Here is a 144,179-nt window from a genome sequence, read left to right as displayed (position 1 = left end):
TACACACAGCTCATGGATACAGATAGCAGCGTCTTCTCCAAATTGCCCGGCTGCCAATAATTGCTGACACTGAGCAATATTTTGCTAATTGTTTGGCTCTTCTCTTCCGAAGACCGGCCAACTGAAGGCCTCTAACACCCAACTTATGGACATGACCCAGGCTTCCAAAGTTTACAGTTGTAGCCGAGTTGTGATATGGTATGGTCTAACAGTTGATATTTTAACATTTTGGTTGTAAAGGCTTCCTCTAGACTGTAGTCAAACGTGCAACCAACTTCTAGGATGAGAACCTCTCCTACACACACACACACACACACACACACACACACACACACACACACACACACACACACACACACACACACACACACACACACACACACACACACACACACACACACACACACACACACAGGAAATTACTTGTTTATCTTTTGTTTTTGTTTTCCTTGCAGAGTTCTCCACCTGCCTCTCGCTCCTTGGCCCAGAGGAGTTAACCCACCTCAGCCTACTTAGTGACCCAGCCGCTGTGAGGAGGACCCGACGTCTGTCCACGACAACAATAAGCATCTTTAATGAACCCTTTCACTGCCACACGACAGAAGGTTAACCCTTTACTATCACACAACCGACGGTTAGTAGTGCGGCAGTGAAAGGGTTAACCGGCTGTCGTGTGGCAGTGCAAGGGTTAACCCTCTGTGTATTCTCGCCGTGAAAGGGTTAACCGTTTTTGCTAGTGCGGCAGTGAAAGGGTTGAAAGAGAAGGTGGCTGGAGGCAATTGAAGCCGGTGAGCTTGAACGGGTGAAAGAAGATAACTAGCCATGATGCTACACCTCAGACCTCAGTAGTGTCTCGTCAGGAGCACCGCCTTGATTTCAGATAAAACTGTGTCTTTATCACTACCACACTACCAAAGGGTTAACCCTTTCACTTCGACAATACAGAAGGTTAACACTTTTACTGCCACACTACACTGCCACACACGACACTTTCACTGCCACACTACGCTGCCACACAACAAAGGGTTAACCCTTTCACTACCACACTACAGAATGTTAACCTTGACCGCCTGTAGTGTGGTTAACCGGTTAACCGTCTGTAGTGTGGTAGTGACAGGGTTAATACATGGGCAGGAGGCAGACGAGTACCAACAACAACAAGGAGATATATTCCACTACTGCTCGACAATGTGCAATAACATTAACCAGTCGCTGATACACTCTAAGCCAGGGAGTAAACCTTTGTTTATATAGCAGCGCCCTTTCAGAACAACTGATTAACAAAGTGCTACACACACACACACACACACACACACACACACACACACACACACACACACACACACACACACACACACACAGAGAAAGAGAGTGCTGGGGGCCTCTGTGTGCATTTGCTGGTGTTTGTTTGTTCGTTTGCAGACACCTCCACCTCCCTGTGATCTCCATTCCTCCGTCTGTTTGGACTTCCCTGCGTGTGGCTGAGCCTCGCTTGAGCATCTGTGACTGGAGGAATGCAACCTGGACATCTGTTTACAGCCTCCCGGGAGCTGAGGGACTTTAGTGGCTTAAGGGGGAATAAGCAGTGGGAAAATGCTTTCCCTTCTTTGCATAATGACTTCCAGACTATCCCCTGTTTTGTTCCCATTAAGGTGCATACCTCAGGTCAGGGTCTGTTACGAAATGGATCACTCAGTTGAAGTCGGCTTCAATAAACCCCTATCTAGCATGGTTTCACAAGTTCTCAATAGATACGGTGGTGGTTGGTACGCGGTTGGTACGCGGTCAGTAAGGCTATTCTCACGATAGTGAGAAACTGATGAGGATGAACTGTAACCCCCGCTCATAACCATAACCCTAACCGTGACGTCGACGCAACCGCAAAGTCACAGAGAGGCTAGGGATCTGTGCTGAACGTTTCGTAGCATAATGCTACATCCAGTTCATGAGAATATGTCGGGTGTCATGGCCCGGCTCAACACCATAACAAATAGTGGGACCAACACACAGAGAGGAAAGTTAACAAGATTATTTCATTTAAAATGATCTAAATTTAATCAAGAGAAAACAAACCCATCAGTGAGACCGGCGTGAAGGCGAGTTGTGGCATGACGTGAGGAAGTGCTGTGGTTTGTGTTGCATGTAAAACCCAAAGATAACCTAGATGGTCAGTACTGTAAATGCTCTACATGGTCAGTGTATGGTCAGTACATGGTCAGTACTGTAAATGCTCTACATGGTCAGTGTATGGTCAGTACATGATCAGTACTGTAAACGCTCTGCATGGTCAGTGTATGGTCAGTACATGGTCAGTACTGTAAATGCTCTACATGGTCAGTGTATGGTCAGTACATGATCAGTACTGTAAATGCTCTACATGGTCAGTGTATGGTCAGTACATGGTCAGTACTGTAAAAGCTCTACATGGTCAGTGTATGGTTGGTACATGGTTGGGACCCAAAATGGGGTTGAGGGCTAGTTTCTGGAGGCTCCAATCATGACAAGAATAACAATATGTATGGCGGTTGGGTGGCGCAGCGGACATTGCGCTCATCACCAACGCAAGAGACACCGGGTTCGACTCCGGCTGTCTGCGTTGCCTCCGGCTTGGGCCAGTCGTCATACTAACTCAATTGGCAGAGTCAGCGGGTGGAAGTCGATGGGTGGTAATCTGGACGTTGTGGACAGCGACTCCTACAGGTCGGTTGGGGGACGCCTGCAGAGCAGAGACAGGAAGTGGCGAGGGTAGTGTGAGCCTCGCACACGTTACACCTCGCCAATGAGAGTCCGCGCTGGCAGGTGAAAAGATGTGACAGGCTGCCTCCTCGTGTATCGGAGGGGACACGTGATGCAAGGCTTCTATCCTCCCTACAACCGGCCAGTGGGGGGCATATGCGAGCAACGTTCAAGACAGGGGAGGGGAGAATTGGCACAGCAGAATTGGGATGGGAGAAAAATTGAAAAAGAGGAGAAAAAGTGGATCAAAGAAAAAAGAATAACAATATGTTTTCATTATATACTAGGACCCAAGTGACACTAATTTCCTAAAATCAGGGTTCCTGTGCAGAAAGTTTAGGAGTAGTTGAACTTCAACAATGGAGCCACTGTGGGCGATTACAGTCCCCCGCTGACCCGCTGTTTTATTGCAGCTCTTGAAATAAACATGAAATTGAATCTCTGCTCTCTCTCTCTCTCTCTCTACCTAGTCGAATAAATGTAATTATAGCTCCACAAATGTTTGCCAGTGCGTTGTGGCTATTTTCTCAGCTACTTACTGTAACATGATTGTGATGATGGCATTGGTGACATCATGTCTCGATGTGTTTTTATATTTTCTACAGCTGGTAGAGCACTAAACCTGCGAAATAGATTTTTCTTTTATATTTACGGGGGGTTTAGACTTACATTACGTGATTCAAAGGATCTACTTGTTGATGGAGTCCATACCTATCACATCTGACTACCATGAATGACGAGCCTCGAGTATTTGTTTTTGGAGCAACAGAATCTCTCTCTCTCTCTCTTTTTCTCATCCTCTCAGGAACTGGCCTCGCTTTCTCAAACAGGCTGCGGTTCTGAGACACATGCTTTCTGGTCAAATACAATTTAGTGTGAAACAGTGACCTGGGGGTCTGGAATCCCTTTCTCTAAGTTCCTCTTTGAAGGGTTTCCATCCTCCACGCTCCAACACATGTCTGAGGAATTGTGTTTTTCTATTTCCTTTCAGTTTTACCACCGTCTAAACGAGAACAGAGCGCTTCTGGACATAAATATAATCCGACGGCCAGGAAGCGCTACTCAAAAACAAAAGGTTGCGGCAAAGACTGCGCTTCTGCGGGCCTTCAAATTGTCCATAATATCACTGGGGAATACGAAGTGTCTCGCCGTTTGATTGTGAACCAGTCGAATAATCCCTCCCAGAGCTGTGAGCGCGATGCGTCCAGCTCCGGCAGCAGCAGCGGGTGTGCGATGAAACCATTTCGGTTCGGTCTGTCTTTCTCATTCATTCATGTTCTTTTATTGCTGTGGGAATTGGGAGAACCGCCAGACAGAAGGGTGCATGGTGTCCAGTCCTTGTGTGGTATCTGGACATACAACCTATGTAGTCCTCTCGAGACGGAACCTTTTGGGTCATGTTTTTAAACCCGTCTTGCGGCCGCTCTGTTGTTTATGCTGTGAATCAACAAATTGGGAGCTCGCTTACCGAACACTTGTGTTGTAGGAGTGTTGATTTCAGTGTCGTTACCCTTCAGATTGTGATGAATGATCGCTGGTTTCCCATTGCCGCACGAATCCGCTTCAAGGTCCTTGACCTGCATCCGTGCAGCAAGGGGAACGGCTCCCTCCTACCTCCGGTAAATGGTCTCTAACTACACACCCTCAGGATCGCTGGCCGCCTCAGACCCACTCTTATGCAAGCTCCTGGGGGGTCATCGAAGTGAAGCAGGCTATTCTCGGTCCTCGCTCCACAATGGTGGAACGAACTTCCCACCACAGTCGGGACAGCCAAAACCTGAGCAACTTTCCACAGTCAAAACTAGGGATGTCCCGATCCGGGGCCGATCACGTGATTTTCAGAGGATCGGGATCGGAAAAAATTCAAATAAAAAAATCGTGAGTGAAAAAAAGAAAGAAAACGTTTTATTTTATTCAACAAACATGACCATGTTCACGTCTTAAACTCATACTAAGGCCTTAGTTTTGGTTTTAAATTACATATCATTAATTTTTTACTGTCACACAGAGCAGAAGAATTTGCCAAAACAAACGCATTTCCTTTGATTTACACCGTCGCACGACAGTGACGTGTGCCGAAAATAGCAGACCTCACAACGCGTCACTCCCGCAACACCGGCAGGTCCACCTGATAACTCGGAGCAGCTAGACAAAATGTCAGAAGTTTGGAAGCATTTTAAAATTGAAACCGAAGCCAGTCCAATAGCCAGTCGCAATGTTTGCAAGGCGGACGTTCCGCGTGCGTTCAACGTTATGTGACTAGAGCGAGCAAAGGAATGGGGGACGGCTGGCGCTCTCTGAATGCCTCGCTTGAATGAAGAACGTTCACCTGGATAACGTCAACATTCGCTTTGTGAGGATTATTCTTCCGCATTTCAGACCAAAATGGAGCAAATCATTACGTAAGTCGAACACTGTGAATGTATACTAATGTGCAAACAGATTGAAACATTGAATATTTCTCGTATGGTGAATGTAATGCGAGCCGCCACGCTCGACTGGGGCTATTGAGGGAACAGAGGGGCTTGTTTTGCTTCGCCAGTTTCTGACAAAAATTCTTCAAATTGGTTACTAATGTGACAGATCGGATCGAGAAAGATCGGTATTGACAGATACTCAAAATCACATGATCGGGAGCAAAAAAAATGCGATCGGGACATCCCTAGTCAAAACACACCTCTTCAAACAATATTTGAAATTATACTAACCTTACCTTACTATTATGTACCCTACTACTATGCTACTATACTTATACTACTACATATCATGCTAATATGTCTATACTACTACAATACTACATGCACTCAGAGTGTAACACTCAAGTTCAACACTATTTGACTTTGCATTAGTTTGTTGCTAACTATCCGGAAATATTTAAGCACCATCATCACTTCTGTATTAGGCCTTGTCCAGACGAAAACTATTTTGACCGTTGCGCGTATAGGCTTGTAAAGACGACAACGCAAGGGGGGCGTCTTCAGATTTTCCCATTCTGGGACCCGGTCTCAGAAAATTGTGTTTTCAGGCTCCCAGAATGCAGTTCCATGTGGATGAAAGGTGCATACGATAAAATACTTTGACTGATAGGACCGAAATCGGTTTCGTCTGGACATGGCCTTAGAGTTATTACCACCTAATCTTGGACACACACACACACACACACACACACACACACACACACACACACGGACACACACACACACACACACACACACACACACACACACACACACACACACACACACACACACACACACACACACACACACACACACACACACACACACACACATACACACAATTACTGTAGCTTTATTTGCATAGTGATTATGGATCCATTCTGAAAGTTATCATCCTAGCCTTTGACCCAAAAAACATTCAGAATGTGACATACAGTATATATATACAGTATATACATGTAAGTTTGAATGAGGGTGTTGTAAAATATCTTGACTGTACCACAGCTGCATAATTTTCCTCCAAAAAAGTTATATATCAATTTTTAATCTGATTTGTGTTCAATGCTCTATTTACGTAAGAAGGATAGGTTGTGTGAGCAAGAATATCTTTGTTTTAAAGGTACTATAGATAACATTCAGCCAGTAGATATCGCACTAGAGCACCACCATGTCATTTATAAGATAAGATAAGATATCCTTTATTGCTCTGTCCCCTTGGGAAAATTCGGGAATTCAATCAGGTGCATTCCACGTGGGGAAATGGGAAGTAGGGTCAGGGAGGGGATACATGCATGTAACATGTAAACGACAACATCCATTTTGGACCCACGCATTTTTTTTTATTATATATGTATTAATCAATATGCTTTATAAAAGCTCTGTGGATGTTTCTTTTGTTTTTTTAATGATTATTCTACATAAGATATGATCTATACAGTATAGCACCTTTAAGATATCAAAACTGGAAAACACTTTATGAGTAATAGTATGAATAAGTAGTATGAGTGTTCCCAAGGTGGGAACAGGGTGGAAAGGAATCCCAAGGCGGCACGGTGGTGTAGTGGTTAACACTGTCGCCTCACAGCAAGAAGGTCCAGGGTTCGAATCCCGCTTGGGGACCAGGTTTCCATGATGCCAGTTACCCAGGTGGGGTATCTCCCAGGCCTTTCTGTGTGGAGTTTGCATGTTCTCCCCGTGCTCGCAAGGGTTTCCCCCCCCGATAAGATAAACCCAATGGAAAAACATGCACAACAACAAGATCGCTAACGCTGTGGCGTCCTTGACGAAGACGGACAGGAGCACTTGGATTGGTCCCCTGGCGCGGCTCACGTGGCGCCTGTCTGCTCCCGGCTGCCCTTGGGGGGGAAGGACGACGGGATGGGTTAATCGCAGATACGCATTGTATGCATGGTTCGCATGTGTGCCAAATGGTGACCTCGGAGCAGGTCCTAAATTATTAAATTATTATTATCCTGAGCACGATATAAGAGCAAATGCCACTGTGTGAATATGGTGATAAATTGATGAGGAAAAAACATAGGTAGATGGTGTCTAGCTTCGACTCATGTGTCCAACACCTGAGCACTAAGCACACGTACATTTGAATTTACGGTGGACCTAAACCTTTGAAACACCAACTAGAGCTATAGGACAGAACACGTATTTACAGAAGGTCCTGTCTGGCCACATGTGGGAGAGTGCGAGAATCTCTTTATTTGCAACAAAGGACACCCACAGCTTATGACCTGGCCACTCTGATTTTGGTGCAGCAAGGGAACAACACGCCTCACCCCCATGTGTCATGTCCCTCTGTAATTCACCGCTGTAATAAGTTTCAACCTATGTGTCTGTGTGTGTGTGTGGGTTCACGCGACTGGTTTGAGCTGCCCTCCAGTAAAAAGAGCTGTGTCAATATTGGCGAAGCTGTAACTCAGTGAAACTCTGAATGGCGATAGAATGCCCCACAGCGGGCCGGGGCTGTTAGTCAAATGAGGCGCCTACAAACAGATACACTTCCGCACAAACACGCATAAACATGTGTGCGCTCAACATAGAGAGTGAGAGAGAGAGAGAGAGAGAGAGAGAGAGAGAGAGAGAGAGAGAGAGAGAGAGAGAGAGAGATTGTAGAAGAGGTGGAGAACACAACTGTGGTAGTTGACCCCACCACACGCCACCTAAGTGGCTGTTTTACGAGGCCCTCTGACTCAGGGACACATGGGAACGTTGGTGACGACAAACCCGTTTATTGACGAGAGTGGAGAGATGGAATGTCGTCATGACAATGGCTCTCTTCTTTGTGTGTGTGTGTGTGTGTGTGTGGGGGGGGGGGGGGGGGGGGGGGGTGATGTAATCTGCAGCTCATCGATTGCTCCGATGCACAACAGGTGTGCAGCCAACCCCCCGCACCGTGGGCCCAATTAACTAGACCCAAGACAGGTGTGGCTGCTTAAACCACAGCCGCACCACACCAAGGAGTCTTTCATCCCACATCATGCCATTGCTCTCGTGAATTCTTAGATTTTTATTTTAACCATGCTGTTTCTCTTCTGTCTATCTGTATTGGGCTTTTTCGGCCAATGTCTTTTGTGCCTGTGTGTTGTTTGTATTGTGTTGTCTTGTTGATTGCAACCATGGTGGAGCCAAAGACAAATGTCTATCTATCTTGCAACCATGGTGGAGCCAAAGACAAATGTCTATCTATCTATCTACTGTATCTGTCTGTCTGTCTGTCTGTCTGTCTGTCTGTCTGTCTGTCTGTCTGTCTGTCTGTCTGTCTGTCTGTCTGTCTGTCTGTCTGTCTGTCTGTCTGTCTGTCTGTCTGTCTGTCTGTCTGTCTGTCTGTCTGTCTGTCTGTCTGTCTGTCTGTCTGTCTGTCTGTCTGTCTGTCTGTCTGTCTGTCTGTCTGTCTGTCTGTCTGTCTGTCTGTCTGTCTGTCTGTCTGTCTGTCTGTCTGTCTGTCTGTCTGTCTGTCTGTCTGTCTGTCTGTCTGTCTGTCTGTCTGTCTGTCTGTCTGTCTGTCTGTCTGTCTGTCTGTCTGTCTGTCTGTCTGTCTGTCTGTCTGTCTGTCTGTCTGTCTGTCTGTCTGTCTGTCTGTCTGTCTGTCTGTCTGTCTGTCTGTCTGTCTGTCTGTCTGTCTGTCTGTCTGTCTGTCTGTCTGTCTGCCTGCCTGCCTGCCTGCCTGCCTGCCTGCCTGCCTGCCTGCCTGCCTGCCTGCCTGCCTGCCTGCCTGCCTGCCTGCCTGCCTGCCTGCCTGCCTGCCTGCCTGCCTGCCTGCCTGCCTGCCTGCCTGCCTGCCTGCCTGCCTGCCTGCCTGCCTGCCTGCCTGCCTGCCTGCCTGCCTGCCTGCCTGCCTGCCTGCCTGCCTGCCTGCCTGCCTGCCTGCCTGCCTGCCTGCCTGCCTGCCTGCCTGCCTGCCTGCCTGCCTGCCTGCCTGCCTGCCTGCCTGCCTGCCTGCCTGCCTGCCTGCCTGCCTGCCTGCCTACTGTATCAAGTCATTTGGATTTGACCTGACAAAAGCATGCGTCATCCAGAAATGTTCCAATCAGACTCTCCTCCTGGTTTTCTGTCTGAAGGGGTCCGGTCGCGATGACGAACGGGATAACTGACTCAAAGACAAGCAGGCGGAGGGAGGGTCTGTTGTCTGACAGGGATAACTGACTCAAAGACAAGCAGGCGGAGGGAGGGTCTGTTGTCTGACAGGGATAACTGACTCAAAGACAAGCAGGCGGAGGGAGGGTCTGTTGTCTGACAGGGATAACTGACTCAAAGACAAGCAGGCGGAGGGAGGGTCTGTTGTCTGACACGGATAATTGACTCAAAGACAAGCAGGCGGAGGGTCTGTTGTCTGACAGGGATAACTGACTCAAAGACAAGCAGGCGGAGGGTCTGTTGTCTGACAGGGATAACTGACTCAAAGACAAGCAGGCGGAGGGTCTGTTGTCTGACAGGGAGTGTGAACAGAACAGCACTTTGTCACTTCCCGTCCTCAGGGAGCTCATTTCAACAGTGTTGACGGACGTCTGTTGTAACTTGATCCTGAGTCGCTGAGCCAACAGCCAGCCCTGAATCATTAGTTGGTGCAGGGAGTCACTGGGGTGCACACACATGCACGCACATGCACGCACACACACACGCGCGCACACACACGCGCGCGCACACACACACATACACATACACACATATACACACACGGGGATGGTTGTCACACGGGTAGGTTGTCACATTCATTATATTTCGCTACCAAAAGGCGCTTTCTCCCATATTTTGGTATGGAAATGTCCAGAATTGGGATCAGAGCTCACCTACATAGTCTTCTTTGGAGTAAGACAGCTGGACTTGAGGTGAGAGGACTTTTTGTGTTTTTCATGTGGAATTGTAAATATTCAGCTCCTCAGTATTTTTCCTCTAGGCTTTTACACAATTGGTTTATAATGAAACAATTGTTACTGTAACTGAGGGGTACAATTCCCTGACTGTATTGATAAGTATGGTATCATTAAACCACTACCGCTTTATGTACTTTAATTACTGGCCATACAGTACACGATATATGAATATGATGAACACTTCCCACAATGAAATCGGTTCCAGTCAAAGGTATTAATCAAGTATTTAATGGAGCAAAAGGTACATAGGATACTTTACATTATTCTTTGAATGCACTTGTAAGGCAAAGGAGTATGCGTAGGCAAATCAATAACGAATGTCCATTCTCTGGTTACGCAGGAGGTAATTATACAACCTGAATCTTAGGGAATTATATCTATGGTGCACTAGTAATAGCGGGAGATACTGGAAGGGGTTCCCACTGGTTGTAAGCCAGCAGGGGGGGTAGAAGATCTGTCGGTAGTAGGACGTCTGGTCAACGATGACTAGGGAGACTTCAGGTACAGAAGCCGGTGCAGTAGCCTCTTGATCCACAGACGAATACAGCTTGGTTCTCTTGTAGACTGTAGCTCCACAGGGAAGAAAGCTAGGCGGCCTCAGGCTCTCTGAGCGCCGACTCGACTTGACTCCTCTCGGGGTAAATCCAACACGTGCAGGCGTCGGCGATTATCCGCTCCATAAATCACAGTACCAAAGCAAATATATTCCAGCCGCAAAGGGCTATGTAGTCGTCGGGTAGATTAATCCAGTGTACATGTCCATACGGCTCTCGCCTAGGTCTCCTCGGGTGAAAGCGCCATGCGGTCGGCCCAGCCTGGATAAGAACTCTAGCTAATACGAGAAAGCGTTGGAGATGCTGGTCACTGTAGAATTCTAACCGCACGATACACTATACACAAATAGACTATTAAAGACTTAATAGAAATATGTCGCACTCGACGGTATAGCGCCAAACTCTGACAATTCAGTTACTAATTCGCACGCGGTCTCGATGCTCTATTCTGAGGCCAAACAGGCCATACTTCACCGCACGTTGTATCGTGGGTGAGGCTTCAACTTGGGTAACTCGAACTGAACGGACTGCGGACTGAACTGAACTTCTGTATTCACCTGCTCCATATTTATATGTTGGGCGAATAAACTAGTACCAGCCTCCTCTCTGTCTCGTAGTCCTGGGCAGAACCGGGCATGTTGAGACAAGCCTTGACGGTAGCTTTGAACCTGACTCCGGAGGCGCGGCTCTGGCGCCGGTGGACCGCTGTCCAATAGGAGAATGAAATATTATGGTCTGGGCTAAAGGGATATTCCGTGTATATGTACAAGGAATATACAAGGGATATCAAACGATATACAAATACTATGCAATATATATCAATAAATAAATATATATATTCGGTTTAATCTGATCCTTTGTAACAGCCGCCCCCTAATTAGTCCCACCTAATTAGCTAAACAGAGACAGATTAACCGCACTGTCCACTACTCAATGTCTGTTGTGAGGGGTCGGGCAGTTCACAAAGTCATGGGTCATGGTCGTCATTAAGCGAGTCGGGGAGCCTTGGCGACTCTATCAGCCTCGCCACGGGTCGGTTGTATGTCCGCCCTTGGCCGAGCACTTCTGCCACTCTGACTTTTCCGTCGGCACCAGTGGTCACTTTGCTTACGCGGCCGGCCGGCCACGCAGCTCGGGGTAGTGACTGGTCTATGGTCATGACGATTGGACGGGATGAAGGGGGGCTTAGGAGGAAGCGGGCCTGAGACTGCTTTGATCTGTGCTTGGCTGTGCCTCCTCCTCCTCTGTCTGTTTCTCTTGTTTGCTCTGTACCCCGTCTGGGGAGGGGCCGGTCCCGGCCGCCCCGTCAAGGAGTCGCTTGGGGTGCTGGGTTCGAGGTCAGCTACGTCTGAAGCGCAGCTGAGGGGGGTGGAGTTCCGAACTCCCTCTGGTGCCCACGGTTCTCTCACGGGCCTCTCGCTTAATGTCAATAGCCTCTGCTGTACGAGGGAGTGGCCGGTGTCGCTCGCCTTTGTGTGTAGGGCAGCGTGTAGACGTGGGTTGACTGTCAAGTCCGTAGAGGGGGCCCTGGAGCGTCCATCCCAGTCGGGTCTGAACCGCGACTGGGCATCCTTTGGGTCCGATGTGGGCCGCCTCAATTGGGAGAATGAGGTCCGCGTGGTCGGAGCCGATGAGCAGGGTCGGTGTGGCGCCGTCGATAAGCGGTATAGGTAGTTGACGTAGGTGCACATACTTCTCCATCAGCTGTGGGATGGGGTAGGTGTACTGGGACAGGCCTATGTCGTGGCTGGTGAAGACGTTGGTTATATTATACTGCTTCTCGGGCTGGTCCACCGCTGCTATCTTGAAGGAGACCCTTTCACCTTTTATGGTCTTCTGGTCCCTTCTGATGGTGCGTATGGTCATGGTATCTTTGACACCCCGCAGGCCCAACTGGGCTGCTGCGGAAGCGAGGAGGAGAGTCTTTTCAGACCCATCGTCCAGGACGGCGTAAGTGTCCAGGACCTTGTCCTCGTAGCTCAGGAGCACTCTGACCACTTTGAGGAGCACTCGGGGGGTCCCGCTATGCTGGTCAATGTGGAGCACTCCTGTTGGTGGTGACATAGAATCTATATGGTGCGAGTCGCACCGCGACTCCCAGTGTCTGCTGTAGCAGTCGGGACACCAGGGAGCGGTCTGGTGGAACTCTGGTGCTGGTGCCACCGCCTCGGCATGGTACATTACCGCGACGGGCCCACTCTGTTGTCCTGGCTGACGCCTGTTGATGTCATGCAGGACCTCCAAGTGGGTGCCACCGCACCTGCTGCACTTCTTTTTCAAGCGGCACTCAGCTGCTAGGTGGCTGCGCGCGCAGCGGAAGCAGCGGCGGTGGTCCTTGACCCACTGACTCACATCATCCGTGGTCAGCTTCTTGAAATCTTCGCACTGATACAGCCGATGTTCTCCCTCACAGTACTGGCACTCAATCTTCCACTGGTCCTCTTTCGTCGAGGGGGTACTGTGGTTCTTGCTGCTCGGTACTGATTCTGATTGGTGCATGACGGTCACCAATCTGCGGCCATCGTTTGCTCCCCTAGGTCCCTCTCTGGAGCTTGGTGTGCTCCGCATGAACGTATCCAACCGTAGGCTGTTGACTTCTCTCGCCAGGAAGTCGGCTAGGTCTAGGAGGGATGGCTCGGGACCGTTAGGATCACGGTGGTCTCTTTGCCGCCTGAAGCGCTCTTGTCGGGCGGGCGGAAGCTTCTCTAAAATCCTCTCGACATTAGAGTTCGCGTACAGTTCGTGCATACCCTTTTCTCTTTGCGCCCCCAGCATCCCTACCAGGGATTGTACCTTGATAGACAGGTCATCTAGTGAGCGATTGTCTGTGGCTGGGGGTAGGCGGTCAATATGCCTTATCTCTTGTATTACGTAGTCCCATATGCGTCCATATCTTTGGTCGAGTGCTGCTAGAGCCGCGGTGTATGGGGTAGTAGAGGTGGCATAGGCCAGCGCTATATTGTGCGCTCGGGGCACCTTGAGGTGCTTCAGTAGGATAGCATATTTGTACGGTTCATCAACTACATCGGACATCATTGTCTCTAAGCACATTCGTAGCTCTGTGTACTGTGCTCTGTTCTCATGTGTGAAGTCCGGGAACGTCGGTGTGCCAAGGTACGATGCCATGGATGACTGGCACATTGGTGAGCGTTGGGGGAGAGGCCTCCTAGGCGAGTCTCCTCTTACGTGTCGTCTTGGGCTGGTACTTGGTGGGTACCAAGGGCCGGGTACCCAGGTGCTGTTCCTCTGGGCTGGCGGTGCGTCAAACTCACCCGTGAGTTGAGTCGGGGGTTTGTAGCGCAGTGCCTCTGGGCTGACGTCTGGGCTGTACTGGACCTCCTGGTCCAGAGTACGTTGCTGCTGGTCGGGGCTGTACTGGGCCTCCTGGTCCAGAGTACGTTGCTGCTGGTCGGCTTGACATTCCTCCTCTTCCTCCTCCTCTTCCTCTGCGAGGACCTGGAGTCTTCTGTTCAGTCTCTCGGCGTGGTCCGGTTCTTCCCGGTTGCTGGGTCTCGTATGGACCGGCCGGGGAGGGGGTTCGGAGACGTGGACAGGATCCTCCTGTTGGCAGGGTCCCGGGTCGCTTGGTCGGGTCGGGGAATGTGTCCTAGACCCGTGTCGTGACGATCTCCGGGAGCTCTGTGCGGAGAGAGGGGGTGTCGCCATGGCAACCAATTTGTCCATCAGCTGCGCCTGCAGCCGGTCGCGCTCTGCCTCGCGCTGGGCATGGGCTGCGTCGCGCGCTGCTTCGCGCTGGGCATTGGCGGCGTCGCGCTGCGCATTGGCGCTGGCCTGGGCGGCGTCGCGCTGTGCGTTGGCGGCGTCGCGCTGGGCATTGGCGCTAGCATGGGCGGCGTGGCGGCGTGCTGTGCATCGGCACGGCTTCTTTCAATGTTCTCTTCCGTCTGAAGGCGTCTGGTCTCCAGTCTTATGCGGTCGTCTTCACTCCTTTGTTGCGCCTGGAAGCGCTCTCGCTCGGATGCAAAATGTTCGCGCTCGCGCGTCTGTTGCGCTTGAAGTCGATCGCGTTCGGTGGAGGCTGCCAGGGTGGCGATGAGTGCCTGCGCCAGCATCTTGTCCGCCTCGCTGGGGGAAGACGCCGGTCGAGGCGATCGGCTCCCGGCAGTACTCGTTGGAGATCCGTTCTCCTGTCGCGTACCGAGGAGATCCATCTCCTGGGTGCGCGTCTCTTCTTGTGGTGGGTTGGGTTCCATCCCTGGAGGGCTGTCTTTATCCTGGAGCTCTCCGGGGACTACTTCTTCGGTCTTGGCGGGGGGTAAAGTCGTGTCAGGTCCCTCCTGGTCCATACCGTGAGCTTGGTCAGTTACATTAGAACCCACTAGGGCCTCTATTGGCTGGGTAACCTGGGCGATAGGGTCGGACATAATTTTACTATCTACTTTTTCCGCGTTTACCGTCTGTAGAAGGCTAGGTAGTATATTGGCAACGTAATCCTCTAAGTACTGAGGTGTCTGCCGTCTACGCTGCGGGCGATCTACTTTAGGAGAACCGTTTTGTGGAGTGTTCATCATAGGCCATGTCAATATTAATACCACTATATTAATATTACACTAGTTACCCTCCGGCTTGAAGGACCAATTGTAACTGAGGGGTACAATTCCCTGACTGTGTTGATAAGTATGGTATCATTAAACCACTACCGCTTTATGTACTTTAATTACTGGCCATACAGTACACGATATATGAATATGATGAACACTTCCCACAATGAAATCGGTTCCAGTCAAAGGTATTAATCAAGTATTTAATGGAGCAAAAGGTACATAGGATACTTTACATTATTCTTTGAATGCACTTGTAAGGCAAAGGAGTATGCGTAGGCAAATCAATAACGAATGTCCATTCTCTGGTTACGCAGGAGGTAATTATACAACCTGAATCTTAGGGAATTATATCTATGGTGCACTAGTAATAGCGGGAGATACTGGAAGGGGTTCCCACTGGTTGTAAGCCAGCAGGGGGGGTAGAAGATCTGTCGGTAGTAGGACGTCTGGTCAACGATGACTAGGGAGACTTCAGGTACAGAAGCCGGTGCAGTAGCCTCTTGATCCACAGACGAATACAGCTTGGTTCTCTTGTAGACTGTAGCTCCACAGGGAAGAAAGCTAGGCGGCCTCAGGCTCTCTGAGCGCCGACTCGACTTGACTCCTCTCGGGGTAAATCCAACACGTGCAGGCGTCGGCGATTATCCGCTCCATAAATCACAGTACCAAAGCAAATATATTCCAGCCGCAAAGGGCTATGTAGTCGTCGGGTAGATTAATCCAGTGTACATGTCCATACGGCTCTCGCCTAGGTCTCCTCGGGTGAAAGCGCCATGCGGTCGGCCCAGCCTGGATAAGAACTCTAGCTAATACGAGAAAGCGTTGGAGATGCTGGTCACTGTAGAATTCTAACCGCACGATACACTATACACAAATAGACTATTAAAGACTTAATAGAAATATGTCGCACTCGACGGTATAGCGCCAAACTCTGACAATTCAGTTACTAATTCGCACGCGGTCTCGATGCTCTATTCTGAGGCCAAACAGGCCATACTTCACCGCATGTTGTATCGTGGGTGAGGCTTCAACTTGGGTAACTCGAACTGAACGGACTGCGGACTGAACTGAACTTCTGTATTCACCTGCTCCATATTTATATGTTGGGCGAATAAACTAGTACCAGCCTCCTCTCTGTCTCGTAGTCCTGGGCAGAACCGAGCATGTTGAGACAAGCCTTGACGGTAGCTTTGAACCTGACTCCGGAGGCGCGGCTCTGGCGCCGGTGGACCGCTGTCCAATAGGAGAATGAAATATTATGGTCTGGGCTAAAGGGATATTCCGTGTATATGTACAAGGAATATACAAGGGATATCAAACGATATACAAATACTATGCAATATATATCAATAAATAAATATATATATTCGGTTTAATCTGATCCTTTGTAACAGTTACCCTTAAAAAGTGTGAAGGGAAAGCTATAGTTTAGATTGTTGTTGGCTAACTAACACATTTTTAGATGGTTGTTAGCCTTGATACTAGCAAGACATTCCAGTTGGGGTTGGTCGTCACATTTTCTTTGGGGTTGGTTGTTGTAACGATTGGGGGTGATGATGAAGGTGAGGAGAACACAGTATGCAGACAAGGATGAAGGAGCGGAGGCAGAGACGAGGGTTGATGCTTAGAGAAGGGTAATTTACTAAATCACAACCAAAATACAAAACAAAAGAAAGGCACAGCCGGGCTGGCACTGGGACAAACACGGACTGTAAACGAAAAACAGAGAGAACCAAACATTGCTAACATAACATACGGAGGAACGAACTCACTCGACAGGACATAGATACACTGGCATGACACAGGGACAAGGCGGAGACAATGACGCCACAACAATCCAAACAAACCACAAGCAATAAATACTGACACTAATTAATAATGGAAGACAGCTGGGGGGAGAAAGGCACTAGAACTAAACAATAATCAAACACAACAGGAACAACGGACTAGGGCTATTACAACACACAGAATCAGAATACAACACAGAGAACAACCTAAACAGATAACACTTGTAACATAGACACTAATTGCAACAACAGTATGTTCTTAATACAATTAAGAAGGATCATTATTGACTGCATCATCTGCAGGTGACCGCTAGATGGCGGAATGATACCACTGTCAACTCTTTGTCTGGGGCAGTGACTCTCCCAGACTTGAGCTGGTCTGGGAGTGTAACAGGTTGTCACATGTGACAAGCACATGACAGTGCTTTAATGAGCACAACATGGACCGTTTCTTCACCAACTTGGAGGTGATGGATGAGCTGAGGACAGACAGAGCAGAGCCCAATGCACCCCAGCCCACCTACCAAGCCTAGTACATCCGAGCCTAGACCATCTGCCAAGCCTAGTACATCCCAGCCTAGACCACCTGCCAAGCCTAGTACATCCCAGTGTACTCCACCCCAGCTGGAAATGGCAGCCAGCAAGAAGAAGAAACAGAAAAGAAAGAGACAGGAGGAATCAGATGAAGATGATTGTTTTTGTTTGGTTTGTATGGAAACGTTCTCCAACAGCCGTTCAGGGGAGGTATGGGAGAAGTGTTGGATGTGCAACCAGTTGCCACACTGTAGTGCAGAGACCCTACATTTGCCATCACTGTAACTCAGATAGTGAATGAGTGTAGCCTAGTTGTGTTGGCTATTATTGTTAGGCCTATTTATTTTGTTCTTATTTTGTTATATAGGATGGCCTAAAGATGTCTTTCCTGTTCATGTTCATGTTAAGATGCATTAAGTTATGTATTTGTCAACTTGTCAATGCAATTCAACTTTCAAATTTAGTTCTTCCTTCTTGCCTTCTTTTTAAGATTGTTCCCATTAAAACACATAGTGACAACCAACCCCATAGTGTGTGACAACCATCCCCATTGAAGGAAATATAGGTTTTTCAAGGTGTATAGTGTTAAATATTGGTGGATGACAGCATCTACATATAGCCAGGTCAGACAGGCAGAGGTGGTGGAGAAGGCGGTCAGAGAGATAGCAGCAAGCAGGGTGTGTGCATGCCGAGGTCGTTCAGCACATAACAACTGATAAGGACTGAGAGCAACCAGAATGGTCAGAGAGAGAGTTTGACATCAATAGAACGGACATTTAATGTATGTTAAAGGTGAATAGCAGTTGCCATGACAGCGCGTCACATAGCGACGAGAAGAGGTTGGTTGTTCAACTGACGCCATAGCCTGTCGTTGCTATGGCGAGAATATAGAAAAGTGAGTTTCTTCCGGGTGTAAGTCAGATTTTAGCTACGACACACAGACGAGAAGAGCTTGATCAGAGACTTTGAAACAGCTCCCTCCTCCCCTCGCAAAAGGGGGGGGCAGCAATGGAGAAGATGACACATCATCACTAGCAGATACAGTGGAGGACTGAAGTGCCACGACGACAGGCTTTTGGGATAACAGCCAGGCCGCGATGACCACCGAGCGGGGTGAAAGGAGAGATCATTAGAATAATGAATTTAGTTTCTTCCCAAGACTTTTCAAGGACAATTACAGAATTGGTTTCCATCTGATTACAGAGGCTTTGTTTATGGAATAAACAACATTTTCCAAGAAAGGTATTACGCTGTCAAGTGTCGAATTCTTATGATTACGGATTGCATTAAAAGGGAATGACAAAGATTGTACAGCCAGTATGAGAAGACGTCGGAGAGAGAAATAAACACAACACAGAAACTATACGAGCCAACAGATGAAGAAGTGATGGCTGATTGTGGTCAAGATCTAACACCATAATGGGGTTGGTTGTCACAATGTGAGTGTCTTTGATAGGTAACTTCCTCTTTGTTACAATATGTTGGAAAATGAGAGGGATGCACATTTCAAGTCAACATCTTAAGCTTCAATTTAATGTAGGAATGACTATTGAAAGATGTTTTGATGATGAGCAATTCACACTAGAGTAAAAAGCCTTCTCCCCTATACACACACACACACACACACACACACACACACACACACACACACACACACACACACACACACACACACACACACAAACACCCAGGGCCGCCTGGGAGAAATGCGAGGCCCTGTGCGAGATTTAAATGCAACATATAGCAAGAGAGAGAGCGAGAGAGAGCTCCCGTTCTACAGTCAATATACAGTGTTATCGCTGCACAGACCCGGCAATGCCCCTGACCCTCCACCAGAGCAAGGCGGAGAGAGAGAGAGAGAGAGAGAGACACATTGGAAAGAAACAACCCAAAACCAGAGCAAATTGAAATGCTATTTGGCCCTAAACAGAGAGTACACAGTGGCAGAATACCTGAGCACTGTGACTGACCCAATACTAAGAAGATCCTTGACTAGGTACAGACTCAGCGAGCACAGCCTAGCCTGCACTGGCTCCCCATTGCTGCACGTATCCGCTTCAAGGCCCTCGACCTAGCATACCGTGCGGCAAAGGGAACCGCTCCCGCCTACCTCCGGTCAATGGTCTCTAACTACACACCCTCAAGACCCCTACGCTCTGCGTCTTCTGGCCGCCTCAGATCTACTCCTATCCAAGCTCCCGGAGGGTCATCAAAGAGAAGCCGCCTATTCTCAGTCCTTGCCCCACAATGGTGGAATGAACTACCCATCCCAGTTAGGACAGCCGAATCCCGTCCAATCTTTCGCCGTCGACTAAAGACTCACTTCTTCAACCATTATCTGAAATGATAAAAAAAAAAAAAAAAATCTAACCCCGACTAACCTTAATGTCATGCACTTGTCCTAATAAACTAACCTACACTGTAACACGCAACACTTTGATGAACATTGTTACTCAGCTGATAGAGTTATACCCTTCTTGCTGTCTTGTCGCACAGAACTTGTAAGTCGCTTTGGATAAAAGCGTCAGCTAAATGACTAAATGTAAATGTAAATGTAGCCATCGAGAAAGGCCGCCATAGGCAGACCTGGCTCCCAAGCGAAGACAGACCCACTGCACACAAGATGAGGTGGAAACCGAGCTCCACTTCTTAACAACCTGCCCACTATACCCACACACACACACACACACACACACACACACACACACACACACACACACACACACACATACACACACACACACACACACACACACACACACACACACACACACACACACACACACACACACACACACACACATACACACACACACACACACACACACACACACACACACCAAGCAGAACCCCTAGGCTAGATTAAATGGTACACAAGCTAATGACATTTTACTTGAGCTCCGCTGATGAAGTTTGATTAAAGAGGTTGAAACTCAAAACCCAGTGTGTGTGTGTTCACTTTCAATCATCCTGAGGCAGTGAGGCGCACACACAGGCACGCACACGCACACACATGCACACACACACACACACACACACACGCACGCACATGCACGCACGCACGCACATACACACTACTACACGACACTCATGTAGCCATGTGTCCTCGTTCAGTCATCTGTGAAAGCAACAGAGCATCTTTGACCTCATGACCTTGCCTGCATATGACTAACCAGTCAGAGGCCCGAATGTATGGAAAGAACCGGAACATCTGGAAACACTTCTCACTAAATGAATAGGTGGAAGAAGGAGATGCCGGCTATTCTTCCCCCCCCCCCCGATAGTTATTTTGTCGTCATGTGACACTCAAAAGGATCGCTCCGATTCCCAGATGGAGCCGGCGAAATAGTTTTTCCGCCGCCGACGTCACCGACGTTGTGCAAACGCTAACATTATCCCACTGTCGTCCGCGACGTAAATCAGAGACTCGGTTTGGCACATTCCGCCATCTCGGCCCTCTATTTTTCACCCCCCCCCCCAGTGCCCTAATTGGTTTCTGTGTGTCTGGATGCGTGACAGACCAAACGTTCAGCTCCCTGCGTGCTATTACTGATTCATAGCTTCATTGCTTCATAGCTTCATAGCTTCATAGCTCTGCACGGCTGAGCTCCTCCCCAGGTGTGGGAAGAAACCACCAGGTGTTGTTCTTTTTTTTAACTCGAAAGAAAAGAAAATACCTTTGTGTTTAGTTAAGGACAGCAACGCCCTGTTGTGTCAACAAGCCCAGATTTATGATAGGATTATTTATTCTGCTCAGGGCTGTAGCTAACATTGAGGACACAGAGGTCATGTCCTAGCTGTGTTCTTTTCCAGTCTCTCTCTCTCTCTCTCCCTCCCTCTCTCTCTCTCTCTCTCTCTCTCTGTCTCTCTCTCTCTCTCTTGCCCCGTAATCCCGCCGGGCCCGCCGGTGGATTTCGCAGGGCTAATTTAAGCAGTTTTCCATGATCATGTCACGTGTAATAATTTGTACATGATGTCTTATTGTTTGGATGAACTTGAGAAATGAGTGGGAATAGTTAGGTAATTTAGGGACGAGCCCGGGAGGAACAGCGGCTACGCGCTCATCTGCTCGATTTGTTTGACCGTTATTTTAATTTATTCTAATTAGTGCAGGGGTGTCAAACTCATTTTCACAGAGGGCCACATCAGCATTATGGTTGCCCTCAAAGGGCCAAAGACCGTATAAATGTTAATGTAATGTAAAATAAATGTCACAGTCAAGAGGGGCAGAAATAACAACTGTGAGCTGCAAAGAACACGTGGGACAGATGTAGCAGATGTTACAAAAACAAATGGCTGCACACAACCTTGCAGAGGCCATACATCCAACTAATGGAAGATAGTTTAATTAACTTTAATTAACAGATTGCAGAATGGGTACAGTACAGTACAGCTCGATACACACAATTGTTAAGGGGATGCAGACCAGAGAAAGACTTTCGTCTTGTTTACATCAGGGTCCCCGATTTTCAATTCGTAATGAAATTGCTATTATGTGTCTGCATGAACACACAACTGTAACTTTATTCAAAAATAACAAAATAAGGGTTGTCTCAGTTCACAACTATATTGGTCAAGTTTTGGGTGGGACTTGTTTGCGTCCCTACAGCTTCTTATTCAATTGAGCGAGATGCTCGGTTATGTCACACAGCCAGTTTGCATCTGACAGTTCAGACAATATTTCTTCAACCCTTTGTTACCTATTCCGCCTGGATCTTTTTTGTATTTTGGGCTGTAAAATTGTCAAAGAATGTCTGAGGAGTAAGTGCTTTTGGCTTTTTTCCTTTGTTACTTCATCAATACCTCAGATGTTCAACATACATGTATGTGTAAGAATGTGTAATAACTAAGGCTGTCAAAGTTAAAGCTTTATTAACGCATTAACCCACAATTATTTTAACGCCGCTATTTTTTAACCCAAGATTAATGTTTATAAAAAATTAAAAAAAATAAATACCGGAGCTCTTGGGGGCCACATCAAATGACGTGGCGGGCCACATTTGGCCCGCGGGCCATGAGTTTGAGACCTATGAATTAGTGTATATACTGGACTACATTGTGCACTGGCCTATTTTTATTTTATTTTATAATTAGATTCTATTCAATTTTTCTTATTTTAACTTAGTTTATATTCCATTATATTTTATTCTACCCTTTATTTTATTCTACCTTAATTGTCTGTCTGTTAATGTTGCACCAAAAGTGCAAACTACTTGGCAATAAAGATCTTTCTGATTCTGATTCTAAAGACCTTTCTGTTAAGTGTTGGATTCTAGTCCAATTTCTCATCTAGGTGTCATCACTGACATTTCCCAAGTGATTTGTGTTGCTCTCAAAATTAATTATAATGCATCAATTTATACTAAAGTCTTCAAGATCTTCTCGGGGGAAGCATTGCCCCTAACCCCCCTGGAAGGGCTACAACTCATGACCTCAGTATTTCTAATATCCTGGCTATGGCCCTGATTCTGCATTATTGTGGCATTTGTGGGAAGAGGTAGCTTGTCATAACAGCAACATGTAAGTGGAAAATGTTACTTGTTGTCTGCAGATAAGTTTGTTTGTACTGTGTTGGAATGTACAGTATGCTGTACTGTAAAATATTCAGGGGATTTGTGGGTCTCTATTGTACCTAAATTGTACCTCATCCCATTTCTGCTTTGCACTATATAGTATTGTATATTAGTATTGCATAGTATATTGTATATTGTATGGTAACTCAGTTACTTCTATTCTGCATCGAACATTGTACATATGTATATACTGAACTTTGTGACTTCTATTTTTACTTCTATTTTTACATGCTATACTATTTTATTTCATACGTATCTTGTCTAGCACAGTCTCTGGAGCGTAACAGTAAGAAGCATTTTGTATAAAAGTATTCTGTACTTCTGTATGACAACTATTAAAGAAACTTGAAACAGATAATGCTTAAACAAAAAGAAAAAGAGTGCTTGGTTAAGATTTGAGAGATGACATGTGTTTTCATGGCCACAGTCTTCTTTCCTCCGTTAAACACTGGTGTCATCTAGTGGACAAGAGGGAATATTACAGCTATACCTCTCAAGTGGTTTGAAAACCTTTGCTCGGGTTTATCAAGGCTTCTTCAGGCATGCATTCTAGCTTGCAGCTCACTTCTATCACAATGTAAGATGGACTAAATAAATTAACTGCCTTTTATCCTGTAATGATCTTAGAGTGTACGTGACTTAGCAAGCATTCTCAGTCAGGAGACCAATTTCACCTATTATTCTTGTTGATCTTTCAGACAGGGGCTTACAGCAGAAGCCTCTTTTAGCTGGCTGGCTGACTGGCTGACTGGCTGACTTGCTGGCTGGCTGGCTGACTGACTGGTTGGCAGGCTGACTGGCTGACTGGCTGACTGACTGGTTGGCAGGCTGACTGGCTGACTGACTGACTGACTGACTGACTGACTGACTGACTGACTGACTGACTGACTGACTGACTGACTGACTGACTGACTGACTGGCTGACTGGCTGACTGACTAGTTGGCAGGCTGACTGGCTGACTGGCTGGCTGTCTGACTGACTGGTTGGCTGGCTGACTGGCTGACTGACTGACTGACTGACTGACTGACTGACTGACTGACTGACTGACTGACTGACTGACTGACTGACTGACTGACTGACTGACTGACTGACTGACTGACTGACTGGCTGACTGGCTGACTGACTGACTGACTGACTGACTAGTTGGCAGGCTGACTGGCTGGCTGTCTGACTGACTGGTTGGCTGGCTGACTGGCTGACTGACTGACTGACTGACTGACTGACTGACTGACTGACTGACTGACTGACTGACTGACTGACTGACTGACTGGCTGACTGGCTGTCTGACTGGCTGACTGACTGACTGACTGACTGACTAGTTGGCAGGCTGACTGGCTGGCTGTCTGACTGACTGGTTGGCTGGCTGACTGGCAGGCTGACTGGCTGGCTGTCTGACTGACTGGTTGGCTGGCTGACTGGCTGACTGACTGACTGACTGACTGACTGACTGACTGACTGACTGACTGACTGACTGACTGACTGACTGACTGACTGACTGACTGACTGACTGACTGGCTGACTGGCTGACTGACTGACTGACTGACTGACTGACTGACTGACTGACTGACTGACTGACTGACTGACTGACTGACTGACTGACTGACTGACTGACTGACTGACTGACTGACTGACTGGCTCTCTCCTCAGCCCTAGGACTGTCATCTTGAAAGCAGATGTGGAAAGTAACTAATTACATTACAGTAGTAAATGTATTTTATATATATATATGTATTTTAAACCTCTATTTAACCAGGTCCGTCCCATTGGGATTAAACTCTATTTCCAGAGAGACCTGAGCCAGGAAGTACAATATAAAACTCAGTGGAGCTAAAAGTGCAAGTTCCCTCTGAATGCCATTGAGTGTTTTTTTTGGATAGGAGCCATAGGAGCACTGATTACAATGAGATCTGTCATTCCCAGTAACACGACTTCTGCTTGAGAATACAGTATATTTGATGTCAGTCCTCCGTTTGAAACCTCTCTGCTGCCATGACCTCATAAACACCTCACAGCTCCAGCAGCTTTCATACTTTTATGAATAAGTGGTGAAAAACCAGAGGTTTACATGATCATCGCTCCATGACCTGACGAGCCATGAAAGTCCACTGTAAACCTTTTGGATTTTCTGAGAAAAGAAACTCTGTGGGCGGGAAATTAACACCAGGAAAATGTTGCTGGCAAGTAAGACTGTCTGCTCTCTACTTGACATTGATTCGGGGTGTCCTTTAACCATCTGTTGTGTAGTGAAGGGGTTAACCATCCGTAGTGTGGTAATGAAATGGTTAACCATCCATAGTGTGGTAGTGAAAGGGTTAACCATCCGCTGTGTGGTAGTTAAAGGGTTAACCGTCTGTAGTGTGGTAGTGGAAGGGTTAACCGTCTGTAGTGTGGTAGTGAAAGGGTTAACCGTCTGTAGTGTGGTAGTGAAACAAGGGTTGACCATCTGTAGTGTGGTAGTGAAAGGGTTAACCTTCTATAGTGTGGTAGTGAAGTTTCTTCTATTTTGTTCACATTATGTTTTTTTTTTTGTTTTTTTCCTGTGGGTTAAAGGTCGGGGGTAACGTGGGCCTGTGAAGCCCATTGAGACGTGACAGTGGGTCTATAAAAGTTCAACTTGACTCGACACTTTGGCAAGAAAAAGCCCAGACTGAACTTCAATTCGGCGGGAAGAATAATGAAAGTTGTCTGGTTAAGTCATGAAGCCACCATTCATGTGGCCAGTGGACGGAAAACCTTCGTTTCCTGCCCTGGTTGACGACCAGGAAATTATATCTTGTTCCACCTAAAGGCTCAATCCGTAATTTCAATCCATATCAATGTGGGGTTTCGTCACATACAATCTCGAAGAGTTTGATTTGTACCGGTAGATGAATAAGCTGTTGGGAACATTCTTACCCTCTCATTAATCTAAATATACTATCTGTTTTCTTTCAATGTTTACAAACATTACCAACATAAACAAACCTTTCACAGCCTCAAAATAGTTTCTGTTTAAAAGAACACGCTGTGGTGGACACTAGATGGAGGTGTCTCACCTCAGAATGGACACTGATTGGGTGGTAAGGAGGAGTTGACTTAAGGGTGTGGCTGTACCTTGGTTCTGTTGGATTTGTTTGCTCGTTTCTGCTCGTTTCATTTATTCACTTCCACAACGCCAACATTTTGGGAAATTCTCCAGAGAGAGACAAGAAGATAGATACCAGTTTCCTCTCTGTGCGTTCAGTAGAAAGCTATATCTGGCTGCATGTTAGCTTAGCTTAGCACAATGAATGAAAGCGGACAGTGCTGGTTAGCCTAGGCATTGTCCAACTAACACCTCTCCCGAAGGCTAACCGGCACTGTCCACTTCCGATTCCTATTTTTGTTGGTGGTGGTGGGGCTTTAGATTGGGGGATGAATGTAACCTGAACCGACGTCAAGATTCCAGTCACCTATTAACGTGGGCTGTTATGATCCAAAATATGCATTTCTGCCCCGTACGAGGAGCTAGCCAAGATGGGGAGCATGTTCAGCCATAGACTCATCCCCCACCCAACACACCACAAATGGCCTTGGTCAAGCCTTCATGCCAGTAGCCATCAGGCCAACGGCTGGAGAACTAACGGCTGGAGAACTAACGGCTGGAGAACTAATGGCTGGAGAACTAATGGCTGGAGAACTTTTATTACTGTTTGACTCTTAACTACTGAACCCTGCATGGACTCTGGTGCAGTGTGTTATTATGTTGTACTCTGTGTTATACTGATATTTTTATGATATGATATATTACCCTGCCCGTACCTGTACCTCCCCTCCCCTATGCTGCTATGACACCCATGTGTGTGTGTGTGTGTGTGTGTGTGTGTGTGTGTGTGTGTGTGTGTGTGTGTGTGTGTGTGTGTGTGTGTGCGTGCGTGCGTGCGTGCGTGTGTGCATGTGTGTGTGTGCATGCGTGCGTGTGTGTGTGTGTGTGTGTGTGCGTGTGTGTGTGTGTGTGTGTGTGTGCGTGTGTGTGTGTGTGTGTGTTTCAACTGTACACAGGCCACATGCACAAACCATCAACCGTCAAACCATCTGAGATGAGCGACTGAAACTGGATGATTTGGAGCATCTACTGGGATTTCGTAGCATGATTTAAAGGACAATTCCAACTGTGGTCCAACTAGACATCACTAGGATCAAATGAAACGGTTGAGCTAGCTTGGTAGCTCATAGTTCACAGACACCTAAACACCAACCATCTGGCATTCTACTCCAATAGTTTCCAATCTATTCCAATCTATTCCATTCTATTCCAATATATAAAATTATATTCCAATCTCAAGCAAATAAAAAAGGTACTTGCATCCATTTCATTTGAACAAAGTTAGAATTGATCTTTAAAAATATGTTATTTATCCAGGGATATTTGACTTGGCACAGCTCATCTTCAGCAACATCCTGTTCCACAGTCACAGCACAGCCACAGTCTTCTACTGTTGACCAGTGGAGCTGGAGCATTTTGGGGGGGCTGAGTACCTTATTAAAGTGCACGATGACACTTGCTTTTCATTTTCCTCCCATGTTCAGATTTTACCAGCTGCCCTCAAGGTTTTAAAAGGACACTTCACCAAAAAAAACAATAATGATTTATTTTGCACATACTCTCACATCCAAAACTCTGAATACTAATTCTGATACTAATCTGCTGTACTGCTGCCATTCTTGGCCATGTTGCTCTTGCAAAATACATTTAAATATCTTCTAACCTGGTTAAATAAAGGTTAATTAAATGGAAAATATGGCCGCCTGTGATGTCATCTGGGACATTGAATCCTTGTGTTAATTAGAGCTCCATGAAAGTATGTAAATGATGACCCTATCATTTTCATTGAGCTGTAATTAACACAACACAATGATTCAATGTCCCCAATGACATCACTGGTGGCCATACTCAAACAAATGTACTCTGGGATGTGTGTGAGATGATGTGCAAATTAAATCTGCATTGTTTTTGGTGAAGTGTGCCTGTAACAGCCAACCTGCCAGTCACAACCCTGTTTCACAAACTGTTAGGCTATACTGCCTACATATGTATTAGGAATTGATCATGTCATGTAAGAGAAAAGTCTTGTGTGAGGGGAAACAAATAATTGAAATCTTTAACAAAAAATTTAAACCCAATAACTTTATTTAGTTATTTCGTTTTCTTTTGTATGATAATTCAATAGATTCAGATTAAGTTTTTTATTGTTGCATCTTGTCATATTCTCATACAAAAAGAGCTAAATGCTTGGGTCTTGCCCCCTCAGCCTACTGTACAGCATGTCAATAAAATACACAATAGAATACATACGAAAAAACACAATAAAAACCAGCAATAGTGATGTAAGAAAAAGTGACAGTGCTGAGAGTGGTAATATAAAAAGTGCAACAGTAGAATTTGCATATTCTTGGTATCTAGGGAGTAGGGACATACATGGACCTCAGGGAATGTATTCACAGTGTCAGAAATATTGTGTCTATTACTAGGCTTGCTTAAATTGTGATGAAACAAAGGAGAATATGAATTATAATTTTTCTTTGCATCTTTGACAGTGAATAACACCATGCTAATAATGACCAAACATTAAAAACTGCCACTGATCTCGTTCAGTACCTTCTTGAGATCATGTGTACAAAAAAATCTAAGGAAATTAATAAAGGGAAGATGATTACACAGAAGGTTCTGTAGGAAACAGTACTGAATTCTCCCATCCGGACCAATGCAGTTTGAAATATTATTATAGAATATAGAATAGGAGGCTTATAAATTACCTTATTATAGCCAATTCGCACATTTATACATATATTATCTTTCAAATGCCCAAGTTCAATTTGGATTTAGTATCACCAGGCGTGCATAAGAACAGATAATGAAATCTACTGTAATCTACTGTACTTTTTTATTTTCCCCACAGTGCAACCGTTTTGAAACTAATTACAGATCTAATTGTTCCTACATGTTAACAATAGGGAAGAGAAACTTGAAAGTGTTTCAATATTAGTCAAAAACTTTACCTTTTGTGTTATATTATCCCGAATAATAAGAGTTATTAAAGAAATGCATACAGAACTATGAACCTTGAACCCCATAGATCCCTTCGGGAAGTGTAGTTTGGAAAAATTCCAACACTGATCGACAGCTAGCAATGTCTATTACAGAATGGCAGCAAAAAGACTACAATTCCCATGGTCAAAATTTTCCAAAATGGTCGCCCTCTCGGAATAGACTTGAGCAAATCAAAAAGTTTAATCTATCTAATGACACTTTTAACCTATTGCTAAACTAAAGTATTGATGATAATATACATTCTACATGCTGTTGTGACATGTTCATGGTGTTAATACTTGAATACGTTTGAAATTAAAATCGCTAATGTTATACAACTGTAATGTTCGGGAGACTATCCTTCTTAGGATAGTATCCCACTGTCTACCTGGGTCACTCCTGTTGTTATGGGTTCACCTTGTATGTCACCACTGATTGCTGTCATCACTAATAGTCTGTCACACCTGGGTGCTGACATTGGTTGACAGACTGCTGTCACTCATTGACAGCGTGGAATGTTTAGTATGTGACCTATTTAACGTTTGCTCTATCCTTTGTCCTTTGCTAGAGCTTCACCTAAACCTACGGACAAGATACAGCTGGAACAAGCACAGACATATTGTCTTTATCCCTGTACTTGCATTATACGCTTTTCCCTGATAATAAACAGTACAGCTGTTTTGGAAGAGTAAACATATCTCCGTCTCGTTCTTCTTCTCGACAACTTGGAAGTCACTTACCCGTTCGTAACATACAACACTCTGAAAAATATTGATTTATGACCAGATGTCATTTCGGGACCGGTACCAGTCCCGTCGGGTGGAACAGATTGAGTCCTAAACTGTGCCCATATACGGAGTGAGCCAATCACCATGGGGTTATTTGTGAGGCGCTTTTTACTGAGTGGCAGTGGAGCACACACTAATGAGGATAGTGATACCGGGTGAGCGGAGTGTTGTTCCAAGTCAACCCACACCATTCCGCCTCCCCCGTGTGATGCAGCCATCCAATATGTCAGTTTATGGATGTTTCCCGCCCAATAGAATTGCAAACAATTTGGGAGTGCTAATCCTCCATCCTCTTTCGGTCTTTCCAAGAATGCCATTCTAATATGCGGGGTGGTCTTATTCCAGATAAAGGTTGAGATAAATTTGTCTAATTCTTTGAAAAAGGATTTGGGGATAAAAACGGGCACTGTTTGAAACAAAATTAGGAACCTGGGCATAATTGTCATCTTGATTGAGTTAATCCTAACGGCTAGTGATAGGAGAAGTGTTGACCAGCGAGCAAGATTTTGTTTAACCTTATCCAGGGCTGGTTTAAGGTTTAGCTTAAATAAGTCACTATACTTACGTGTCACAGTCACTCCCAGGTATGTGAAAGACTCAGAGATTATCTCCAGTGGGTATGCCCAGAACGACATCCTTCGAGCTAAATCGTTAACCGGAAACAACAAGCTCTTAGAGAGGTTAATTTTGTATCCTGAGAACTTGCCAAAATTTGAGATAATATCCAGTGCCTTCGGGATGGAAAAATGGGGATCAGACAGGTACAGGATCAGGTCATCTGCATAAAGTGATAGTGTATGTGTTTGGCCACCCCTAGCAATACCTGCGAGGCCCGCATCGCTCCTCAGAGCGACCGTCAGTGGTTCAATGGCGAGATCGAACAATAAGGGACTCAATCCGCAACCCTGCCCCTCCCTATCTGAAAGTATTTGGAAATAGTCTTATTGGTTCGGACCGAGGCCTGTGGTGAAACATACAAGACCCTAATCCAAGCGCGGAAAGTGGGCCCGAACCCAAACCTCTCTAAAGTTGTGAAAAGATATTCATATTCGATGCGATCAAACGCTTTCTGAGCATTGAGAGATAACAGAACCTCTGCCGTGGGCGGGGCTTCAGGAGAGTATATGATATTGAACAGCCTACGTATGTTACCAAAAAGCTGACGCTCCAGAATAAAGACTGTTTGATCCGGGTGTACCACTGTATGAATAACTGACTCCAGTCTACTGGCTAAAACTTTGGTTAAAATCTTATAATCGCAGCACAGCAAACTGATTGGCCGATACGATTCACACTTCAGAGGGTCTTTTCCTTTTTTAAGAAGGACTGAAATTGTGGCCTGAGTCATTGTGGGTGGGAGTGACTCCCGTTCCAATGCCTCTGCATATACATCTTTTAAAATAGGAATTAGTTTGAGAGAGAATGTCTTAAAAAAACTCTATTGGAAAGCCGTCCGGCCCTGGGGCTTTGCCACCCTTCATCTTCCTGATAGCTCGATCAATTTCAGGCACAGAGATATTGCGGTCAAGATCCGACCTATCCTGGTCACTTAAGGTCTGCAAATCAAGATCATCGAGAAACTGCGCCATCTGTATATCCTCTCTCTTCTCAGAGGTGTAAAGGTTCTCATAGAACTCCTTAAATTGGTTATTAATGATTTTTTGATCGGTAGCTATTCCATCTGAAGTGTCAATCTCAATAAGTCCGGCCTCTGTCTTAGCTGGTGACATAGCAATTTGCTGGCTCGTTCCCCATGTTCATAAAACTCCTGGCGAGATTTAAGATGAAGCTCCTCCACTGCCACAGTGGACAGGATGTCAAATTCTGTCTGCAGAGTAATTCTCTCCTTGTAGTCGAGGTCAGTGGATGGTGAGGCTGAGTGTTTATGGTCAATCTCTTTTAATAGGGAAGTCAGTTCATTGAGGCGTGTTGAGCGTCTCTTATTCAGACCGGCATTAAAAGCTATTATCTGGCCCCGCAAGTATGCTTTCATTGCTTCCCAAAAGTTACAGTGGCTTATGTCCGGATGTTTGTTAGTTTCTATGAAAAAATCTATTTGGAAGTTAATAAAATCAACAAACTTTTCATTCGACAATAAGCATGAGTTCAGCCGCCATATTCGTTGCGGGGGTTCATTATTTGGAAATCCCAGTGCCATTGTAACTGGGCCGTGATCTGAGATAACAATACTCTCACAATCGCTTGACTTAAGAAATGGGAGGAGCCTTTTGTCGAGTAGAAGATAATCAAACCTGCTATAGGACTGATGTGCTGCTGAGAAGAAGCTATATTGTCTGGACCCTGGGTGTTTGTACCTCCATGCGTCAATCACTCCGTATGCCTGTAGAAAAGCATTAATAGTCTGCTGATTTACTCAATGTTCCAGGTGTTGTTCTGGATCTGTCCAGCGGGGGATATAGGACTGTATTTAGATCTCCCCCCAAAACCAAATGATGACTATTCAAGTTTGGAAGCAGAGAAAACAAATCACGAAAAAATTTAGCATTGTCCCAGTTGGGAGCGTATACACATGCCAGTACCACCGGTATATTAAACAGGTGTCCCTGAACGAGAATATAGCGACCATCGCTGCCCAATATCACCTTTGATTGTGTAAACTGCACATCAGTGGCGTCGTTAGCCCTGGGCTTCCGGGGCTTTAGCCCCGGATGTTTTTCTCCTAGCCCCGGATCTAAAAAAAAAAAAAAAAAAAAAAAAATTGTTTACATTTTTTTTTTTTTTTTTTTTTTTACTTTTTTTTTTTTTTTTTTTTATGTCAGCATCCCCATTGTCTGTGCTGAATGTTTGTTAGTGTTTGGTATTTTTTGTTGGTTTTTAGTACTTTTAAACATTTTTAGTAAGTAGTTTTCATTTGATCCTATAATTCTTTCATTCACCGATTTGTGGACTTTTTTTTTAGTGTCCTGAAAGGCGCCTTATAAATCAAATGCATTATTATTATTATTATTATCATCCAGGAGGGAAAAGACACTTTGGATAGTAGGGACTGCATCTCTGCCTGTCCTGACCAGGAAACACTTTGCAACTGTGATCTCCTCTGGCAATAGTTGGATATTGTAATGTGTGGCGAGGGGTTGCAGCAATTCCACTGAGAGAAACTGGTCTGAGGCTGGATAACATGCCTGTATGCCTCTCATAAATTGTTATCCAACTCATGAGAACCTGCTCTCAAGCTCTTGCAGCATTCTGTCGACGACTGGATAGAACAGTCTCTGTCTCAGCTGATCTCCTGAGCTGAGGTCTGAGCTTGTGCCACAAGATGACTCAACTACATACTCGTCCATCCTTTTCTGCTTCCTCCTTTGGCTGGTAGTATGTTCCTCAATCCAAAGGCCATTACATATGGCCTTTGTCCTGTCATACATGTCCACTGCCATCTCTGATGTGCGATAACCTTTGAGTGTGTCCTGCACTGTGCTTTTAAATAGTACAGATATTGAAGATGTGCACTTTAACGCAGCAGCACCTGGAGCCATCCATACCCATGTCCAGTGTCCTATAATAAGCTTTAATCGAACCTCGGATAGTCCGGTTGGTTTGGGGTGGTGTGAAAGCTCATTCACTCTTGCAAGTGAACCCTGCTGCGGTTCATTTGAGATGTGAATGCAAAGCGGACCAAAGGCAGGAAAAGACCCAAAAATCGAATCTTTTTTTAATGAGAAGACTGAAACATATGTATATAATGAAACACACAATAGTTTTTTTTCGATTGCCTAAGCATGATTTTGAAAACGGGGCCCGGTGTTTCAAAACACACAATTAGCACAACCACACACACAATTATCAGAACACCTCAGATCCTTTGCTAAATTAAACACTTGTCAAAACCATACACTAATTTTGTTACCATATGAAACACATGTTACATAATGACTTAATTCTGTTTGAACCAGTTACACACACTGCTGTGCTTAACCTAAAACACATTTAGCAATTCTACTTCTCAGTGATTAGAGTACTGTAAGTGAAGTACGCAGATAATGTGCAAATATACAATAAATTCACCAAACACTACACAAGACCAATGCTGTAGACTGATGAAAATATAATTTATTTATCTACATATACCCAAATCAATGATGCAGACTGATGAAAAAAATAACATTTTCTCTCCATATAACCAAATCAGTCAACATTTCAACATGGAGAATCACAACAATACATGTCCCAGTTTTCATGCTACTATGTGCATAACACTGTAAGCTCAGCAAATATCAGACAAACATAAAATACTGTATCCAGTACAGGTTAAAATTACAGTAACACAATTTTTTTTTGAAAAAATGTCAACAGAAAATACTAGACATTATCTCTTTGCCTAGCTGGATCTGGCAAGATAATTTTTTGTTGTGATTCTCCATGTTGACTGATTTGGGAAAATGGGAGAAAATGTATATTTTCATCAGTCTGCATCATTGGTTGTCTTGTGTAGTGTTTGGTGAATGTATTGTATATTTTCACGTTCTCTGTGTACAGTACTTCACTCTCCTTCCATTTTGGTTGAAGACAGGTGAACTCACCTGCTGCATTTTTATAGTGCTTAAACCTGATTGTGTATCTACAATTAACTGTGTTTTTATTTTTTGTTATTGGTGTATATGTGTATGTATGTACAGTATATGTATATATATTATATGTATATATATGTGTATATATGTATATTTGTACTCCTGTTGGGGCTTCTTGGACCAGATCAATGTTTTATCTGGCTAAATAAATAAATAAATAAGAAACTGATGATTTGGTCCTGTTAACTTTGAATTTTCTAGGGACTGCCCATATCCCTCTCATGGACCTGGACCTCACTTTGAGAACCTCTAATGATTCTAGTTATTCAGTATTCATCTCTAATTAATCTAAAATTGCGTATTTCTGTGCTTAAAAAAAAAAAAAAAAAAAAAAAAGGGGGGGGGGGGGGTGACCCCCCCTCCACCCCCCTGGGCTGAAGCCCCCAATGTTTTCTAACCCTAAAAACGCCCCTGCTGCACATCTCTATGAATAAGAATGGCTGTACCACGGAATTTGGCATCAGATTTGGAATGAAAAATCTGCCAGAAGCCCCCCCTCTTCAGCATAATATGATTCTTATTAAGCAAATGTGTTTCAGTTAAAATGGCTACATCTGTTTGCAATTTTGATAAGTGTGCAAATATTTTGCTGCGTTTCACTGGGTGATTAATCCCTTTGGTGTTCCATGTTGTAAATTAATATTAATTATTAAGTATTATATATTAAGTATTAATTCATATTAGGCTTACTAGGCTTAGGCCAAGATAAATATTAGGCTTAGTATAGGCTTTTTCAGGCCAAGGTATATATTAGGTTTTACTAGCCTTCAGGCCAAGGGAGATATTAGGTCTTACTAGGCTTCAGGCTACGGGATATATTAGGTCTTACTAGGCTTCAGGCCAAGGGATATATTAGGTCTTACTAGGCTTCAGGCCAAGGGATATATTAGGTCTTACTAGGCTTCAGGCTATGGGATATATTAGGTTTACTAGGCTTCAGGCCAAGGGAGATATTAGGTCTTACTAGGCTTCAGGCCAAGGGATATATTAGGTCTTACTAGGCTTCAGGCTATGGGATATATTAGGTTTACTAGGCTTCAGGCCAAGGGAGATATTAGGTATTACTAGGCTTCAGGCCAAGGGAGATATTAGGTTTACTAGGCTTCAGGCCAAGGGAGATATTAGGTATTACTAGGCTTCAGGCCAAGGGAGATATTAGGTTTACTAGGCTTCAGGCCAAGGGAGATATTAGGTATTACTAGGCTTCAGGCCAAGGGAGATATTAGGTTTACTAGGCTTCAGGCCAAGGGAGATATTAGGTATTACTAGGCTTCAGGCCAAGGGAGATATTAGGCTTACTAGGCTTCATTCATTCATTCATTCACATATAGGCGATTTTACTATGGGTCTGGGCTACCTACTGTATATATATATCTCTCTGACCTTCCACAGAGCTGGAATAAATGTATCCAGTGGCTGACTCAGTCTGTCACAACACAGCTGCATTAATATGACTTGCGTAGGCTAGTCATTCATTGCAGGCTAATTAGGGTGCAAGACTAAACCCTATTGAAATAGGTGGTGTTCTTTATTATTCAGCTTCCACCACATGTACCTCAACACGTGTTGCTTTTTATGCAGTTCAGCCTGCTGATATACAGGAATAAGGCCTGGTCACGTGCTAGACGCTCAGGTGATCCACAACACTGGCCTGCCTTTAAACAGCTTAGAAACAGATGTACCACAGCTATGAGAAAGTCAAAATCAGATTACTATTTAGATTTAATTACAAGTTCCTACACAGACCCGGCTCAATTTTGGAAGGCAGTTAACTTAAAGAAAAACAAGACCTCTAATTCATTACCCGCTCATATTAATGTTGATAATTGTATTATTTCTAGCCAGAAGGACATTTGTCTTGCATATAATAAACACTTTGCAGTTGCTGGGAAGATAATATTTGATAGAGAATATATCAGACTTCTTCCTGTTGATGTTAATGTTAATTAATGTTGATATAGACACTGATTGTGTGATCACACCCCTCAATTCTCCTTTCGTCCCTTTTCACTGATGAAGTATTAGACACTCTCCAATACATAGATCCCAGGACCTCTACTGGTGAGGATAATTTGTACTATTTTTTTCTAATACTGGCTGTTCCTTTAATTACAGAGCAATTGACATATTTTTTTTCTTTCTATCTCAACAGGAAGATTTCCTAGTGTCAGGAAATCTGCCCATGAGATCCCTTCGCTGAATGGTTGTCAAGCACAGCTGTATGCAGATGATACTGCTTGTATTTTATTGCGGACTCTGTACAATTGGCCATTGATGTTACAATCACGGCCAGAGCCTCTCTCTCTCCCCCTGCTTCCACGCCCTTATATGGGCAGCTTCCTGTCGCTGTTTCCACACGCTGTCAGCCAAGTCCTATCTGCACACCTGAGACTCGTCAGGTCATCACCAGCTCTGATAAGAGCCCTGCGGTTCCTGCCACTCACTGTCCGAGTGTTGCTACACCTACCTAGGTACGAGGACGTAACCTACCTTGCTGCTCTGTTTCCCTGCCTTGCTCTAACCCCTGTCTCCCTGTGCCCAGGACCATCTGCCGCCGGCCTATGCTGTCTCACGAGACACCGCCCGCCAGGACGTTCCTGTGGAGCACGAGGAGTGCTCCTGCTCGCACCTGTCGAACATTCCTGTTTTGCTATAACCCTGTCTGCATGGTACATAATGGAACATTAACACTTTGAGTGCCACGGGTCCGGTGCCCCGGAACCCCGTTGCGTGCCACCACCCACTTCAATGACAGAGCTCTCATATTTGCGAACGCATAAACTATATCTTAAATTACGGCTATGTGTCTAATATGGCCGTCGCTTATCAATGACTTGTTTGCAGTCAACATTGTCGAAACTGATTGTTTTTTAATCGGTTCATTTCCGTTTTATACCGTTTTGAAAAATGCTAGTTTTTTTTAAAGTTCCAGAACAAAATAAAGATTCTGTGATAAACGCCCTTTACTGGAATACACTGGAATACACAAAACACCTATTTATGAATAGTTTTCAAATAAATGCTAGATTATCGATAGTATATGTGTACTTATGCACGCTATAGAAGCAGGCTGAAAAATCGATTATCTTATTTCCTGATCAGCACACACACACTAACAGCCACACACACACATATGGGACACGTTGATATATAGGTGAAAACAGCTCTGATTATCCCAAGACTGGTAAAATAGATTCCTTACCTCAGATCAGATGTTCTCCAAAAAGATTATTCCAATACCTGATCGCCATTCCAAATATCGATCGCGTTTATTGATCCAACGCTGGGTGGTCGAAAGACATATTCCACGTTGTTCTGATGGTGGGCAATGAATGGGATCGGCTCGGATTACATGCCTGACAAGTAAAATGTGGAATCCGGACTCTTTTTTCCCCATTAATTTCATTCAGTCCAATCCAATAATAATAATTAATTTTATTTATATAGCGCTTCTTAATGACCCGAAGTCGCTGATGGGATGCAATACCATCCGGAGAGACGATAGGGGGCTGTATTTTCCATGTTCGAGCTCAGACAGATCCCCACTGGTAACGTGAGGCTAGAGATTGATGAAAAATGAATGGAAATCGATAATAAAAAAAAATAACGATTAAAAATGAGATTTCTCGTCGGTTGGCACTCAACGCATGGCATGAACTAACGAGATTTCTCGTGGCTGGCACTCAAAGTGTTAATAAGAGGTTTTTAAAGCTTGAGATTCTCCCCTCTGTTGCAGAGTTTAAAACTTTGATCTCCAACCTTTGTCAATCAAGTTGTATGTGTTTTAATTGATTTGTTATGCTTACTTTTGCCTCGCCTTGTTGTCTTATTGTTATGATTTTATATGCTGTGTGATTTTATATGCCTTTTTTCTTTTTTTGCTTATTTCTGTATGTACACTCAACATGATTGTAAATGAGGGAAACCTCAGTTGCCTTTAGAGTTTAAATAAAGGTTTGAAAGGGAATAAAATACCAGCTAAACTTATGTGATGACACAAAAAAGTGGAACGTACAAACCTCATGGTGGCGCTATAACAAGCGTTATAATTATAAATTAAAAAGGCCATATCTCATGGACCGCAGTAGATGTGAAACTGAACCATACAGTAGAGATGTGAGACTGAACCATACAAGATGTTAGACTTGAAAGATAACAGTAGCCTTTAATCATTTCTCTCACTCGTCACCTGCTGTTCCGTGACTGGCCTCCGTGTTGTGTCTTTTTACTTGGATATCTCATTAGCTGTCACACACTGTATCAACCCCTGTTAGTACATCCGTAGTCATAAGAAACAACACTGCAACGTGATCTCTTTCCTTAGATCCTCATGTTTATTTTTATAAACATAGCTCCGTACCAGATGTAACCAATTCTGTAATGTTGAACAGTCTTAATTCATTCTTCTCCACCGTCTCTTATGCTATTAGTCCAATGTTCTGGGCCTCGTCGTCTGCCAAAACCTCCCCTGTTAGCCGAAGCTAGCGATGATGTGGCATATTCCCCAAAGGGATCAAAGTCTCTGATCAACGCATCTCTGCTCGTCTGTGCGTCATGTCTCAATCTAACTTACCCCGGAAGGAACTCACACCTCATAACATTCTCCCCATAGCAACGAGCCCCGCCCCCTCTTCTCATTACTACGTGACACGCTACCATGGCAACGGCTCTTTGACCCAAATCACTATAGCAACGGCTACCCCAAAACAAACGCTGTGGCTTGATAATGCACTTTCTCCAGATCGAGTAACCTTGATGCTGTGGCTATCGGCTGTTGATGTTAACACTAACAGCACAGCCTGAATCCTCATCTGCTGCAATTAGTCTGCTGCTAACACACACTTTCTCTCTGTTGTCCTCCTCCTCTGAGATGGCTATGAGTAGATGCTGTCATCCACCGATATTTTACATTATATACACATTGAAAAACAAGGCTACTTCCTTCAGACTGAACCATAAAGTAGATATGTTAAGCTGAACCACATATAGTAGATGTTTTTTTTTTTTTTTTTTTTTTTTTTTAATCTTTCTTCCCTTCCTTTTTCCCGATTTCTCTCCCATCCCACCCTTCCTGGTTGTTGCGTACTTTCCCCTACTGTTGGTCCGGGAGACCGGAGACTGTCACATGCTTTCCTCCGACGCATGTGCAGCCTGGGGCAGGCCAACCTGGCCGCGCAGGCTCTCACCGGGGAGAGTGTAGCGTGTAGCGTGTGGGAGGCCACACTATCTCTCCTCAGTTCCAGCCCTCGCTGAGCAGGCGCCCCGACCGAACTGTAGGGGTCGCTGTCCACAACGCCCAGGACCCACCCTTCAGCTTTCCCACCCTCTGATACGGCCAATTGTATCAGTGTGAGGGGCCAGCCAAGCTGATAGCAACGCCGGGAGCTGGATTCGAACAGGCGAATCCTAGTGTCTCCCGGTGTTGGTGACGAACGTAATCTCCGTGCGCCACCTGCCCCCCCATATAGTAGATATGTTAAGCTGAACCACATACAGTAGATATGTGAAACTGAACCATACAGTAGATATGTGAAACTGAACCATACAGTAGAGATGTGAAACTGAACCATATAGTAGAGATGTGAAACTGAACTATACAGTAGAGATGTGAGACTGAACCATACAGTAGATATGTGAAACTGAACCATACTGTAGAGATGTGAGACTGAACCATACAGTCGAGATGTGAAACTGAACAATAAAGTAGAGATGTTAAGCTGAACCATACAGTAGAGATGTGAAACTGAACCACACAGTAGAGATGTGGAACTGAACCACACAGTAGAGATGTGGAACTGAACCACACAGTAGAGATGTGGAACTGAACCACACAGTAGAGATGTGGAACTGGTTAGACATGTGCATTTTCTCATGATGAACAAATTTGCAACCCAAAGATTGGTTGAAAAACATGGGTGCTGTGAACAAACAAAGTTAGTTGAAACGGCGCAAATACTGTACATGCATGACCAAATAAACATCAAAAGATGAACATCAAAACAAAAGCTAAGAGAAAGTCAAAATCAGATTACTATTTAGATTTAATTACAAGTTCCTACACAAACCCAGCTCAGTTTTGGAAGGCAGTTAACTTAAAGAAAAACAAGACCTCTAATTCACTACCCGCTCATATAAATGTTGATGATTGTGTTATTTCTAGCCAGAACGAAAAAAAATTTGTCTAGCATTTAATAAACACTTATAAATAAAGGACCCATAAAGTCTGCCATATTGGATTTCACACAAATCTTTTTTTGAAAAACATTTCTTTCCCTGTCTTTTTTGTTTCTGCACCAATTTGAACCAAACTAGCAGCATATCTTTAGGGGGCATATAGTTACACCGTTTTTCTTCAACCCAAAGATTGGTTGAAAAACATGGGTGCTGTGAACAAACAAAGTTTATTGAAACGGCGCATCAAAACAAACGTTTGCAGATCAATTAGAAAATGCCAGAGATAGGCTACAACCATTTACATTTTCACATGAATCGCCCATGGAGTCACATTCATCTTATGGCAATTCTTTCCACAAGTTCTTATTTTCTCAGGCTAGCATGCATTTTCTTGTCCAACCCAGCTGAATCGGTTGACAAAACATAGGTGATGTGAACAAACAGAGTTTGTGGAAATACATGCATGACGTCCCGTTCATTTTATGGCAATTCTTATTGTTCTTTTTTCTTCCATGTTTGCATAGTCATTCCAGTCATACCATTAATATAAGTGATTTGGCTTGTTGCACTCTCTGTCTTGCATAGACAGCGTGCAGCTATATTAATATTATCTTTTGTTTAATCCACATAAAAGACGGTCACCTCTTTTCAGGAAGAGTTGGGCCAACTGGAATGCACAGATTTATTTCCTCCAGATGGTCAACACAGCACAAACTCTGACATCCAGCCCCGAAGTAAACGTGCAGTACAGCATGGTTTACAATACCGTAATGATTGTAAAAGATCGCACCACCCCTGACGCCTGTGCTTCTACGACAGGCAGCTGGGATACAAGTGGGCCTCTTCAGCTGTAAGGGTGGGGACATGCTACCTGGGAAGAAATGCATCATGGGATGAAAATGATCACAGGAAACGGGCACTTGGCATCAAAGGGGAGGAGGAAGAGGTGGTCAAAAATGTCACACAGAGCCACCAGAGCCCTTGACGGTGAACAAGATTAGAGTCTACATTTTTTTATATTAATCTAGGCGGTCATGGCCACCTACATTTCACTGCATGTCTTGTGTATGTGTGTGACAAATAAAACTCTTGAATCTCGAATTCTAAAAGCCTCGCTAGCGACCGCGTTGCTCCAAACAGGAGATTTGAGAACCACTGGCTGCTTATTACGTTGCCATAGAGTCGCTTGCAAGCGCACGCCTTCCTAATGCTTGGACCGTGGATATGAGAACCACTGGTTGCTATGTGGGCATGCCTGGTAGCATCATGCGCCCCCCTGATGCTTGAACTGAGTGTGACTGACCTGCGTTGTCATCATCGCTAGTAGTGTGCAGCGAGTGGAGCCTCCGTAGAGCCCCTTGAGGCCTGGCGGCCTAGTAGTGAGGCTGAGGGGGATGATGACACATTGGCAATGTTTTGAAGACAAGTTTACGTCCAACGGGACTCAGAATTGTAATAACTACAAAATAATGTTAAAACAAACTGGTACCCCACATCAACGCCTCCCCCTGGTGGCCGGGATGGTGGCATTCCTGTGAGTCTCCATCAAGGCCTGGAACCTCACAGGTGACTGTCTGTAACACAGATGACAGTCTGCAACACAGGTGAACCTCTGCAACACAGATGACAGTCTGTAACACAGGTGACTCTGCAACACAGATGACAGTCTGTAACACAGGTGACTCTGCAACACAGATGACAGTCTGCAACACAGATGACAGTCTGCAACACAGATGACAGTCTGTAACACAGATGACAGTCTGTAACACAGATGACAGTCTGCAACACAGGTGACAGTCTGTAACACAGGTGACAGTCTGCAACACAGGTGACAGTCTGCAACACAGGTGACAGTCTGTAACACAGATGACAGTCTGCAACACAGATGACAGTCTGTAACACAGGTGAACCTCTGCAACACAGGTGACAGTCTGCAACACAGATGACAGTCTGTAACACAGGTGACAGTCTGCAACACAGGTGACAGTCTGCAACACAGATGACAGTCTGTAACACAGGTGACAGTCTGCAACACAGGTGACAGTCTGCAACACAGATGACAGTCTGTAACACAGGTGACAGTCTGTAACACAGGTGACAGTCTGTAACACAGATGACAGTCTGTAACACAGGTGACAGTCTGTAACACAGGTGACAGTCTGTAACACAGGTGACAGTCTGCAACACAGGTGACAGTCTGTAACACAGATGACAGTCTGTAACACAGGTGACAGTCTGCAACACAGGTGACAGTCTGCAACACAGGTGACAGTCTGCAACACAGATGACAGTCTGTAACACAGGTGACAGTCTGTAACACAGATGACAGTCTGTAACACAGGTGACAGTCTGTAACACAGGTGACAGTCTGCAACACAGGTGACAGTCTGTAACACAGGTGACAGTCTGCAACACAGGTGACAGTCTGTAACACAGGTGACAGTCTGTAACACAGGTGACAGTCTGCAACACAGGTGACAGTCTGCAACACAGGTGACAGTCTGTAACACAGATGACAGTCTGCAACACAGATGACAGTCTGTAACACAGGTGACAGTCTGCAACACAGGTGACAGTCTGCAACACAGGTGACAGTCTGCAACACAGGTGACAGTCTGCAACACAGGTGACAGTCTGCAACACAGATGACAGTCTGCAACACAGGTGACAGTCTGCAACACAGGTGACAGTCTGTAACACAGGTGACAGTCTAGTCTGTAACACAGGTGACAGTCTGCAACACAGATGACAGTCTGCAACACAGGTGACAGTCTAGTCTGTAACACAGGTGACAGTATGTAACACAGGTGACAGTCTGTAACACAGGTGACAGTCTGTAACACAGGTGACAGTCTGCAACACAGGTGACAGTCTGTAACACAGGTGACAGTCTGTAACACAGATGACAGTCTGCAACACAGGTGACAGTCTGCAACACAGGTGACAGTCTGCAACACAGGTGAACCTCTGCAACACAGATGACAGTCTGTAACACAGATGACAGTCTGCAACACAGGTGACAGTCTGTAACACAGGTGACAGTCTGTAACACAGGTGACAGTCTGTAACACAGATGACAGTCTGTAACACAGGTGACAGTCTGTAACACAGATGACAGTCTGCAACACAGGTGACAGTCTGTAACACAGATGACAGTCTGCAACACAGGTGACAGTCTGCAACACAGATGACAGTCTGCAACACAGGTGACAGTCTGTAACACAGGTGACAGTCTGTAACACAGGTGACAGTCTGTAACACAGATGACAGTCTGTAACACAGGTGACTCTGCAACACAGGTGACAGTCTGTAACACAGGTGACAGTCTGTAACACAGGTGACAGTCTGTAACACAGGTGACAGTCTGCAACACAGGTGACAGTCTGCAACACAGGTGACAGTCTGCAACACAGATGACAGTCTGTAACACAGGTGACAGTCTGCAACACAGGTGACAGTCTGTAACACAGGTGACAGTCTGTAACACAGGTGACAGTCTGTAACACAGGTGACAGTCTGTAACACAGATGACAGTCTGCAACACAGGTGAACCTCTGTAACACTCATAGTACCATAGTCCTATGGTTAGTAGGCTACTATGTGTTTTGTGTAGACAGTTACTTAGGACATGCATCCATGTGATGGCCTAGATAGGCTGATCACAGAGAACTCAGTGGACAAAATGTTGTTGTCACTGTGTTATTTTAAAAATGTCGACTTTATTCTCAAAATTATGATGACTTTATTAACCTCAGAGTGTTACTTTGGGTTTATTCTCTAAATGTTGACGTTATTCTCGAAATTTCTACTTTAATGCTACTCTTTAAGTTTGAAATGTATTAGAAGGATGATAAACCCCTTGAGATATAGCTATCTCGTTTCCGAAAGGGTCCTTTAATCGCATGTGTGTGTGTGTGTGTGTGTGTGTGTGTGTGTGTGTGTGTGTGTGTGTGTGTGTGTGTGTGTGTGTGTGTGTGTGTGTGTGTGTGTGTGTGTGTGTGTGTGTGAGTGAAATGTACCGGTATGTGAAATATTAACTGCAGTGTACAGTTAATACACTCTCTTTTTTAGACTCTTTTTGTATCACAAACAGTACTGTATTTGCAAATCTGGTATGTCATAAATGTATAGATGTAGCAGTACTGACTATCTGTATGTCATGTATGTCATATGTTATGATGATGAATTGAAAATGGGGGACCCTGATGTAAACAAGACGGAAGTCTTTCTCTGGTCTGCATCCCCTTAATAATTGTGTGTATTGACTGAGCTGTACAGTACTGTACCCATTCTGCAATCTGTTAATACAGTTTTCAATCAATCAATCAATCAATCAATCAATCAATCAATCAATCAATCAATCAATCAATCAATCAATCAATCAATCAATCAAACCGGTATGTGAAATATTAACTGCAGCGTTTGGATGAGACTGGTGAGAGTGAGCAAGAAAAGGAATGTCGCTGCGCCTCTATTAGAAGTATTGAGTCAGCCTCCTCCACCAAACATGAGAGGAGGGTCTGTACGTGGCAGCGAAAAATACCCTAGTATTCCTCTCCACAGACCCCAGGGTGCCGAGGAGATTTGCACACACCGTTGAAGGTGTTAAGTTAAGCTTTCAAACAGAGGAACATTATAAGGTAAGACTGCGCTGGTATTCGATCATTTATCAACAGATACTTTGCCTGACAGAAGGAAGTGAGTTGCACGCCGAGCTGTCTTGCCCCTCAAAACATGTTGTTGGGGTTGGTTGTCAATAACAACTGGATTTACAAATTTGTGTGGCGAATAACGTGTTGCATGAATGACTGAAATGCTCAAGTAGTCTGACGCTGAATAGTTATAATACGTTATAATATCGCCAAGTGGTTCGTTACAACGTCGCCTCTAGTCTGGATCACTTTTGTATTACCGCGAAAAAAGGGAAAGTTTTGGAGCTGCAAGAGCATCCATGAGTGTTGTCCCACAGTAAGTGTTCAAGTGTTGTTTTATTTGTCACATGTAATGCCCTGAGGTTGTGCTTCATACTACTTCATACTCACAAGTAAAAAGAATAAAGGCCAAACACTATACTGCCTACAAAATATACCATAAATAATACAAACTAAAGAGTACAAAAGCACTAGACAGCCAGGTTAATACACTTCAACGTCACAGCCCGTATAGACTTAGTTTACATACACATAGACATATTAATAAATATTATATTGTTATACGTTAGTATGCACTTTACATGTTGTTAGTTTAACGTTATATGTTGTTAGTTTAACTTTATATGTTGTTAGTTTATCATGTTACTAGTATGGACTTTATATTTTGTATGTTAGTTTAACTTTAAATGTTGTTAGTTTAACTTTATATATTGTTACTATAGTTTATCACGTTAGTATCAACTTTATATTTTGTTAGTTTAACCATATTGTTTTAGTTGATCATGTTACTGATGTTAGTATGAATTTACTTTACACGGTTCATATACAGTCCTAATTGTCATCTGCTGGTGGAGTTGGTTTCTAGAAAGGTCCGTCTAGGGCTGTGACGTCACGGATGCGAAAAACAGACACTGTACAGTGTTGTCGGTGTTCCTGAATTCCCACCAAAAGCGTTCAATGTCAATATTTGTATTGCACTTCTTAAGTTATTTCACACAAAGAATATTGAAATACTACTGACCTTTTCTTCGTCAACGGTAAAGATGGGTAGACTACAGTACACCAATGTACAGTTTCTATGTCAAATGTATACTCTATTTTTTAGACTATTTTTGTATCACAAACAGTAGCCTACTGTATTTGCAAATCTGGTATGTCATAAATGTATAGATGTAGCAGTACTGTCTATCTGTATGTCATATGTGTATGTTATATGTTATGATGAATTGAAAATGGGGGACCCTGATGTAAACAAGACGAAAGTCTTTCTCTGGTCTGCATCCCCTTAACAATTGTGTGTATTGAGCTGTACTGTACTGTACCCATTCTGCAATCTGTTAATAAAGTTTTCAATCAATCAATCAATCAATCAATCGACTGTATGTATCCGACTTATCGACAAATATACGGATACAGTAGTAGTCTATGTATACCCACCTGTACCGTTGACGAACAAAAGGTCAGTAGTATTTTAATATTCTTTGTGTGAAATAACTTAAGAAGTTATAAAACACAACCCGGTTCCCAAAAGAGCTTAGAAGTGACAGCTGCTGTCAGAGAGACAAATGGTATTTCTGTGTCTGACAACATGTGTAGCCTAGAGCCACCTTGGTCTGCTGAGTGTAGTTGTGCATTCTAACCAACAACACAGATAGAATAATTTACGTTTAATAACCTTAGTATAATATCCGTTAAAATGAGCCTGTAGTGTAATAGCAACAGGAAATTCAGTGTGTAAATGTATTTGTGTACATTGTACGCAAGCACACATAAACACACAGGCTTGTGCTTGTGTAAGATAATGCATGTGTTTAGACCCCAACCTCTCTGCCTCTGGCTGCTGCCTGTCTTCTCATGTTAATGAATGGCTTTAAATAAGGGAAACTGTTTAAACAGCTACCCTGTGGTATGAATGGTTTCTTTAAACCGAGATGCACCTCTTGTTCAGATGATGATGGATAGGGGTACTATCACGGTCTGGCTTGCCACGTCGGGATGCTTTGCTACCAGAAGGGGTGGGGTTGGGGCCGAAAATAACCAGTAAATTACTGAGTCACGTGCTGTGCTTTTGGAGGTGGGGTAGCAGGCCTACTTTGCCGACTGTGATTAAAGAGTGGAGACAGTGAGCATTGAATGAACATTTGAAAGACGTGGAGTAGCCCCTCCCCAGTATGCCCTGGTCATACGTAATGTCTTACGTCTTTCACTAGTATGCACTCTGCTACTAATGAATCTACCATCATGCCTATATTACTACCTATGTCTATACTACTATATGCACTCAAGACTGTAGCACTCAGGTTCAACACTGTTTGACAAACATTGTTACTTACCCTTAGCTGCCAGAGTTGTACCCTTCCTGCTGAGTTGTTGTACAGAACAAGTCACTTTGGATAAAAGCGTCAGCTAAATGTAAATGTAAATACTGGTATAATGAGTGCAATTTTGTGAGGCAGGAACACAAATCCTACACAGGACATTATATGGAAATACTTTTAACCTTTATCTAATTTGTAGATATAAATATGATATTTTATGAATTATGTTTAGTTTTCTTTTGTGACACCTCCGATAATTTGCAACCTGTGCCTTAGCTTAGATTACACCTGTAGCCTGTTACAAATAGCCTGTTTATTTATTCATTTATTTTCTCATATTTATTTTATATTCAGATCTCATTTTATTGTATATTAGCCCCTATATCTTTCTACTTCTACCCTGCCCATACCTGTACCTCCCCTCCCCCCTCTCCCCATGCTGCTATGACGCCCAGATTTCCCCAAGGGGATCGATAAAGGAATATCTTATCTTATCTTATCTTATCTTAAATGCAGTTGTTTCTCCAAGGTGGGAAAGAGGTGTGCAGTCATTCATTCACAGGGTGGAGCTATTCATAAGTATGACACCGTAGACACATGGAATCTTGCCAAAAATAATGTAAAATTCTGCATGTTAGAAACTGTCCATCACAGTTTTTCTTTTCAATATTTTCTTACCATCTATTCATAAGTATGACACTGTAGACACATGGAATCTTGCCAAAATAATGTAAAATTCTGCATGTTAGAAACTGTCTATCACAGTTTTTCTTTTCAATATTTTCTTACCATCTGTAAAGCCCTCACTCATCTCTCTGTGTACGTCACCTCTGTCCATGCATAGGCTCAGCCGCTGGTAGCTTATATCTTTATCAGTAAAGCTGATCTGGGTAAACCTACTACCTAGATGCACATCTAAAGTGCTCAGAGGTCAGACTGTAACTGTAGTGTAGGATGTCAGGATGGAGTTTGGCCTTCTGTCCAAAATGCTTGTGACAGAGACGGGAAAAGACAGCTTTTATGTAACTGCTTCCTCCACTTGGACCAGCCTGCAGAAGGACTTGAAACCCAGGGATGCACCGATACGCACCGATCAAAGTTGAAAAACCAATATCTAAATATTTGTTCAACATCATGCTGTGATATTTATTGTGATGCCTTGACATGCAGCACTGATATCTTATCATTGTGACAAATTCCTATCATAGTCTCTATCGCTCTATCATGCACCATGTCATGGTAAGCAAAGTTTTCTGACATATTTTGGGACAGACGGACCAACAGAACCCCCCCCCCCCCCCCCCCCCCCGGCAGCTGTCCCAGCTGACCAAGCAAGACCCTAATCAATCAGAAATGCAGAGAAACATTCAGGACTCCGGAGGTGTGTGTGTGCTGATGTGTGTGTGTGTGTGTGTGAGTGAGGGGGGGTTATGTAAATGCTGCAGCCCTCTTTACAGGAATGTGACACAGGAGCAAATACCACATTAGACTAGTTCTGGGCTGTAAAATGCTACAAATGGACAGTAACTTTAACTTTGAGATTTGTTCCTGCTGTTGGTATGACCTGTAGAACATACCTACTGTATGACCTGTAGAACATACCTACTGTATGACCTGTAGAACATACCTGTAGAACATACCTACTGTATGACCTGTAGAACACACCTACTGTATGACCTGTAGAACATACCTACTGTATGACCTGTAGAACATACCTACTGTATGACCTGTAGAACATACCTACTGTATGGCCTTTATCCACTTCAAAATGATTTGTCGGTCTGCTAGTAAAAGGGAATGGAAAATACTGTTAACAAAAGGACCCAGAGTTTCATGATTGTTTTAAAAAATAAGGACGACACTTTAGAGGTCTGCAGACTGTTGACTGTTGACTGAGGGTGGGAGTACATGGGAAAGTGGGACCTGAATTCACAGTTTTTATTTTTATTTTTATGTATCCTTTATTTATCCTGGAATGTCCCATTGAGATACAAGATCTCTTCTTCCAGGGAGTCCTGACCAACACGGCACACAACAAGTTTCAACATAAAACAGGGCATTAAACAAAAAACATACAATTCAAATATAAATACAGAAGGCCATTTGTGCAGTGGCAAGGAGCATAATCACATCAGCAATAGCATCAGGTAAAACAGTTACATGTTTCATGAAGGGCTAATCGTAGCATACCTTTAAAAGCATTTACAGTAGGAAGTGCCTCTAGACAAAGTTTTACTTGCAGCGTATTCCATAAAAAGGGAGCATAGTGGGAGAATGCAGCTTTACCAAGCTCTGACTGCACCAAAGGAACATTTAAAAGCATCCCATTTGCTGCTCGTCTGGTATTAAAAAAGCAAGTATAAAAGGACAGAAGTCTGGAGAGATATAAGGGCAGCTTACCTAGCAATGACTTAAGGATACAAATCAACATGTGTGAGTGACCTGAGGCTGTACCTTCCTTGTAAAGCATTTCACATTCCTACTCCAGTTCTTTAGTTGGTTTGTAAATAACCCTTTGACATGGTTCCCTGGGTGTTCCCTGAGCTCAATTCTGTGTTGCTGTGTCTGTCTTAATGTCCCCTCAAGAGACTGTTGAGAAAACCCATTGGTTGGCTGAATAGATTCCAAACAGTCTCGCGCCAGCAAAGATGATGTGGTTCATAGAAAGTAAATATGTATTTTGGCATCAGATGCCAGATAATTCAAAGCCTCTTCTTAACCTCAAGTAGGGTCTTCACTGTATTATTACCCTAACAACAGCTTAGAAGAAACTTCACTTTCAACTTCAGGGGCCTCGGTAAGCCTGGGATTTGTAGTCAGATTGTGTGCATGTGTGTGTGTGTGTGTGTGTGTGTGTGTGTGTGTGTGTGTGTGTGTGTGTGTGTGTGTGCACGTACGCTCACACACGTACTCAGGTGTGCGTGTTAAAAGTAGTAACCAAAGTTATCACTGAGGAATGAATTGAAAATGGGGGACCCTGATGTAAACAAGACAAACGTCTTTCTCTGGTCTGCATCCCCTTAACAATTGTGTGTATTGAGCCGTACTGTATTGTACCCATTCTGCAATCTGTTAAATAAAGTTTTCATTCATTCATTCATTCATTCATTCATTCATTCATTCATTCATTCATTCATCCATTCATCCATTCATTCATTCATTCATTCATTCATTCATTCATTCATTCATTCATTCGGTGAATAGTTGGCCAGAGAAGGGCTGGGCAATTCATCAAATTTAATCTTCAATTATGTCTTTGGCTTCCAACGAAAACATTGTGAAACAAGAAAATCAAGATAAAACTATTGTGGAAATCCACTGTTAAAAAGGAAATTCACTGTTTATTCTTATTAAAATAAACACTTTATTTAGTTTTAAAGTTCAATAAATGCACGATGTTTTCCAAAGTCAACGAGTAGGCCTAATCGTGTTAAATAACCGAGATCTCTATTGACCAAAACCAAAATAATCGTGATTATGATTTTTGCCATAATCGAGCAGCCCTAGGACAGAGTATACTGTGTACACTACATGCCCAAGGTAGCCTTGTTAGATTTATTGCAATATACTTCATTTTGATCAGTTGACAAAGCTGGTCCTTAGCTGAGTGAGTGAGGTTTATGAACCAGTGTGCTGCCAGCCTGCCACTCCTGCCAGAAGGATGAGGCACATCTGAGGTGTTGTTCCTGCCCCTGTGACCTCTGTGTGAACCCCGGTCATGACCCTCCCAGGGATAGATCAGATTTTTGGAACCCTAGCAGGCAGCCCTATTCCTTACTTACAAATGACGATGTTGATTGGTAGAGTCCTTCATCAGCACAGTCTCTGCTTAACCACAAACGCAAAGTCAATGGGGTCAAGCTCCTGCCTTTAGAAGCTGAACTGAGATCTACTTTGTGTGCACCATGGAGTAAGTCTCATTGAGCTTCAGTTGGCTTGTACAGACCGGAGCTTGACCCCATTGACTTTGCATTAGTGTGAGGAACAGCATGGATTGTGCTGAGGAAGGATTCTACCAATCAATAAAAACGTCATTGGTGGTAAGTAGGAAATAGAGCTAGGGTTCCAAATATTAGAACTATCCCTTTATGGTATCTGGATAAAATCATACATGGTGATCAGCAGTGTTGACAGCTCCACACAAGTTTCCCAGGTCGACGTGAAAGTTCACTTCACTGCTGTGTCGCTGCTGCGTAGGGAGGGTTGCTACTTCTTCAGTGGCAATACAGATTCTGAATACTGTAATAAGTACCGGCTGGGGGGGGAATCACCAGAATGGACTGCATTTATATAGAGCTTTTATCCAAAGCGCTTTACAACTTATGCCTCACATTCACCCATTCACTCACCGACGGCGGAGGCAACCCTGCAAGGTGCCAACCTGCTCATCAGGAGCAGTTAGGGGTAGGGCTGTACCGAATGTCATTTTTTAACATTCGAAGCTTCGATTGAAGTATTCGAACGAAGCTTCGAATGTCTATCAATTATTTTTTTTTTACAAAAAAACAAAAAAATATATATTTTGAATTATATATATATATATTTTTTTAATCCTCAATTTGAATAAAGTGATTAATCTGATACAATTTGTCTTTTTCTTTTATTAAATCAACTTTCTTTAATGAATATAACTCATCAGTTTCGTCAACATAAATAATCCAATAAGGGCACGGTTGGTATGAAAGTGATGGTGACGTCTTATAGTATAATATTATAATATTAGTGTAGCCTAATCTTTAACTGCAACTGTGAAGAAAACCCCCATTGGTTTAAACAGATTGAATAGACACAAAAAAAATTATTAAAAATAATAATAATAATAATTTATAAAAAAAAAAAAATGTGAATGTTGATTTAGAATTCGAATGTCAACATTATGATCGAAGCTTCGAAGCTTTGAAGCATTCGGTACAGCCCTAGTCAGGGGTTAAGTGTCTTGCTCAAAGGCACTTCGACACGCTGCCGGGAGGAGCCGGAATCAAACCGTGAACCTTCTGATTCCACTGTCGCCCCCATGTGCCAGAGGCCCCCCATGATGAAATCTTACAATGACTGTAGGAGCTATTTGATTGTTTTTGTGTTAAGTTTGTAGTTTGTTAAGTTCATTACTGGGTGGGAGCGCAGGGAACAAAATAAGCACCCGCCAAACGCCAATGGCATGTAGATTTCCTCTTTGGCTGGTAAATTACAGAGGCTACTCAGCCACTCTGGCGTGTAAAATAATTGGGAGCCATATGAGCATATTAGAGTATTATATCAGGGCTATACAGTGCGAGCATTTCACTCGCATTTGCCTCTAAAAATATATTTGTGCGAACCGGAAAAATCATTTAGGAGCACAGTGTGCGAGTAATAGTCTTGCGTAGTGGGCGTGTCAACTGCGCAAGTGTCATTTCATAATAGACACGGAGCAGCGTGGATCAGCTCTGTAACAACTCATCTCGAGTCACGCTGCTTCTATGTGCAACGAAAATTCCGCGAGCAGCAGTTCCAATTGTCTAACATGCTTTGCATCCTCGCCAGTTATACCCACGTCGCGCTAAAAAACAATAACTAACTACTGTAATGTTATCTGCTAACTGAGTACTCCAACTAAGCTAACCTGCTAATGCTAACTACTGCTAACGCTAATCACTGGGGACGCTCAGAGGCATAGTGAGAGAAGGGAGGGCTGAGAATCTGTCTCTCTCCGTCCATCTCTCTCTGTGTGTGTGAGTGTCTGTCTGTGTGTCTCACTCTCTCTCTCTCTCTCCCTCTCTCCATCTCTCTCCTGAACCTATTTCATTCAAAAGGAAGATATTGATGGACAGCTATAGTATATAGCTCAGTAGCTGTAACAGAATAATTGTATTAATTACTATTGATTAACTATTATTCAATAGCGTTTAAATTATAATGAATTAAATAATTATAAACTGGCGTGTAACCAGTTCCCATATTACGACTGCACCACTGCCTACACATGTGTCGGAGGAAGCATGTGATAGCCTCCACTCTCCCAGACCGACTGTAGGGGGTAGGTGCGCAGCGACCAGGAAGGGGATTGGGAATTGGCATAACGACTAACATTGGGATGGGAGAAAAACGGAGGAAAAAGGAGGGGGGAAAAGATTAAAAAAAAAAATATGAACTTAAAGCCCACTGCTCAACAAACACAAAGCAGCATTCCTGCTGCATTTCACTACAACAGTAAATCAAAAGTGCAATAATAAATGATTTAGTTAAATGTATAAACTTTTATCCTGCTACTAAACAAAACATTCCTGAGTGCCTCCCATTGACCCTTTATCAAACTGGCATGACATTCACCCTCCCCCACAGTGGGTCAATAATGGTTCTGTCTTTAATGAGACACTTGTGGTCTCTCCTGTTGGCGCACAATAGAAGGAATGTCAACTTCAATGTTTGTGCATGCGATCTGCATCAGATGAAATAACGTTTCATTTTTGTACGTCCGTGCACGTACTTCTGCTCAGAAAAGTATATGAACCGATTAAAAAACAATCCGTTTCGACAATGTTGACTGCAAACAAGTCATTGATAAGCGACGGGCAGATTAGACACATTTTAGCCATAATTTAAAACATAGATTATGCGTTTTTAACGCTATCATCATTGAAGTGGGTGGCAGCATTCAAGGGGGTAAAAAGGAAAACACGGCCGGCATTGAAAGTGTTAAAGGCAGAGAAAGCAGCTTTAATGGAGCAAACCGCTGCTCTGCAAAGGAAACATGAAATAGAGGCACAAGAGGAGAAACTCAGACAGGAACAAGAGAAACTCAGACAGGAACAAGACAACCTGAGAAAAGTTAAGGAGCAACTGGAGCTTGATACACAAATGGCTGTCATTACTGCAAGACTTTCTGTGCTGGAAGGCAGTGTTGTTGGAGGAAAGGCCCTTTCAGATGGAATGAATTCCTACCTGAGCAAAGGAATTAAAGAGCTGAAACCTCAATTCAACCTACAGGCAACTGGATTTGTGCGGAAGGAGAACACCCTGACTTCGGATCAAGGCTCAAGAGCGCCTTGAAAATGCACACACACTTTCAGGAGCAAGTACAACATCATGGAATTCCACACGCAAAGGATACTACTCTCAGGCCACAGTGGCAACCAAACACTGGGACGTCTCTCACAACTACTCTAAAGCATCAACTACAAAACGCTTTCACAGCCTCCACTGCTCCAGCTCGTAGGTCAGTAGCTGCACAGGAACGACCATCCACACAGAACGCTGCAGTGCAAAATACAGTGGACCAGGATGCCATTTGTGGAATCATGCAAAGGCAGAATGAACTCACCACATTGCTCATTCAACAGCAAATGTTATCTACTTTGCCAAAAAGAGATATAACCGTATTTGATGGTGATCCATTGCAGTTTATGTCCTTTGTTAGGACATTTGAACATTGTGTTGAAGAGGTAACCTGCAGTGTTTGTATCTTCTGGAGCAATACACCAGGGGGAAGCCCAGAGAGCTGGTGCGAAGCTGCTAAACACATGCCACCACAACAAGGATATCAAAGAGCAAAAGGTCTTTTGAAAGAACACTTTGGTAATGAGCACAGGATAGCAACAGCCTACATGGAAAAAGCCTTTCGCTGGCCTGTTGTTAAAGCAGAGGATGTAGAGGCGCTGCAGGAGTTCACACTGTTCCTAAGAGGGTGCTGCAACGCTATAACAGAGATACAGTACATGGAGGAGATTAACGTTCCATCAAACATGAGGAATGTTGTGATGAAATGGCCGTACAAGCTGCGGGAGATATGGAGGTCTACAGCTTGTGAGATACAAGAACGGCAAGGCTACAGGGCCACCTTCCCAGAGATGGTGAACTTTTTAGACCTGTACTATTTTGAGAAGCAAAAGTAACAAAACATACATTATCTGTATAATTGCAATATATGTTATCTTTTAACAAACTGAGTACAACTTTAGTACACAGAATACATAAACAGTATAGTATACAAAGTACACTTTTAGAAAACACACTTCAGTATACTTTTCTTTGACTTGGCCAGCTGTCTTTATTTTTTGTTTAATCCTTTCTATTGTTTTGCTCCATGGATTAAAATTCCCCGCTAACTCTCTGAAGTCCTGGTCGACTCTACTGGTTGCACTGTGCGGTGAATTCCTCCAGAGCTGCGGCTGGTTATGGGATGTTTTTCTTGTCTTGTGCAGAAGGCCGTCTCGCCAGGCGGGGTCGAATCAGCGCGGGGTCGAACCAGAAAAGGGTTTGTCCGTCTGAGTGAGAACGCTCCCCCGCTGATTCGTCCCCGGGGGCGCTGAACCTGGACCGATGAAATAGGTGGTCTCGGGTGCGGGCCAGTGGGAGCGGGGGGCGTGAGTCGTGACACACACAACGTCGTTACTGTAATGCTTTCATGCTTGCTTGAATTTTGGGCAGATAAAACCACACAGCAACAACTGGACAATACCCACAAAAACGATATTTATGGGCAATTTGAGAGTTCAGACCTCAACAAGCATGTGGAGCATCACAGCTCAGTGGATGAAAACATGAAGCCACGTTACAAAGCACAGCACTTCCCTGGCTCGCATTAGGCCTGGCAATTTTGTTTGCCATTGCTATGTCTATACATTGGTTTCTTGTTCGAATGCATTTATTTCTATTAGACCAGTGGTGCCCAACCAGTCGGCCGTGGTCGACCAGTAGATCAATGACATGCAATATAGGCCTAATTGCCACGAGCGATGGGATAATGTTAGCTGCTGAACAGGCTAAGCTAACTAGCGTTAGCCGTTAGCTTAGCGTTAGCTTAGCGTTTGCCATTGCTATGTCTACTATACTTTCTTGTTCGAATGCATTTATTTCTATAGACCAGTGGTGCCCAACCAGTCGGCCGTGATCGACCGGTAGATCAATGACATTCAATATAATTGATGCGAGCAATGTTACTAGTAATAGGCTAAGCTAACTAGCGTTAGCCATTAGCTTAGCGTTAGCCCTGGGAAAACGCTCAAAAGCGGACTCTACAACACCATCCATTCGTGAGAAAAGCGGTGGGTTATATTGACAAGGCTTGACAACAGAGGTTCAAATATAACTTCATATTTATTGGTTATTTGTTTATTTTATATCAGCATCCAGTCTCCACCGCCGTGTTATCACTCTTCCTGTGTTTACATTTTCGAGCGTGACATCATCGCCTACGGCAAGCGTACACGCTCAAAACGCAAACCGTAAACAGAACCCGGAGCGAACCAAGACTGAAGTGTGTACACAAACTAGAGGGGGGAAAGGGGGGGGGGGAGTTCGCATCCAAAGACGGAACGAGACGGTACGGAGCTGATTCGACCCCGATGGTGAGTGAGAAAGCACCCTAGAAACAAGTCAAAATCTTGTCTCATCCCATTTTTGGTGACATTTCAGATGCACGACCAAGCATCACAATAAAGCCTGTAAATAAGAGCACGCCGCTACCCAGGAGCAGCATTTAATCAGAAATGATTTTTTTGGCTCATCAACCATGTATTATGTTAAATACTTCAATTAAATGGGAACTTCACCCAACGGCAGGTGACACCGACTCGACATTATGTTTTTTCTAATTGCGCGTCAAAGACGAGGATTCCCCGCACCCAACCGAGCGTCTACCAGGACATCAGGATAGTCGCTACAATGACCTAATTTACACAAAATAATAATTTATACAATATACAGAGAAACAAACAAACAAATGAAACAAGAAAAAAAGGAAAGAAAGTTATCATGATAGTAACGATACGATATTATCACGATTTTACGATTGTGGCATATTGCAATTTATTACCTTTTTATCCAAATTATGTCTCCAATGGAAAACCTTGTCAACATCTGCAATAAGAATATATTATACAACATCAATATATATACAACGTCAATATACAACATCACTGGGTAAAAGATTGTCAAATATTTCCTACGTCTTTCCATTAGGACATGTGTGGAACAGGCAGCGATTCACATGTCTTTCCTTTGCTTTGCTTTCTGACATGTTTCACATTTACCCTATTTTACCGGGTATTGTCAATATCGGATACAAATATTGGTGCTGTGGTGTGTGACTGGTGCTGTACTTTATTTTAGTTCGTCATTGTTTGGTAGCTTGTCAATAAACGTAATGAACATACTGAATTCGGACATGTTCTATTTCGATCGCTTTGATGCATTGTAGCTCTCATATCCTCCTTGCTTGCGGATTGCTTGGAAAATGGGAATAAAAACACAGCTGTTCTGCAAAACACAGGACCACGTTGGCCAAACAGTGTAGCTTTGTAGCCCGAGCCAACATTAGCTAGATGTTTGCTGTTGTTTATTTGGATCCCCATGAGTGGTTGCAGAATGTACACAACTGTTCTCCCTGTAATTTTGTGCTGCAGATCATCAAAGCAAAACCAAACAATGACAGGTGTCTCCAGAATTGTTTATGGTCCATCAAATGATGTATGCACTATGCAGCACTATTGTCACGTATAAGTGTCTGAGGCATCAATCAACCCAAGTCCATTATACTCCCTCCCTAGTCCCTACTAGACACCGCAGTTGATTTGATAGGACAGAGCGGCAAAGTTAACATAGTATCACAGTAAACAGTTTGATGTCCATTATGGAGCCCACGCACTACATGTCTTTAGAATTCATCAGATCGCTGTACTGTTCACACAACACAACTTCCTGTCTTGTAATCGGGAATGTTGAGGTTGTCGTGGTTTCACAGTACATGACTGACCGGCGACAGGGGAAGACATTACAAGATCTTTCGCCAGGAGGAATCCTCGACGAGTCTGTCTGGTCCCGGGAGAACAAAGCTCATTTGTCAACCACACTCTGTATATCTCCCAGATCTCCAGTCCCACCCATCTCCTTCATTCACCCAAATCATGAGTGAATGAAAACTAGCCTAATAATAGAGACACTCTAATAATATGGCAGGGTCACCGAACATTGCAATAGGCTGAACAGTTTAATCATTTTCTTGCTCTGATTCAGACAAGACAGCCTATGAATTGACAGCTCTTCAAGACAGAGTTTCTTCATTCTGTTCGCGGTCCCTCACTAGTTCAAAGTCAATGTAACTCGACCACGGCAGAATGGTCTCCCTCTCTCGTGCCTTGCTGTAGCTCCTTGCTTGTCCCCGACAGGATCCAGATATTTAGCCTGCTCCATACAGTATCTGTCGGGCGTCTGCGATGCATCGGCAAGTCTCTCCTTGAACAACGTAGCAAAGTGTTGACGTTGCATGCGCAGAGCGAAGGCCAATCGGCCTCTGATCTGGGGCCTTTTGTCCAGGAGTGGAAAATCAGGGCTATAATCATGTAGTCTGAAGAACCTGGCATTAGCTGTCTAGTGACCATTGAGCCTGGGCTTCTAAACAATGTCCCAAGAAGTGGCCTAAATTTACATTTCTCTAACGTCAGTCTTTAGACAGTTGTTGTTCCAACATTGGGTAACATGTAACATAGCGCTTTTATCCAAAGTGCTTTACAAATTATGCCTCACATTCACCCATTCACTCACACCGACGGCAGAGGGGACCATGCAAGGTGCCAACCTGCTCATTGGGAGCAGTTAGGGGGTCAAGTGTCAAGGACATTACTGATTACCAGACGACTGCTCTACCTCCTGAGCCACGGTCACCCCCCAGTGTGAGTGTAGAAACCAGGATCTACTGGAGTCTGGATCTAACACACTGCCAGTGCATACAAGCTATTTATTATAAAACAAATAGTAGTAGTATTCTACAGACTTAAGAAAACAGCTGTTGTAAAAAATAACCGCAAAGATATTTCCCCCCCAAATCATTAACCTCTAGACTTAGGCCCAGTCCACACGATCACGGGTATTTTTGACACTGAGGTCTTCAAAAAAAGAATCCTCCATACACACGAGTGGTTCAAAAAAATAACCGCATACTCACGCAACTGTAAAATCCGCTACAGAGTGATGTAATATACATGTAGTACAATGCCAAAGCAATAGGTGGCGATGTAGTTCAAACATGAAGGCCATTTCAACCAATCAGAAGGGTTGGACGCGTCACTACGCTATCATTGCGCTACACTGGGGAACGTCCTGCACAAAACAGAAACCCGCCATCTTTAAATTCCCTCGCTTGAACATGAACATTAGTATTCATTATTTGTTTGCAGCAAGAACAAAGTGCAATAAACAAAAAAGGATACATTCACTGTGTGTTCTGCCTCATTTGTTGACCAACATCAACGCAATTTACCACCAAGAGCGGAGAGTTTAGCTGATTTTGTTAGCTTACGTGCTAATGTGATTGGGATTTACCATTATATATATAGTTAGCATTGTGGCTAGTGTACATAGCATACAAAGATCGCTGGTTTTGTTGGCTTACGTGTGGTTAGCTGGTGAGGCGCTGGTATCGTGGAATGGAGTGGAAATTAATCATCACGTCATTAATTAATAGATAATTGTCATTTCCAACATAAGTTAATGCTTAATAACGTTACACACGGGGAGACTAGCTTGCTGGACACATACATTGTTGATATAGCAGACTGGTGATGGTGGCCAGGTCTAATATCTGGACGATACGTTTAGAACAAAAGTTTGTTACAATCATTTTCATATAACGCTACTTGCGACAGCTCTGCCGTAAACACTGGAAATAATCTCAGTTACTATCTCTACATGCAACCACTGAAACCGGGATTCGCCCAAAACTTCACCCTGGACTCCGGTTTTAAATGATCACGGTTGCAGTGTTCCAAAAACCTGGTTGCGTGTGGACGAACAGTGCAACCACGAACATTGAATCACGGTTACATAAAACCCTGCGTTCGTGTGGACTGGGCCTTATTGTGACTTCAAAGTAAGCTCCAGGCTATAAAAGTGTCTGAAAGTATAAAGTCTGAAAGGGATCAATATATCTGGGACATATTTAGCCGTAGCAAATCATTCTCATCTGGCCCGCCATGTGGCCGCCATATGACTGTGAAACGGCAACTAGAGCAGAGCTAGGAAGTAGAACTCTTATGTTCTTATTCTTATTAGAATTCTGCCCATGCATGCTCTCTCACACATTTCATTTCACTAGCCATCTGGAAACCTGGAGGTTAGATCAGGGGCGTATCTAGACCCAGCACTTTAGTAGGGCACAGAAGGGCACCAAAATCTATGAAAAAAATTTGGCCGGTTTTGGCCGGTTTGTGGGCGAAAATGGGTGGATTTTGTAACTATTTTTTTTTTTTAACTTTATTTCGGTTTTAGGGTTAGGTTAGGGTTATGTTATTTAATTATTTTGGGGAGCCAGCCCCCCAAACTCCTGAAATGCATAGAAATCTATGAAATAAATAAAACAATCTGACATTTATATTAAAAAGAGCTAGCCACCCAAACCCCTAAAATACATAGAAATCTATGCATTTTGGAACAGTTACTATATATATAGTCAAGAAAGCATTTAGTCATACTTAAAGTTTAAAGTGCTTTACTTGCATTGAACATTGCATTGAACATTGAACATTGAGGAGACATCATTAGAAAGCACAATGTATGTTTCCATAGTTACGCAGATGACACACAATTGTACATCTCCGCTGAACCAAATGATCACACAGCTATAAACTCCATTTCCGCCTGTCTCTTAGCAATAAACAAATGGATGACGAACAACTTCCTAAAATTAAATGAGGGCAAAACTGAAATCCTACTAGTCGGTCCTATAACAAAAAGAGAAATGTTACAGAGCAATATGGGGCAACTTACTCCTTGGATCAAACCCGAAGTTACAAGTAAGTAACCTACACTGGCTTCTGGTAACATTTAGAATTGATTTCAAGGTCCTCCTCCTTATATACAAAGTATAAACATTGCGATCATCTACTACTGGTCTATTGAAGGTTCCGAGCCACAGTCTAAAGAAAATCAGGGATGCAGCCTTTGCTAACTATGCACCAAAGTTATGGAACACACTACCTATGGACATTAGGGAAGCTAGATCTCTTAATATTTTCAGAAATAAGCTAAAAACGTACCTCTTCACCATAGCCTTCTAATACACCCCGCTGTTGATTGTACTGTAGCACTATTTTACTATGGCCATTCTATTGCATAATTTTACTATCTATTCTACTATTCTATTATTGCACTGTATTATTGGTGTGCAAACCAGTCAACTTACAAAAAAGAGCCTGTTGGAGGATTTCAACAAGATAAATGCAGTGCAAAATATTTCACTATAATATTTCAAAGCAAAGTAAAAAATATTATAATAATTATTTGATCATGTTAAATGATCATTTGATCATGTTAAAAAAGGGAAAATAAAAAACATAAAAAAAAAAAAAAATGTAATCAGTGGGGCACAGATGATCATCAGTAGGGCACGTGCCCTACTGATAGTGGTCTAAATACGCCGATGGGTTAGATAGCCATATGCATCTCTGTAACTACGTATTCTAAATATTTATGTACAAACTGCATAGACAGTATATTTAATTGAATTGATGTAGTTTCAATTAACGATAATAAGTTTGGCATCCAACCAGAGTGCAAATGTAGCAGTAAAGTGCAACAGCAATATACAATGTACAGGTGGTTAAAACGGGTACAAAATATACAAATTTGTACAAAGTTTTTTTGTGTTCTTATTTATCTTTATTTTTACATTTCCCGCACTATTCATTGCCGTTTGGTGCCGACAAAAACTGCTGTGATTGGAGGATCAAGAAAAGTGGGGAGGGCTTGAGATAGGTCATCTTGTGTCTTCAAGTCATCAGTGTTTCCTATACATAGAGTTATTTGTCCCGGCTCATTACAGCATGATACATATCGACGGCGCTCCATGCTTTTGCACATGTACACAATCCTTCCCCCCTCCCTCCCCGAATCTGCATCCCCTGCCTGCCCTGGCCTGTAGCCTGGCCTGTCACCGGGCACCACAAATCACTTTGGGAACGACGCTTGGAAATATTGTTTTTCTTCTAGTCGTCTCTCTCTTCTCCTAAGAGGAAAGTAGAACGACAAACAGGGAGAGGACACTGTCCACCCATCACGGAATATCACAGGACGCCAGAATAATGCCACATGTGTACAGTGGTATGTTAGTGTAAAGAACAGAGTGATGACATTGTCCTTCATTATGATCATAGGATGTTTATACAGGTATTTTATATGAAGACCTCCAGGTCTGATGTGACTGTTATGATTGAAGACCTCCAGGTTGCTTTTAAATGCTTACAAACCTCTCTTCTTGATCTTAAATGAGCCCTAAATGCAAAGTGAACAAGATGCATGAGGTTGTGGTTGGATGAAAATCTTTCTTTTAAGGTAGACATTGAAAATCGTGTAAAGAACATAAACTAAAACTCGGTTTATTTAAAAATATTTTGAGGCTAGAAAAAAACTGGTTCAAGCCACGTTCTTATCTGTGATAGATTATGGTGACATAATGTATGCATACACTGGCTTGCCTTTAAACAGCTCAGAAACAGATGTACCACAGCTATGAGAAAGTCAAAATCAGATTACTCTTTAGATTTAATTACAAGTACACAAACCCGGCTCAGTTTTGGAAGGCGGTTTACTTGAATTTAATGAATTACTAAAACAAGACCTCTAATTCACTGCCCGCGCATATTAGTGTTGACGATAGTGTTATTTCTAGCCACAACAAATTTGTCTTGCATTTAGGTTAATAAACACTTTGCAGTTGCTGGGAACGTGTTTGATAGAGAATATATATATAACTTCTTCCTGTTGATGTTTATGTTGATATAGACACTGATTGTGTGAGTTCCGTTGATCACACCCCTCAATTCTCCTTTCGTCCCTTTTCACATGATTAGACACAATCCATAGATGCCAGGACCTCTACTGGTGAGGATAATCTGAACAATTTTTTTCTAAAACTGGCTGCTCCTAATTACAGAGCAATTGACGCATATTCTTTATCTTTCTATCTTAACAGGAAGATTTCCTAGGCCCTGTTTAGACGGAAAAAGTCACTCACAGCAGGTGAATCCGCAAATTTTTCTTCTTCTGATGTGTCTTTCGTTTATACGGAAACAGCGTTTTTACGGGGTGAAACCAATTGTGTGACAGTGGGGCTCCGTCGTCTCGAGTCGTTACAGCGTCGTCTGCACGCAGAATTCCATCCCAAAACGCTAGTCTAAACGCAAAATTAAAAGTGAGACCGCAAGACGACTTTTGCGGTTTCTGTTCAGACTCTCTCCGTCTAAACGTAGCCCTAGTGTCAGGAAATCTGCCCATGTTATCCTGCTGCATAAAGGTGGTGTTAGAGATTATTTAAATAATGTCTTGGAGTCTTTAGTGAATAATCAACTTCAAATCAAGTCCTTTCTCTCAAATCACTCTGTACTAAGCTCACATAAATCCGGGGTCAGAGCCAATCATAGCACATTATCAGCCATCTCTTTAGTTACTGAGGAAATAATATTGGCTTTAGACAAGAAGAAACACTGTGCTACCCTCTTTATTGATCTTTACAGTCGAACCACTTCACCATCTTGTGAGGTTCCACATCTACTCTTAAAAGGATTAGCTACTATTGGTTTGCATAGAAATGCATACGATTGGTTCCAAGATTATCTGTCAGGGAGACAGACGTCAGTGTGTAAAGTCGGGTATGCCCAATCAGAATTTTTATCAATAACTAAAGGTGTGCCACAAGGTTCAATTCTAGGTCCTGTCCTCTTCACTATTTATAATAATGATATTGTGTCTTCGCTGAATGGTTGTCAAATCTATCTGTACGCAGATGACAATACTGTTGTGTATTGTATTGCTGACTCTACAGGTACAATTGGCCATTGAGAACTTACTTCCTTTATTACCCTCCAGAAAGCTCTTATTAAACTTAAATTGGTTCAATGCTAGTAAAACAAAATTGATGCTGTTTTCTAGAGCCAGAAACATTGAATATGATGGTTTATCTACCGTAAGTGGTTCTGGCATTGAGAGATTCACTGAATATAAATATCTTGGTGTGTGGCTCGATGAGAAATCGTCATTTAAATTCCATGTGGACAACCTTGCGACAAAATATAGTCTTCATATACAGAAAGAAGACCAGCTGTCCTTTGATTAGTAGGAAGAGAGTTGTCTAAGCAGTTTTCTTCTTGGACTAGGGTGATAATCAGTCTTGGACTATGGTGATAATAATTTATAGGCATGCTGCGGCCTCATCCCCTTAAGGACTCTGTCTATCACTCTGACGCCCTCAGATGCATCACTAAGGCATAAAGAAATATATGGTTTGGTTCCTGTTGGTTGTCAGTTAAGGCCATGGTCAGGTAGGGAATTTATTTTATTTTTTATTTAATCTTTTCCCACGGCGACTATGGATAGGGAATTTCTTTATTTAATTAAAATGTTCACGACAACATAGATGCATGTACTCTGCCAGCATGTTTAATATCCATAATACTAAAGGTTTGACTAAGATTTTTATGAAACGTTATTGTAAAAAGAAAAAAGAAAAAAATAAACTTTTATTTTATTTTATTTTTTAAATATATTTTTTTAGACTCATAAAATTAATTGGGTCGCAACTAAATCGGCAGGGTCGGTCGGCAACCGGAACCAACCCATTTTTTCTTTTAGGCCTAATGATAGATACGACACTCATCATCACTGTGTCCGAGAAGGTTGGTTGGTCCTCGCTGATGGAGAGGCGCAACAAACAATGGTATTTGTTCATTTTGAAGGTCCTTATTGGTAAGCTACCTCTTTATACCACATCATTATTGGAATGGAACTTTGGTACCTAGGGAACCTGTACTAGTGACTGGCTGGTCCTTAAGGCCCCTTGAGTTTACTCAGAACAGGGTAAATATGCATTTAGCTATGATGCCCCTCTAGCTCATGGAATGAACTCCAACAGTCCTTAAAGCTTGAGGTTCTCCCCTCTGTTGCAGAGTTTAACACCTTGATCTAATGATCTCCAACCTTTGTCAATCAAGTTGTACATGTCTTAATTGTGAAAAGACCTGACTGTAAATGAGGGAAACATCAGTTGCCTTTCGATAAAGGTTTGAAAATTAAATTAAAATGCTGCCTCCTCCCTGCTAAAGGAGCTAGACAGTGTCTACCATGCTGCCTCCTCCATACTAAAGAAGCTAGACAGTGTCTACCATGCTGCCTCCTCCATACTAAAGAAGCTAGACAGTGTCTACCATGCTGCCTCCTCCATACTAAAGAAGCTAGACAGTGTCTACCATGCTGCCTCCTCCCTACTAAAGAAGCTAGACAGTGTCTACCATGCTGCCTCCTCCATACTAAAGAAGCTAGACAGTGTCTACCATGCTGCCTCCTCCCTGCTAAAGAAGCTAGACAGTGTCTACCATGCTGCCTCCTCCCTGCTAAAGAAGCTAGACAGTGTCTACCATGCTGCCTCCTCCCTACTAAAGATGCTAGACAGTGTCTACCATGCTGCCTCCTCCATACTAAAGAAGCTAGACAGTGTCTACCATGCTGCCTCCTCCATACTAAAGAAGCTAGACAGTGTCTACCATGCTGCCTCCTCCATACTAAAGATGCTAGACAGTGTCTACCATGCTGCCTCCTCCATACTAAAGAAGCTAGACAGTGTCTACCATGCTGCCTCCTCCCTGCTAAAGAAGCTAGACAGTGTCTACCATGCTGCCTCCTCCATACTAAAGAAGCTAGACAGTGTCTACCATGCTGCCTCCTCCCTACTAAAGAAGCTAGACAGTGTCTACCATGCTGCCTCCTCCCTGCTAAAGAAGCTAGACAGTGTCTACTATGCTGCCTCCTCTCTACTAAAGAAGCTAGACAGTGTCTACCATGCTGCCTCCTCCATACTAAAGAAGCTAGACAGTGTCTACCATGCTGCCTCCTCCCTACTAAAGAAGCTAGACAGTGTCTACCATGCTGCCTCCTCCATACTAAAGAAGCTAGACAGTGTCTACCATGCTGCCTCCTCCCTGCTAAAGAAGCTAGACAGTGTCTACCATGCTGCCTCCTCCCTACTAAAGAAGCTAGACAGTGTCTACCATGCTGCCTCCTCCCTACTAAAGAAGCTAGACAGTGTCTACCATGCTGCCTCCTCCATACTAAAGAAGCTAGACAGTGTCTACCATGCTGCCTCCTCCCTGCTAAAGAAGCTAGACAGTGTCTACCATGCTGCCTCCTCCCTACTAAAGAAGCTAGACAGTGTCTACCATGCTGCCTCCTCCCTGCTAAAGAAGCTAGACAGTGTCTACCATGCTGCCTCCTCCCTGCTAAAGAAGCTAGACAGTGTCTACCATGCTGCCTCCTCCCTACTAAAGAAGCTAGACAGTGTCTACCATGCTGCCTCCTCCCTGCTAAAGAAGCTAGACAGTGTCTACTATGCTGCCTCCTCCCTGCTAAAGAAGCTAGACAGTGTCTACCATGCTGCCTCCTTCCTGCTAAAGAAGCTAGACAGTGTCTACTATGCTGCCTCCTCCCTGCTAAAGAAGCTAGACAGTGTCTACTATGCTGCCTCCTCCCTGCTAAAGAAGCTAGACAGTGTCTACCATGCTGCCTCCTCCCTGCTAAAGAAGCTAGACAGTGTCTACTATGCTGCCTCCTCCCTGCTAAAGAAGCTAGACAGTGTCTACCATGCTGCCTCCTCCCCGCTAAAGAAGCTAGACAGTGTCTACCATGCTGCCTCCTCCCTACTAAAGAAGCTAGACAGTGTCTACCATGCTGCCTCCTCCCTGCTAAAGAAGCTAGACAGTGTCTACCATGCTGCCTCCTCCCTACTAAAGAAGCTAGACAGTGTCTACCATGCTGCCTCCTCCCTACTAAAGAAGCTAGACAGTGTCTACCATGCTGCCTCCTCCCTGCTAAAGAAGCTAGACAGTGTCTACCATGCTGCCTCCTCCCTGCTAAAGAAGCTAGACAGTGTCTACCATGCTGCCTCCTCCCTACTAAAGAAGCTAGACAGTGTCTACCATGCTGCCTCCTCCCTGCTAAAGAAGCTAGACAGTGTCTACCATGCTGCCTCCTCCCTGCTAAAGAAGCTAGACAGTGTCTACCATGCTGCCTCCTCCATACTAAAGAAGCTAGACAGTGTCTGCCATGCTGCCTCCTCCCTGCTAAAGAAACTACAAATGCCAAATGTCTTGCTCACCACTGTGTGCTATATGACATGATAGGATGGACCTCTCTGTACTCACAGAGGAAATCACACATCTTTATATAAGGCCATCCCAGGGAAGCTTGCCCTATACCTCTGTAGCTTACTTTCCTTTGCCTCTAGTAGCTACCAGACCAGGTCCACTAGATCAGCGGTTCTCAACAGGGGTGCCGCAGCACCCTAGGGTGCCTCAGAGAGCTGCCAGGGGTGCCTTGAGATAAAAAAAAATATTAATTTATTTTTGTTGGGGATTACAGACAATTATCACTAAAGTGCTATCTGTTGCAGCTGCACTGTTTTCCATGAAAATACCATATTTGGATAAGTTTGACCATTTCTCAAAATCTGAAAATCATTATTTAATAAAACACAGAAAAGGATCACCAATTACTCTGGATAAAAAAAACCTTTACAGACAACATTGAGACAAAGCTTCCTGACACATCTCCATCCAAATTCTTGGAAGAACTCATTGAAATCTCATCTGATACCACCTGGAGAGCTCGTTTCAGAGTGTGGTGCTGAGTACCAAGTATCTCATGATGCAGCAGTTAAGGTGTTGATACCATTCAGCACCAAATATCTGTGTGAAGCTGGCTTTTCATCCATGACAGCTCTGAAAACAAAATATAGGGCCAAGTTGAGCCTTGAGGATGACATGCGTGTTGCCTTGTCAAAGATCTCCCTACGTATTGACCGTATTATTAGCCAGCAGCAGCAGACCTCGCATTGAGCTAGAAATGTCCACTGAGTGCTTATTTTCTGTATTTATTTATATTTTTTGAGAAATGGTAACTTGGTGATCCTTTTCTGTGAAATGGTCACACTTATCCAAATATGCAATTTTTATGGAGAACAGTGCAGCTGCAACAGATAGCACTTTAGTGATCCTTTTCTGTATTTAAAAATAAATAAATGATTTTCAGTTTTTGAGAAATGGTTACACTTATCCAAATATGCTATTTTTATGGAAAAGAGTGCAGCTGCAACAGATAGCACTTTAGTGATAATCTTCTGTAATTTTATTTAAAGAAATATGCTATTTGATTTACTACTACAAGCAGTGTAATGTCAACAGTACTAAGCCATTTAGACCTGAAACACCTGTTAATAATGCATTATATAGCCATATACACACAAATGTGTTTCCCGGTTTCTTAAATAAACATTATTTTGAAAGCAAGCACTTTTGTCATCATTATAGCAAAAAAGACAGGACCGGAAAAGTCTTTATCGTATGTAGGGGTGCCCTGGAATATTTTATTGAACACAGGGGTGCCTTGGCAGCAGAAAGGTTGAGAACCCCTACACTAGATGGCTACTTAAAAAATCCCAGAGTAGTCTCTTAATTAGAAAATACAGCCTTCTCCCACTTTGCCCCTCTGGCATGGAATGGATTGCAGGAGCTCCTCCACCTGGATGCCCTGGTCTCGCTTGGTGAATTTAAATATTAATTGCAGAGCTCCTTGCGGGAAATGTGTTTTTTGGTATTTATTTATTTATTTATTTATTTATTTATTTATTTATTTATTTATTTATTTATTTATTTATTTATTTATTTATTTATTTATTTATTTATTTATTTATTTATTTATTTATTTATTTATTTATTTATTTATTTATTTATTTATTTATTTATTTATTTATGTTTTTATATTTTGTGTGATGTACTATATATTTTATTGCTGCTGTTATCTTGACCAGGTCTCCCTTGAAAAAGAGATCTCAATGGGACTTCTTGGTTAAATAAAAAAAAAAAATGGCCTTGTACTGTATGTGTGTCAGCTAGTAATGCGTAACCTTGTTGGTCATTGTTGCCATGAAAGTGCACCATTTTCCAAAGACAAGGCATGTTATGTCCTCCTTGGTATTAAAGGACTCCTGATACTGACGGGAGAGGGTTATGAGGCAGGATGACTCCCTGCATGCCACTAACGGCCCCTTTAGGAAGCAGCTCTGTGGAAACTATTAACCTACAACATTGTCAGACGGTCAGCTAATACATGGAGGAAACATGGCATCATCAGAAACTGCTTGGTTAATACCTCACGAACTTTGCTCATTCAAAACATGATCGAGGATTTGGTATAACATCAGACTGTCTGGGTTATTGAGGAACAGTGTGTATGATTTTAGAAGCCTCTGTAAGTGAAGTAGATATAATGTAATGTAATATAATATAAATAATCTAGCATTACTGTATATCATATTGACAATTATCCACTGACGGGAATATGGGTGAATTACTGACATTATGATGTGATGGACGTTACAATACCATCTCTCAGAATACACGTTGTCTTGCATGTAATGAAATGAGGTGTTTGAAAAGCATAAAGTGGAATGACGATGTGATTCTGTTTGTGTGTGCAGGTGTTCACGGGAAGCACAATGAGGAATTTCCTGTCCGTCTTTTCCTGGGCTCTGCTCTGGTGCTGCTTGGCTGTGCAGGCAGAGATCTTCACGTCCATAGGTAGGCCTCACATTCCTAAGGTTTCCGTACACTAACCAGTCAGCAGCCTCCACATGCTGTTGCAATGCATTTCATATGGACATATGGCAGACAGGCAAGCTGTAGGCAGATGTGGACGTACAAAGACGATCTGAACACATATTTCTAGCTGCACCAGAACCCTTTACACTCTCGTACAGTTAAATATAATATTTAAGGTGAAATTCGTACTATTTTCACGGTATCATAGAACAAATATTACCATTATGTATCAGGGGTTGGGAAGGGTTGTTGATCTATATACCAACTGCCAAACGACAGCTTCGCCAGGTGCTGAGATTTCTGGCACTATAAACTTGCATTCTGGCCTGTAATCTTTGTTTTGGAAGAAGAAACCCTGGCCATGAGAATAAATTACATCAGGGTTTCCGTTTGGTGCTGGTCCACGTGGAATATTCCAATGTCCTGGGAGAAATTCCAGATATTCCAAATATGATCTGTGTTTATTGAGCTTATTGCAATAACCTTATAACTGATGCTTGATGTCCATCAAAACTGTTTGTAATTTGTAATAATTTACCTTACTTCACTCTGTCTGCACTGCAGCGGCTCTCTCCACTCATGGAAGGGCATGAATGGTCTTGAGTGTTTGGGTCCATGTGGCACAACTTAACAGTTAGCTAGCCACAACTTCAATAGTCTGTTGTGCCGCTATCGATAGTCTATGAACACTATGCAACGTGGGCAACATATCGTTGGCACAATTTGGAAATGCACAAACAAACCGCTGTTTTCATCTTTTAGATGACGCTGAGCTATAGCTCCAACTCCAACTCTCTCACACTTCCACTGTTGTCCTGCAACAGACCTGTCTCAAACCCTGCCCCTTTTCTTGATCCTCCAATCACAGCTGTCGCTTACCTCTGACTTCCTCGTACAAACTTTGTTTGTACGAGGAAGTCAGAGGTAAGCGACAGCTGTGATTGGAGGATCAAGAAAAGAGGGCAGGGTTTTGAGACAGGTAATTGAGTTTCACCAGGTTGGAGTATGGACGCCATGTCATGGCCACATGACACTCTAGAACTCTTTTTAAAACCTTGCTGTCCAAACTATGGTAATAAATGGCTCCGTTTGCGACAACTCACGCCTTGCGTGATTTCAGAGCGAGACTTCTGTTTGAGCAAGATTTCTGTTTCAGTGGCAAAACCTAAAACTTTTAGTGGATAACCAAATAAGAATAAGAGGGAATTATTTTCAATTGACATTATGACCAGAGAGATTTAAATGTCTTCGACAGATTTTCCCGCTAAGAAAAATGGTAATGACCGGATAAAGGAAACCATGAATTAAGTTCTCATTGAATGTAATTTGTATGTGGTTGAGTCTACTTGGTCCTCATTCCAATTTTGCTACGTTCTTATTGAACATCATTTGTATTTGGTTGATTCTACATGGTCCTCATTCTGAACTATAAAAAAAACATACAAATAGCACCATTGAAGTTTCCACATGTTATTTCACAGAAGAAAAAAAATGCACGTGTAAATATCACCGCCGTTAGGAGTTATTTGAGTCTTGCAGTCGACATTAGCTCAATTACTAACTGGCAGCTACACTCTTAAAACAGATGTGCTGAAATAAACCAAGGGGGGGGGGGAAAGGAAGGGTCATCACGTCAGAATACCTGTATTAAGATTTGAAATATACCAGCTATCTGAGGAAATATACATCAACCAATATATCAAATGTTAGCTAGTTAAAAATGCAACAAATTGCCAATGATTCTGATATCTGATGACAGCTAAATGACATAAATGGTCATAAACGAGGAGATTCCTGATCTGTGAGGTTTCCACACTTGGCACCAATGTCCGTTTGTGTGCTACACCGTGACGTGATGACCCTTCCTTCTTTTATAGTTTCCTTCCAGGAAGTGTTGTCCTTAACTAGACATTTATAAAATGACACAGCTTGGCTTAGAACTGTGTTTCTATGAACACCTGTTGTGTTATTTTTCAACACTCCCATTTGTGTTTTCTCAGGGACGAGCCATTTTGTGTTATTGCAACACGTCTCTTTCAAGAGTGCACCCTCTCACATTGACCATATTGGCACACCGAACGGGGTGGAAAGGAATCTCAACCTGAGCAAAATGGCCACCGTGTGTCAATTGAGCTTGATGACAGTGTTTAATTACAAGTCCATACTAAGTCCGTTTTTCAACACACCTGTAACACATTCATATGTATGTGTTTAGTAAGGGACACCACATCTGCTGTTATTTCAACACATCTGTTTTAAGAGTGTACGTGTAAACCGGCGATCCACTGCTTCTTCTCTTGATTTAGGAAAGAGCAGACACACCCCCCCTCTGAAACCTCAGTGTGGTCAGCAGTCTCTCTCAGAGGCAGGCTCTGGAAAACATCAGCCTCAAGTTCATTTAATGTCCTCTCTTCTCTTCTCTCATCTGCCCTCTTCTTCTCTCTTCTCTCCACTCTCTTCTCTCCTCTCTTCTAATCTCTTCTTTTCCACCATCCTCTCCTGTCCACCCTCCTCTCTTCTCCTCTCTTCTCCTCCATTCTCCTCTCTTCTCTCCTCTCTTTTTTTCCACCCTCTCTTCTCCACCCTCCTCTCTTCTCCACTCTCCTCTCTTCTCCTCCATTCTCCTCTCCTCTCTTCTCCATTCCTCTCCTCTCTTCTCTCTTCTCCTCCACTCTCCTCTCCTCTCTTCTATTCTACTCTCCTCTCATCTCCTCTCCTCTCCTCTCCTCTCCTCTCCTCTCCTCTCCTCTCCTCTCCTCTCCTCTCCTCTCCTCTCCTCTCCTCTCCTCTCCTCTCATCTCCTCTTCTTGATTAGAATGAATGGACATTTCATTAGAATGCCCATGACAAAGGAAAGAGGTCAGTCTTATGGTTCAGAGTATTTATTTCAGTGGTTTTAACCTCATAAAAACCTTTTTCCACACTGCCAGTTCACAGAGTTTCCCATTCGTAGGAGGCCCACCACAATGTCAAACACGCCCACCACAAATAGATGTCCTGATACAGAAACACATTAATACTGTCTAGTTTATTATTTATTTTACATGTATACAATCATTCCACTCCTCAATGATGTACTTGTGTGTATATCGCCCAGCCCAGCTTGGCAAACCACCACCATACGAAACCTTGTATGCACAACCGGTGGGAAACATTGAATGGAAACACAGAATGGACCTATCCGATAGTTTGAAATAGGTCCATTCATCGACCGGTTGGCATTTGAACTGCAGTTGACCTGCATTCAACACCTGAGCCAGCAGCCTGCGTCCTATTACTTGATGTGAACCATATCCATTGATTGATACTGTTTGGCTGGCGATCTAGGCTCTCTGTTAAGAACAGCAACGTTTCACTGTTCCCCCCTCTTGGCAACTGCTGCGAGTTTACCGCGGCTGAGCGCCGCCATGGAATTGTTTACTGTGCGATACAGCAGCACTAACATCCCTCCCTGCCATCTCCTCCTGGGTCGACCCAGAAATAATTATACACAATGAGATAGTTCATCAACGGAAAAGCAGACGAGGGAATGGCGTAGCGTCGGCATAGGGTTATGCCGGCCCGGCGCAGCAGAGATACTACGCATGAGAGAGCACGCCAGCCGAATGAAAGCGGAGCCGAAAGCATGCGCACCTGTGTGAGAGTTGAGATCTTGCCACAAGATGGACGGATTTGCCCCGAAACTGCAGAAGAAAATAGAACCGATGCGCCTGAGAGGATGCTGTTCGAATGGAAACAGAGCCTTCCGAAACAAGTGCGCCAGTGTGAGAGTTGAGATCTTGCCACGAGATGGACAAATTTGCACAGAAGCACAGAAGAGAATCGCTGAAAGTATTACATATTGTGGAGAAAAGGTTTGTTATTTGGAAATAAAGAAGAAAAACAAGGTCTCGGGTGTAAGGAACATCTTGGAAAACATGTGCCCAATTGGAGCCCATTCATTGTGACACGGCTTAAAGGGATATTTCACTTTAATAGAACTTAAAATAAGATATTCCTTTATTGATCCCCTTGGGGAAATTCAGGCATCATAGCAGCATGGGGGAAGGGGGGGGGGGTACAGGTAGTAAAAACAACACAAACAGTTATGACGAACCAGAGGGTTGTCATATAAAGGGAGTCAACACACGTGATAACAATTTAACAACGAATTTATTTATTCCCATCTAAACAAATAATAACCGAATTAAACAACAAATGTGCATAACAGAATGGACAGAGGATGCCACGTTGGTTCACTTGGTGGCTGATACAACCTGTCCTGTTTGATGGGGAAAGCAGATGGGAGAAGCAGATGGGAGAAGCAGACAGAAGGGTTAGACATGGAAAAACATATACTGTGTGTGCAGGCAGCTCTCTGCACTGCACAGGTGCTTCGAATTGGGGTAACGACCTACCCACTCAACCCTGCTCTTTGAGTCAGAAGACTCTCCATTTGCAGGTGAAGTGGGGGTCGTCACACAGTGTAAACAAATAGGTCAATATAATTTACTATCTAACTAACTGAAATATACTTTATTCACAGTATCACAGTATCCACATAAGGTGCAGTATGCCTAAGGTAGTGTTATTGTCCTCCTTGGGTTCCTATTAGTTCTAGGTCAATGTCTGGCAGCAGTCGCTGCCCCCTGTTGTGGAGCCTGGAGGCCGCTAGTCGCTGCCCACTGTTGTGGAGCCTGATGGCCGCTGGTATGAAGGACTGTCCGAGGCGGTTAGTTGCATCGACGGGGCACCGGTTGAGAGAGTCAACAGCTTTAAGTACCTCGGAGCCTACATATCCGAGGACTTGACATGGACCACACACATTGACAGTGTTGTGAAGAAGGCACGACAACGCCTCTACTTCCTCAGGCGCCTAAGGAAGTTCCAAGTCAGTCAGAAGATCCTTAATAACTTCTACTCATGTACAATAGAGAGCATCTTGACCGGCAACATCACCTCCTGGTTTGGGAATAGCACTGCACAAGACCGAAGCAGACTACAAAGAGTGACACGTTCAGCCGAACGCACAATTGGAGGGGGGCTCCCCACCCTCCAGAACATTTACAACAAGCGTTGCAAGGGCAAGGCTAAGAGAATCATTAAAGACTCCAGTGCCCGAACAACTGCCTCTTTGAACTGCTGCGGTCAGGCAAGCGATACCGGAGTCTCAAGGCGAGCACAGAAAGACTCAGAAGAAGCTTCTATCCCCAGGCCATCAGGCTGCTAAACGAACAATGAACACTACACAACAACAACCACCAAACGCACATAGCACACACATCCACACGCACACACTCACTTTAAACAAACACACTGTAGCACCCACTCCACACACTTTATAGCACACACCCACTTTAAACAAACACACTGTAGCACCCACTCCCCACACTTTATATTTATTGATGAAGGATTGCACTACAACTCGTACACCTTACTGTAAATTGTACCTAAATTGTACCTCATCCCATTTCTGCTTTGCACTATATAGTACTGTACATTAGTACACTGCATAGTATTGTATATTATTATATGGTAACTCAGAACATTGTACATATGTCTATACCGAACACTGTGACCTCATTTTCTTCTTCTAAATTACATGCACTATGTTATTTGATACTATCTTGTCTAGCACAGTCTCTGGAGCGTAACAGTAAGAAGCATTTTGTATGAAAGTATTCTGTACTTCTGTATGACAACTATTAAAGAAACTTGAAACTTGAGGCGGTTAGTTGAGTGTCGGGGGGGTATGAGTCTGTGGCTGAACGTGCTTCTCATCTTGACTAGCTCGTTGTAGAGGGGGTGGTAGGGGTTCTCCAGGATGGCAGCCAGCTTCCTTCTCATCCCCCTAGTTAAGTCGTTTCTTACCTCTGTCTCAGGTAATCTACAAGTAAGCTGGTTGCCTTGTCGTCCTCTGTCAACACTACCATTCCTCTCAGATGTCAGGCTCCTCATTCACTTCCATTCATTTTGATGACCACGTCTAAATATCATACTTCTGAAGTATAAACAAACCATGCAGCAATATTATTCTGTGTAATATATTTTTACTGAGTCAAAGGTACTTTTTTAGCTAATGTTGCAATTTTCAAATGATCAGTAAAGGAACTATTTCTCACTTGAGGTGTAGTTTGACCAACTGTCAACTTTTCACAGAATGTTAAGAATCTTTCTATCAGCAAGGCAGCAGGTAACCATGGTACCCACTCCCCAAACATTCCATGCAAGGCAAAGATACACAACACACTCAAACCTACAACAAACTGACCGGATCTGCCTTTATCTTTCAAAGGTAATAAAGGTAAAGGTAAAGAGTTAAAGACACATCAAATGCCAAAACAAGCACGCACGTTGGACTCAGAATTCTCAGTTTTATTGAAATCAATACAGCCGCAGTTTGTTTATACTTCAGAAGTATGATATTTAGACTAGGTCCTCGAAACGAATGGAAGTGAATGAGGAGCCTGACACCTGGGAGGAATGGTGGTGTTGGCAGCGGACGACAGGGACAGCAGTGGTCACTATCTTACTAGTAGAGGAACTTACACAGAGGTAAGACTGCTGAAACTTGACATGTTCTACTAAAGTGAAATATCCCTTTAACGCTCCTTCCCTACATAGACAGTAGATGTGAGTTTCTGCTGTACATTCCACGGTGGCGTTACGGTTTGTGCTAACGGTCAGGGACTCTTTCCGTTTGTCTCTTTGGGGGAGCCCTCGGGTGTGATTGCTGTGTAATACTATACAATCTGAGCCCTCAAGGTTAGTAGGTGAAGAATGTTTTTCACTAGACCAAAGTCTGAGGCAAAGCGGTTCTTCTCGTACCAGAAATAGATGTTATAGGTGGTCATACCATGGCCTACGTCTCGCTTTCTCCCAGGATAATGACTTCTCCCAGTTGTTGTAAACGAGGCAGTAAACCATACGCACATGTTGTTTTATGCCGTATGTATGCAATACAGTTGCTGTAGCATAGCCTGGTTTAGCACGTCGCACACACGTTTTTAAATCAGAGGAGAGAATCCATGGATTGCGATGGAGCGGGGAGCCAAGGAAACATGGATAATAAAGGAGTTCCGATATCCTCCTATTTATAAACGAAATGTATTGACACGCATGATAACATGGCGTCTCAGCTGTCATCGCAGCCATACACGTTACAGCTCAAATGAAGCATTGCAGTCAGCAGATGAGGGATACTGTATGTGCATCTGAAGGAGTCAGTTAAAGGATAACTCCACTTTTTTTTTAAATTAGCTTATTTAACATCTTCCCTGGAGTTAGACAAGAAGATGCATACCTTTTTTGTCTCTGTGCGTGCATTTTAGCTTTGGGAATAGACGCTCCGTTAGCATAGCTTAGCTTCATCACTGGAAGTGGGGGAGGACAGTAGCCTTACAGTGCCTTACAGTGTATTGCAAGGTCTGACATTGACCAAACTTGATATGCATGACATTGGTGGGCTCTAGGTCAACTCCTGAAAAGGGGGTCAATGTCAGACCTTGCAATCAAAAGTTAGGGGCGCACTGAAATTATGGCAAGGGTTATTAGCCCCCTAACTTTTGATTGCAAAGTCTGACATTGACCCCCTTTTCAGGAGTTGACCTAGAGCCCACCAAGGTCATGCATATCAAGTTTGGTCAATGTCAGACCTTGCAATACACTGTAAGGCACTGTAAGGCTACTGTCCTCCCCCACTTCCAGTGATGAAGCTAAGCTATGCTAACGGAGCGTCTATTCCCAAAGCTAAAATGCACGCACAGAGACAAAAAAGGTATGCATCTTCTTGTCTAACTCCAGGGAAGATGTTAAATAAGCTAATTTAAAAAAAAAGTAGAGTTATCCTTTAAGGGGAATCAAAGTTCATTGCTCTTGGAATGATGTCACTTTTCAGGTTTATCTAAGCTACCTCCTTCTGCTAAATAGAGTTAGTGCCAGTCAGTTCAGACGATGAGTAACATCTCTAATGACTAATTTAAAGAGCTGGTGATGATTTCTTTCTCTCTCTCTCTCTCTCTCTCTCTCTCTCTCTCTCTCTCTCTCTCTCTCTCTCTCTCTCTCTCTCTCTCTCTCTCTCTCTCTCTCGCTCTCTCTCTCTCTCTCAGCCCAGATGACAGACCTGATCTACACAGAGAAAGAGCTGGTCCAGTCTCTGAAGGAGTACATAAAAGCGGAGGAGTCCAAGCTAGCTGCTGTCAAAAGGTACATTCCTCTGAAACCAGTGGCGATGCACTACTGTCGTCCCATAACCTCTATGTCAGCCTGACAGCATGAACAAAATTATCCTACACAAATCTGTACAATTGTAGTTTTCTACATACAATAATTCAGAAGGATTAAGACCAAACCAACGGATGAATCGACTACGAGGTGGCAGCCTATAGTAGTTACCAGCCTCGGGGTACAGGTGCTATTAATGACCTGTTTAGTCTGCTCTGAAACCTTCTTCTCCACGGAAGGCATTTAAACTAAAACAGCACGCTGGCAGAGCATGCATCGTCTTCTTTTAGCTTCAAGGTCACGGCCGATAATTTCTCCACAGCTGTTGAACGTCAGAGGAGCTGCCATGTCCGTACTGTGGTAACTAACAGTGACTACACGCTCGGGCAGGCACCAGAGTCATGGCAAAAACCTAAGAGGGATACGGGTGGATACGCAGGGATTGTTTATTTAACTTTGGAAAAAGACAAAAAAAAATCATGTATATTATATTTTCTGTAAACCGCTTTTCCTCCCCAAATGCTCAATAAATACATTTGCCAAAAAGCTTCCCAACCACCTAGTTCTCGTGCCTTTGCCAATGCACCCGACAAATTCCTGGTACGTCAAAAATAAAATAAAAAAAAGAACTTGGCAATGAAGACATTCTCCTTCTACTTATGTCTTGGACAGGACCTGTAGGCCATTTCATCATCCTCTATCCTCTGGGGTGTCATCAGCAAATTATTTAAAGGTCCTGTGTCTTATAAATGGCCTTTTAGCATTGTTTACTAGCAATGGGGGTTTATATCAATGTGGTCTGTGTCTCTAATTCTCATTTTGACTCATCAGTCTAGTCTCGAGTTCACGAGATCCTCCCTCACTCAACTAAGCCATTCTGATTTGACTGTTTTGCTGACGTGAGCAAGGCACTGGTTGTAGTCACCGCCCACAATCAACAATTCGCTCAACAACAAAGCAAGTGGAATTACTTCCTCAAAAGGGTTGACGTGTGCCGACAGAGGCTGTTTCAGAACGAGCGAGCGAGAGGGAGGGAGATAGAGAGGGAGAGAGAGAGAGAGAGAGGGACATGAGCATTTACACACAACCTCCAGCCCCGTGCGCGGGAGTGTGTGTGTAAATGTGTGTGTGCGGGGATGGAGCTTCTCCACTCGCATATCACTGTCAAAATATCGTTGCGCACGCTCCCACGCGCGCGCCCGTATTCTGATCCATGCAATAATATTCACAGGGGTATATATTGTCATTTGAAACAAGTTACCAATGCATTGTCCTGTGGGATTATGCCCCTCCGCGGCGAAATTAATTAGTATCCCCCTCCTCTATCTCTCTATATCTCTCTCGGTCTGCCAATGCAGACTGTGGGTGACTGTCACTCAAAGCGCTTATGGGCGGAGCCCAGCCCAAAACAGCTTGACATCTTGAAGTGGAAAAATGCTGCTTTAGAGTACTTGATTAGAAATACAAAACAATGAATTTTTTGGAAAAAAACTTTACAGATGTGTTCCATAGACTCACAGGAATTGTTGCCCAAATAGTGAAAGGAATAGCAATGCATGTCCCCTTTAAAGGAGCACGTCAACATTATGGGAAATGCGCTTAACCGTCTTCTCCAGAGTCAGACAAGAAGATTTCCTCTCTGTGCTAGTTTAGCACAAATTATTGAAGTGGATACGGACCACTAGCCTAGCTTAAAACTCCGGGAGAAGAGCTTTTGGCCAACCACTAGGCTAGCTGGTCCATGTCCACTTCCATTAATTTGTGCTAAGCTAGGATAGCTTGCAGCTGGATAGCTTTCTACTGAACGCACAGAGGAAATTGGTATGTATCTTCTTGTTGACCGCGGAACACTGCCGCCTCACAGCTAGACGGTCCTGGGTTCGATTCCCGCTTGGGGACCAGGTTGCCACGTTGCCAGGTACCCAGGTGGGGTATCTCCCGGGCCTTTCTGTGTGGAGTTTGCATGTTCTCCCCGTGCTCACAACGGTTTCCCCTCCCAATAAGATAAACCCAATGGAAAAAACATGCAGAACAGATTGCTAACGCTATCGCATCTCTGACGAAGAGGGACAGGAGCACTTGGATTGGTCCCTGGGCGCAGCCCACGCCAACGCCCATGTCTGCTCCTGGCTGCGAAGGACAACGGGATGGGTCAAGTGCAGAGAGACATTTCATCGGTCAATGCAGGTGTTCCTGGGTGTCTCTCATGTGTGTGTTAATCTGCATGACAAATAAAGACTTCTTCTTCTTGTCTGACTCTGGAGAAAACGGTTAAGTGCATTTCCCATAATATTGATGTGCTCCTTTAAATGAACATGATCTGAATACTGAACACATATTACTGGAGGAAGCAGCAGACACCATCAGGGTCATGGTTTTAGACGTTACGCATCCTCACCGCCGGTGAGCTCATTCGGTCTTGTCTGTCTGGGAGGTTTGGATAATTGTTGAGGTCAATGTGGTTTTGCTTCATAATGAACTGCAGACCCCTCTAGATGGATGGAAATCCTGAGGAGAAGGTTCAGCTCGTCTTGGTTTGTCCTCAGCCTGATCTGGACAAAACGTCTTGAGGATGTGCGTTGTGATGAAACAAAACTTCCGTCACTGTTCGAATGCTTTGTTCTTTTTACCACAAAAATGTGCCTATATCAATGTTCAGGAATCCCTTTTGGTTTTCTCTCTTAAATCTGAATAACAAAGCTAATTCGCTGACCTATCTCAAACCCTGCCCTCTTTTCTTGATCCTCCAATCACAACTGACAAACAAAGTTGAGATAGGTAAATTACTTCGAAGACCAACAAATGGTAATCAACCCTTCATGTATCCATTAGGAACAAGCTGGTGTGGATTTGATTTTCCCTCAGAAACGTTCTAGGTTTATTGGTGTCCACGTTGCCATTTGATTCAATTTGATTAAATGTTCAGTTGCTATCGCATGCACTTATCTGTGTTTCACTACACATATGAGTGCATGCCTACCAACTGTTCGCCTGTTTTATTGCTTTTATTGTTTTACTACTATCACCGACATCTAAGAAGGGAGATCCCCCCTTGCCTGTCTTGCATTTTTTCCTATTGCTAGGTTTTAGTGAGTTTTTCCTTACCTTCGTGTGGGGTATGTCTGGGAGTGTTGCATTTATTTTGCATTTATTTTGTGTCCGGCCCATGGGGACATTAACATGTGTTACAAATACATTTGATTTGATTGTCTTGTCTTTTAGCTGGGCCAGCAAGCTGGACGTCCTGACCAGAGCATCTACCTCCGATCCAGAGGGATACCTGTCCCACCCGGTTAACGCCTACAAGCTGATGAAGAGGCTCAACACTGAGTGGACTGAACTGGAGAGCCTGGTTCTTCAGGACCCCTCTGATGGTAGGATGGTGTGTGTGTGTGTGTGTGTGTGTGTGTGTGTGTGTGTGTGTGTGTGTGTGTGTGTGTGTGTGTGTGTGCGTGTGCGTGTGCGTGTGTAGGTGTGTGTGTGACTGTGCGTGTCTGGTCCATAACCTTGTTTGGAAGCACCTTCCAATTCTGCAGAGAAAACACAGACTGTTGTCTTTCAGCTGCAGCTGCTTTCTGCGTATTTTGGCCCCTCTCTCTCTCTCTCTCTCTCTCTCTCTCTCTCTCTCTCTCTCTCTCTCTCTCTCTCTCTCTCTCTCTCCTCTCTCTCCTATCTCTCTCTCTCTCTGCCATCTGTTTTATCTAATAAGGTAACGTGTTCAGTCTGTTCACCTCATTCCAATAATTTTATTGCAGTAAAATAGGATTGTCAAGCAGAAAGATAAGATAAGATATTCCTTCATTGATCCCCTTGGGAAAATTCAGGGAGTATGATATTTATCGTCCGTGTATTGGTATAATATCGCCATGGAAAATATCGGGATACTGTGCTGTATTGATTTATTTTTGTATTATCTTTTTCCCCCTTCTTTTTCCCCCCGTTTTTCTCCCATCCCAATGTTAGTCGTTATGCCAATTCCCAATCCCCCTTCCTGGTCGTTGCGCACTCTACCCCCTACCGTCGGTCTGGGAGGGTGGAGACTATCACATGCTTCCTCCGACACATGTGTACCCAGCCCACCGCTTCTTTTCACCTGGCAGCGCGGACTCTCACTGGGAGAGTGTAACGTGTGGAAGGTCACACTACCTCTCCCAGATCCTTCCCTTGCTGTGCAGGCGCCCCGACCGAACTGTAGGAGTCACTGTTTACAACGACCAGGACCCACCCTCGCCGGTTTCCCACCCGCTAACACTGCAAATTGTGTTAGTATGGACGGTCGGCCAAGCCGGAGGCACCACAGCCGGATTCGATCCCACTGGCTCTGTGGTGGTAGACAGACGCTTAGTCTGCTGCGCTACCCGGCCGCGCCGATTTTATAATTTTTTTACCCATAATGTACAGGGTTATAGTAGTATGTATAGTAGTATGTACTGTACAGGGTTATAGTAACAGTATCTACAGGGTTATAGTAACAGTATCTACTGGGTTATAGTAACAGTAGGGTTATAGTAACAGTATGTACAGAGTTATAGTAACAGTATCTACAGTTATAGTAACAGTATGTACAGGGTTATAGTAACAGTATGTACAGGGTTATAGTAACAGTATGTACTGCACAGAGTTATAATAACAGTACGTACAGGGTTATAGTAACAGTATGTACAAAATGTTACATAATACAGATGTGTGTGTGCGTGTGTGCGTGCGTGCGTGTGTGCGTGCGTGCGTGCGTGCGTGTGTGTGTGTGTGTGTGTGTGTGTGTGTGTGTGCGTGCGTGCGTGTGTGTGTGAGAGACTGATGAAGTCCAGGCTACAGACCAGCACTGTGGTGCTGTTGCTGCACGTGTTATTGTAGAGATATATGGCAGTTGGAAGAAAGCCTGGTCATATCTTGTCTCTGCCTGAATGCCTTCCTCGGCTCGTCCTACAGTGGGCGGGGGGCATTATGGAGATGAGTTCAGACCTCATGCCTTCCTCCGCCACTGCCTCCAGGGTGTCCAGTCTCTGGGACAGAGCTGACAGCTGACCTCTTTGGTCAGTTTGTTGAGCCTGCCGGCCTCCCTTGCTTTGATGTTACCCTCTCAGCCAACAAAGACAAGTACATTGGCCACTGACTGAAGTCTGCTTTATCCTTTCGTGTGGAGTCTGCATCCGGGCTGTCAGACCAGTCCAGTTTACTGTTGATGTGCAGGTCTGTGCCACCTCCTCATCCTCGCCCCCGGATGTTGACTGGGATCAGTTGAGTGGCTTCCTGTTTTGCAGGAAGTCCACCACCAGCTCTTTTGTCTCGCCAGCATTGAGCTGCAGTCAGATGGTTATCCTTGCGCCACGAAACCAAGTTGTCCACCGGACCCCCCCTGTGCTCCTCCTCTTTGCCCTGTGGTCCACCCGACATTCGAGGAATCATTCGAGAGCAGACAGCCATGCAAATGTGAGCGTGCATGAGTATGCGTGTTCGTCACGACATGTGAGAGCGCCTTTGCAATTAAATCTGTGTTTACATGCTCGATATTCTGATATTAATCGGGATGCAATATTACATCTGTGTGAGTCGGTGCATCCAAACTCCATAACTCCGTTTACAGTGGCTGTCATGGTCTTGTTTCCCTTCTATGGGTATGTATGAATGCTGGGACACAGAGGCATGTAAACACCTCTACTGTGCTATAAACACATTTACTGTGGAGTTTAGGGGCCTGTGTGAGTTCTGCTTCCGTGGTAACGCTCAACAACGCTCAGTTTACTCATGTATACGGTATGTATGTATATGTATTAGGTATATGTATATGCTGTCATTTTATCGCGTTAATTAGATGAATGAATTACACAGCAAATTATCGCGTTATGAAAATAAACTAAAAATGTATTAAATGTTTTTTTTATTTTTTTTTATAAATGTAATTATTATTATTTTTTTTATCTTATTCATTCCATAAGAACGTAGAATAAACATTTACAAACTTTTTTTTTAATGGCCATTTGCATGTTCTTTTTATCTGATTCTAGGGATCTATGGATCTCAGGGAATGTATTCCCAGTGTCAGAAATACTGTGTCTGTTACTAGGATTGAGTAAATTGTAATGAACCAAATGAGAATATCAATTTAATTCTTGAAAAAATATATATATATTTGACTGTGAATAACACCATGCTAAAATTGACCAGACCTGAAAAATCTAAGCAAATGAATAAAGGGAAGATGATTAAACAGAAGGTTTTGTAGATACAGTACTGAATTCTGCCATCCGGACACATGCAATTTGAAATATGATTATAGAAAACAAAATATCGGCCTAAAATGGTTATGCGATTAAAATGCGATTAATTAGATTAATTAATTACAAATCATGTAATTAATTGGATACATTTTTTAATCGCCTGACAGCACTAATATGTATACGTATTCGTAATTAGTATAGTGAAATGCATAATAAACACCGTATTGAATTCAACACGGATTGTAATCAGGAAATGAATGTAATTACATTATGAAACACATTCAGTATGAATGAGTGAATTTCTCTATGTGGCAGTGTTTGGCTTGGTGTGTGCATGCATGCGTGCGTGTGTGTGTGTGTTTATCTTTGTGTGTGACCCAGCAGCATCTGTGTGATGTCGGATGTCTAGAGAGTTATAAAGCGTATCTGACCAGACTGGTGTTTTGTTGATATTAGTCATTAATGGTCCACAGTCACTCCCTCTCGGTTTCGACACACAAACTTGGACTGTAGCACAAGCTACAGGCCAGCGGAATGCTCAAGAGTCAAAGGGATTAAGGGATACTTTTACATTTTCTATTTTACTTGATTATTTCTTCTTTTCCAGACACATTTCGTCCTTCAGTTTCACATAAAAAGCTTCTCTCCAGTCGAGCAGCTGTTGGGTTTAAATCTGAAATATTGCCAAAATACTCCGCCATCATTGTGGAACCTGTTGTATCGTTTCTAGAGCATTCTTTCTCTGCTTCATGTGAAGTCAAATCTACTGTCTATTCAAAGTGAAAGTTAAGCTACTCTGTACCTAAGTTCTGCTCTCCGCACAGACACTTTCAATTTATAATGTTGTCTCACTAAGTATTTTACAAATTAAGAGTTTTTTTTATTTGATGAATGTGGGCACTGATATGCGAAAATTAACTAAATGGGTTCATTTCTATAAACAAAAAAAGAAAGATACATACACTATTTTAGGAAACATTATGGACGTGCGTTGGAACCGTTCTACCATAGAACGCCAAAGCTCAATAACTTTTATTATTATGTAGCAACTAGCAACTGTGACATGCGTCATTCAGAAATTAAGTTCTCAGAATGTTTTGATCTCACATTTGAGATGGTGCACCTGAAATGGTTAAAAGTGTGGCTTTAAAGTAATAAAATCGGTAATAAAATCAAAATCAAAGCTGGGGGTGATGGTCCACACTTTGCATTCCTTGGTTATCTTAACCTCAGATAAATTCCACTTTATCATCAAGGTTTTGCTGCTGGGTTTGCGCCAAGAATATTTGGATAAAGACTCTGGCATTCTCCCCTTCTCTCTCTCTCCCCCATATCTCTCTATTCTCTCTTCTCTCTCTCTCTCTCTCTCTCTCTCTCTCTCTCTCTCTCTCTCTCTCTCTCTCTCTCTCTCTCTCTCTCTCTCCCTCCCTCTCTCTCTCCCTGTATCTATCTCTCCAGGATTCATCTCCAACATATCGGCACACAGGCAGTTTTTCCCTGATGCGGAAGATGAGAAGGGAGCAGCCAAGGCACTGATGCGTCTCCAAGACACGTATAAACTGGACTCTGAAAGCTTTTCCAAAGGAAAGTTGCCAGGTAACCTCTCCTGTGCATGTGTGTGTGTGTGTGGGTGTGTAAGAGAAAAGGAACTATAACTAGGTCAAAACCCATGCCGTGCCCCCATTCATTTTGAAAGAGCAATAGGCCAATAGGGAAACCCCTGTGTTTACCTGTGACGTCGTTGGTTGCTTGATCCAGTGGCCCAGTCATATAATGTCATCACTGTGATGCCGTTCTCTCAAGTAAATAGGCAATATTGTTAACATTGTCAGAGCTTTGGCGTTACATACTGTACAATGTTAAGATTTTAAGATAGCATAGTAGACAGACATGGGGTGATCGAGCCGTCACAAATTAAGGAGGGTTGCAGTCAATCCCGAGCTTCACAGTGCTCCCAGGTTTGCTAATGCTGCTAATTAACTAGCTAGCAGGCAAACGTTAGCTTATCCCTACATCATGTCCTCCTAACCGTTCATAAATCCCTCATAAAACGGTTTTCTGTTTTCTGTTCCAAGCGATCCATTAAGCTATCAAAAAGCTGTTTGAATGTGATGAATGGCAGCTACAAGCTACCCAGCCAGCTAGCTCGCTGAGTTAGCCCAGACAACACTGCGTACAGCATTCATTCAGGAAACACTGCCCCCCCCCCCCCCCCCCCCCCCCAAAAAACTAAATTTAAAGTAATCTACTAGTAAACTAGCAACCACTGCTGTACCTGTTGTCCACCGTCAACACCACCATTCCTCTCAGGTGTCAGGCTCCTCATTCACTTCCATTCATTTTGAGGACCAAGTCTAAATCTCATACTTCTGAAGTATAAACAAACAATACAGCAATATTATTCTGTGTAATATATTTTTCTCAAAGGTACTTGTCTTATTTCAGCTAATGTTGCCATTTTCAAATTATCAGTAAAGGAACTATTTCTCACCTGTGGTGTAGTTTGACCAACTGTCAACTGTCCATGGAATGTTGAGAATCTTTCTTCCAGCAAGGCAGCAGGTAACCATGGTAACCACTCCCCAAACATTCAATTCAAGGCAACACAGCACATTCAAACAACCATATTTACTGGATCTGCTTTTCAATGGTAATAAATCGGTAAAGACACATTAACTCATTCAGCGCCAGAGGGCGCTGTGTACTGTGTGGTTGAAAGGCCAACGCTTTAAAGTATAGGAATACGTGGCGGTGTTTGCAGGGCTATGACTATATTATATATTATAGCTATGGATACAATACTATTGCCCATTTGACATCGAGTATCTATCGTTCAATATGTGAAAAATAAATAATTTCTTCATCCATTATGTAACCGGTGTGATCTCGCTCTGCGTTGTGTGTAGATTCAACCCCTGTTAAGGGATCGCCCTGAGTGGGAGTTGAACCCCGGTCTCCCGCGCCGTGGGCGACATCGCAGACCACTATACTAAGAGGTGAATTCACCTCTTGGTAATGTGTCTGGATGCCTCTGGGGAGTGAGTTTACTTGCAGTACCGCTAACGTCCACAGTCACTTCACAACACTTTGAAGTCCATCGTGACTGTGGATAGACTCGCGGTACCTCTGTTACACTCACCCTCCTAAACTCACTCCACCCGGGGCATCCCTTAACACTTTGAGTGCCAGCCGCACAGCCCAAGACACAGAGTTTCAAAGGATGTGCAATACCGTCTGCATCCTACCAGGCGGCGGTATTGGACTTTTGCGATCTCAGACTCATTCCCTATGATAACACCAGGCTCCCTGGATGGATAATGAATGGAAATACAGAATAAAAGAAATAACGATGAAAACCCGACTTTTCTCGGGTTTGGCGCTCAAGCGTCGGCAAGTTAACCCGAGATATCTCGGGTCTGGCCCCGAATGAGTTAAATGCCAAAACAAACACGTACCTTTGACTCTGAATTGTCTGTTTTATCTGCACAACGGCAATTTGATTCAGAAGCATGATATTTAGACTAGCTCCCCAAAATGAATGGAAGCGAATGAGGAGCCTGACACCTAGGAGTAGCCTAATGGTAATGTTGATAGTGGACAGTGGCAGTAGTGGTCGCTAGCTTATAGGGATGGGCAAAACTCACACAATTACTATTTGATTTCACTGCAAACTATTCGAATACTAATCAACCCCCACCGTTAACACTTTGAGTGCCACGCTGTTTGGTTAATTTACCCTTAGAATGCCAGCCTTTCTAGTAGTTTCCGTGGTCGTTGCACTATAAGATAAGATAAGATAAGATATTCCTTTATTGATCCCCTTGGGGAAATTCAGGCATCATAGCAGCATGGGGGGGAGGGGGGGGAGGGGTACAGGTAGTAAAACAACACAGTATACAGGTAGTAAAAAACAACACAGGCAGTGTAAACAATTTGATCAATATGGTCAATATAATTTACTATCTGACTAGCTGAGGAATATTCACATTATTCACAGTGTCACATAAGGTGCAGTATGCATGAGGTAGTGTTATAATTTACTATCTACTGAGTATACATTATTCACAGTATCACGGTATCCACTGAAATATACATTATTCACAGTATCACAGTATCCACATAGGGTGCAGTAAGCCTAAGGTAGTGTAGGTTGTCCTCCTTGGGTTCCTATAAGTCCCAGGTCAATGTCTGGTAGCAGTCGCTGTCGCTGCCCCCTGTTGTGGAGCCTGGAGGCTGCTAGTCGCTGCCCACTGTTGTGGAGCCTGATGGCCGCTGGTATGAAGGACTGACCGAGGCGGTTAGTTGAGTGTCGGGGGGGAATGAGTCTGTGGCTGAACGAGCTTCTCATCTTGACTAGCTCGTCGTAGAGGGGGTGGTAGGGGTTCTCCATGATGGCATCCAGCTTCCTTATCATCCCCCTCTCTACCATCACCTCAAGTCTAGGTAGCTCGACTCCCACCACGGAGCTAGCTTTCCTCACCAGCTTGTTGAGCTTGTTGGTGTCCCTTGAGTTGATGTAGCCTCCCCAGCATGCCACAGCATAGAAGAGGATGCTGGCCACAACAGACTGGTAAAAAGACTGCAGCAGTTTGTTGCACACATTGAAGGACCTGAGTCTCCTCAGGAAGAACAGCCTGCTCTGTCCCTTCCTGTAGAGGGCCTCTGTGTTGTCCGACCAGTCCAGTTTATTGCTCAGGTGTACCCCAAGGAACTTGTATGAGTCCACCATCTCCACATCCACCCCTCGGATGGAGATGGGAATCGGGGGGGGCCTCTTCTTGCCCCTCCGGAAGTCCACCACCAGCTCCTTGGTCTTACTGGTGTTGAGTTGGAGGTGGTTGCTGTCGCTCCACCCCACAAAGCTCTCCACCAGGGCTCTGTACTCCTCCTCATCATCGTCGGTGATGTAGCTTACGATGGAGGAGTTGTCTGAGAACTTCTGCAGGTGGCACCCGCTGGAGTTGCGGCAGAAGTCTGAGGTGTAGAGGGTGAAGAGGAAGGGTGACAGCACAGTTCCCTGGGGGGCGCCGGTGTTGCTCACCAGTACGTCAGACTGTCCTTTAGTCTGATGTACTGTGGCCTCTCAGTGTTTGCGAAGCTGTGTGTGTGTTCTGTATTATAGCTGTAGAGACACGGTGTGGCCCATTTCGACAAACATTACTTGTAGTCCAGCAGGGGAATAATAGTTTGTTTCCACACGCTGTAGTTCGTAGTTTATTACACGCTAAACATCGCGCATTTCCAAGATAATAGTCTTTTTTCATAGATCGTGAGATAAAACGCATTATGTCCAATAAGCCCAAATCGTTCTGGCTGATCCCCTGAAACCCAGAATACTCTCAAATCACAGGTATATGACTTGTATATATGTATCATCATAAAATCATCAAGGTATGGGGGGGGGGGTCGTTTTAACTCAAAACTATGATCGCGTTTGCCGAGCATGTTTTTTGTCCGGTGAAACACAGAACTGTGATCGTTAGAAAAACACGTTTCAGATTCAGTAAAATAGACATAGAATGTACCTTACCTTAGCCAGAAGGTATTCCAAAAGAATAATTCCAAGTGATCGCATCGCCATCGCGATTACCAGTGTATATGTCTATACACGTTTAGATGGTCAAATACGCTTATGCAACGGAATTCCGAGGCGAGGACTGTGAATTTCTGTCCCAGGAGAAGGAGGGGCTACTAACTGAGGAGAGAATAAAAGTGAAGCTGACTATCAGCCCAGAGCCCCATGCCCAGGGTGTCCGCGGGACCTTAAAAAGTCTTAAAAAGTCTTAAATTCAACTATCAACTATTAAGGCCTTAATTTGTCTTAAAATGTCTTAAATCCGACTTTCGGAGGTCTTAAAAACATGCCATGTCATCTTATGTTTCATTGTGAAATCTGGGGGGAAACTATTATTAACGGGAGATAAAGTCAGACTTTTTTTTTTTTTTTTTTTTCACGCAAACGGTACGCTGCGCAGTGGGGCGGAACCAATTTATGGTCCTTAATGTGTGTCGCCGTCGGGAGCTATTTCAGAACACCGGAGCATAGGTAACACGTTATTCAAGCCGTAGCGATAACGCTGACGTTTAGTTTAGTTTAATTGATTTGTATTTATTTGCACTCGTTAATTTAACATGGGAAAGTGCAAATTTAATGAGAACTGGCTCGAAAACCCTCTGTTTGCACCGTGTGGTTGGTCCCAGTGAAAGTACGAGGCCCGCTGCAAACTCTGCAAAAAGGATTTTAAACTGGGAACGATGGGAATAAAAGCAGTCGAGTCACGCATGCACAGCGCTAAGCATGTTACCTCTACAAAAACCCGCCTGCAGACAACTTCAATATCAAATTTCTTTTCGACGCCGTCCACATCAACTGCTCAGGGACAGGTAGGTCTACCACCAATTACATCTGCACCTGTCCGGGTAACGTTCGGCTCCACGCCAACCCTTGAAGCTGAGGTACTGTGGGTTCTAAATACGGTCGCAAAGCATCAGTCCTACAATGGAAATGAGGGACTAGGAGAGGTGTTTCAAGCGATGTTCCCTGACTCTGTTAGGATCTATGCGTAACAGTACTGTATATTTGCATATCATGTATGTCACAAATGTAACGGTAATATATACCTGTATGTCATGTATATCCCTATGCCATAAATGTCATGTATGTTGTGCATGTCATAAATGTCACTATGAATTGAAAATGGGGGACCCTGATGTAAACTAGACAAACGTCTTTCTCTGGTCTGCATCCCCTTATTATTGTGTGTATTGAGCTGTACTGTATTGTACCCATTCTGAAATCTGTTAAATAAAGTATTCATTCAACCAAACCACAAAAACAAAACAACTGGATGAATGAAAACTTTATTTAACAGATTGCAGAATGGGTACAATACAGTACAGCTCAATACACACAATAATAAGGGGATGCATTGCAGACCAGAGAAAGACGTTTGTCTTGTTTACATCAGGGTCCCCCATTTTCAATTCATATTGACATACACAACATAGAATAGATAGAATAGAAATACTTTTATTATCCCGTGGGAAATTTGACACTGCAAATCGCTCAACATTTAAACAGGACAGGTCACGAATTAGAATAATAACACAAATCAATAAAGTTGCCTAGGATAAGAGTAGAGTAAAATAGAATAAAAATGAAATAAAATATACAGAAATAAATACAGTAAAAACATACATGACATCATGACATACAGGTATATACTGTAGTACTGTTACATTTGTGACATACGATATGCAAATAATATACAGTACTGTTACCCAGAGATCATAACAGAAAATAGTATATATATATGATGGGGATGAGACTGTACATTAGGAGGAGGGGGGGGGTTGGACATTTACCGTGGCCAGTTTCGAATTGCAGCCTCCCGTAGGTGCTCTTTAAGAGTGGTTTTGAATGTGGGCAGGGGTAAAGTGGGTTTTAGGAGTGAGGTTAAGCAGTAGTCTGACCAGTTTGTTTTGTGATGTTTGTAATCTTGTTTTTAGTGCCTTTGAGGTGCTTTGGTACCATGAGGTGCAGGCATAGTCGTAGTACCCTTGAATGAGTGTACTGAGAGTACCCATGATTTTTGCCATTTTGTTATCGTGAAATTGGTATTAAATTTAATTCTGAGTGGCATTAAAAAGTCTTAAAAAACCTTAAATCTGACTGGGCTAAACCTGCAGATACCCTGAGTTCAGACACGGACGATACTGCCACCTGGTGATAGTCGATCAGAATGCAGTTCCAATGTGTCGGGATGTGCCTAACTGATGCAGATCGCTCTGGGCAACTGTGTATAGCGGGGATCAAAGTAAAAAGATCAAACGATCCAAAAACTACTTTTTACGTTTATGGCACTCAACGGTCGGCGGCCAAACACGTAAAAAGCCGTTTTTGGCACAGACTGTGTTAATGAGGGGGCCAAGTTAATATATGTTATTGTTTTCACTTAATAGTGAACGTGACATAATCAAACAAATGAGCTAGCTGGCTGCTGTCATTGCTAACAGCAAGTCGCAGCAGGCAAAACGTTATTTCCAGGAACAAAAGCATTCACTCCGAAAGTTACATCATTGATGCTTGAAATGTCTGAGCTTCCACGCTAACGTATGTTTTGGTTTTTACTTAATTGCGGATGTGAATTAATCCCACAATCGAGCTAGCTGACTGTTGTCATTGCTCCCAGCTGTTAACAGACTGTTATGCTACCTGGCTAGCTAGCGAGCTGTACTCAGCATGCCATTCAGCGGTGTAACAGTTAATATGGTCCCCTCTCAATACACTACACTACACAGTGTATGTAGGTGCCGGTAAATATATATTTTTTGAGACAAAACGATATTCAAAAGTCGATGCCCATCCCTACTAGCTTACTTGTAGATGACTTTAGATAGAGGTGAAGCTGCTGAAACATCCTGTTAATGGTGCACGCATGCATGTTTTGTACGTGTGTGCGTGTGTGTGTGTGTGTCTGTCTGTTCTGAGCTGAAATCAGCAAAGCATGTGGTGGTTGGTGTGCTTCCAGAGTGTGCTGTGAAACATATCTCAACCTGCCCACCCTGCACCTCGAAGCGACGTAGAGCATGTCAGATACAAATTACAAATCACACGAAACTTGCGGTTGCAGCATATTTCGCATTATTCATTTTATAATCCCCTCTGGGTGCAAATACAGCAGCAGTCGTAGGTGCTAAAGAGCGCGTTTCAGTCTGAACTATGCTACCTAAACTATAGGCTAAAACACTATATAGCCTACTTAACTCTCCTCCCCTTCTCAACTATATGGATGGACTCTTACTACTGCTGTGAGAGATCATAATTAAGTGTCTTTTGTGTGAATGTTTCTCATGTTACTGTTGCTATGTTCACATCTGCATAAGTCATTCTCTGAATGGGGTTTTTGTGTCCTGTCAAGTTGTTATTGTGTTTGCCGTGAGACTTGTTGGAGTGCGTCTCACTGTGTGCAACAGTAGGTCTGATGTTACCCCGCCATGTCTCCGTGTTGTAGGTCCACACCGGGCCCATTCAACTAGTGGCCCACGGGCCAGATACGGCCCTTTTGAAGTTGTCTATGGCACGCAAGAGGTTGGCTGCAAATCAGGCCCGTTAGGACTTTTTAAAGCACATGTAATTGGCTGTAACATTTTGCACTTCTGTTCTGTATAAGATAAGATATTCCTTTATTGATCCCCTTGGGGATATTCAGGCATTATAGCAGCATGGGGGGGGGGGGGGGGGGGGTACAGGCATGGGGCAGGGTAATAGTAGAAGACATAATAAATACAGACAATACAATTATAGTACAGTAGAAAAGTTAAAATAGGCAGTATAAACAATATAATTAACTCTGAATATACGCATATGAGCAAGTAGGCAGTATGATCAAAGGTGCAGATGAGGGTCTATATGCCCTCTCAGTTATATTATACATTACAATAAAATAAGTATCAAGCCTTGTAAGTAACCATAGCTTTCCTATTGCTTTGTATTGCTGTCTGGAATTGATTTCAATGACACAATCAAAGTGAAAGAAGAGGGATGTACGTGATTCATTTATTCCATGTAGTCATATATCTATTAACATCATACTGTACGGGTTATTTGTAGCCATTCATTTACTTTATTTAATTGTAGCCACAGAAGTCATCTGCATGACCCACAAACCCCCCAGTGATTTTCCTATTTGGCTCACGTTCTATTGAAGCGGACGAGCCCTGGTCGAGACTGTGTGCACTGGCATCCCGCTAAAAGCATTCCCCTTCCTCAGTATTCAAGTACATCCAAGTACAGCCTGGGTGCAGACGTTGCTCTTAGCCCCTGCTCTGTGCCTCTCGAAGAGCCTAAAAGGATATGAGAGAATAGCTAAGAAGAGGAAACGATGGCTAAAGGCTAAAGGCCTCACACTGAGGCCCTGGACGGGGGAAACAGCCCCTACCTACTCTGGACGGGGGAAACAGCCCCTACCTACTCTGGACGGGGGAAACAGCCCCTACCTACCCTGGACGGGGGGAAACAGCCCCTACCTACCCTGGACGGGGGGGAAACAGCCCCTACCTACTCTGGACGGGGGAAACAGCCCCTACCTACTCTGGACGGGGGAAACAGCCCCTACCTACTCTGGACGGGGGAAACAGCCCCTACCTACTCTGGACGGGGGGAAACAGCCCCTACCTACTCTGGACGGGGGAAACAGCCCCTACCTACTCTGGACGGGGGGAAACAGCCCCTACCTACTCTGGACGGGGGAAACAGCCCCTACCTACTCTGGACGGGGGGAAACAGCCCCTACCTACTCTGGACGGGGGAAACAGCCCCTACCTACTCTGGACGGGGGAAACAGCCCCTACCTACTCTGGACGGGGGAAACAGCCCCTACCTACCCTGGACGGGGGAAACAGCCCCTACCTACTCTGGACGGGGGAAACAGCCCCTACCTACTCTGGACGGGGGAAACAGCCCCTACCTACTCTGGACGGGGGAAACAGCCCCTACCTACTCTGAACGGTTCACAGCCTGACCAGAAAGAGCCTCGTATGAACCACGACTGGTATACAGATGCCTGGGACTCATTTCGAACACAGAGGGAAACATACACTTAAGATAAATCAGATGTGTAAATCAGTTAAAACCAAACCTACAGCGCATCATGTTCGACGGGCAGGGCGGGGATAGGGTTATGGGACGGGAGGGAATCATTTCCTTTCAGATCAAGTATTCACTTAATTTAGTGTTCGTTTTCTACATCTACTTGTGTGTATGTATGTATGTATGTATGTGTATATGGTATGTGACGTATATGTTTATATACTGTATAACTGTATATATATAATATACAGTGTATATTATATACTGTACTATGTATGTGTACATCAATGTATATCATTGTATTATTGTCTCTTGCTGTAATTGAAATGTATAACTTGAATGTGCTTTTATAATTTTTTTTTAATTAGTTTCGTACCTGCTGTTTATTTGTACCCGCTGTTGCTGTACTCTTTTTTTTATTTATTTATATAATTGTTTGTTCGTTCTTTTCTTTCTGTTTTTTGCTTTGTTTGCCTGTGTGTAAATACCCATCAGCGGAACATATTGGACTTATTTTTTTTTTATCTGTGAAGGACATAATAACAAGTATAACTGGAAAAAGGATATCCAAGTTATAATCTATCTGACCCAGTGGAGTTTGAGCAATAACACTTTAGCTTGGTTTCATGTTTCACATGTCAGTCGAACAAGCCAGTGTTTTGTAGCTGCAAAGACATGTTTTTTCTTCTTCTTGTGAACATGAGAAGAAGTTCAATGTATTGTACATGTATACATAACATGTAAACAATTGTTGCAGGTGCGTTGGAAACGAACCTTCAAGCTTGAAGAAAACCCCACACTCTTGCACAACACCACTCAGTTTTATCAAGGTTGGCTCCCAACTGGACCTTCCTCGGAATATTCTGAGTCACGAACAGATTCTGAGGAGGGTCCAGTTGGGACTGAAACATCAGTCAATCCAACTGGTGTGGTTGTCCAAGAGCAGTGTGCAGGGCTACGTATCCTGCTGCGTCCTCTGGCCTGTTCTCAGGCTTGTTGCATTGTGAATAACTAGGTCCCCTGGTGGCTGACTCACCACACTAAGGCTCATATCATCTAATCGCAACGTCCTGGGTTTGAATCATGCCTGAGACCTTTGTTAGAAACAGCGAAAATGTGCAGTATTGCCCTCTTGTGTTCAAAAGGTGCAATTCTTTCTCTGAATGTGTATTTCAATGGACAATGAATTCAAATTAAATAGTTGCCGTTAAAAATTCAATATTACAGGAAGTACGTTCTTGGCCTGCTGTCAGCCTATGTGGCAGGTTTCATCCACCACGGCCTTGTCGTTTTCGAGATTAGCTCCGGATAGACAGACAGACAGAGACACACACAGACAGACACATGCAACCGAATGCATAACCACCTGGTGGAGATAAACAAGGACAGTGTCATAGATGGAAAGCTTACACTAAGCACGCCGGTGGCTAACCATGATGACCGACTTGATGAATGAACGAGATAGTTAGCCAGTGACATTGCCACCAGCATTAAAAAAGCGACCTATCCCTTCCTTCCCAGGCATGCACTCCAACGCCTTGCTGACCGTGGACGACTGCTTCGACATGGGAAAGACGGCCTACAACGACGGCGACTACTACCACGCGGTGCTGTGGACGCAGCAGGCCCTGCGGCAGATGGACGCCGCGGAGGAGGCCGTGGTCTCCAAGGCCGACGTGCTGGATTACCTCAGCTACTCCGTCTACCAGATGGGAGACCTGCCGCGGGCCATCGAGCTGACGCGGCGCCTGGTGGCCATCGGTACGGAAACGCTGAGAGGGTGTTTCAGACAAAACACACACGGCCCCTCGCATGGGCCTGCACACGCACGCACACACACACACACGCACAGATTTTCTTTCTGTCTCTGGTTATCTTTAAGCTTGCAGTTACTCACGACAGTGCTCATTATTGATCACATCCCTCATCCATACTACTATTTATCTCTCCTCTCTCTCTCTCTCTCTCTCTCTCTCTCTCTCTCTCTCTCTCTCTCTCTCTCTCTCTCTCACATTCCTACTTTGAGTCTCAGTCTTCTCACACACTTGTTTCCTGTCTCTCAGTGTTTGCAGTAGTCCATATTTGCTCGGGTGGAGCCCGACCGAGTGAAAGTGGTCATGGTCTCTGACGGCTATTTTAGTCTCCGCACCGCGGGCCAAGTTGGCAGTCGCAGGCCGGTACGGCACAGGGTAGCAGCGCCCCCGTACCTCGAGCACAATGGTGCGGTGTGGAGCAGGCTTTGCACCAGCCAAATACGCTCAAGTCTTTAAGTCGCTAAATAATCATTTAGAAAAGAGAGTTAAATGGTGAATCGTGTTTTGTTTAGTTTTGTTTTAAGTGTGTATGTGTTTATGTGTTGTAGTTGTCTTAAAGGCCTGATTCTTTGGTGACGGGACAATTGCAGGGGACCGTCGAGTTGTAGATTGTCTTAGACTGAGCCTTTGAACCAAACAAAGGCTGTGTGTTGACATACAACGTTTGTTGTTGACCTTCCTGTAATCTTGGTGAAGGAGGCAGCTTTGAAAGGGCGAAAATGACCGGGTGCCGCACTGCTGTAATACCCTGTCCGTCTAGTACGGTGGTACGATATTCTACCCAGACCACGAGGAGTACGCTGCATCTCCGCCGTCCAATAGCAGCAGCGGAAATACAAACCCAAGCTCTTGAATGACACATAATCCGTTTAGGTCATTTCGGCAAGTGATTAATCATTTTTAATTAAAAGCTTTGAATGTGTTTCAGCACATCTGATTTCAATAGGCTTTGCCAATAAAGACAGAGACCATACCGCATGGTTTTACCATTATTGTATTCTCTGGATATCATCCCAGGACTTAAAGAAACCCAAACAAAAGCAACTTAAACAGTATGACTTAAAGGGGACATGTTGTAGTCCTTTTCAACAAGTTAATATACTGTAGGTCTTTGAGGTCCTGTTAACATGTCTTTGAAGTTTTTATTGGATTATGCATTCTAGCATGTCACCAAACCCCTTGTTTTCATTGGGCTGTTTCTGTGCCTGTAACAAGCTTTTATCGTACAAATACGATAATTATCGTACATCTAGAAATGGTGCACAAACCTATACTGTCGAACGAAATTCAGATCCATGGGGGGAGGGGCGGAGCACACCGCTGTGAAGGAAGGGTGCGTTGCATTTACAACACAAAACAAAATAAGAGCAACACGGCATGCGGCACAATAATCATTTAATCTCGGTTATCTTGTTTCCATGATCGTGGGAAGACAGAATCGTCATTTAAACTCGATTATTTGCCCAGTCCTAACCCCTCATTCTGTAAACAACTATGCAAAACACACGAGAAAGCTATTTCCACATTAGTGCCCTGTTGAGTTACGGAAAAGTCACGCTGCTTAACACATTGACTGCCAGCACCAGGGGGCGCTGATACCCCATTCATCGCCAGGTCTTTATTCAATGGATATAGTTTTAGACTGACATTTGCGAGTGCTTAAAATATATCTTATATTATATCTATGGGTCTAATAACGCCGTCGGGTCTCAGTGAGTTGCTTCTAGTCAACATGCCCGAGACAGATTGTTTTTTCATCTGTACATTTCCGTTTTATACCGTTTTGAATAGAGTATGGTTTGGGTGTTTTTCAGTAATTCCAGGAAAAAGGCGAGAAAAAGGCGTTTTACTGTAATCCAGTCAAACACGTTGTAATTTTTCGGCTGATTATATAATCATCCTGAAATCAACGCTAGATTATCATTGGTATGTCTCCTCGTCCATACATGAAATGACCGTTGTAGCGGGGCGCTCCCCCCCCCCCCCCCCCCCCCCCCCCCCCCCCCCCACCGCAGCCAACGGTAAACAGCCATACATGGTCCACACATATAGCTGTGATCGCGGTAGAAATAAATGTCAGATCAACGATCAAATTTACCTTGTATCTGATGTAATGCAAAAGAGATAATCCAAATTCTGTATCTGATCGCCATTCCAAATAATGCTTGTGGAGGTCTGCATCACACTACCGACCGCTTCACAATGACGGGCGGGCGGAGTTACTGCTCGATACCGCCGTTGTATAGAACTGGTTCGCCCGAGTATTTAAACCCCGCCCGCCCGGCTCAGATCGCCTCCTAAAACACACCAACCCATTTTCAATGAGATGCAATAGCTCCGCCTGGCAGTAGAGGGCAGTGTTGACCGTCTGCCAGCTCAGACAGGCTCTGAAGAGGATACCAGAGGCTGCAGCTATGAATTATGAATAGATATAGCGAATAAATGAAATAACGATCCCAAAAACGAGTTAACTCGTTTCTGGCGCTCAACGCATGGCGGCCAATAACGAGTTAACTCGTTTACGGCGCACATTGTGTTAACATCATACCGTGCGTAATTATCAACCACGGGTACGACCGCAGGTACTGACGTCTCGCCTCCCGTTGCACTTACAGAATCCGGCCACCAGAGGGCAGGGGGGAACCTGCGTTACTTTGAGAAGCTGCTCGCCAAGCAGCTGCTGGAGCAGGACGAGGAGGGCGCGGGTCAGCAGCACAACTCGGAGGAGCCCATCCAGCTGGGGACCTACGCCAGGCCCAAAGACTACCTCCCCGAGAGGGAGACCTACGAGGCCCTGTGCCGAGGGGAAGGGGTCCAACTGGTGAGAGGAGAAGAAGAGAGCAAGTTCAACTTCATACAAACCTTTATTTATTCTCGAAAGGACAAGTGACATTGTTCGTCAAACTGTGTCGAACGTGAGTGCTACAGATTTGAGTGCATATTAGCATAGTAGGTAGTAATATAGGCAAGGTAGATTCCTTAGTAGCAGAGTGCATACTAGTAAAAGACAGTACAAAGGTTAGTAGGTTTATTTCATTTCAGATATTGGTTGAAGAAGTGTGTTTTTAGTCAAGGACAGAAGATTGGTCGGGTCTCGTCTGTCCTGACTGGTGGGAAGTTTGTTCCACCATTGTGGACCAAGGATTGAGAATAGCCTGCTTCTCTTTGATGACCCCAACAACCGCCAACATAGTATTTAAAAAGTGGTGGTTTCAAAATAACTTAATTTTGTGCTACTTCATAAATACACTATTTTCGTGTAACTCACATCGGTCTGACACCACTTACTCTCATGCATGCTACGAATTTAAATTGCGAAGATGTATCTGCTCCAAAAAGGAGAGTAAAGTCCGGCGGTTAAGAATTTATCTTAGTTTATTGAAGTTGATCCCTTAGCGATTCCACATTTTAACTTACAAATTTGAACAAAGTTTAAAAATAAATCAACAACCGCTCTAATGTAGTTGAGTGAGCAAACAGAAGGTGAATGGCCATGGCCCCTAAGAAGCTGCATGACCTGTTGAATTTTTGAGATTGAGATTGAGATTTACCAAAAAAACACATAGGAACACGATACGCCATTTACAGTACAGTCCAAACACTTTTTTCACAGATAAAAATGTGTGCAAAACAGGACAAAACAGTGATACAACGAGACAAGACAATAAAGTGCAATGGCTAATGATCTGTTGTCAGTGCAAAATAGAGTTTAAAATTCCAGCCCTAGCAGCTCTCCATAGAGGGGTGGGGGGGGGGGGTGGAGCAGGGGGACACCTGACTAATTTACTAGGCGAGCTGCTGAGGGGAAGAAACTGAGTCTGTGGCGGGTTTGCAATGTCTTGGGCAGCCATAGCCTGCCGTGGGGAAGCATGGTGAAAAGGTTGTGACCCGGGTGGGCGAAGCAGAGAACATTATGTACAAGGCAGAAGAGACCCTTCGGAGCTAAATCAATCAGAGAGGGTCTTCGCTGTACGCGGGCTAGCCAATCAGAGAGCGTCTTCGCAAACAAAGGCTACGGAAAAAAATCATGCTGGCCAGACATGGGGGTGCTAACCGTGGGTTGTAGAGGTTGGGTGAGAAGTCTCTTCTCAGGCTAAACCAGGTCACACTCTCTGAGCTCCACCTCAGCGGCCACTGCATGTTTTATCATGTTCTAAAGTGTTGCCATCTTTGCAAGTAATTATTCAAAGAGGCACTTCACCAAAAGAAATAAAAAAACGCTCTATTTTGCACGTAATCTCACACGCATCCAAAAACTCTAAAACAGTTTTGCACACGTTTTCATTTAGTTTGACAGTCATTGAGAGTGAACGAGTTTGAATATGGCCATCGGTGATGTCGTCAGGGACATTGAATCCTTGTGTTGTGTTTATTACAGCACCATGAAATGATGTAAATGGAAATAGCAACACCTTATCGTATAGGGACTGCTACCTTATCGTTTCATGGAGCTGTAATTAACACAACACAATGAGTCAATGTCCCCGATGACATTGGTGACCATATTCAAACTCATGTACTCTCAATAACTGTCAAACAAAATTTAATGGGTGCAAAACACATTTAGAGCGTTTTTTGGATGTGTGTGAGATTATGTGCAAAATAAATCAGCATTGTTTTTAGTTTTTTTTGGTAAAGTGCCCCTTTAAGTGGGTTTAGCATGGCTTTTTCTAAATGTAGCGAAACTCTGGATTGCTAGTTGTGTCTGGAGGCGGACATGTCACCATGCCATTGAATGCAACCCCCCTGTCACTCATACTCAGCTATGTCAAAACCCCCTGTCACTCATACTCAGCTATGTCAAAACCCCCTGTCACTCACACTCAGCTAAACCCCCTGTCACTCACACTCAGCTAAACCCCCTGTCACTCACACTCAGCTAAACCCCCTGTCACTCACACTCAGCTAAACCCCCTGTCACTCACACTCAGCTAAACCCCCTGTCACTCACACTCAGCTAAACCCCCTGTCACTCACACTCAGCTAAACCCCCTGTCACTCACACTCAGCTAAACCCCCTGTCACTCACACTCAGCTAAACCCCCTGTCACTCACACTCAGCTAAACCCCCTGTCACTCACACTCAGCTAAACCCCCTGTCACTCACACTCAGCTAAACCCCCTGTCACTCACACATGTCAAAACCCCCTGTCATTCACACTCAGCTATGTCAAAACCACTCAGCTATGTCATTCGCTCGCCCAGGAGGAGGAGTAGAGAGACTCAAACACACTCCCTTTTGAGAAAACAAAAAAATACCTGACCTGAGAATTGATAATGGGTATCAAAATGTCAAACGTGTTTGTGTTGTCTGGAACCGGTCAGTTCCAGACGTTTTGGAACTGGTACCAAGTTGGTAAGTTGGTCTTGGTTCCCAACCCTAGTATGTTGTATATGGAAGAAGTAAGGCTGGCCTGGAATCACAAATGCAAGGGTCTGGCTGTCCGATTATAATGGTTTATTATGAGCTCATAGGAGAGAGAATACAGAGCACTGTATAGTCTGTCTCCCTGGAGTAGAGGCAGAACTTAGATTATATAAGAGTTGTCTAAAGTTGTCTAAAGATTGAAGCACACTTTAATGCCAGTGCAAGTTGGCTTTGAGCCGCGCCATTCTGACTCCTGCAGTATCTACAGTAGGGATGTCTCCCTGGGGTCTGTCTCCATGAATCATAGTCTCACCGGAGTACATGCAGATCTTAGATTATATAGGAATTAGGAATCATAGTCTGTCTCCCTGGGGTCTGTCTCCATGAATCATAGTCTCACCGGAGTAGATGCAGAGCTTAGATTATATAGGAATCATAGTCTGTCTCCCTGGAGTAGACACATAGTTTAGAATAGATTATATAGGAATCATAGTCTGTCTCCCTGGAGTAGACACATAGTTTAGAATAGATTATATAGGAATCATAGTCTGTCTCCCTGGAGTAGACACATAGTTTAGAATAGATTATATAAGAATCATAGTCCGTCAGGGAGACACAGAGGTTAGATTATATAGGAATCATAGTCCGTCTCACTGGACTAGAGACGGAGCTTAGATTATATAGGAATGGTAGTGAACAACAGCTATGTGTGCCAAGGAGTTGGGGCTGCTGTTCTACCATAACGTCATGCCCTATCTATAACATGCCCTATCTATAACATGCCCTATATATAATACCTATAATACCAGAAGGCCTATCTATAATACCTATAATACCAGAAGGCCTATCTATAATACCTATAATACCAGAAGGCCTCCCTCAGATGGTCTGACAGAAGACTGACCCTTCCTGCTCTAAGGCCACTCTCAGGTTCCTCTGATATTATAAGGCTCACGGTTACACGTATGTGTAACGGTCAAAAGGGTTTGACCGAAAATGCACATTCCAACGAGTAAAGTCTACTCGACGTGAGAAAAGGTGTGCGAACTAGGGCTGACCCCTATTAGTCGATTAGTCGACTAATCGGTCGAAAGGAGCCGTAGTCGACTGCCAACCTCTTAGTCGAATACAAAAAAAATTTAAATATTTTTTTTTATAAAAAAATAAAAATATTTAAGTTTTTTTTGTATCACTCTTTCCAAAAGAAAAGAGGCCTAGAAGCGTGGCTTAACGCTAATGGCACGCATACCAGAGGCTAACTGCCTAAGAAAACAGGCACAGAGGCACTGAAAGAGGATTTCACCCATCTACGGTAATGAACACACTAGACTAGACAAATATCAAGATGTATCCATCAGTGGACCAATTGCATGCTTTTGCAGAGGACAAGAAGCCTTCAGTCGACTCCTTCAGACATTAAGCACCCCTGCAGCCCAAATGGAATGATAAAAAAAAAAACTATTAATAAAAAAAATATTATACTTTTTTTTATTTAATTTTTTTTATGGTCGACTAATAGTCGACTATCGGCAAATTTTAGCCAATCATAGTCGACTATCCAAATCCTTAGTCGGGGACAGCCCTAGTGCGAACAAGAGCGCAGGAGCCACATTCCTGACGTCTACAGGCCACTACAGTGTTCCTCTCTCCGATCCTCCAGACGCTCGCGAGGCAGAGCCGCCTGTTCTGCCGTTACCACGACGGCAACAGGAACCCTCGTCTCCTGCTGAAGCCCATGAAGCAGGAGGACGAGTGGGACAGCCCGCACATCGTACGCTACCTGGAGGCCCTGTCCAACGACGAGATCGCCAAGATCAAGGAGCTGGCCAAGCCAAAGGTGAGGGAGGACTGTGGACTCGGATATCAGTGTGATAAAGGACTGATAGTGTTAGAGGGGCTGTGGTTTGATTGATTGATTGAAAACTTTATTAACAGATTGCAGAATGGGTACAGTACAGTACAGCTCAATACATACAATTGTTAAGGGGATGCAGACCAGAGAAAGACTTTCGTCTTGTTTACATCAGGGTCCCCCATTTTCAATTCATCGTAACATATATGACATACATGACATACAGATAGACAGTACTGCTACATCTATACATTTATGACATACCAGATTTTCAAATACAGTACTGTTTGTGATACAAAAAGAGTCCAGAAAAAAAAGTATATACATTTGGCGTAGAAACTGTACATTGGATTGGGTAGGTGGGGGGGGAGGGGGCTGTACATTGGAGGTGGTTGGGGGGGCGGGGGTGGTTGGGTAGGAGTGGGGGGGGGGGGGGGGGGGGGGTTGGGTAGGAGGGGTGGGTGGGGGACACTGTACAACTATACAAACAAAACTGTACATTGGAATATTGACAAGACCATACTTGGTAATTTACTGTACATTGGAGGGGGTTGTGTTAGGACATTTACAGGGGCCAGTTTCGAATTGCAGTCTCCCGTAGGTGTTTTTTGAGAGTGTTTTTGAAAGTGGGTAGTGATTCACATTCCTTTACAGCTTTGGGTAGGGACTCTCAGATATCAGTGTGATAAAGGACTGATAGTGTTAGAGGGGCTGTGGACTCAGATATCAGTGTGATAAAGGACTGGTAGTGTTAGAGGGACTGTTGACTCAGATATGGTTATTTCATGTGTATACTTTTTTCACTTTAGCATTTCTACAGTCATTGTACTATGGTTCATTTTGGTTTGGCCTCTTGTCTTCATACCCTCTGTTTGTCACTTTTAAGCTTGCCAGAGCCACTGTCCGAGACCCAAAAACAGGAGTTCTGACCACAGCCAACTACAGAGTATCAAAAAGGTGAGTCGCTCAGGAGAATGGAGATTTGTCGCCCCCTGTCGGCTAATCTGGTACCTGCACATTATATCGTTTATTTTATTTATAAAGGAGTGGGTCACTTTGTTTAAAAGGGCACTTCACCAAAAAAAACTGCTGATTTATTTTGCACATAATCTCACACACATCCAAAAACTCAAAGCCGCTTTGCACACGGTTGTTTAGTTTGGCAGGTTATTGACAGTAAATTAAGATAAAATAAGATATTCCTTTATTGATCCCCTTGGGGAAATTCAGATTTAGTTTAAAAAAAAATGAATATGCCCACCAGTGATATTGTCAGGGACATTGAATCATTGTGTTGTGTTAATTACAGCAGCATGACATGATGTACAGTAGATAGCAAAAAAAATAGCAATACCTTGTGTTATAGGAACTGCTACCTTATCATGTAATTGAGCCATAATTAACAAGACATGGATTCAATGTCCCCGGTGACATCACTGGTGGCCATATTCAAACTCATCAATAACTGTCAAACTAAATGAATGTGTGTAAAACTGTTTAGTCAGCATTGTTTTTTTTGTGTGAAGTTGGAGACCTCACATCCCAGTCCCACCCTTACCTAAAATAGAGATCTTACATTTTCAGGATGTGTCCTTCCCACCTCTATGGATTTGTCACAAACTGGGATTAATCTCAATAAAATAAAAAATAAAAGGCACCAGTGTTTTGGGCTTGGAGTCAATGGAGCTTCTATATACAGTAGTTATTAGATGGTTGGGAATTTGTTGGGAATGTGCTTTGTAGGACCCACTGACTTCCACTAGCATTCACACCTGCTTCCAGTATCTCAAAATCACCCAGTTTGTGACAAATCAGCATCTTAAACAATGTGAACCATTAGTTTGATGTGCAGTCAGTGAATGAATGATGTTGCATATTTCATTGCAGCTCTCAGATGCTGTAAATCTATGCTGCAATGATATGGATCATTCGGTTACCTACTGTAAAATCACAAATAAGTTCTTCATGTTTTCCCCAGTTACCGTAAAACTTCATTTAAGAGCCATGTCCCAATTAAAGTCACTTTTACTGGCCCTGTATGGCTTCTTCTGCTGGGCAGGTAAAAGTTGTACAGTATTATGCTACGTGTGTGCATGTGTGCATGTGTGTGTGTGTGTGTGTGTGCATTCATGTGTGTGTGCGCATGTGTCAACAGTGCCTGGCTGGAAGCAGAGGATGACCCTGTTATAGACAGAGTCAACCAGAGGATACAGGACATCACAGGCCTAACAGTAGACACTGCAGAGTTACTACAGGTACTTTATACAGAATGGTACAGGTGATTTATTACAACTGTACTCCATAATAACATCAATCAATCAAATGTATTTGTATAGCACATTTAAACATGACACTTGTCAAGCAAAGTGCTTCACAGTGAGTCGCGTAGCAAAGTACTCCTAAAGTATAAATAAACAGAAGATATAAACAACCAACAGACAAACAAAGAAACAGAACAACACTTCAAAACAAACAAGGCAAGAGTCAGAGTGAGTCGGGGAAGGCTAGGGAATATAGGTGCTGCGACAGCAAAAGCACACACCCCCTAGACTTGAAATTGGACCTACGTGTGGTTAGGAGACCCTTATCAGCAGATCTGAGGGCCTTGGCGTTGGTATAGGGGGTGAGGAGGTCTGCTAGGTAAAAGGGGGCCTTACCATTAAGGGCTTCATAAACTAATAGGAGAACCTTGAATTATATCCTGTAGCGCACCAGGAGCCAATGAAGGGAGGCAAGAACAGGGGTGATGTGAGCTCTCTTCTGAGTACCTGTGAGCAATCTAGCAGCGACATTTTGGGGTAGCTGTAGGCAGGCTATGGTCAACTTATTAAGCCCCAGGTACAGGGAGTTACAATAATCTAGTCGTGAAGATATGAAGGCGTGAATGACTCTCTCAAGGTCTGAGGGGGAGAGAATGGCCTTGATCCTAGCTATGGACCGAAGCTGGAAAAAACACCCCTTCACCACGAGTTCACCTGCCTAGAGGCAAATCTTTCCTGTGACAAAATGGCATCCAATGTAATAAAAAAAGTCAACCAACGAACTGATTGTACCGGATCTCCTCTCTGGTAAACAAGAATACCCTGAAGACTCTGGCAGGAGCACTCATTCAAGGGTACCACGACTATGCGTGCACCTCATGGTACCAAAGCACCTCAAAGGCGCTTAAAACAAAATTACAAACATCACAAAACAAACTGGTCAGACTACTACTTGACCTGAACCCCAGAACCCACCTCACCCCTGCCCACTTTGACAACCTAGGATGGCTTAGAGTAGACGACAGAGTACAGCAACTTGCAATGGGCCTGGTCTACAAGATACACTATACGACCGGGGTACCCATGTACATGTCAAAATACTTCCCAAAGGTCAGTGAATACCACAACCACTACACCAGAGGAAGCTCAACAAATCATGTAAAACCCAGATTCGGCTCAAACAAGGGACTAAACACGTTTCGCAATTATGCCACAACAATGTGGAACGCCCTACCCAAAGCTGTAAAGGAATGTGAATCACTACCCACATTCAAAACCGCTCTTAAAGAGCAGCTACGGGAGGCTGCAATTCGAAACTGGCCACCGTAAATGCCCAAAACCCCCACCACCTCCTAATAGACAGTCTCCTCCCCACCGCATGTATATATTCCCTCCCCGCCGTATGTATATTTCTCTCCCACCCACCCACCCCCTCCTAATGTACAGTCCCCTCCCCATCATATGTATATACTCTGTCAGGATCTAGGGGTAACAGTACTGTATATTTGAATACCGTTTATGTCACAAATGTATCAGTACTAAATACCTATATGTCCCTATGCCATAAATGTCATGTATGTTGTGTATGTCATAAATGTCTATATGAATTGAAAATGGGGGACCCTGATGGAAACAAGACAAACGTCTTTCTCAGGTCTGCATCCCCTTAACAATTGTATGTATTGAGCCGTACTGTATTGTACCCATTCTGCAATCTGTTAAATAAAGTTTTCATTCATTCATTCATATTGAAGCTAAATTCCGGGTCAAAGAACACGCTTAGGTTTTTCACGAAGGGCTGAACTAGGGCAGACGGGTTACCTAGGCTGCTGGCGATGACACTGGTTTGGTTTGGGGGGCCAAAAAAAAAAAATTTTGCATTTAGAATGGTTAAGTTGTAGGAAATGTTGTGCCATCCAGCATTTTATGTCGTCTAGACAGGATCGGAGGCTGTCAAGACTAGATTTGTTATTAGGTTTCATGGGGAGATAGACCTGAGTGTCATCGGCATACAAATGGAAAGAGATATTGTGTTTTTGAATGACCAGACCCAAGGGGCAGCATATATAGAGAAAATATAATAGGGCCATGGATGGAGCCTTGTGGGACCCCGCAGGAGAGAGAGAGGCAGAGGGGGAGGAGGTGAACGAAGATAGGGCTGTGCCACTGACAGAGATGATCGATTAGGATGTTATGGTCTATCGTGTCGAAAGCTGCACTAGGGTCTAGGAGCATAAGGACAGCACAGTCGCGGTTGTCAGTGGTGAGAAGCAGGTCATTGGTGACCTTGAGCAGGGCAGATTGTCCTAGTTAAGGATGTCCTAGTTAAGGAAGGGGCCAAATGATCATACCACAATATTTCCACAAATAGTTTCGCTATTCACGATATGTAACACCATATTTTAACCGACAGCCAAAACAACTTGGAACAATATACAGTAGTACTAAAAAAAGAAATATTTGAGTTTATTAACACATTGTGCGCCAAAAACGAGTATACTCGTTATTGCCCTCCATGCGTTGTGCGCCAGAAACGAGTTAACTCATTTTTGGGATCAATATTAAAAATCTTCGCCATGGCATTCATAAATCATCCAGCCTCCGTCCGCTGCTGCAGCTGGACCCTGTTCTGATATTGCAACACCTCAATACCACCGCCTGGTGGATGTCGGGCGAGTTACACTCCAAGCCAAACCAAAAATTGTAGCGTGGATCTAGATACACACTTGAGTGCATTGGGATCGCTTTCAAAACGCAATAATCAATATGATTTCGGCGTTTATTGCGTCATACAAACGGGAAATGGATCTAGCCGATCGACGTCAAATAATTGGAATATTTTTCCTCCAGTCTCATCTGCGAATGGTAAGAGGAATCTAACGTTATTTTCAGCCCGATTGTTTATTCATTTCACGGCAATCCATCTGATCAACGTATCAACCCATAGTAAAAAAAGACGCTACTGGCGATCAAGGAATTATAAACGACCCCCCCCCCTCCACTTTCCTTCACGCATGATGAAGCATAATGTATACCGATCATATACATTTGAATTTTTTAATATAGCGTGTATAGGAAAGAAACGCCAATCGGTAATCTATAACTCGCGTTTTAGGAATTACTGCAGAAAACCTTAAAAACATACTTATATTCACGGCGGTATTAACACGACAATGTATGAATGAAAAAATATAACGTTCCCACATCCCACCAATAGGCTCATACTGTAGGCCTACTGTATGGTCTTTGTCATAATGCTTTGACCAATAGGCTCATACTGTAGGCCTGTAGGAATTTTGTCATAATGCTTTTGAGAATGCCATGCTTTTTTCTTTGATATATACAGAACATGTTGTGCAGTACCATAATTCCCTGTGCGGTTGCACGTTGCCTGGCACGCAGCTACTCCATGCGCTTATTATGGATCCAGTTGTTCTCACAGATGATTGGGTTTGTGAACATTTTATATGAACAGACTAGAAGTGGCTTCAATGAACCTACTGAACCATTTCAGCCACATTTTATTTAAACAAACAGTCTTTTTTTCCCCTCAAGATTTTGTGGAAGCAGTGGTTCCCTGATTATCCCTGACTAGCCGTCGCTGCATAATACGTCTTGTAGTTCATTCTTTTTGACTGTCCTGGGCCCTGTGTTCTGACTGTCCTGGGCCCTGTGTTCTGACTGTCCTGGGCCCTGTGTTCTGACTGTGCTGGGCCCTGTGTTCTGACTGTCCTGGGCCCTGTGTTCTGACTGTCCTGGGCCCTGTGTTCTGACTGTCCTGGGCCCTGTGTTCTGACTGTCCTGGGCCCTGTGTTTTGACTGTCCTGGGCCCTGTGTTTTGACTGTCCTGGGCCCTGTGTTTTGTCTGCTGGGTGACCACAGGTGGCTAACTATGGAGTTGGGGGACAGTATGAACCACACTATGACTTCTCCAGGGTAAGTACACTGTGTGTGCGTGTGCGTGTGTGTGTGTGTGTGTGTGTGTGTGTGCGTGTGCGTGTGCGTGTGTGTGTGTGTGTGTGTGTGTGTGTGTGTGTGTGTGTGTGTGTCAATGTGCATGTGTGTATATCACGATACTAGAGTCACAATATTGTAATATCACAATATTGTAATATTATGATATATTGCGACATATTGTGATTTATTCTCTTTTTTCAACTGCAAATTATGAACCCAACAGAAAAATATATACATCATCTGTTTTAGGTAATAAGATAATGTTTTCTGTCTGTTCACCTCATTTTTATAATTTGTATTGCAGCAAAATGGGATTGTCAAGCAAAACATTTTTAAATAAAGAATTATAATTATATCTATTATTTGTATATATATATATATATATATATATATATATATATATATATATATATATATATATATATATATATATATAATAATTTTGTATTATTATAATTTTTTAAAGATTGATACTTGGCATAACGGTATCAATATAATATCGGCACGCAAAATATCACGATATATCGCTGTATCAATTTTGTCCCCCACCCCTAGTATTTAGTGTGTATGTCTGTCTTTGCATGGTTGCCCAACAGTACATGTGTACGCATGTACTTCTGTGTGTACATATACTGTTATTCAGTGGCCCTTCAGTGCACAAAGTGACTGATAAGCAAAGACACTTGGCATGCTACTACACTCTTTTTTTAATGACACTCTCCTGTGCTTCAAGGGAAGCATGATGTATATTGTGTTGTTCCAATGATCTTGGACAGTTAAAGGTGCTATAGATAAAAAATGTATGTAGATGAATGATAAATGCTGGTGCTCTAGTGCGACATCTAGTGGCTGAATGTTATCTATAGCACCTTTAAGGCAATAATCTATAAACACAAGACTAAGCTGGAGACTTTAATATGTGATGTAATCAAGAGACACCTTTTGGAGTTGGTCTATTGACATTGAATTAGTCGCAGACTTTGTGGGCTCCAAAGAAATCACCATGACCACTGCACTTCCGCGTTACATGGAGCCTAGAGCCTTGACACAAGTGGTTGTAGCTACGGCTGTGGGGGTGCTGGAGACATGAACCAATAGACCTTTTTATACGCCTGAGTCTCCTGAACACGTAGAGACCAACCCTCGATCGGCACTTTCTCCGCCTAGCTATAGTCACTTTTCCGCGCCTAGTCCCCAACCAGCGCATGCGTAGATTCAGCCTTCACATCCGCCGGTTGGGTAATTCATTAATTTGATCCCCCCGCACTCCCCTTCCCCCCCTTCCCCCCTCCCCCCGCTCTCTGCCATGAGCTCAAAGTGCCGGCAGTGTTGCGGTGGTCTTTAGTGCCCTTCACTGCCCTAGGAGTTGTCCCACTATTTGCTGTCTATGGAGCAGCTCCAGGATTTGTCTCTCGATGATGTCATCATCACCACCAGTCTTGTCTCTCTGGTGTTCAGCTTAAAGGAGCACGCCAACAATTAGCCGGTTAGGCTTCGGGAGAGGTGTTAGTTGGACAATGCCTAGGCTAACCGGCACTGTCCGCTTCCATTCATTGTGCTAAGCTAGGCTAACATGCAGCCAGATAGCTTTCTACTGAACGCACAGAGAGGAAACTGTTCTCCCTCTGGAGAAGACGGTAAGCTAATTTCCCCAAATGTTGGCGTGTTACTTTAAGGAGAGACGTGTTCTTCTTATCCACAAGTTTAAACTGAGCTGTACGCTGTTGTAGAAATGCTGTGAATTCTGCTTTCGCGTGGCTGTTCCCTTTTAAGTGTTTCACGGAATACAGTATTCTGAGCTGTTCTTCGCAGTCAGGCTGCTTTACTCCTGTATTTCCTGTGGTTGCTTGCCATTGTTGTTTGGTTTTGGATGAATTATGATTACATTCACTGTAATATAATTACCATACACCAAGGGTCAGCTAAGGTATTTTTGAAGACCGTAACGTAAAGAAAAACCTGATTAAATATGACTCCTTATTAAGAGAAAGGATTTACTGAAAGTATCAATTGGCTGGATGAATAAAAAAACAGTCTTATTCAGCATTCTACATGATTGTTGATTTGAATGAATATTAAATACCACATCAGCCATCCATTTCATGGGGATGTGAAGTAAGTCAAGTTTACGACCATTCAGAAAATAGAATGGATATATTTCATGCCAACGATTGTTTTGGCTGTACTTCATCCTTAGCTAGTGCCCTTAGTGGCGGGCTCCTAGTGTGAGTCTTGTCAGTAACTGGTTAAACGTTGTAAACATCTGTTACAGCGTCCTATTGATACCAACCTCATGGCCCATGGAAATAGACTTGCAACCTTCCTCAACTACGTAAGTACGTGTGTGCGTGTGACGCGTCTTCGCCCTGTGTTATTTACTTTTCAATTTTATCTTCGTAGAAAGATGAGCCTGATGCTTTCAAAAGATTAGGCACTGGAAATCGCGTGGCAACTTTTTTGAATTACGTAAGTATGTCCCGATGATGCTGTTGCCGGACTGTCAGTGGCAAATCTCCCCCGTTTTAGTCTTCATCATTCTGCTATAATGTGGACTTGGATTGATTGACGTTCATAGTAGTGGTCGACCGATAGATTGTTTTGCCAATTTATTGGGCTGATATTGCTGATATCGCACAAAAATACCAGTATAATATGAAACTAGCGATTGCAAGGAATTCGTATAGATACCAACCATGTCATACTAGCTTACCAGGAAAAGAGTTAAATATTGTTCCAGAGTTTAGCAATATTTTGGCAGGCAAGATTTTAAATAGGTGTCATATGGAAATAGAGATCCATAGATATGGAATCCATAGATACAAACCATCTCATGCTAGCTTACTTGGAAGGAGGCTAAATATTGCACCAAAGTGTGGCAATCATGAATAAATGTAATTGTCCAATGATGATTTTTTTATAAAAAGAAAAGAAAAAAGGTAATTAATTATGAATTTAAAGGCAGTACTGTAGGCTAATTGTTGGTATCTCATTGGAATAAAAATAATAATAATTTAAAGGTGTTGAATATCGGCTATATGCAACTTCAGTCCAACAATATCGGTATCAAACTTTAGAAATCCATGTCGGTCGACCACAAATTCATAGATTTTGACAAATTGATATACAGTGTGGCAGTATGGTCCTATAAGTTATAGCCAAGCACTTTAGGTTGTAAAACACTTAACATTTAACAAAAGTAAAATATGTAAATCTTTCTGTCAATCAGTTCCGGTACATATTGTGGAGAGTCTTGTAGGCATTAACACCGTCCCCCTCCCCCATAACACTCTGTTATGAAGCCCACTTTTACCCTTACCAGTGCATGAGGAGCTGTGCAAATCTATACAGACAGAGAGGAAGGAATTCTGTCTGTTTCCTTGCGACGGCTGATCTGGCTGAACTGGTTTCGGAAACTACAGTAAATGATAAGTAATTTTAATAACGGTATCTAATCAATTATTGATGATCAGAGTTCACCCATTGTTTTGTACGTGTTTTGTACAATAATGAATACATTTGTGTATGAATACAACAGTTCTACACCACACATGTACCTGTAAAACACTCCTGTGATCAAATCAGCCGTGAGTCGACAACATGCAGATGATGTTGTTCAAGTTCCCATGTTGTTTCTGGTGTGAGACTAATAATATTAGATATTATCTATATATATTATAGATATACTATATTATCTAATGTAATAGATAAGATATTATATCTTACCGTTGCCAATAATCCCCTCCATGGTAAATGGACTGCATTTATATAGCAGCTTTTATCCAAAGTGCTTTACAACTTATGTCTCGAATTTGTACCCTTTCACACACCGACGGTGGAGGTGCAAGGTGCCGACCTGCTCATCGGGAGCAGTTAGGGGTTAAGTGTCTTGCTCAAGGACACGTCGACACGCTGACCACAAGGAGCCGGAATCTAACCGGGAAACTTCCGATTTCCAGACAACCGCTCTACCGCCTGAGCCACCGTCGCTCCGTGGAACCATGTCCTATTTCACCATACAGCAAATATATCAAACTATATATAAACAAAAATGTTGTGCTTTGATGTCTTGTCTTGATTACCAGATCTTGTGCACAAGTCATAATGGAACACATGCTTTTCCAGTGTTTTACCCACTCTACCACTGCACAGAAGTGAGGTATTTTCTTTCAGAAGTGGTTACTAATGGTTTCAGGCAGCCATGTTGGAAGAAAGAGAACTACACAAGCATTCTGTGCAAAAGGAATAAGCTACAGTACTTGCACTCGATTGCATGCAATGTCGACCAAAGGTCTGTTAGCCATACAAGCCTGCTGAAGAAACCCCACAGGAAGCTCCGGTCCAGTCTGTGGCTGATTTATTCATTGTCCAACTATTTCTATCCATGCATGGATTACAGAGCAGGCATACCGAGCCGATTCCCTGGGGCCCAGGCCCATCAGGGGCCAGCTGACCACCAAAGGCCCAGAGAGCCCCAGCATTCTTTTGTATATATGAATTGCATCATTTCACTAATGTCACTTTCTTTATTTTTTTTTATTCACTTTTTCTCCTCCTGTTTTTCTGTGTTTTTTCTCCCATCCCAATTTAGTCGTTATGCCAATTCCCCCCCTCCCCTTCCTGGTCGTTGCTCGCATGTGCCCCCCACTGGTCGGTCTAGGGAGCCCTGAAGTCTATCAGATGCTTCCTCCGAGACATAGGAGACAGCCAGCAGCATCTTTTCACCTGCCAGCGCGGACTCTCATTGGTGAGGTGTAACGTGTGGGAGGTCACACTACCCTCACCATCTCCCTCCCTCGCTGTGCAGGCGCCCTGACCGACCTGTAGGAGTCGCTGTTTACAACGACCAGAATACCACCCCACCGGCTTCCCTTCCGCTGACTCTGCCAATTGAGCCAGTATGAAGGCCGGCCAAGCCGGAGGCAACGCTGACAGCCGGATTCGATACTAGTGTCTCTCGCGTTGGTGACGAGCGCTTAGTCCGCTGCGCCACCCAGCCGCCCTACTAATGTCACTTTCTATAATGTGCCCAATGCAAGCATGGTTTCAATTGAAAGGGGCCCCGGCATACTGTTTAAAGTACAAGGGATCCCGTTTTCTGTCAGAAATCCTCACCAATAGGTCCTAGAAATGAGTGCTGCAGGAAATGTGACCTGGTTGTTTTCTCTTTGGCAGATGAGTGATGTTGAAGCAGGAGGAGCAACAGTCTTCCCCGACTTTGGAGCATCAATCAGGCCTAGAAAGGTATCGTGCAAAATCCTGAGAGAGAGAGAAAGAGAGAGAGAGAGAGAGAGACTTGTTCTTTTGACTTCTTTACAATATGAAGCACAATCTCATGGGGGCTCATACAGAACCAAGCATTTCACTGTAATGTACATGTACTTTATTATGTGACAAATACAACAAAACTTGAACTTGTAGTTCCTGGGTATTTGACATGCTAGCCTTTCAGTAGTGTGTGTTTACTGGAAGTGTGAGCACCTGCTGTACATCTACATGCTTTATATACACGTGTGTCCGGACTCCATGCCGTGTGCTGGAAGTTCCCTCATCTGTGCGTGTGTTCATATGCGTCTCTCTCCACAGGGAACTGCAGTGTTCTGGTACAATCTGTTTGCGAGCGGGGAGGGAGACTACAGGACCAGACACGCCGCCTGTCCTGTGCTCGTGGGAAGTAAATGGGGTGAGTCATCATAATCAGATTAATATACGACGATAGGAAATTTGGCCTTGAGAGCCGCGCAGCTAAGCTGCAGCGGAGTTACCGCGATGATGCGTGACGGCGATTTTACACGGAGCAAGTTTTCCTGTTTGCATAAATTTTGCATGAAGGGAACAGCCTCACTCATTCATCACAAAAAACGAAAACAGACGGCGGGTCTTTTCCTGTCCAACGGTTTGTTTACCCAATGCAATGGTTAGTTTGCGTTTGCAGAAACAACAACAGCATTGCTAACCTAGCCTATCCTCACAGTGATTGGCCGAGTGGACAGTGACGGATGGTCGGTTCCCAAAAATTCACCCTGTCTGAACTTTCTGTCCGTCCAAGGGGATGTGTGAATTTGGCAGAGATGCCTAAAGAGCTTCATTACGTACCTCAGTGAGCAGATGTAGACGGAGAGAGGCAACAGATCAGTGTCAACAAACCAACAAGCTGTTACCATAGCTATCATCTGGTATAGACCTCAAACAAAGATGATTTATCACCAATACATGATTGTAGCTCAAAGAAAACTGACGTCTACACTTTCAGCTTCAGGGGAGTTCAGCTGAGATTGGCAAAGGATGTTGATAACAGAAGATATAATAAGTTGTATTATGTATTTTAGTATATAGCCACGTCTCTCTGTCCCATGTCACTAAAGTACTAATGTAGTTTTCCTCTGTCGTCAGTGTCAAACAAGTGGATTCACGAACGAGGACAGGAGTTCAGAAGACCCTGTGGCCTGACAGAAGTGGCCTGAAGTGGAACCACACAGGCGTGCATGTGCGCACGCACACACACACACACACACACACACACACACACACACACACACACACACAACCCACCAGTCGTGCCTTAATTCCTGAAATAATTTATCACGCAAACATACATACATTCACGCGATAAACATACGTTCTACAATAATAGACTGTGTTATCCACAAAGGTTTGATAAGGAACACCCATTAGAAACGGACATGAGATAATGCCGTGCCTTGGGCGGTATAGGACACTGGTGTAGTCTACTACTACACGTCACACTGGGTGTATTTTCAATTGACCTATCTCAAAGCCCTGCCCTTTTTTTTCTTTGATCCTCCAATCACAACTGCTGTTTTCCTCGGACAAACACAGTTTGATTGGAGGATCAAGAAAAGAGGGCGGGGCTTGAGATAGGTCAATTCTGATTTGTTGGACAGTTTTCAGCTGGTCTTAGACCCAGCCATAAAATGCCCTCTGACCTCACCTCTGACCACACGTTTTTTTTTTTTTTTTTTTTTTTTTTTTTTTTTTTTACTATACCCAGTAGGGGTGGAGAAAAAAAAATGAATCGAGATTCTATCCAGTGAGAAAAATCGGTAGATCACAAAATCCTACAGATTGCCAAGATCAGCCAAGCAGAACGACACACTATACAAGCGTTGTAACACAAACGGCAATCTATCAGAATCTATCAAATCGATTTAAAATCGAAACTGAATTGTGAGATTTCCACCCCTGATACCCGGTCACCGGACCGTACAGTACATGGCTGGGTGATGGTCACCGGACCGTACAGTACATGGCTGGGTAGCCAACTAGAAGTTGAAAGTACTGTGTTAGGCATCAGTCAAAGCTTGGTGAATAATAACACTTGACTTTAGATGGAGGGTTCATGTGTCACCGCGTACTTGACAGTACGTTACAGCAGTATGGTATAAGATGACAGTTAATTTGACTGACTCCGAGTCAACTTCATAGCCCATTCAAACGTGTCATCATCCACGGAGATGTAAATGATAGTGGCTTTGACTGAGTAACATAATGCCATACTATGTCTTGGTCAAATACTGGGTTGTGATAGGCTAAGGGGCATTCCAAGACCGACCACGCATGGTTTTTCCAGTCAAATGAACTGCCGTGCTGTTGATTTAAAAAGAAGGAAAACAAGAATCATGCATGTCCTAGGAATGTAGTTGCGTGGCAACCCCATAGGAGTAGGTCAGCAAATGGTAAGGATTTCAGACTCCACTCTGCCCTATTTGGGTGTGCGTATCATCTTGTTAGTTTCGATATGGATGATTAGCCATGTTTTATATAAGGGATAGTCCGCTTCTTTTTTGTTGGTTACAGGGGCATTTTTTTTTTTTTTTTTTTATTCTAGAACTCCATAGCTTTCACTGCACACTCCTACACAGAGAGTTGGACGACATTCCACTGTCAAACATCTCTGCCCAAACAGGAAGTAAACTAACCGGTGCTGCCTATACTCTCCCTTAACATATTGAATAAGTGATATTATATTATTGCTCAGGTCTTCTTTTTTTTTATCTCTTTTATAAATAAGAACCAAAAATTTGATTTAAAAAAAGTTCAATAATACGATTTTACTGAACGGCCGGCATCTTCTTCACTGTGTCCATGGAAACGATAGGCATAAAGGTACAGCTTTCTTACAGAAAATATAGTCTGTTTAGTTTTCTGATAGCTATATCACTGCATAACTCATACATGTTCAGACACGCTTCTTTTTTGGTCATTTGTGATACCCTGTACACACCCGGTTAAAAGTTATAACTGCACTTTCTTTCAAACAAATTTGGTCGCGGATATCCGGATTGTTGTTTTGCAGGCTGTGAGGGTGTAGAGACAGCTCTGCGTAGGAGTGTGCTTTCAATGTACATCATTAGAATGTTCAGTTCAAAAAAAAAACTGAGATGATTTGTTAGGGCCACTATATAAATAGTTTCACTTGAATTATGTTGCTAAGGAACAGTTTGAACCCAAATGTATTTCCTGTCAACTATTGCATTAGCAAACATTGCAACAGGAAATAGACTTGGTTGTTCCTGTTAGAATGTTGGTGTCACTTTGAAATCGTCTATACTGTAATAATACTCATTCTAGGTCAGGTATGGAGAGATTTGGGGAACATGACAACAGTGTTTCCCACTAGGTTATTTGTGATGGTGGCTGGCTGGGATGTCCCACAAGAAGTTATTGTGTCCGTTTGTGAACTCGATTTGTGTTGGGTCTGTCTTATATTGTGGTGGGTCTGTCTGATATTGTGGTGGGTCTATGATATTGTGGTGGGTCTGTCTGATATTGTGGTGGGTCTGTCTGATATTGTGGTGGGTCTGTCTGATATTGTGTTGGGTCTGTCTGATATTGTGTTGGGTGTGTCTGATATTGTGGTGGGTCTGTCTGATATTGTGGTGGGTCTATCTGATATTGTGGTGGGTCTATGTGATATTGTGGTGGGTCTGTCTGATATTGTGGTGGGTCTGTCTTATATTGTGGTGGGTCTGTCTGATATTTTGGTGGGTCTATGTGATATTGTGGTGGGTCTGTCTGATATTGTGGTGGGTCTGTCTTATATTGTGGTGGGTCTGTCTGATATTGTGGTGGGTCTGTCTGATATTGTGGTGGGTCTATGATATTGTGGTGGGTCTATGTGATATTGTGGTGGGTCTGTCTGATATTGTGGTGGGTCTATCTGATATTGTGGTGGGTCTGTCTGATATTGTGGTGGGTCTATCTGATATTGTGGTGGGTCTATGTGATATTGTGGTGGGTCTGTCTGATATTGTGGTGGGTCTGTCTTATATTGTGGTGGGTCTGTCTGATATTTTGGTGGGTCTATGTGATATTGTGGTGGGTCTGTCTGATATTGTGGTGGGTCTGTCTTATATTGTGGTGGGTCTGTCTGATATTGTGGTGGGTCTGTCTGATATTGTGGTGGGTCTATGATATTGTGGTGGGTCTATGTGATATTGTGGTGGGTCTATCTGATATTGTGGTGGGTCTGTCTGATATTGTGGTGGGTCTGTCTGATATTGTGGTGGGTCTGTCTGATATTGTGGTGGGTCTATCTGATATTGTGGTGGGTCTGTCTGATATTGTGGTGGGTCTGTCTTATATTGTAGTGGGTCTGTCTGATATTGTGGTGGGTCTGTCTGATATTGTGGTGGGTCTGTCTAATATTGTGATGGGTCTATCTGATATTGTGTTGGGTCTATCTGATATTGTGTTGGGTCTATCTGATATTGTGGTGGGTCTATCTGATATTGTGGCGTTCCGCCACAAAGGGAAACACTGACCACCAAATCCTGTCTTTGCTCAAATTTTTCCCTATTTCTCTGATCTGACCATTTCCTTTTCCACACAGAAATGCAAGTATGTACTGTATGTATACATATTTCATAGTGACAGACAACAGTTTTATTTTCCTCTCCGTTAGGTATCTATTGTGTTGTTTACATCTCAGAGGTTTCTTATGGACAATCTATCACTCAGAGGTTTCTTGGCCATCAAAATCATCAAATCATGTCCATTACAGTTTTTATTATTTATCTAGTCTGTTTAAATTATTACACTGTTGTTACATGTTGTATTGATGTTAAAAACTTGCAAATGAGGAACCAAATAAACAGTGTCTTTTATTAAAAGGTTTTCATATTGTCTTCTTTTTTTTTGCCTGATAATACAATTTAATTTGTCTGGATACAGACCCTGAATGTCCACCCGCTTACTTCAAAATGATTTTGCGATAATGAGGTGAAAGAGAATGCAATTCAGTCAGATTATCAGGCAAAGTCTCAATTGCATTCTGTTTCAAATTATTTTAAAAGTAGGCATTATGATTAGGGCTGTCAGTTTATCGCGATTAATTAGATTAATTAATTACAAATCCTGTAATTAATTAGATTAATTTTTTTAATCGCCTGACAGCACTAATTATGATTATTATCCTCTAATATATATTTATAAGCAATAGTGATTCGGGGTTTGGATCTAGGCAAGACCTACATGGCGATAAATTGGTACCTCACCTATCAAATAAGTCCATTTCACTTTTAAATTGTGAAGAAAATCCTTGGCAAAAATGGAATGGAACACAGTTGCAATGGGGTTGACCATTATTCAAAACTCTGATATCGATACTGGCCACAAGGTGGCAGTGAACTCATGTTTCTATGTATTTATTTATCTATTGCAGAATACTTACAATTAATAGTATTCTCATGACATGAATAGTTTTCTTATGACATTAATTTCGTACCAGTATGGCACAATGACATAAACGCTGCTCAGTGGTCACAGTTGTCATTTCATTATAATCCCCTCTTAATTTGATTGTTGTTTACCTTCCAAGATGTCTGTAATCATGATGTAATGGAATACCGGTACTATGAATATATGCTCCATACAATTACCTAGAGCCATTCACACTGAGAAACAGTGAGTGAGGATTCACAGATTTATGGAAATATAACATGTTGACACTTCAATAACCTAGAGGTAGAAGAGGAACCCCGCCTCCAATCAAATTCTTAAGAATTACTCATCATAAGTAATGACTTTTTACCCGGATGAGTTGGGTAAAAGTGCTGATGAGTACTTTTGTAACCATGATGATGTGATGTATCTTGATGCCAGAATAAGTCTATGTCTAGATTCAAACCTCATTATTATTGTAGAACCTCATTATTGTAGGCCATATCCTGAGGGTATGGACAACAGGGTGACAGTGGCTCAGGAGTTAGAGCAGTCGTCTGGTAAATCAAAGGTTTCCCGGTTCGATTTCAGCTGCTTCCAGCAGTGGGTGGGAAGTGTCCCTGAGCAAGACACTTGACCCCTTACTGCTCCCCGAGCGCCACACTGTGTGGCTGGCCCACTGCTCCCCGAGCACCACACTGTGTGGCTGGCCCACTGCTCCCCGAGCACCACACTGTGTACCTGGCCCACTGCTCCCCGAGCACCACACTGTGTGGCGGGCCCACTGCTCCCCGAGCACCACACTGTGAGGCTGGCCCACTGCTCCCCGAGCACCACACTGTGAGGCTGGCCCACTGCTCCCCGAGCACCACACTGTGTGGCGGGCCCACTGCTCCCCGAGCACCACACTGTGGCTGGCCCACTGCTCCCCGAGCACCACACTGTGTACCTGGCCCACTGCTCCCCGAGCACCACACTGTGTGGCTGGCCCACTGCTCCCCGAGCACCACACTGTGTGGCTGGCCCACTGCTCCCCACGGCCCACTGCTACCCGAGCACCACACTGTGTGGCTGGCCCACTGCTCCCCACGGCCCACTGCTCCCCGAGAACCACACTGTGTGGCTGGCCCACTGCTCCCCGAGCACCACACTGTGTGGCTGGCCCACTGCTCCCCGAGCACCACACTGTGTGGCCGGCCCACTGCTCCTAAATAGTTAGGATGTATCAAATGCAGATGATGAAATTCCCCAAAGGGATTGCTAATGGTTCATCTTACAGTACTTATAAGTACTAACTAGGGGTGGGAATCGCCAGAGGCCTCACAATACGATACTATCGCGATATTTGCGTCACGATACGATAGTATCGCGATACTAAATATATCGCGATACGCTGAGTATTGCAATATTAATATTGCGATATATATATATATATATTTTTTTTTATTATTTAATTTATTACCTTTTTTCAACTGCAAAGTAAAACTTTGTCAACATGTTTTATCTAATAAAATAAAGTTCAGTCTGTTCATCTCACTTCAATCATTTTTATTGCAGAACATGGTATTTTCTCAAGCAGACAGATGTAAACACTGTAATCTGTGTTGCATGTACCTGACAAACTGAACTGTTTGTATTACAGCCATATTCCAACTTAACTGAATGCACATGTGTGTGTGTGTGTGTGTGTGTGTGTGTGTGTGTGTGTGTGTGTGTGTGTGTGTGTGTGTGTGTGTGTGAACTACTGTACTATTACAGGTATTGAAATGAACAATGCAACTTCCTTATACAAAAAAAATCTTTTTTTTATGAATAATTAAATATCGATACTTGGCGTCCCTGTATCGATACAGTATTGCCACGCAAAGTATTGCGATACTACTACGTATCGATTTTTTCCCCCACCCCTAGTACTAACAGCTGGATGGTGCTGTTTCAAGTACCCAAGGTACTACTTATTAGTGGTGGAGGAAGTACACCAGATAAGTAGAAATCCCCAGATAAAATACTACTGTGGTACAATTTTAAGTACTCCATTCAAGATTCTACTTCAATGAAAGGAGAAAGGTATTTGCTATTGAATGTACTTAAGTATAATTTTTAAAAAAAGTACATATTCTTTATGACATTGGTGTATTTGATTGCTTGATCCATTGACGGCTAATGTTTATGTTTAAAAGTGGTGTGTGGTCCAGTTCCACTGGCTCTGATTACATCCTCTTGAAGTTGTCAGGCTTAACCTTTTCTTAATATTTTTCTTCAAAGTAAATAGTAACTGATGGTTTCAGATAAATGCAGTGGGGTAAAAAAAATATATACAATATTTCCTTTGGAATGTAGTGGAGTAAAAGTACAGAGTTCCCTAAAAAGTGAAGTACCTAGAAATGTATCTTGAGTAAAAATACTTCCACCACTGCTAAAACTAGTACTTGTCATAATGTGTCAAGTAATAGACAAAGTTTAGATGAAGTAGCAAAGTAGCAAAGTTTAAATGAAGGCAGGATAATAAAAAATATGTGTTTTAAAATAACACCTCTGATATTATGGGAGGAGTTATTACAAGCCTGTGTTTTTATATGCCTTGCTATGGTGGATATGAAGTTGGTAGTAGCGTACTATTATATATTGATAGAATGTAAGCACATAGTGGGCTGCATTTATTTAGCAGAGTCTAAGAGATCATAAGAAAGTAGAATACAAATACAAACAAATTCCAAATTCAGATCAAAAGCCAAAAAGTCATTAATGATTCCCATGACAGCTGGCTGACCAACTGAATGTATGTATTACTTAGATTAGATTAGAATAGATGTATTGTTATTGCACAAGTAAAAGAACAGAGTACAACGTACAGTAGCAGTTCTGCAAAGTAGCAGTGACGAAGCTACGGAGTAAATATGCTAAGATAATGTATGTACAGTATTATTACAGTAGTACAAGTATGAATACACTATGGTGGAGGTAAACGGTACACTACCCCCCCCCCCCCCCCCCCCTCCCAGTGAGCTGTGGTGTTCCACAAGGAAGCACACTAGGACTGTTACTGTTCCTAATTTATGCAAATGGTCGCTGATAACAAACTATCATTACACCTGAGTAAAACAGAGTCCATTCTCTTTGGATCAAATAACAAACTCAGCAAGGCCAACGGCTTCTCTGTTACAGTGGGTTGTCACAAGGAAAGATGAAAAGATGAAATTGCATACCTGGGTTCCATCCTAGAGGTAAATCTTTCCTGTGACAAAATGGCAACCAATGTAATAAAAAAAGTCAGCCAATGAACAAGATTCTTGTACCGGATCTCCTCTCTGGTAAACAAGAATACCCTGAACTCCAACAGAAGCACTCATTCAAGGGTACTACTATGCTTGCACCTCATGGTACCAAAGCACCTCAAAGGCACTAAAAACAAGATTACAAACGTCACAAAACAAACTGGTCAGACTACTGCTTGACCTTACTCCTAAAACCCACCTTACCCACTTTGACAACCTAGGATGGCTTAGAGTAGAAGACAGAGTACAGCAACTTGCAATGGGCCTGGTCTACAAGATACACTACACCACTAAGATACCCATGTACATGTTGAAATACGTCCCAAAGGTCAGTGAATTCCACGATCACAACACCAGAGGGAGTTCCACAAATCATGTTCAACCCAGATTCGGCTCAAACAAGGGACTACACACGTTTTGCAATTATGCCACAACAATGTGGAACGCCCTACCCAACCCCCTCCAATGTACAGTTTATTCCCCCTCGAATGTATATATTTTCTTTTAGAAACTCTGTCTGTAAATAAACAGTACTGTATATTTGTATATCTTGTATGTCATAAATGTCAGGATGAAACGGTACTGTATATCTGTATGTCATGTATCTCATAAATGTCATGATGAATTGAAAATGGGGGACCCTGATGTAAACAAGACGAAAGTCTTTCTCTGGTCTGCATCCCCTTAACAATTGTGTGTATTGAGCCGTACTGTATTGTACCCATTCTGCAATCTGTTAATACAGTTTTCAATCAATCAATAAATCAATTAATCAAACTATAACTAATGAGAGTAAGGTATGGATATATATAAATGTATATTGTGTGTGTGTGTGTGTGTGCAGGGGTGTAGCTCCAGATTCTGGGCCCCATGAAAGAATGTATTTGTAGGCCCCCAGTGAATGCGAGCGCGCGTAGGCGCGCAAGCGGACATTTTTTGGCAATTTTTTTATTAATGAAAACGCATAATATGGTTTTTACCTATACATTCGGATCAGCAGTTCAGCACCTGCACTGTTGGTGGGTGAGCCTAGTAAAGGATGTCGCATTGCGTTCATCTTCAATGAATGGACCAATGCAATAGTCTACCAAAGCCCCCCCTCTCTCTCTATATATCTCACACACACACACACACACACACACACACACACACACACACACACACACACACACACACACACACACACACACACACACACACACACACACACACACACACACACACACACAATTGTTAAGGGGATGCAGACCAGAGAAAGACTTTCGTCTTGTTTACATCAGGGTCCCCCATTTTCAATTCATCAGGACATATATGACATACATGACATACAGATAGTCAGTACTGCTACATCTATACATTTATGACATACCAGATTTGCAAATACAGTACTGTTTGTGATACAGAAGGAGTCAGGAAAAGGGAGTATATACATTTGACGTAGAAACTGTACATTGGAGGAGGTTGGGTGGGGGGGGTTGGGTACACTGGGATATTGACAACCATACTGGGTAATCTACATTGGAGGTGGTTGGGGGGGGGGGGGGGGGGGGGGCACACTGTATAAACAAGCAAAACTGTACATTGAGGGGGGGGGGGGGGGGGGGAGACACTATACAAACAAACAAAATTGTACATTGGACTATTGACAAAACCATACTAGGTAAATGACTGTACATTGGAGGGGGTTGGGTTAGGATATTTACAGGGGCCAGTGTTGAATTGCAGTCTCCCGTAGGTGTCCCTTGAGAGAGGTTTTGAAAGTGGGTAGTGATCCACATTCCTTTACAGTTTTGGGTAGGGCGTTCCACATTGATGTGGCATAATTGCGAAAGGTGTTTAGTCCATTATTTGAGCCGAATCTGGGTTTAACATGATTTGTGGAGCTCCCTCTGGTGTTGTGATCGTGGTATTCACTGACCTTTGGGAAGTATTTTGACATGTACATGGGTACCTTGGTCATGTAGTGTATCTTGTAGACCAGGCCCATTGCAAGTTGCTGTACTCTGTCGTCTACTCTAAGCCATCCTAGGTTGTCAAAGTGGGCAGGGGTGAGGTGGGTTCTAGGAGTAAGGTCAAGCAGTAGTCTGACCAGTTTGTTTTGAGATGTTTGTAATTTTGTTTTTAGCGCCTTTGAGGTACTTTGGTACCATGAGGTGCAAGCATAGTCGTAGTACCCCTGAATGAGTGCTCCTGCCAGAGTCTTCAGGGTATTCTTGTTTACCAGAGAGGAGATCCGGTACAAGAATCGAGTTCGTTGGTTGACTTTTTTTATTACATTGGATGCCATTTTGTCACAGGAGAGATTAGCCTCTAGGATGGAACCCAGGTAGGTAATTTCATCTTTCCTTGTGACAATATTGTCACCCACTGTAACTGAGAAGCCGTCGGTCTTGCTGAGTTTGTTATTTGAACCGAAGAGAATGGACTCTGTTTTGCCCATGTGTAATGATAGTTTGTTATCAGCGAGCCATATGCAGATTCTGCCTAGTTCCGAGCTGAGGGTTTTTTCAACCTGTAACTTGTTCTTGTCAGAGACCAGCAGGGCTGAGTCGTCCGCAAACAGGAACAAGTTGCAGTCACAAGCTGACGACATGTCATTTGCATAAATTAGGAACAGTAGCGGTCCTAGTATGCTTCCTTGTGGAACACCACAGCTCACTGTGAGGGGGGGGGGGGTAGGGTACCGTTTACCTCCACCATCTGTTCCCTCCCCTCAAGGTAGGATAGAGACAGTGGCCCGGTGAAACAGCTTCGTGATGTAGAAAACAGCACTTTCTGTGGTCCATCTGCAGCAGCCAGCTGGGCTCCAGCGCCTCGATGCTGGAGGAAGAGAGAGGACTGCGGACCGTGGAAACCAGTGAGCTCATTGTGAGACTGGAGGGCGGGCTCTAGCGGCAGCATCACCGCTCATTGGCTCATTGTGAGACTGGAGGGCGGGCTCTAGCGGCAGCATCACCGCTCATTGTGAGACTGGAGGGAGGGCGGGGCTCTAGCGGCAGGATTACCGCTCATTGGCTCATTGTGAGACTGGAGGGCGGGCTCTAGCGGCAGCATCACCGCTCATCACCGCTTCATTGTACGGCTGCTGATGCTGAGCTCCTAGCGGGAGGAAAAAACATGCCATGGACGCGGTTCTTCTACCCACTTTAGGACTTCATACATGGTGGAAACCGATCGCTCAGGTAAGAGACGCGAGGCTTCACACATCGTGTCGACGTGTTATCTTCTCGAATGTCTAATGTCGCGGCGGGTCTCCTCCTCCTTGCAGAAGTGGGACGAGCGGCGGGCCTCGGAGGTTGCTCATCTTATTACACTCAGTCAATGGGCTGTTAGTCAGTGCTCAGTGGGCCGACTCTTTTATTATTTCACTGTCGCTTTTGAAGTGGCAACACATTGTTGTAGCAATGGGCGTTTGTCGGCATATAATAACACAACGTCTGAAAAGAAAACAGGGTTGGAATGAGCACAGTGTCGGAAGCGGCAGATCTTGGCCTGCGCGTTGGGTGCGCATCGCCGCGCTCTGGTCCTTCAGAGGAGGAGGAGGAAGGATGCTGATGCTGCCTGTGGGTGCTGCTCTGTCATTTCACTGCGAGGGCCATTTTAAAAGATGGATGTACACGATGTATTGGCACACACCAACTGTGTTGATCTGTTATTATCTGCAACTGATAGCATTTTGATCGCACTTGTTGTACAGTCAGTGTAGGGGGTTTTCCAGCTGTTGATGCGCCCCCAGGTATAAGCCAGATCATCTGGCCCAGATGCGCATTGCTATATCAAAGATAATGATTTGGAATAATTGGGGCCTTTTTGTACTGTAGTAGAGGCTAAAGCGTGTTTGTGTTAAGTCTACTCTTTCGTTGCCGTCATACTGTATTTGGAGGTGTTTCAAAACAAGTCAGTGGGAAGATATGGGGTTGTATAGTAATAGTATAGTAGCCTAATGATTTCTAGAATATAGGCTACGCGTGTGTCCCTCATGGAGAGTCTGTTGACCCATAGTACTGATAGCCTAGATCTGCCTCGGGGTCTCACACTGGCCCAGTTTCAAGCATGCTTGGACCATGTCCTCCCTAGCATTTGTCATGCAATTGTTTCAGGGGCAGCACTTACACTAGACTCACCACAAGCAGGTGTATACTAGTACAGTAGGTTTAGTCTTTAGGGAGTTCAGAGATAATACGAAAAAAAGAAAGCCAAAAGAGATCCTGTTTCCACAGTCTCACTTCACTGTCTGTTCTCTCATCTCATTTATAATGATTAGAAATACAATTGGCAAAGTCAAATGATCTTTTCAGTCTGAATATAATGTGAAGATAATGGTCTTCATCGCCCATAGAGGACACTCCTCTAAATGTGCAGTATGTTAGTCAAGTATGGCCTTCCTATTGGCCTTTATATGCTTCTGTTTGTGTGAAGTGTCAACATGATAAAAACCATTATGTGTACTGGCCACTCGACTCGTAGCAGCAGCCTTTGTTTTGAGACCTTTCTGTTATGAACAATAGGGCTACGTTCATACTGCAGGCAATGGTGGCCCGGATCTGATGTTTTTTTGCTCATAATGTGACTCAGATATGTTTTTGTTTTTTTCATGACCATGTGAACAGCACAACATCACATGGAATATGATCTTTTCAATTCTGATTTGGGCCATTTTCATATGTGTATCATACTTTCAGAGATACATGTCTGATTTGATTTAATTAGCTGGCCTCCACTGCATTCACTTTATAAATTAAACCATGACTTCAGTGTCCTCCATGTTTACGTCCATCATCGTTATTGTTCATTTACGCATGCAGGTCAGTTCAGGAGCGTGACCAGTTCACACTGGAATCTGATATTGACCACATTTAAAAGATTATGTGAACAGCCAAAAAAAATTATCTGAGCAATAAATCCGAATTGAGCACTAAAGCTTGCAGTGTGAACGTATACGAGAATGTTCAAAGATTAGCTTTGAACACTAACAGGAATTGGCACAGAGGTAGAACATCCATGATCCATCCAGTGATATTGTTACTGTCATGAATGATTATGCAGACAACATTTTATTAGCAGTGATATTAATGTGAATGGAAAACGCTGCAGGTGTCCTCATTCATCTTGTTCTGTAGTGATGGAGCAAACCCATCATGTGACAGGAAACAACCCACAGCCAAATCACAACCAGACGTCACACATTGACTAACACCCCTGATCATGTAGCCTACATTTAATTTCACAATGTTTGGTTAATTTTTGGTTGGTTAATGGCCTCTTTTCTTGATCCTCCAAGCACAACTGTTGCTTCTAACAGTCTTGATTGGAGGATCAACAAAAGAGGGCAGGGTTTGAGATCAATTCAGAGATGCAATTTTTTTTGACAATTGCTGTGCTTCTTGGTTAGCATTGGCACCTATTGCCAGATTTGACAATGCTTTGGCACAGACTATGTACAATACAGATCACATCATCTGATGAGCATATGTGTCAGGGTTAAAAAATAAAATAAAAAAAATGTTCACCCAATTTTATAATATGGGTGGAATATATGTCTCTGGTTTGTTGGTTGGTTTGTCATAGCAATCGATGAGTAGCCTAAATATACTGGGCAACATTACCTGGTAGCCAATCAGAAAATAAGTAAGTACGTTGGGAATTGCAGGGAAACTAAAAATTAAATGATATTAATGTGAATGGAAAACACTTCCATCTTCACTAAGTTCTGTAGTGATGGTGCAAACCCAGGCGTCATGTGACAGGAAACAACCCACAACCAGATCATGTAGCCTACATTCATTTTTCATAATTTCACAGCATTTGGTTTTAACCAATGTTGGTGCCTTTTAATGGTTGGTTTGGGCAATTTGTGGTGCCTGCTATCATGCACTTGGATTGTCACCACTACTGAACATACTACGTGTCGTGATTTATTGGAAGGCTGCGACTTCAACTCTTAAACCTCTGGACTCTGTATCATTCTGCCCTCGGATTTATTACTGGTGACAGGTGTGATGCCCAGCACTGTGTCCAAGTGTCTATGAAAAGATTGGATGGCCTTCTCTGGCTGAAAGGCGTAACTATCATTGGTATTTGTTTATTTTTAAAGCATGTATTGGTATACTTCCCTCTTACATCACATCACTGTTGGAATGTAATCTTGGAAACGATTCTACACGTTCAAATGACTGGTTGGTTCTTAGGGTTTCTTGAGTTTGCTCTGAACTAGGAAAAACTGCTTTTTCCTTAGATACTTCCAACACCTGGAATTCCCTCCGACTGACTCTGAAGCTGAAGGTTCTTCCTTCTTTTGCTGCATTTAAAAGCATGATATCCGACCACTGTGTGTCGACGTGTAACTGTTTTAGCTGATTTATTTTTATTGTTTATTCTTATTTATTGTGCCTATTATGTATGAAATTGCTGATAAACTATGCCTTATTTTGTAAGCTTGTTGTCACTGTAAACGAAGGTAACCTTAGTGTCTTACGAGTTTAAATAAAGGTTTGAAATTAAATTAAATTTACCAAGTGATGATTGGATGAACTGCCGTGAAGTTGGGAGCACTTTCTACTGGGCCTTTTGTACCACAAGGTCATGTCCCTTTTCAAGTTTGATTGCGGCCATAAATCCAGTTGGGCCCATTTATTTTGGATTTGTAACAAGGTTACATTTGGCTGTTCTATTGATACAGGTTGAAAACTGGAGGAAATCCTTAGGGAACTAACTTTTGCTGTTCATTCAAAATGTGTAGAAAGGTATACGTTTTGTGTTATTTGGACTTACAGTGTGCAGGCATTTAGTAAATTTGACTTTTTTTTTTTATCCACTTTTTCTCCCATTTTCTATTTTTTCTCCCATCCCAATTTTCATATCGTCCAATTCAACCCTCCCCTGTCTTCGAACGTTGTTTCTTGCCTCCCACAAGCCGGCTGCAATGTGGACTAAGTCATACATAGCACGAGTCCCCTCCGATACTCGAGGTAACAGCCGTCGCATCTTTTCACCTGCGCGGCTCGATCTTTCAGCGTCGGGGGTCTGGGCTTTGGAGGGGCCCCGCCCCGTCGCTTCTTGATTCTACTGCGCAGGCGCACCAACCGACCTGTAGGAGTCGCTGTCCACAACGCCCGATCCCCACCCTTCATTTTCCTCCCCGTTATACGGCCAATGTGTATTACTGTGGACGACCAGCTAAACTGAAAGCAATGTGGAGAGCGGGGCTCGAACAGGAGGCATCCTGTTCGAGCCTAGTCTCCAGCATTCGTTGCGAGCGCCTTGCCCACTGCGCCACGTAGCCGCCCAGTAAATTTGACCTTTATTGTACTGCCCTATATAGTCATAGCTGTTGATGAGTACCCTAAATATACTGGGCAACATTACCTGGTAGCCAATAAAAAAATAAGTAAGTAAGTAAGTTGGAATGGCAGGGAAACAAATAAGGAAGAGAAGCCTTTTGTAAAACATGAATATTCCTCCACTGTTTATTACCAACTATATCATAGCAATGAAGAAGTTGAACAAATTATATTCCATAACTACTTTACTTACATAATTACATAATTTCTCAGTAATTCAGAATCACTATTCAGATTCAATCATACAGTTTTCATACAAAATCATAAATACAGTTCTACTATGGTGTGGACTAGCCGAATGACAACAAATGTGCCACCCATATGACCACTTTGACTAATATTGTGTTTTGCTATTATAAAATATTACTTTATTTTGTATGTAACCAGTGACATTTCATACATGGAGGGAGTACAAAAGATAAAGGCCATATTTTGCAGGACTTACGTTAATGCAGCTCTGCAGCGCTATATCTGAACCCAGATTCGGGGATTACAAGTATTTTTTGGAGTTGGAAGAGGATGCAGACAGTAGACAGATGTAATCCAGCAACAACGTGTCTGCCCCGTGGTGCTGTACTCCAGCCTTGAGACTGTGTGAAACTGTTCACGTCATCATCACCACATCCGAGAGGCATGGTGGGTATAGTTTGCAACAGCCTGACCAAAGCATCTTACATACTTGCTTTGTATAACCTGGATTCTCGTTACAAATTAGTCTAAATGGTAAATGGTGCATTTTTATCCAAAGCGCTTTACAATTGTGAGTTCGTCACATTCACTCACACATTCACACACCGACGGCGAAGGCAACCATGCAAGGTGCCGACCTGCTCATTGGGAGCAGGTAGGGGTTAGGTGTCTTGCTCAAGGACACTTCGACACGCTGCCTGAGGAGCGGGAATGGAACCGAGAACTGTCCGATTAGAAGACAACTGCTCTACCTCCTGAGCCACTGTCGCCCCCGTCTGGAGATGTCTAGACGTCTAGAGATGTAAGATATTGTTTACTAAAAGAAAATGTGAAAAACTGCACACTTCTCTCTTGCAGTTAAAGATATTTATTGGATTATATTATTAGTATCACCACCAACAACATCTTTCAGACTTTACCTTCACCTTGATGACCTTCTGTGTGAGAAGTGTGAAAATTGCAAGTCCATGAAAATTTGTGATTTTTAGCGATGTAGCTTGACCATTCTATGCAGAAATATTGCAGGGATTGGTCAAAATGTACACATATACACACAGCCGTTTTGGGGTTCAGTGCCTTGCTCAAGGGCACTTAGGCAGGATGGTAGGCTCTGTAGATATAATACCAGCCACTCTTCAGTCACCAGCTCACAACTGGAATACATCCTCCTCTCATTGCCGGGAATTGAACCAGTGACCTTTCGGTTACTGGCCGGCCTCTTTACCTCTAGGGTCTAGGCCATCCTGCCCCCTCATGCGTATGTGTACTGTGATATGAAATTGTAGCTTATATAGGTGAAATGCCCCTTTAAATGATCTGTGCTAAAATGAACAGATTAATACATTAAATACATAAAACAATAACTTGGTACAAGGACATTTGATTGGTTTTTCCTTTTTCTTGTCTCGGTTTCACCAAAACTACAGTAGAGAAATTACATTTACATTTTGTCATTTAGCTGACACTTTATCCAAAGCGAATGACAAGTTCTGTACGATAAGTAAGCAGGAAGGGTACAACTCTTACAACTGAGTAACAATGTTCATCAAACAGTGCTGAAACTTGGGTGCTGCAGTGTTGAGTGCATAGTAGTAAAGACATTAGTATATAAAACATATTAGAGGGCAATATAGTATAAGACAGTAAGAAGGTTATTTAAATATTTTTAATTTTATTCATTTCAGATATTGAATTGTGTTTTTAGTCGATGGCGAAAGATTGATTGGGTTTCAGCTGTCCTAACTGTGGTGGGAAGTTTGTTCCACCATTGTGGAGAGAGGACCGAGAATAGGTGGCTTCTCTTTGATGACCCTCCTGGAGCTCGGATAGGAGTAGGTCTGAGGTGGCCAGAGGATGTAGAGCGGAGGCGTCTTAAGGGTGTGTAGTTAGAGACCATTGAAGGCATGAGACGTGATAATGTTACCCAGAGATTTGGTGTAGATGGAGAAGAGGAGGGGTCCAAGGACCGAGCCCTGGGGGACACTCGTCTGAAGGGGGTGGGGGGCCAACAGGGACCCTCTCCATGATACTCTGTAGGAGTGGTCGTTGAGGTAGGATGTCAGCCATGCCAGTGCAGAGCCAGCCACTCCCATTCCTGCATGGCATGCGAGGAGGATCTGATGGTTGACCATGTTGAAGGCTGCTGACAGGTCCAGGAGAATCAGGACAGAGGAGAGGCCCTTCGCTTTTGCTAAGTGAAGAGCCTCTGTGACCACTATGAGGGCCGTCTCTGTGGAGTGACCAGTCCTGAAGCCTGACTGATTAGGGTCTAGGAGGTCATTCTGTAATAGATAATCAGTAAGTTGGTTGGATACAGCACGTTCAAGTGCTGGCATGTAGTGGGACGGTTCGACTTGATTGATTGATTGATTGAAAGTTTTATTAACATATTGCAGAATGGGTACAATACAGTACAGCTCAATACACACAATTGTTAAGGGGATGCAGGCCAGAGAAAGACTTTCGTCTTGTTTACATCAGGGTCCCCCATTTTCAATTCATCATAACATATATGACATACATGACATACAGGTAGACAGTACTGTTACATTTAGACATTTATGACATACCAGAGTACAAAAAGGGTCTAAAAAGAGAGTATATACATTTGTGGGGGAAGAAACTGTCAAGGCCTCTGCATCTGTAATGGGAGAGAAGGATGACAGAGTAAAGGATGAGGTTCTCGATTCAGCATTTGGAATGTGCCGGGGTTGGGAGAAGCAGGTGCGGATTCTCTCCACTTTTTTCTCAAAGAATATCTCAAAGTCTTCGGCAGAGAGAGAGGGGGGGGGGGGGGGGGGGGGGTGAGGAGGGAGGACATGGTGGCGTGCAGTTTGCGAAGGTTCTTAGCCGAGGCCTCGATCTTATGGTGAAAGAAAGAAGCGTTGGCAGTAATAATGGTTTTGGAGAAAGCTAACAAGAGGTTGTGATAGGTGGTGATGTCACCAGTGAGGTGTGACTTTCTACAGTATGCTTCCTCTCGGGCCGCTCTCAGGACCTGTCTTTCTTCTTTCACTGCATCAGACAGCCATGGACTGGGTGGGGAACGGCGGGCAGGCCTCTCGGCACGGGGACAGAGCTTGTCGAAGGAGGTTGAGAGGGCTGAGAGGAGGGTGGAGGTTGCCATATCTGTGGGGAGAGCTGAGAAAGTCTCACTCAAAAGTAGATCGGATAGGATGACGAAGGAGAGGGTGGAGGGGGATAGGGAGCGCAGGTTGTGTCTGACCGAGACGTTTGGGTTGGGGTGGATGGTTTGGGGTTAAGCATAAGAGTTAGTGAGTGATGAAAAAGTGGTCAGATACATGAAGGGGAGTTACCGTGGTGTTACTGATGCTGGAGTTACGGGAGAATATGAGATCTCCCAGCCAGGGTGACTCCCAGCCAGTTTCCCCTCTCGCAGACGGGTGCACTGCAGGCACCTGTCTTATGTCTGTCTGCCTGGAGAGTCCAGCAGCAACACGCAAGTTTGATGTTTCAGTGGAGCTATAAGTGGGTCATGGTGCCAGTGAGTGAGTGTGCTGATGTAGTGTTCACAATTCACACAAGCATGGACTCATACTGTTTTCAATTAGATGTTCACATGCGCTAAACACTCACACTTATTACACTGACACACACACACTGACACACGCACACTGACACACACACACACACATGCACACACACACACACACACACACACACACACACACACACACACACACACACACACACACACACACACACACACACACACACACACAGACAGCAGAGTCTGAGTCAGGACAGGATATGGGTCATTGATGTCACTGGAACCTCACTGCCTTTTTTATCCCTATTCTCTGCGTCTTGGTCAGCTTCTCTCTGTAATCCTGGCTGCTGTTTTAGCTGAGAGCTACAGATTATTGGTTGTTGTTGTTTTTTCAGTTGTTTTTCTTTGAAAGATCTATCCTCTCAGGTAGGATGGTCTGCTCTGGCCTGTAGGCTCATACATTGGTACACACCTTTATATATAAGGCAATTCTTGGTCTACCTATGTCTCTTTATTACACATAAAAGTGCTGGATAGTACTATTTACCTTCTCAGGACTTCTTTATGCTGTCCCAAATGCGTTTTCCTTAATGCCAAGCAAGCAGTGCAAAAATGCTTCCGCATTCGTCACCGCACGCCAGTGCGGTAAAGCGCCCTTCTTTTCAGGCCCCGCTTAGACAAATGCTACCGTGCGTGCACCGGCGGCGGCGTGCTCGCTCAGGTGCGTGCGTGCGCCGGCGTGCTCGCGCGAGGTGCCCGCGCATGCGCATGAGATCCCGCCTTGGTTCGACACGAGCGGAGCTCAATATATATAAGTCACCGCCCCTTATTCAGTATCTAGAAATAGCTCAATTGGCAAGGCCACATGGCTGTGGATCCTATGGCTCGTTTGCTGGCGAGTTCGAATCCCATCGAAAATATTTTTTAACGTGATTTTTTTTTAACGTGTATTCTTTCGCCGGTTAAGGTTAGGCATGGTTAAGGTTAAGGTTAGGCATTGTTTCGGAGTTGGTTAAGGTTAGAACGGTTAAGTTTAGGCGCTGTTAAGGAGCTGGTTAAGGTTAGAGTTTGTCAAAGAGAATGGCAATATAATTTCTATGGTTAAGGTTAGGCATGGTTAAGGTTAAGGTTAAGGTTAGGCATTGTTTCGGAGTTGGTTAAGGTTAGAACGGTTAAGTTTAGGCGCTGTTAAGGAGCTGGTTAAGGTTAGAGTTTGTCAAAGAGAATGGCAATAGACAGCCTATTTCCGCGCGACCTGGGCGCTGGGCGGCGGAAAATGAAAGGCGCATTACTGCACGCCACTACGGTAAATTTTTGCACTGCTTGCTTGGCATAAAGCTACACGCGTCCCAAATGCCCATACAGAAACTGGAAAAAGGGCATTTACTGTATAGTATTTTGCAACCTCGCCTCAGAATATACTGTAGGATGTCTCAATGATTAAACTCAATGAATTAATCTCACTGAAGGCTTTTTAATCCAAAATTAAAGAATTAGAGATGCCTTAGGGCTTAGGATGTCAATGTTTTTAATCTATCCGATTACTAAACTGACTCCTAACTCCAACTCTTGTAAATTTTCTATACTTGTTTTTTTTTTTTTTTTTATTATTCTTTATTCTTTTTGTCTCCTTTTGTGTTTTCTGCCTGTAACTGTGTGTTTATTTTTATGCTGCTGTCTGTCTTGGTCAATGGAATTTTCCTGGTTAAACAAAGACAAGATTAGGTAAAGAAATTGCAGTGTAGCAATATAATTAGTAGGGCTGCCCCTTCTTAGTCCATTCATCTGTTAAGACATTGATTAGTTGATTAGTTGATTTTTATGTTTTTGTTTTGTTTTTCCATCTAAATGATATTTTCAGAAGAATTATGAGCACGTCTCTGGTAAGTATGATATTTAAAGAGGTCCTTCTTAGGGGTGTAACGATGCGACCTCACAACGATTAATTTCTATTACGATTATTCAGGCAACGATTCAATGCATCATGAAATCTCTTCATTTGACCATGATTCGATTCGATTAGATTAATTTTAATCAGTTAATTCCCCCCAAAAATTGTTATCGATGCATCGTTACACCCCTAATCCTTCTGCCTCATTGCATGTGAAAAACACAAATGTTACAGATGTAATCAATGAATCAATTAGTCCCGTAACTGCCAAGGACAAGGACAAGTCAAGGACAGCCCTAGTCATAAGCAAGCCATCACTGCTCCAACATGCCCTTGTCTCAACAACACTCGTACATGGCTGCTTGTGGGATCCAGTTGCTAAATGTAGCACAGAGTTAATCAGAAGGTTGTGAGTTCACACATCCAGAGCAAAACAGACATAGAATAGCATCATGTATTCTCAGATACTAGAACTTTGGGATAATGCCTCAACGGGTAACGCGTTAGTCTAATCACAAGTACAAGTATTTCTTCTTGTAACAACATCATGATATAACTGTTTCAGCAGTCACATTACATACTTGCATTTAATAATATTGTGATTATTCCGGCTTTATCTGCATAGATCTGACTTTTTTATTTTTTTTGTGTGGCCGTTCCTGCGATTCTAAAGCTTTTTTCCCCATCTGAATTACTTATTTCCTGGAAAAGTACAAGCATATCTCCGATAAGCTCTAGATTTAAACAGGTCTCTGCACGATTACATGTGGGAAACCCAATTTCACACATTTGTCGATTAAATCAACTAATGGATTCGGCTAGTCGTCACATTCCGTGACTATTCGTCGACTAAGAATTTCCTTAGTCAAAGACAGCCCTGGTAATAATAAGTCCTATAAAAAAGTCCCCCTGGCCTACCCCTCCTTTTTCATCCCTTTGTCTGGTTTCCTTTTGCTGTCACTTTGCCAGCGTTTAAAGTGCGCTGGATTTACTTTCTTATTTATCTTATTTTTTGGGATTATCTCCCACAAACCTGAACGTTATTGGCATAAATTAGAACACAGTTAGTTTCTCTACCTTTCTGTGAACGTCTAGCAAATAACGGCGTTGCAATCTGATGAAAAATGGCGGAGAGAACGGCGGCTGTGTGGCGCAGCGGACTAAGCGCTCGTCACCAACACGAGAGACACTGGTATCGAATCCGGCTGTCAGCGTTGCCTCCGGCTTGGCCGGCCGACATACTGGCTCAATTGGCAGAGTCAGCGGGAGGGAAGCCGGTGGGGTGGTATTCTGGTCGCTGTAAACAGCGACTCCTACAGGTCGGTCAGGGCGCCTGCACAGCGAGGGAGGGAGATGGTGAGGGTAGTGTGACCTCCCACACGTTACACCTCACCAATGAGAGTCCGCACTGGCAGGTGAAAAGATGCTGCTGGCTGTCTCCTATGTCTCAGAGGAAGCATCTGATAGACGTCAGGGCTCCCTTGACCGACCAGTAGGGGGCACAGGAGGAGAAAAAGTGGATAAAAAAGAAATGGCGGAGAGATTTACATTATAAACAAGTAACCGTACTTACAGTAGATTTCATTCATGTTTTTTGCTGCATGCCTGGTGATACTAAATCCAGATTGAACTCTGCTATTGGAAAGAGGATATTTGGCCCGATCCATAGATGTGCGACTTGGCTATAATAAGGTAATTTATAGGCCTGATAGCTGATATTCTATATTCTATAATCATATATTTCAAATAGCAATTGTCCGGATGGCAGAATTCAGTACTGTATCTACAAAACCTTCTGTTTAATCATCTTCCCTTTATTCATTAGCTTAGTTTTTTTGTACACTCAATTTTAGCATGGTGTTATTCACCATCAAAGATGAAAAAGGAAAAAAAAGAAAATGTATATTCTCCTTTGGTTCATTACAAATTACTCAAGCCTAGTAACAGACAAAATATTTGACATTCCCTGAGATCCATAGATGTCCCTAGATACCAAGAACATGCAAATGGTCCTTGTAGAAGTGGAGCAATCTTCAATTTACTTAGGTATGTATTTTTAGGTGGATTTTCAGAAAATAGGGCTAGGGCTCAAGTCCTCAAGAGGTTAACCCTTTCACTGCTACACTACCAAATGGTTAACCCTTTCACTGTGACAATACACATAAGGTTAACCCTTTCACTTCCACACAACAACAGGTTAACCCTTTCACTGCCACACGACAGAAGGTTAGTGGCGACCGTCGGTAGTGTGATAGTAAAGGGTTAACCTTCTGTCGTGTGGCAGTGAAAGGGTTAAGATACATTTATAAATAGAAATGTGGAAAAATTACAAACAAACTAGTCTTTATGATCCATTCAAGGCCACGTCTGGAGCATGGCCTAATAGCGGCCCTGAGGTCAGTCAGTGGAGGATGGCATTCTCAGAACTAGCCATGGGATTATTCCACAGTGCGGTCCAAATACATAGCTATCTAGCATCACTTCAGTCCAGAATGGTGTCTGGCGGCGGCGGTTTCTAGGTTAATACAGCATTAGCAGCACCCGCTCTAGGTTGAGCAGTGGATATTATTCGACCCAGAGGGAGTCTGGAAAACATTGTTAGAGATGTAAGAAGTAGCCTCTATCCCTCGGTACTGTCTCATCTTGTCTTCGTTTTGGTGTTTTTGTCTGATAAATTACTTTTGTGCTCCCCTTTTTTTATGTTTTTTTTTGTGTCTTGTTTTTATTGACCTATAGTCCATTCATGCTGAGTGAATCAGTTCCCCCAGCCACATTTGTGTATTCAAATTTTTTGGGGGAATTAACTGATTGCGATATAGGCATATTGACGTATATTGATGGCATATTTTCTTTCCCCCCACCCCTAGTTATGGGTAAATTATAATCTGCCATGCAGAATAGCACTGACCTCAAAGGTGCTGCTTTTGGGTAAACCCTCCCTTTAAACAAGAGAGGTCTGCTGGCATAACTTGATGTTTTAAATATTGATGCCACTCAACCTGCTTGAACTGTCAGGCAGCAGGAGGAGAGTGCTGAGTAAGAAGGAGCCCTCAGACTCTCCCAGGGGAGGGGAGGGAGGGAGGGTGTGAGGTGGGAGGTGTCAGAGAAGGAGAGGGTGGGGGGGGGAGAAGCCTTTCTATGACACAGGGTATATTATATAAACAATTTATATATATTGTTGGGGGGCAGGGGGGGCCTGGGTAGTGTAGAGGTCTAAGCACCGCAGAGTCAACCCCCTGCAGTGGTATACCTCTGGCTTGGTCAGTCATCCCTACCAACACAATTGGCTGTGTTCACGGGGGGAAAGCCGGTCGTGGTCGTTGCATTAGTGACTCCTACATGTTCCCCAGGTCCTATGTTACCCGCTCCTGAAAAAGCTCCTGAAAAAGGGTCCCATGTTCCCCAGGTCCTATGTTCCCTGCTCCTGAAAAGGGGTAATATGTTCCCCGCTCCTGAAACGGGGTCCTACAGTATGTTCCCCGGGTTCTACGTTCCCCGCTCCAAAAAAAAGGGCCCCACTGTATGTTCCCTGGTCCCAAAAAAGGCTTCTAGATCCCTGTTTCCATAAGATTTTCAAGCGAATTTACTATTATCCAAAACTAATATTTTCCTCCTTGGTCTCCAGTCATTATCTTAGCCATTGTCACTGGGCCTAAAAGAAAAAATTTGTTTGTTTCCGGTTGCCGACCGACCCTGCCGATTTAGGTGCGACCTAATTTATTTTATGAGTTTTTATGATTTTTTTTTACAATAAAGTTTCATAAAAATCTTAGTCAAACCTTTAGTATTATGGATATTAAACATGCTGGCAGAGTACATGCATCCATGTTGTTGTGAACATTTTAATTAAATAAAGAAATTCCCTATCCATAGTCGCCGTGGGAAAGAATAAAATAAAAAATAAAATAAAATAAATTCCCTACCTACCCATGGCCTTAACTGACAACCAACAGGAAACAAACAATATATTTTGTTATGCCCTGCCTGGTAATAATAACGGGATCCTGTAATAACAAGGTAGGCTAATGACAGTATGAGCCAGGGAACATAGGACACTTTTTGAGAAGGGATATATGGGACCTTGTTTCGGGAGGGGGAACAAGGGGGACATAGGACCCTTCTTTTTTTTACTTGAAGTATCACAATATCATGCCGTATCAATTCCCCACACGACCCATAATGCAATCTTTGAGTTTAGAGAGGCTGGCAGAGTAATTTGGTTGTAGGGGCACATATAAGTAACTGTGTGTCGTCGTCAGCAGAAATGCAAAGAGATACTGTGTTTCTATGTGGCCGAGGGGAATATAGGCAGAATAAATACTGTGTTTCTATGTGGCCGAGGGGAATATAGGCAGAATAAATACTGTGTTTCTATGTGGCCAAGGGGAATATAGGCAGAATAAATACTGTGTTTCTATGTGGTCGAGGGGAATATAGGCAGAATAAATACTGTGTTTCTATGTGGCCGAGGGGAATATAGGCAGAATAAATACTGTGTTTCTATGTGGCCGAGGGGAATATAGGCAGAATAAATACTGTGTTTCTATGTGGCCGGGGGGAATATAGGCAGAATACAGTAAATACTGTGTTTCTATGTGGCAGAGGGGAATATAGGCAGAATAAATACTGTGTTTCTATGTGGCCGAGGGGAATATAGGCAGAATAAATACTGTGTTTCTAAGTGGCCGAGGGGAATATAGGCAGAATAAATACTGTGTTTCTATGTGGCCGAGGGGATTATAGGCAGAATAAATACTGTGTTTCTATGTGGCCGAGGGGAATATAGGCAGAATAAATACTGTGTTTCTTGTGTTTCTATGTGGCCGAGGGGAATATAGGCAGAATAAATACTGTGTTTCTATGTGGCCGAGGGGAATATAGGCAGAATAAATACTGTGTTTCTATGTGGCCGAGGGGATTATAGGCAGAATAAATACTGTGTTTCTATGTGGCCAAGGGGAATATAGGCAGAATAAATACTGTGTTTCTATGTGGCCGGGGGGATTATAGGCAGAATAAATACTGTGTTTCTATGTGGCCGAGGGGATTATAGGCAGAATAAATACTGTGTTTCTATGTGGTCGAGGGGAATATAGGCAGAATAAATACTGTGTTTCTTGTGTTTCTATGTGGCCGAGGGGAATATAGGCAGAATAAATACTGTGTTTCTATGTGGCCGAGGGGAATATAGGCAGAATAAATACTGTGTTTCTATGTGGCCGAGGGGATTATAGGCAGAATAAATACTGTGTTTCTATGTGGCCAAGGGGAATATAGGCAGAATAAATACTGTGTTTCTATGTGGCCGAGGGGATTATAGGCAGAATAAATACTGTGTTTCTATGTGGCCAAGGGGATTATAGGCAGAATAAATACTGTGTTTCTATGTGGCCGAGGGGAATATAGGCAGAATAAATACTGTGTTTCTATGTGGCCGAGGGGATTATAGGCAGAATAAATACTGTGTTTCTATGTGGCCAAGGGGATTATAGGCAGAATAAATACTGTGTTTCTATGTGGCCGAGGGGATTATAGGCAGAATAAATACTGTGTTTCTATGTGGCCGAGGGGAATATAGGCAGAATAAATACTGTGTTTCTATGTGGCCAAGGGGATTATAGGCAGAATAAATACTGTGTTTCTATGTGGCCAAGGGGATTATAGGCAGAATAAATACTGTGTTTCTATGTGGTCGAGGGGAATATAGGCAGAATAAATACTGTGTTTCTTGTGTTTCTATGTGGCCGAGGGGAATATAGGCAGAATAAATACTGTGTTTCTATGTGGCCGGGGGGAATATAGGCAGAATACAGTAAATACTGTGTTTCTATGTGGCCGAGGGGAATATAGGCAGAATAAATACTGTGTTTCTATGTGGCCGAGGGGAATATAGGCAGAATAAATACTGTGTTTCTATGTGGCCGAGGGGATTATAGGCAGAATAAATACTGTGTTTCTATGTGGCCGAGGGGAATATAGGCAGAATAAATACTGTGTTTCTATGTGGCCGAGGGGATTATAGGCAGAATAAATACTGTGTTTCTATGTGGCCAAGGGGATTATAGGCAGAATAAATACTGTGTTTCTATGTGGCCGAGGGGATTATAGGCAGAATAAATACTGTGTTTCTATGTGGTCGAGGGGAATATAGGCAGAATAAATACTGTGTTTCTATGTGGCCGAGGGGAATATAGGCAGAATAAATACTGTGTTTCTATGTGGCCGAGGGGAATATAGGCAGAATAAATACTGTGTTTCTATGTGGCCGAGGGGATTATAGGCAGAATAAATACTGTGTTTCTATGTGGCCGAGGGGAATATAGGCAGAATAAATACTGTGTTTCTATGTGGCCAAGGGGAATATAGGCAGAATAAATACTGTGTTTCTATGTGGCCGAGGGGAATATAGGCAGAATAAATACTGTGTTTCTATGTGGCCGAGGGGAATATAGGCAGAATAAATACTGTGTTTCTATGTGGCCAAGGGGAATATAGGCAGAATAAATACTGTGTTTCTATGTGGCCAAGGGGAATATAGGCAGAATAAATACTGTGTTTCTATGTGGCCAAGGGGAATATAGGCAGAATAAAACTAAATGTAAATCTAAAATGGAACCCTCAGAAACTCCATATATTGTCAGAAGAGGATGAAGAAGTGATCGGTGGCTGGGTGGCGCAGCAGAGATTGCGCTCGTCACCAATGCGAGAGACTCCGGTCTCGAATCCAGGTGTCAGCATTGCCTCCGGCTTGG

General features: G+C 43.5%; 1 protein-coding gene across 1 annotated transcript; it reads left to right on the top strand.

Annotated features, from left to right (window-relative positions):
• The first annotated feature begins 45,248 nt into the window (after positions 1-45,248).
• On the top strand, positions 45,249-117,491 carry LOC311233139 (prolyl 4-hydroxylase subunit alpha-2-like). Its single transcript, XM_084320027.1, has 15 exons — positions 45,249-45,335; positions 70,158-70,257; positions 78,366-78,462; positions 81,703-81,854; positions 86,157-86,294; positions 96,811-97,050; positions 99,719-99,924; positions 104,132-104,308; positions 105,210-105,280; positions 106,479-106,578; positions 110,467-110,520; positions 112,814-112,873; positions 115,714-115,782; positions 116,125-116,221; positions 116,932-117,491. Exons 2-15 carry the CDS (start codon positions 70,176-70,178, stop codon positions 117,000-117,002), a joined length of 1,614 nt encoding a protein of 537 aa, XP_084176153.1. The 5' UTR covers positions 45,249-45,335; positions 70,158-70,175; the 3' UTR covers positions 117,003-117,491.
• Positions 117,492-144,179: the final 26,688 nt, after the last annotated feature.

The sequence above is a fragment of the Notolepis coatsorum genome (assembly GCF_963971535.1).
Source record: "Notolepis coatsorum genome assembly, chromosome: 8".
Taxonomy (NCBI): Eukaryota; Metazoa; Chordata; class Actinopteri; order Aulopiformes; family Paralepididae; genus Notolepis; species Notolepis coatsorum.
This window is presented reverse-complemented; position numbering and strand designations above follow the sequence as displayed.

Bases quoted from the DNA above. Each gene is read 5' to 3' on its own strand.
- LOC311233139 (XM_084320027.1), top strand. From the start codon at position 70,176: ATGAGGAATTTCCTGTCCGTCTTTTCCTGGGCTCTGCTCTGGTGCTGC. The intron at 99,925-104,131 runs GTGAGAGGAGAA...CCGATCCTCCAG, and splicing joins GAGGGGAAGGGGTCCAACTG to ACGCTCGCGAGGCAGAGCCG. The intron at 104,309-105,209 runs GTGAGGGAGGAC...GTCACTTTTAAG, and splicing joins AGGAGCTGGCCAAGCCAAAG to CTTGCCAGAGCCACTGTCCG.